At 50.4% G+C, this 122,441-nt stretch overlaps 1 protein-coding gene, 1 long non-coding RNA gene and 1 pseudogene across 3 annotated transcripts; 2 read left to right on the plus strand and 1 right to left on the minus strand.

Moving 5' to 3' along the window:
• The first annotated feature begins 1,634 nt into the window (after positions 1-1,634).
• Positions 1,635-98,955, plus strand: RIMBP2 (RIMS binding protein 2). Its single transcript, XM_077159543.1, has 20 exons — positions 1,635-1,704; positions 6,531-6,635; positions 15,425-15,475; positions 25,985-26,189; positions 30,891-31,036; positions 31,803-31,879; positions 35,000-35,109; positions 37,091-37,903; positions 43,175-43,326; positions 44,308-44,739; positions 46,246-46,392; positions 67,780-67,938; positions 70,275-70,994; positions 72,417-72,501; positions 76,594-76,775; positions 77,194-77,362; positions 79,351-79,454; positions 80,593-80,664; positions 95,179-95,313; positions 97,446-98,955. Exons 2-20 carry the CDS (start codon positions 6,534-6,536, stop codon positions 97,632-97,634), a joined length of 4,050 nt encoding a protein of 1,349 aa, XP_077015658.1. The 5' UTR covers positions 1,635-1,704; positions 6,531-6,533; the 3' UTR covers positions 97,635-98,955.
• Positions 81,738-97,193, minus strand: LOC143683480 (uncharacterized). 2 transcript variants are annotated; one of them, XR_013175445.1, is made up of 4 exons: positions 92,899-97,193; positions 86,002-92,607; positions 84,814-84,954; positions 81,738-84,670 (listed from the first exon to the last, which is right to left on the minus strand). It is a non-coding gene; the product is annotated as an uncharacterized LOC143683480 (long non-coding RNA). The 2 variants fall into 2 exon arrangements; XR_013175444.1 differs by having other exon boundaries at positions 86,002-97,191.
• Positions 98,956-114,826: 15,871 nt separating the features above from the next.
• Positions 114,827-115,936, plus strand: LOC143683479 (enolase-phosphatase E1 pseudogene; annotated as a pseudogene).
• Positions 115,937-122,441: the final 6,505 nt, after the last annotated feature.

Below are 122,441 nucleotides of genomic sequence, written 5' to 3' on the forward strand. Positions count from 1 at the left end.
CGTTTGGGTTTTGTCCTAAGTGCCGTTGAAATCTGTATCGGTTTGCTCAAGATGCTGAAATGCAATAGACCAGAAACGGAACGGCTTTTAAAAAGGGAATTTTATTATGTTACAAGTTTACAGTTCTAAGGCCGTAAAAATGTCCAAACTAGGGAGATGTGTGTCTCCCCGTTTAAGGTGAGGTTGCTCAATGCAGCCCTTTAAGAGAGAACCATTTTGGAGAGAGCTTCAGAGCTGACATAGACAGAGATGTTTGGAGATGCAGAAGGAAAATACCCCCAGGGCTCGGAACCAGACGCCAGGAGAGAAAGCTAGCAGACATCACCAGGTGCCTTCCCAGCTGAGAGAGAAACCCCAAACGTCATCAGCCGTCTTGAGTCAGGGTATCTTTCTCTGGATGCCTCTGGTGGAAGCTGGGAGCGGCAGGAGGCCCAGCTGAGAAGTCTCGCTGTGGCCCGGGAGAGCAGGCGTGGAGGCCTGTGGGGGAGACGGGAGGACGGGACCGTCTGGGAGAGGCTGGGTGCTGCCGGCCGGATCGGGTGAGAGTCGGATGCAGGGGGTGGGGCGAGGTGGCAGGGTGCCCCCTGGCCTTTTGGCTGGAGGAACCGAGGGAGGGTGGTGTCGTTTACTCAGTGGGGCAGCCTGGCTCGAGAAAGACTCGGGAATCTTGTTCGGGACGCGGGGACTGTGAGATGCCTCCTGCTCACCCTTGCAGGGGTAGCCCGTGGGCAGCTCGGTGTGTGGGGACCGAGAGGTCAGTTGGAAGCCTGGTTTATGGCTGGCAGTGACCACCATGAGACCAGGTGAGGAGGCCTGAGGGCGGAGGGGAGACATAGCAGTGACCATGCCAGGGTGTGGGAGCTGGCAGGGAGGGAGCAGGGAGCCAGCGGGGAGGGCGCAGGGGGGCTGGGCCTGTGTGGCACTGCCAGGGTGGCAGGGGGAATGTGCCCTGGCGCCAGTGCTGCACTGGGCATAGGCTGCGGGCACGGGGACGTGGCCCTGGGCTTGGCCATCCCTGCAGGAGGGGTTGAGGCAGCTGAGGAGGGACGGTGAGCTCCAGTGAGTGGGACGCCAGCCCGAGGAGTGCGTGAGGAGCGGTGAGCCTTCTAAGGAGCTTTGTTGAGACAGAAGCAGAGAAAGGGGCAGCAGCTGGAGGGGACGTGGGCTGGAGGGCGTTCTAGGTTGCTGGCTGCTGGAGTGTGATGCATCAGAAAGGGAACGGCTTTTAAAAAGGGGAATTTATTAAGTTGCCAGTTTACATGTTCGAAGGCCATGCAAGTATCCAAATTAAGGCAAGGCTCTAGAAATGTCCAACCTAAGGCATCCAGGGAAAGACACCTTAGTTCAGGGAGGCCAATGACGTTCAGGGTTCCGCTCTCTGCTGGAAGAGCATGTGGTAACATCTGCTAGCTTTCCCTCCAGGAATCTTCAGCAGCTTCCCCAGGGCTCTCTTTTGTTGGCTCTGTCAGCTCTGGTGGCTCTCTCTAAAGCCGTTTCCCAAAGTGGTTTCCTCTTAGAGGCTCCAGTAAATAACCCACCTTGAAAGGGTAGGGAGACATCTCCATGGAAACCACTTAATCAGTGGGTCCCACTCACATCTCCATGGAAACAATCAGTGGGATTCCTTCCAGCAACACTGAACAAGGATGGAAGGACGTGGCTTTTCTGGGGTCCATATCAGCTCAAAGCAGCACGGAGGGGAAGGTAAGATTTGAAGAGAGGGACATTGAAAAGCAGCCTGGGTAGACTTCCCCTCCTGACGTGGCGTCCATCGAAACTAACTCAGGCTCTCTCCTTTGAGGTGTGGCTTTTTGTGCTTTTCTTAGAACTCCTTTGTAGGGACTTTTCCTAGGCCTGAGAAGTTGACAGGCTCTTTTCATCGCACTTGTCCCGGTCTGTCTGAGCATACCCAGCTCCCCCGGCCTCTGTGCCCACAGAGGGGCCCATCACCCTTTGTCCGATGGTGCCAGCACTGGCAGTGGCAGATCTGAAACTTGTTCCGTGGTTGGTTACCAATTCTAGTGAATCCTCGGAAGGAAAATGGTTTCCTCCTTTCACTCATACCACTGCCTTCCTGTTTTAGTTTGCTCAAGCTGCTGGGATGTAACATACTAGAAATGAAATGAATTTTAGAAAGGGAATTTATTAAGTTACAAGTTTACAGTTCTAAGGCCATAGACATGTCCAAATTAAGACATCTAGAAACAGAGACCTAAACTCCAAAAAAGGGCCAGGGCAGTTTGGGGTTTCTCTCTCAGCTGGGAAGGCACATGGGACATCTGCTAGCTTTCCGTCCTCATTTCATAAGGCTTCCCTGGGGCATTCTCTGTCATCTCCGAAGGTCTCTGCTGTGTGGGCTGTTTATTCTGTAGTTTTTTCCAACATGGTTTCCTCCTCAAGGGCTCCAGGAGCAACCCCACCTTATATCCATCTCCTCGGAAACCACCTCATCAGAAGGTCCCACCCACAGCTGGGTGGGTCACATCTCCGTGGAAACAATCACAATGCTCCCACCCAGCAATACTGAATGAGGATCAAAGGACGTGGCTTTTCTGGGGTCTGCAACAGTTTTAAACTGGCACATTTGCAAGCTGAATAAAGCGCACACAAGCTGCGCTCTTTCCAAACAGGCACAAAAAATTAGCTGGAACAACAGTGCAATTAAACAGCTGCATTCATCATTCGTCCAGGCGGCTGGCTGTGGGGGCCTAGCAGCACGTCTGTGGCCCGGAGAAATTTCAAGACAAAATTGGCTGTTTGCTCACTGTCTTATCCCAGAGCAAGGACGAGAGACCCTGGGACAGTGTCCAGGCTCTGCTGTGTTCCAGCTGTGCGGCCTTAAGCAAACAGCTCAGCTTCTCTGATCTGTTGCCCTATTGGTGAAAGAGGTTCCCCGGCACCCAGCTCTCAGCACCAGCCGGCCCCAGCCCGCACACAGTAAGTGCTTACTAAGTGGTAGCTGCCGTCTTGTCTCTCACTCTCCAGAGTGGGGAGCGGCGGCCCTGGGATTTGAACCTGGGCAGTAGGGGTTCCTTCACTCTTTACCTCTCATGGGACAGAAGTGCCAGGGTTCCCCACCGTCACCGCGGGCTCTGCGCTGTCTCTGGGGGCGAGGCGGGTGGAGGGGAGGCGCTAGGCCCCTTCGTGTGCTGCGCGGAGGTGGGGGGCGAGGGCGATTTTGAGGATTCTGAGTCTCTTCTGAGCCCCTGTCTCGGGGCGGGGGTACAGAGGAGCGAGGGCCTGTCTGCGTTCTTGTGGGGAGCAGGTGGTTGGCAAGGGGTACAAGATATTAGATGGCGGTGGGTGCCCGGGCAGGAGAAGCAGGGGGAGACAATTGGGAATGAGGCCCAGAGGGGTGTCACAAACAGGTGGGGTCTGTTTGGGCAAAGACCGGAAAGTGCAGGAACAAGCTCATCCACTGCCTGGAGGGAGGGTCTGCCTGGCAGCAGGAGGCCCGTGCAAAGGCCCTGAGGTGGGAGCATGCCCGTGGAGAGGACAGGGGGCCAGGGGGCTTCAGCTCAGAGGGAGCTGAGTGCAGCAGAGGCTGTGCCACAGGGGAAGCAGGAGACAGGGCCCCCCATTGACCCCATGGGGCCCCCGTGGGGTACCCCGCCACTGCTCAGGGGCCCTGAGGAGCCCCTGACAGCCCGAGAGGACGAGGGTGGGACCCCTCTCTGTGCACAGAGACCCCTGGCTGCCGGGATTCACCTGGGGGTGGTGTCTTCCAGTGTAGCGGGAGCTGGGGAGTCTGGCCGCTGGCCCCCAGGTGGTGGCATGGAGGTGATGAGGGACCCCTGCCCCCGACCAGCCACCAGCATCTGGGGCCTCGTGGGTTCTCCCTCAGTCCTGCCGATCACCGCTAATGGTTTTCTCAGCCCCCCTGTCCCACCCCGTGCCATGCTACCACCCACGGCCAGGTCATCTCACTCCACTGGGCACGAGCCGCAGGCGCGGTTCCTGCATTTAGGGCCACGTGGCCCTGGCACCCAGTGGGATGGCCGGAGCGTTGGCGTCTGCTTGCCTGCTCCGGGCTGTTCACTGCCCCCCACCCCCCCGCACCCTCAGCCCCTGGAGGGCTTCCCGGCCAGGGCGGCCCCAACGTGCATGACATGGTGCTGAGAGTAGCTGCCGGGACATGCGGGCCACCAGGGTGGGCGGAGGGGAGGGACTTTAAACCAGGCACCGAGTTGCCCCACCCAGCCCCTGTGAACCAAGACCTCCACGGGCTCTGCCAGAGTGGCTCAGCATCAGCACCCTGTGTGGGAGATAGGGCTCATCAGGGGTCGACTCTGAGATAGGGCTTGTCGGGGGTCGACTCTGAGAAAGGGCTTGTCGGGGGCCGACTCTGAGAAAGGGTGGCGAAACGGGCTTTGCCTCCCGGATCCTCCTGGAGCATGTCTGTAGGGCCCACCCCCTCTCCCCTCCCCAGGCCCGCCCTGCATGACCCCCGCCCCAGGGCCTTCTGTCCTGTTGAAGCGCGACTTGGTGGCAGCCTCAGGAAGTGGCACTGCCCACCGTCTCGTGGATGTGTGCTTGGTGCCCCAGTGGGCGAGGAAAATCCTTTAACGCTCCAGAACGAAATCACCAGCTGTGCCGGTTTGAAAATATTATGTACCTGTGAAAAGCCCTGTTTTGATCCTGGTCCAGTCCTGTAGGAACAACTGTTTCTTTTCATCCTGACTCTGTATGCAGACGCTTTTGATGAGATTATCCCCATGGAGATGTGACTCACCCAATTGTGGGTACTGACCTTTGGTTAGAGGGAGCTGTGACTCCACCCACTCCAGGCATGTCTTGATTAGTTTACTGGAACCCTTTGAAAGAGGAGGGACAGAGAGAGCCAACAGAAGCTTCCAAGCAGAGCCTCAGAGCCAACAGAGAGAGCAGATGTAGACGCTTGGAGAACAGTTGCTTTGGCGAACAGACACACGGATGTTTGAGTTGCTTGGAGCCCAGCAGACGTCACCATGAGATGCTAAGCAAGCCAGAACCTGCAGAGAGCCAAGGGGAAGCCAGGAGATGAAATCGAGCCCTGGAGAAGCCAAGTGAGGGACCCCCACAAGGACAGAGGCTGAGAGCACCAGAGCCCAGGAGCAAGGGACCAGCAGATGCCGGCCACGGGGCTGCCCAGCGGACAGAGCTGTCCCTGACCCATCAGCCTTCCTTGAGTGAAGGTGACCTGTTGCTGGTGCCTTAATTCGGAAACTTTCACTCCCTTAGGACTGTGAACTTGTAACTTATTAAATTCCTCTTTATAAAAGTTGTTCAGTTCTGGTGCATCGCATTCTAGCAGCTTCCAAACTCACACGACATACGGATGCCTTCTGACATACGGATGTTTAAAGCGGGGTTACACCCCAATGGCAGGGAAGGCGGGTCCCCCCGTCGGAAGGGGACAGGCCTGAAGCTTCTGCCGGTCACTTCAGGTGGAACAGGAGGCCACATTTTCCCATTTCTCAAGGCATCAAAGTTTTATGTAAAATATCCCCAAGCTTACATAACGATGACAAAGTCCGCTTTTGTACATACTTTGTAATACAAAAGCATAAAGAAACGAAACAATTTAAACCCAAAACTTCTGCTGCCCGTATTGTTTGCTGGGGCCTGCGGGATGGCCGGGCCCCGGGCTATGTGTGCAGCCCTGAGAGCCGGGCCGTGGCCTGCGGCCTTCCCCTCCCTGTGCTGCCTGCGAGCGCTCAGGTGCGTGGCTGTGCCTGCTGCGAGGTCAGGCTGCCCACGGGCAGGGCCCTGCAGGTGGCCTCCGACTCGGGGGAGAGGGAGAGGCGCCCAGGTGAGGGAAATGAGGAGGGCACTGGGGAGGAGGGCGCTCAGCCAGCCCCCAGACACCTGGCGGCTGAAGCCTCACCTGTCCTGTGCCGGGGCCTCTAGGAGGACGGGTGGCTGGTCCCGCGTGGCGGGCAGGGCCGTGGGGGCAGCCCCTCTTTGGGTCTCCCCAGGCGTGTCTCCGAGGGGGGTTCACGAGGATGAGGCTGGACTCAGGGTGCAGGCCCCCGTCCCCGGGTGCTAGCAGAGAGGAGCAGAACCCGAAACCCAGAGGCCCCATTGAGCCCTGGGCTCTGGCGTGGGTCCTGGAAGCCCCTTGCCGGCTGTGCGGGGAGGGAATAGCTTCTGTGTGCCTCAGTGTTCTCATCTGTAGAATGGGCGGTTATGGGCTCCCTCCTGCAGTGCCTGAAATCTCCCCAAAAATCTTGGAGCGGTGCCTGGTACCAGCGAGTGATCAAGAATGCTTTGGGGTCGTTTGTCTGGGACGTGGGAGAAAAATCACAGATAGAAAAGGAGGGTAAACAAGGGCGGGGCGGGGACCCACGTCTGCAGAAGAGCCTCTAGCTCTGCTCCAATGAACGCATCAAAAGTAAAAGTTGGGAGGCTCGCTAGTGTCAGGGTGCCCCCTCCCCCCAGTTCCTTCTGCGGCCGGAGCTGCAGGGGACGCCCACTGCCCCCCGCCCCGTGCTGGCCGGCCCCCGCCGTGGGTGCCCTGGGCACCAGCCTCACCGGCCCTGTCCCCACAGCACATGCGCGAGACGGCGGAGCGGCGGCAGCACCTGGAGCTGGAGCATGAGCAGGCCCTGGCCGTGCTCACCGCCAAGCAGCAGGAGATCGACCTTCTGCACAAGGTGAGCCTGGGGGGCCGGGGCACGGGATGGGAGTGCTGGGGGGGGGCCAGGCGGGTCGTGGGGTGCGCAGGGCAGAGGGCTGGGGGCACGTGGGGACATGCCTGTGTGCGGTGCTGTGCGGCTGCTCACCTGGAACCGCGCCCCCCTTCCCTCACCCCGCCCCCTTATTCCCTCGCCCCGCCCCCTCACCCCTCACCCTGCCCCCTTCCCTCGCCCCGCCCCCTTCCATCGCCCCGCCCCCTCAACCCTCACCCTGCCCCCTTCCCTCGTCCCGCCCCCTCAGCCCTCACCCTGCCCCCTTCCCTCGCCCCGCCCCCTCAGCCCTCGCCCCGCCCCTCAGCCCTCGCCCCGCCCCCTTCCCTCGCCCCGCCCCCTTCCCTCGCCCCGCCCCCTCAGCCCTCACCCTGCCCCCTTCCCTCGCCCCGCCCCCTTCCCTCGCCCCGCCCCTCAGCCCTCGCCCCGCCCCCTCAGCTCTCATCCTGCCCCCTCTTCCCTCGGCCTCCCCCACCCCCCCTTCCTGGCCCAGCCCTCTCTTTCCTAGAAAGATGTACTTACTTCTGCTTTCCTGTATTTCTTAGTTTTCCCCAGATTGACTTGTGTTCATGTCCTGCAATGGACAGACCACGGGCACGCTGTAAGGCCTGCTGCCGGCTGCTGGGGAGACTGGGGCAAGGGGCAGTCCCGTGCCCCGCTCACCGGGCAGGGATTGCTCCAGCTTTTTTGGGGAAAGCAAAGTGGCAGTGTGGATTAAAATAAACAGCGCACCCCAACTGCGTCCTGGAGCCCCCGGGGCCCCGCCCAAAGGCTCCTCCCTCTGGGGCTGTGCTGGTGGGGGTCGTAGCTCGAAGGGGAGGGTCCCCCCACCCCGCTCGCGGGGACTGGCGAGTGGAAGTTGGTGTAGATGCCCCCGCGGAGACCGCCCAATGGTTAGGGGCCAGCAGCGCCTGCCATAAGTGCACAGCGCTCACACGAGAGCCCATAAGAGGGAAAGCGAGAGGGCGGGGAAGAGAGAAGAGAAGCAAGACAGAAATGGGGAGAGGAGGAAGGAAGACGAGAAGTGGGGTGGGGGGTAAGGGGGAGAATCGCCTCATCTGGAATATGTGTCCACAGAGCGTGGCTGAAGGTCTCGGGGTGAGCCCCTGCCATCGCCGTCAGCCAGGCCCCCCCCAAAGGATAGAGAGACACCCTTACAGGGAAGGGGCCTGGAGGTCTCCGTTCAGGATGGCCTGGGGACCGCTGCGCGCCCCCCATGTCCCTTCCTTCCCGAGCCCAGCAGCCCCACCCCCACCCCACCCCCTCCCCACGACTTCCCACGTCGTCCCTGAGCGCTGACCGGGGCCTGACGTGGGCGCCGGCCTGGTGGCGGTCGCAACCTCACCTCCTGTCGTGGCCGGTGGGCTGGCCCAGCAAACAGCAGCCCTTCGGCGGGTGCCATGCAGAGAGCTGCTGCGGCGACGCGGGCAGGACGCCGCCCCGATCCTCCCCCACTGGGCACACGCCCTTTGCAGGGCCAGTGCCAGCTGCTGGAACCTGTCCCCTCGCCGCAGCTCTGCCTTTACCAGTCATCCGAGGCCAAGGAAGGCAGACCAGAGCCAGCTCCGTTTCCTCGGCCCCGTGACCCCTTTTGGGTATTGGCCAGTTTCCTTTGCGCCTTCTTTTTTCTGTCATTGGTCGTGGTCTGTTTTAGACACGGTGATGCTTCTCGAGTTGGGGAGCAGAGGAAGGGAAACCAGATGACGTAGAAACGTGCCAGTGTCGCCATTTCTTAGAAGCTCCGATGCTTAAGCCTAGAAGAAGGTCGGAGCTCGAGGGGTGCGAGATAGGTGACCTCTTTCCAGGGTCTCCCCTTCATTTGCTCTCCGCAAGGACAACCTCTGAGCAGTGACTGCTGACGGTGTGGTCACTTGTTCCTTTTCTGGCCACCGGCCACCCACCATCCACGCGCCCACATTCCGGAATGTGGGAGCACAGAGGCAGGGGCCTGGGCTGCCACCCTCCCAGAGTAGAAGGGAACAAGCGAGTAAATGAGAAATCCGGTGAGTGCCATCACGACACATGTCACAGAGGAAATAATAGAATGCGGCCACAGAGTCGGGACAGCGGCTCAGAGGAGAGTGACTTCTAAGTGAGGAAGGAACCTCCCCCAGGCCACCGGGAAGAGCCCACGAGCAGCAGGGGCACGGAAGTCCTGTCGGGGGGGGGTGGGGGGACTTGGTGTGCCCAAGGCACAGACAGGACCCCCAGTGTGGCCACAGGGGGCAGCCGGGGTAGCTGGTGGGAGATGAGGCTGGGGAGGGGCCGCCCAGGCATACCGGACTTGGTGGTCAGTTGGGAGTTTGGATTTATTCCTGGGGAGCAGGAAACCTTCAGAGGGTTGAAGCACGCGCCACGCTGACACTGCAGGCAGACGGGGCTGACGTGGGCGCGGGTTGGGGCATCCAGCGCATGCTCCCTCGTCGGTTATGGAGGGGCAGACACGTGCAGACGGGAGAGAAGGGAACAGTCAGGGGTGGCACCCAGTGTCCCCTGCCAGGATGCTAGCGCGGAGACCTCTCCGGGCTGCTGGGACTTTCTGTTTTCACCTTTTTACTCTGAAATACATTTACATTTAGAGAAGAGTTGCAAAAATAATACGAACCCCGCACAGATACCAGTACCACCCCCATACCCCCAAATGCTCACATCCCCCAACCTCACCGTTTCGCCCCTTTTGGCCTATTATTCTGTCTATCTGTCTGCCTACCTGTCTTTCTATCCATCCATCCATCCATCCACCATCTTTATGTCTGTCTATTCATCCATTTTCTGGTCACTTAAACATATGTTGTATTCATCCTGCTTTGAGTGTGCCGTGCACGCTTCCAGAGAGCAGGGATATTCACTTCCGGGACCACCTGAGCAGCAGGTATCAAGTCCAGGCACTCGAATGTTGATACAAAGCTTGTGTATAGTCTGTGTTCCCATCTGTTTTGTATGTTCAATCATGTGCCTTTGAGCCTTGCCCCCTCCCTTGTTAGATTCTGTATTAGTTTAGGGTTCTCTAGAGAAACTGAATCCACAGGGAACACTCACGAATGTAAAATTTATAAAAGTGTCTCACGTGACTGTGGGAACGCAGAGTCCAGTATCTGCAGGGCAGCTGTGAAGCTGACGATTCCGATGGACGGTCTGGACGAACTCCACAGGAGAGGCTCACTGGCCTGTCTGTTCTGAATTCTCCTTTTTAAAAGCTTCCAGTGATTAGATTAAGCATCACTCATTGCAGAAGACACTCCCCTTGGCTGATTGCAAATGGAATCAGCTGTGGATGTAGCTGATGTGATCATGATTTAACTCTATGAAATGTCCTCATCACAACAGACAGGCCAGAACTTGCCCAACCAGACAGACAGATCCCAACACCTGGCCAAGTTGACACATGAACCTGACCATGACAGATTCCATCCAGGATCATGTGCCGCCTTCAGTTGTCTCCTATTTGCTCTTTTTATTTAAGTTGCAGGAACGTGTAAACAACATAAACTCTCCATCTCGGCCACATCCAAGCCCGCCCTTCACTGGCTTTAGTCCCATCTGTAGTGCCGTGGGGCCTTCCCACCTCCTGTTACTGGAGCTTTCCCACTTCCCCAAACAGAAACCGTCCTCTTTGTGCACTGACTCCCCGTCCCCCCACCTGGGCCCCCTGGGAACTCGTGTTCCACTTTCTGTCTCTCTGAGCTTACGTGATCTGTGCTGCTTTCTTTCTGGTGGCTGTGGGGCTTAAACTTAGCATCCGTAACCTATGGCGATCTTGTTTGCAGTGAGGACAGCTTAACTTCAGTAGTGTACACAGACCACGTCCCGTGGCTCTCCACCCACCTTCACGGAGCTCTTGTCACAAGTTACATGTCTGTGCTCGATGTGTCCCAAGCCACGTATTTATCATTGTACTTCATACATTCTCCATTTAGATCCTCTAGGAAGTAAATAGTTCAGTTACAAGCCAAAAATATAGTAGTACTGGCATTTGTGTTTACCCATGTCATTGCCCTCACCAGAGATCTTTAGTTTTTATTGCAGCTTCCATCTCTATTTATTATCTTTTCCTTTCAACCTGCAGAACTTTCTTTAGCATCACTTCTAGGGCCAGTCTAGTGGTAGCAAAATCCCTCAACTTTTGATTATCTCGGAATGTCTTAATTTCTCCCTCATTTTTTGATTAAAAAAATATATATATATTATGGAAAAACATGAATATGTATATCCAAGACACTCAATGAACTCCAAATAGGATAAACCCAAATAGACCCACACTGCAGCTTATTATGATCAGACTGTCCATGCCAAAGATAAAGAGAGAATCCTTAAAATCACAAGAGAGAAGCAACGTGTTGTGTGTAAGAGAGCCTCAAATAATATGAAGGGCTGATTTCTCATCAGAAACCCTGGAGGCCAGAAGGCAGTGGGAGAACATATTTAAAGGGCTGAAAGCAAATATAACCACCCAAGATTGCCATAGCCAGTCAAACTATCTTTCAAAAACCAGGGAAGGGCAGTGTGATGGTGGCTCAGTGGCAGAGTTCTCGCCTGCCATGCCGGAGACCCAGGTTCGATTCCCGATACCTGCCCATGCAAAAAAAAAAAAAAGAAAAGAAAAAAATATATATATATATATATATTGCTATGGTAATTCAAACTTTTTATTTTGGAAGGGTCTGTCACTGATATGGAGTAGGGAGATGGAACTATCTGATGTTCTGGAGAGGCTGGGCTAGGTTGCACGACTTATCTGGTCCAGGGACCCATCTGGAGGTTGTAGGTTTCTGGAAAATTGCTCTAGTGCCTGGAACCCTTGTGGAATCTTACATGTTGCCCTAGGTGTTCTTTAGGATTGGCTGGAATGGTCCTGGTTGGGGGTTGGCAGACGATGACAGGTAACAAGGTCTACCTGAAGCTTGTGTAAGAGCAACCTCCAGAGTAGTCTCGATTCTGTTTGAACTCTCTCTGCCTCTGAAACTTTATTAGTTATACTTCTTTCCCCCCTTTTGGTCATGTGTTGGTACTCTTGATGGTACATGCAGGTTCCTCAGGCTCTCTTCACTTTTCCTTGTTTCTTCTCTCTGCTCCTCAAACTAGATGATTTCAGCTGTTTTATTTAAGTTCACGGACTGTTTCTCTTGCTGGTTCCAATCTGCTGTGGGATCCCTCTAGGAAAATTTTAATTTGTAACTGTGATCTTCAACTCTGTCTAGGTCCTTTTTGTAATTTCAGTCTCTCCATTGGTATTCTGTTGTGTTCCTTTATCATTTCCTTGATTTCCTTTGATTCTTTGTCCATGAATTTTTTAACCACTTTGAGGGTCTTTAGGATTACTTTTTAAAAGTCTTTGGGGTTTCCCAGGTCTAGTCCTCTTTGTTGATGATTTCTAATATTTTAATCTTCGTCTTTACTTGAGCCATTGCTTCTCCTTCCTGTGTATGTTTTCTAATCCTCTGTTGAGATGTGGACATTTTAATACTTTAATGTGTTATTGCTCATTTAGACTCTGAGCTGTCTGTTCCTTAAGCTTGTATCCAGATACCATAATGAGAGAGCTTCCTGTGAATGTCAGGAGCAAACTGGGGGAAAAAGAAAAGACCTTTCCCAGCCTTTGCAGATGGCCCCATTAGAGTGCTCTCCCTCAGGGCTTATCCATACAATGAGTTTAGAGAATAGCTGCAGCCCAACACATAGGGCCTCGGTGGTCCTTTCTGTACATGTGTCTTGTCTTGGGCATGCAGGTGTGGCCCTAAGAATTCCCCCATTTACACATTTCTAAATGCCCTCTCTTCCTCTGGAAGAGGACAGCTTATGGATGTCCTTTTCTGTAGTAAAGAGCTGCTATTTTTATGCCCAGCTCTTGTGCTGGCAGCACCCTGAATTTTCCCTGGGGAGTCATGCTTGGCTCCCAGGCTCTCTTCTGCAGCGTGCTCCTAGAACACAGGCTGTGCTCCCCACTCGACTCCCAGGCTCTCCTCTACAGCGTGCTCCTAGAACACAGGCTGTGCTCCCCACTCGACTCCCAGGCCCTCTTCTGCAGCATGCTCCTAGAACACAGGCTGTGCTCCCTGCCAGCTGGTCTCCCAGGCCCTCTTCTGCAGCGTGCTCCTAGAATACAGGCTGTGCTCCCCACTCGACTCCCAGGCCCTCTTCTGCAGCGTGCTCCTAGAACACAGGCTGTGCTCCCTGCCAGCTGGTCTCCCAGGCTGCATCAGGGACTTGGCTCCGGTCGCCCTCAGCCCTCGGTGCAGTTGCGTGTTTCTCCTGTGTTTTCCATGGAGCTCAGAGTGTACAGCACCTCACACCACCCACTTCCCACCTCCACTGGCTACGGCCCCTTGTCCTGTCGCAACCGCTTCTGCTGCTTGGACATTGTCCTGAGGCTCAGGCCTGTCTAACTGAGTCCGGTGCTCAGAGCTTTAGAGTAGGAAGTTCAGTGCCCCTTCTCTTGTGTGTGACTTCGCTGGAACCTGCCCCTGCTGCAGCCGGAGGCATCCTCCAGGGGTGTCTCAGCCTCTTGCGCCCCAGTCCCTACCCTGACTGTGCAGGGACTGTGCCACCCCGAGAACTCCGTCCAGCCAGTCCCACTTTGCTCTGCAGGAAATGGCATCTAAATGAAGCTCGCAGCTCTGACAAATTGGCAGTGGCCCTGAAATGAGCTTTGCTAAGCTGTTGCCTAGAATTTGCAAGACTTCAGCGCTGCCAATTTTAACTGTTTAATTTTAACAATCTATTCTTATAGCCCAAATGGCCCAGCTTGCAAGTAGCCTGTGAAACCGAAGTGCCGATTTCCATAGGAAGCCGAAAACTAACTTTTCATTGCCAGCTTGGCTGAGTTTTAACAGCCTGCTATGGAGGGTTTTTGTTTTGTTTTGTTTTTGTTTTTTAACCCTGCCACTTGAAAACTATCTTTGGCTTAACTGACTCAGTGGTGCTATTTATATAATCCTTACGTGTTCTCCAGTTGTTTTTCCTTGTTTCTGTTTCATTGTCTGTTGTTCTTGTCTTTACTCTGAAAGGAACAATTTTTAGCAGTTGGCTATTGAGTCGGATTTGAGATGGGCATAGCTAATTTGCTGTTCTAGTCACTTCCCCAACTCTTAAAACCTCATTGGAAGTGTGTGAGAATAAAATGCATATGAATGACTTCAACAGAAACCTCAGACTAATTTTCGCTTCTGTGCTGAGGCAGTGACTAGAACAGCCTTCTCCCCTCCCCGCTTCCCTGCCCACTGGTTTTTGAAATAAGGAGCTGCTGAGATCATGCTCATTTGTTTATTTATGAGGTTGAAACACTAATTCTTCTGTAGATGCCTAGAGAAGTAGTCCCCCTAAGAATTCTAAATGTCAGTGTCGCTTCCGTGTGTGGGTCTTTACTGGTGCCTGACACTGAAGGACAGGGCCGGTTTAGCAGAGGAGATGACGCCCTGTGAAGCCAGTGTCTCCACACTTCACAGTGCTCACGGGCGCCCACGTCGGCACTTCCTTTCTCTCTTAGGATGTGACCACAGACTCTCGTGGACTCCAGTGTCCCCATTTTTTAAATGTGGAGCATCTTGTTCTCTCATGGCTTAAGATTGTGTTCATTAGGATGCTTGTTTTCAAGTGACAGAAAACCCCAAGAAGGGAATTTTATTTGGGCACAGAACAAAAACTTTGACTTCGGAGGTGGCTGGATCTGTGAACCAGCTTCAGGCACGGCTGCATCCAGGGCCCGGCCAAGCTCAGACGCAGCTGGATTTGAGATCCAAGCAATTCTGACTTCAGCCATGGTGAAATGCGAGGCCCATAAGATCCCCTCGGAATTTGGTTCCTCTCTCTTGCCCCGCCTTCCTCTGGTTGGCTTCCTTCTCTGTCCCCTGATGGGGACTCTGGCAGGTGCAGCCTCGTCCCTCCTGGTGCCAGGATGGCTGCAGCAGCTCCGTACTGAACTCCCCTTAGGTTCAAGTCCTCTTACAGGAGGCCCAGGAAAAGTGCTGCTGCCCCGATTGGGCCATATGCCCATTAGCAAGCCAGTCTCTGAGAATCTGGGGCCCTGCCCATACTCGGTGCAGGGGAACACTGGATTCCTAACATGTTCAGGGGTTCTTCCCAGAAGAGTAAGACACAAATGCCAGGCAGGCAAAAACAACAGGTACTTGTTATCACCATGAGGCTAGAACTTTGAGGACTGTAGGAGAAGAAATAATAATGGATTTCAGTTTTGTATGAATTTGCTATTTGGCCCCCAAATTTCTTTAGTGAAATGTATAAAATTTCTTTTTCCTGGGGGTAGGTGGTTTTGCTTCGTGTAATGAGAAGAGAGTCTTGTCTGCTCACCCCCACCAGGGAGGGCCTGGGGCTCTTTGGTGCAGGGTGGGGGTTTGTCTCTGGGAGTGAAGGACAAGCGAGGGGCGGTGGAGCTGCCTGCCGGATCGGGGACGCAGTCAGATAGACCGAGTGGCCAAGACTTCCCCTACCATTCTGGGTCCACCTGCCTTCCTCGTGTGCGCCCCTCCCAGTGGTCGAGCCCCCCCCAGCCCCCACGCCCCAGCAGCTTGGGAAGACGTCTCCCACTTTCACAAAGGGCTCCAGCCCCAACTGAGACCCAGTCCGTCCTGCCCAGAGGGAAAAGTCGGACCCGATGCAGACCCCTAGAATTCAGGGGTTTATTAGAGAGATCAAAGATCAAATGCATGAGCCGCGTCCTGACCATGTTGGCAGTAATGGGGTTTTGTGCTCCTGCTCCCTCCTGGAAATGTTTACTCTTCTCTCTTCTCATCACGGAACAGGCTCAGGTGGAAGCTAAGAAGGAGCATGACGGCGCGGTGCAGCTGCTAGAGGTAGGCGGGGCCCACACCTCTGTCTGGGGCTGGGTCGGGCGGGGCCAGCCCCAGGACCCTCTGCCGATGTTAGAGGTCACTCATGAAGAGCCTCTGCACCCTGTTAGGAGACGTTCACACGTCCTCTCCTGCTGCCCCTACAGCCCCCTGTTACACCAGGTACCGCTGTGATGCTCATTTCGCAAATGAGGAAACTGAGGCACAGAGAGGGTGGGCGACTTTCCCCTGGCCGCACAGCTAGGCTCAGTGCTGAGTGGCTCGGCTGTGGCCAGTACTTCTCTGTGGGTTCCTCCCAGGTGGCATGGAGAGGAAGAGGGTGGATCCACCACTGACGTGCCTGGGGTGATCCCCCCATTTCTAGGTGGCCAGCCTTTGGTGGCCGTCCTACACCAGTTGTGTCTCTTAGGGGTGAGTCTTTAGGATGCATCGCTCACCCTGAGAGGGGCCTCCCCTTGGTGCCTGGGAGGCTTTGGCAGAACCTGAGCAGCGGAAGAGCCCGGGAATGGAGGCAGCCATCGCCATCCCAGGCTCCCCCCCCCCCACCACTCCCCCTGGATTCAGAGGGAGCTCCAGAGGCCTTTCTCAGGGGCCTTGGTGCCAGGGGCTGGAAGGCAAATGGCCCTAGCTCTGACCTGCACAGGTGGCCACCTCCTGGCTTGCACTGATGCCAGGCCCCGTATGAGCAGGTGGGTGGGCCGAGCCGGAGCCAGGGGGGTGCCCTGGAGCCTCTGCAGTCTGCACCTTCACACACCGAGCCCTCCAGGTCTACCCCTACTGAGGACAAAGGTCCTGTGACCGCTGGCCCCTCAGTGTCCTGTCCAGTTCAGGGGCATGGGTGGAGGCACAGGGTCAGGCCTCCCTCCAGCACACCCCTTCCCCGCAGTGGCCCCCCACCCGGCAGCACGCCCCTTCCCCACAGTGGCCCCCCTTCCCCGCAGCGGCCCCCCACCCGGCAGCACGCCCCTTCCCCACAGTGGCCCCCCTTCCCCGCAGCGGCCCCCCACCCGGCAGCACACCCCCCTTCCCCACAGCGCCCCCACCCGGCAGCACACCCCCCTTCCCCGCAGTGGCCCCCCACCCGGCAGCACACCCCCCTTCCCCACAGTGCCCCCCACCCGGCAGCACGCCCCTTCCCCACAGCGCCCCCACCCGGCAGCACACCCCCCTTCCCCACAGCGCCCTCACCCGACAGCACGCCCCCCTTCCCCGCAGCGCCCCCACCCGGCAGCACGCCCCCCTTCCCCGCAGCGCCCCCACCCGGCAGCACGCCCCCCTTCCCCACAGCGCCCCCACCCGACAGCACGCCCCCCTTCCCCACAGCGCCCCCACCCGACAGCACGCCCCCCTTCCCCGCAGTGGCCCCCCACCCGGCAGCACACCCCCCTTCCCCACAGCGCCCCCACCTGGCAGCACACCCCCCTTCCCCACAGTGCCCCCATCTGGCAGCACGCCCCCTTCCCCACAGCGCCCCCACCCGGCAGCACGCCCCCTTCCCCACAGCGCCCCCACCTGGCAGCACACCCCCCTTCCCCACAGCGCCCCCATCTGGCAGCACGCCCCCTTCCCCACAGTGCCCCCACCCGGCAGCACGCCCCCTTCCCCGCAGTGCCCCCACCCGGCAGCACGCCCGCCTGCCCAGGTGGCCTCCATCTGGACAGAGGGGGTGGGGGAGGGCTCTTGCCGTCGCCAGAGACGGCCACCTTCTTTGCGATGGCTTCACCCCTCATCCCCGGGGAGTCGAGAGCCCTTAGGGTGCATGCACCTTTCAGTTTGCCTTCTCAAGTCCAACTGTCCCGCAGGGAAGGGGGTGCCAGTACCCCGTGTCTTCAAATGTTTTTTTTTTTAACGCATCCATTAGTTGATGTGTGTCTGGAGGGGCGAGTGTGACTCTCGGCCGGCAGAGGGAGAGATGGCCTGGGGGCGGGGCTGGAGGCGGGGGCAGCCCTTCGGGGGCCCATCTGTCTCCCTGAGGAGTCACCCGCTGCCCCCTGCTGGAACTGTGGGTCTCCTGCTGGGACCATCATTTCGTTGTCCTGTGCCCTCGAGCCAGTTGAGTTGAGCTTGTGGGGGGCTCATCCGCCTTCTGGGTGCAGCCATGGGCAGGGCTTGTGGGGGTGCGTGCTTCCCTGCGGCCCAGCCACGCGGGCATGCTGAGGAATGTCTTCTTTTGTCTGCTGCGTCTTCCTGCCGCTGCGTCTTGCTTTGCACTGCGCCCAGAGCACCTTGGACAGCATGCAGGTATTTCGGGGAGCACGGCCCTCCCGCCCTGTGTGTGTGGTGACAGCCAGGTCCCTGGGCCTGCTCGTACCTCCTCTTCCCGTAAACGGGGCTCGGCAAGGTCAGGACCCCAGGGGCAGCTTGTGGATGAACCGTGGGACGGTCAGGCGTCTTGGGGCCGGGCTGGGCGAGAAGCTGCTGGTGCCCACTCCGTGGTGGGAGCCTGTCCTCCGGGTGGCAGAGCACAAAGCTTTCTTCTCTGAACGTCGTGCAGGCCCATGGAACACGGTTCACTGTTTTCTACCCGGGCTACAACTTTCAGGCTGGACAACTGTCCTATGAGTTCAGATGGCCACAGGGGAGAGAAATGGTTGGGGTTGGCTCTGTGCCTGGCCCAGCTGCCCGAGGGGGAGGGCCCGGAATCCCACCGGTCATCCGAATTCAGCCTTTGCCCCTGAACGTTGCACGGCTCTCTTCTGTGTGTACCACGTGCAGACAGCAAGCTCCTCTCCAGGGGGAGGTCGCCTTCGTCCTTTCAACGGGCAGCGCCTTCCTAATTCCCTGGGGCGGGAGAGCAGTTAGGTTGTCCCGGAGGAGGATTTTGAATGCTTTCCGGAACTCTGCAGCTGCCCTGGCATTTGTAGCTTGCACGGCTCTTCTTCCTGCAGGACCACTGGGTTTCACAGTGCAGCCCCAGAGCAGCAGCCCCGGCCTCACCTGGGGGCCTGTTAGAAATGCAGATGCCCAGGCCCCACCCAGACCCACTGACTTGGAAACGCTGGGGTAGGGCCTGGGGTCTGGGTGTTAAGTAGCCTCCCAGGGGTTCTAACGTTGCTGCAGTTGGAGGAGCTCGGGGGGGGGGGGTCCCTCGGTGCCTAGAGAGTCACAGGCCAGTTACTGGGGGAGAGAAAGTACTGTGAGGAGCGAGTTGCTTGGGCAGCTTGTCCATCCCGGCCCACACGTCAGGAACAGCATCCCCTCCCCCAATGCTGCAGCCCGAGGAATGCAGGTGGGACAGTCTGCCCCAGAGGGCACAGGTGGGACGGCCCACCCCGGAGGGCGCAGGTGCGAGAGTCTGCCCCGGGGGGCGCAGGTGGGACAGCCCGCCCCCAAAGAATAGTGCCATTTCTGTTGATTTGATTATGATATGACATTCCCTTAACATAAAATTGACTGTGTAAAAGTGAACAATTTAGCGGCGTTTTGTACATTCAGTGTTGTGCAACCACCACCTCTTTCTATTTCCAAAACAGTTCCATCATTTTTAAGTGTCACCGTTCTGAGAGAATGTGGTAAATCCTATGCGTCGTGGAGGTGATGTTCTTTCCACTCCTCAGAAAAATGCTACCTCCTTGCCTGGCTAGGTAGCACAGAGTTTCAAGGTTACTTAGAAAATGAGTTAAATAAAAATATCTCAAAATATGCCCATATTCATAAATCCAGTTCTCTGGAAGTTTCTGAGGCCTGTTTTCTGATGAAGGATTGGCTAGGATATTTGAGGGGGAAGAGGGTGGTCAGCCTACAAGGTGGAGGGTCCCAGCACCCAAGGAAGAGTCTGGCCTGGTTTGGCAGCTTGGCAAAGCTGAGCATCAAGAGTTACTAAAGCAGAGCAGAGCTTCTCCAGAATGAGCTCATCAGCGTGGGGCACTCTGCTATCGGCCTCCTGCGAAGTGGGGGCAAGCCCAGGTATATCAGGTAGTTTCTGGTGCTCTAGAGGAAGTGATTTCATGACAAAGAAGCAAGAGAAAAAAATACTGCACAAAACTCGCACACATTATCCCACTCAATCGTCACAACAGCCTATGGGGAAACTGACGCATGGGCAGGTTAAAAACTTACCCAAGATCCCCAGACCTAAACCAGACCACGGAGTGCAAGCTGTCAGCGGCTGCCCTGCAGTTCCTTTCCTACAGGATCCCGGTGATGGGGACAGCTCTCCTGCCTGCACAGCGTGTGCCAAGATGAGTTGTAAGTTAGCTTGTGCAGTGGCTAGACTCGGGCAGTGCCAGCTGTCAAGCCTCCCACCCCTCCCTGGCTGCGGTGCCGTGGAGGCGGCCAGTGCTGGGTAGTCACATGCCCTAGTCCAGGCATCGGACCATAACAGCATCACCCTCCTCCTCCCAACGAGGAAACCAAGGCACAGAGACGCTGACCGACTTGCCCAAGGACACACAGCCAGTCAGTGGTGGAGCTGGGTTCTGAGTGCAGGGCACCTGCCTGAAGCAGTGTGTGGAGAACAGCCTCCCCTAGGAGAACACCAGATGAGGAGGAGGTGCACTCAAGGCCCTGGACAGGGGAGTTTTGCCAGGAATGCAATTGTCCCCGACAGGGGCCAGTGCTGAGTGTTTCTTGCCTGCACCTTACTTGCAGGTGGCTGCGTCGTGGGAGTTTTCCGCACCACTGGCCATCCCCTGCTGGACCAGGCGTGGGACACAGGGCCCTTACATCTCACCCGGGAGGAACCCAAGAGGGCTGCCTGTAAGCAGCTCTCTGCATCCCTGGAGCTCATTTGGGAGTGAAGAGGGAGCAGCCCAGGCAGCCAGGGCTTATCAGTGCCAGATTATGTCTTTTGGGGGCTCCAGGCGCCTTCACCTTCACAGGCTTCTTTCTTTTTAAAATATATTAAACATTTAATTTGACTGATATGCTCCAGGCTGGATTAATCATTATGTACTTATTATTAGCATATTCATTTTTCCTTCTCGTCCTGTGAGAAATTAAAAGGAAAGCATTTGTCTTCTTAGCTGTATGTGGCCCCAGCGCTGTGTTGGGCCCATCAGGGAGAAGCCATCCCATGCCCAGGTTGGCGGTGAGCGCTTGCCTGAGAGGTTGGGGGGGCCGTGACTGAGTGCCTGCATCCGTCCCACCGCAGATAGCAACTTGGGGCTCCCAGTGTTCTAAGGATACACTGGGGTGCACTATTGGGAAAACACCATCCTCAGCAGGATTAGTTTTAGGCACGGCGTCCACAGCAGAGCTGGGGTCTCCGGGGCTGCTGGCTCCACGGGGTGAGGGGTCCCGGCCCCCTGTGTCCGGTGGCTGTGCCCTGTTGGGCTCCCCTGCCGCTCTGTGCATGCAGGTGGAAGCTGTCTCGCAGGCCATCGCCAGGCTCGTCACCTGCAGTCCTCCTGTGCCCAGGTGGCTGCCGGGTGTTGTCTCGGCAACGTCCAAACTCCAGCATCTTTACAGGAAAACCCAACCTTGCGACTAAAATTACAGTGAAATATTCACCAGGTGCAGTGCCTGAGAGGTGAGTGGATTCTGAGGGTTGGTCAAAGGACACCACGGCATGCGCGTGTGTGGGATTCCCGGGTGACACTCGTGTGTCTGTAAAGGAATAAGAAAACGTCCGTGACCCACCTGCCGAGAGTTCGCATGTTCGGCCTACGTTGGACGCAGACTGTCCCGTGGGTGAGGCTTGGATGAAAGTTTCAGTCCCAACCACAGCGGTGGATTAACAGCACTGATTCCATACGAATCATAGAATGTAAAATATGGGTTAAATACAAAACTCGATGCAGCCACTTATCCGAGTCTCACTGCAGAGGCCATTTTGTTACCTTTTCGTATCAGAATTGCACTGTGTTGTAGAAGGGTCTAGAACTCAGAGCAAGTACTTGCGAAGATTCCAGAATTCCGAGCCGGTCTCGCGTGAATGTTAAGTCAGATCGCAGGTGCTTCGCCCGCAGAGACAGCGCGGGGAGAACTGATTTCCAGTGCGCCCTGCAGTCGGGTGCCCGGCGGGCCAGGTCTCACCTTGGCTTTGGCCGCCTCTCGGGGTCATTGTTGTGTTGCCCTTTTCCTGCCGACACGGCCCTGCCCTGGGCGCCCCGGAGGCCCAGGAGGCGGAGGGCGTCGGGGAGGTGCCCAGCCACCCCTGGGGATTTGTTCTCCTCCGTCTCTATAAATAACTGCGTCCAGATTTGCCGTTCTCCGCTGTTGGCTCCAACTCTAGTTCACGTGCCTGGTGACGGTGCCGCCAGCAGCCAGAACGCAGCTGCCCTCCGCCTCGCAGGCCTGCAGGAGGCTGGGTCCAGGTCGGTCGCCCACGCAGCGCCACCCGGACCACCCAGGCCTGCCCCCCTCCCAGCCGGCCGGCCGAGCGCAGGGCCCCGGACGTGAAGGCCTGATCCAGGTGAGCCGGCCCGGCAGCCGCGGGGTTCCTGGACGCTGCTGCGACCCGCCTGCCTGATTTCTGGAAGAGACAAAGAGCAGGGAACCTGCTGCGGTTGCCCGAGGGATGGCTCCCTCGTTCTCATGCCAACCTGAATAAAAAAGATGTGTTTGTTTATTTCTTCACGAAATGGTGAGAACAGGCATCGGGAAGCCGCTTGGCAGCTCGGAGCTGGCATCCTGCTGCCTCAACGCCGTTTCCAGGCAAGGGACGGAAAAGAGCAGTGCTGGCGACGGAGGGGAGCATTGCATGCCTCTTAGAGTCTTTGTAGTGGGAATTTGAGATGGGAGAGGAGGAGGCACCCGGCCACCACAGCCACGCTGAAATGAACGCAAGTCTCAGTGCAAATGACCCCTCGCAGGCATCTGTGGCTACACGGGTCCCAGGTGCTGAGGCCATATCTGCTGCGCGAGCTCTGGGCACGCCTGGTCCCCCGTGCACTCAGTGCCCTCCCCACCAGCGAGCAGGGAAGGCTTCCTGGAGGGAAATGTGCCAACTCGCAGGGCGCTGGGGACCCAGCCTCAAGCTGTGCCCGGAGAGCAGCCGCCAGGGCTCCTGCGCCTGTTCACTCCGGGGCGGGAGCGGTGCTGAGACACTTAGCCCGTCCACGGGGTGTGCACACGGCCGATTTTACCAGCCAACGCTCCTTTCTCACATTCTCCTGCTTGTGAAAGCGCGTGTCGCTTCCTGATGTCTTCCTGCCATCGGCAGATGTGATGCTGGACGTCGCTGGAGATGCAGGTGGTCTGGGGGGGGGGGGCGGAGTGTGGCCCTCCACACGTGTGCGCTGACGGCCCTGGGGAGGGGACTCCAGCTACACCTGCCGCTGGTCCTGGACCCTCAGAAGGGGCCCAGCAGCCCCGCAGCCAGCCCACAGCAGCCCCGGAGCCAGCCCACCCGCCACGGCCCTGGCCCCCTGACGAGGTCACTGTCTCTGTTTGCCTGGACAGCACGACTGGGAATGGCCCACAGGCTGTCCCGTCAGCCCTTCTTGGAATACTTGCCACTGTTAAAGACTTGAGAGATTTTACTCTAACGTGACGATTCCCTGCCCATCTTGAAAACGTGGCGGCTTCCTTAGGGTGGGCGTGCAGTGGGCTGACAAGCGGGTGCCATTTCAGGGGGTGCAGGCGCCCCTCCTCCTGCACACGTGCCCCCGTCTCCTGGGCCAGTCTCTGCCGATGGCAGTGCGGGTGGTTTGAGGGCAGCTTCAAAATGTCCCTGCTGCCCTGCCCTGTCCCCAGCCTGCGGGAGCTCGTCAGACCAGCGTCCTTCCTCACAAGAGCGTCGCTGCTCTTTGGGGCCACGCCTGTCCCTAGTAGCTGAGGGGAGATGTCACAGAGCTGCCCCTGTCCCTTGGGGGGCCTCTCAGCACAGAAACGCCAGCCAAGAAATGGGGGAAACGCCTCTCTGGAAGGTCGGCGTGGTTGGCAACCTGCAGGAGAGTAGACGGGCCCCGAGAAGGGTGCGATGGTGGCATCACCGTCCCCAAGGGACCCATCACGCTGGGTGCTGGGTGGGGGAACGGAGGGGATGGACGTGCCCCAGGACACCCCAGACGGAAAGGAGAGGCTGCGGCAGGGACGGCAAACTGTCACCGCCACCGCAGCCTTGTCCCCTAGCCTGCCCCTGCTCCTTGCATCTGGGCTCATTACCCTCTCTGTTGGCGTCCCGGGTCCTGCATGTGCTGTGGATTCAAGGACACGGCGACGCTGCCGGCTTCCTGCGTGCACGCTGCTGCCTTCCACCTGCCTTCCTGAGCGCTGCTCATATGGTGACCCAGTCCGCAGCATGAGCTCTGAAGGAGGGTCCATGGTCATCGCCACTTTATAGACATGGAAAGGGAGGCCCCGGAGAGCGGAGCGACTGGCCTCGGTCACAGAGCTGGTGTGCTAGGGCTGCAGGCCCCTCGTGGACAGTCTAACCCCAGAGCCCCTCCTTCAACCCCCTCGTTGCGGATCCCTCCTTCCAGGGGCCCCCAGGGTGTCCTCTAGACCAGGGGTTTTCGCTGGCATCCCTGGCGAGGTTGCTGGAAGTGCAGATTCTTGGTCTGCTCCAGACCTACTGAATCGGAAACTCCGAGGGTGGCCCAGCCTCCCGTGGTTCAGGGGTCCCCGTGTGATTCCAGTGCAGCTGGAGTGTCAGGATTGCTGTCCAGTGCTTGGAGCCTTTGGGGCGGCGGCAGCAGCCTCACGTGGCACCTTGGAGACCCTGATTCCCTGGGGGAAAACTACCTCGTTATCCAGCGTCCATGATGCCTGCTGGTGCCTGCACCTGGAGTTCCAGCCCCTCCCCCCCCCCCGCTCCCTCACTTAAGCAAACCTCACGCTCTTGCTGGCCCTTACTTTGGGGCTAGTCGCCTCGGCGTGTGCAGGGCCCTTCCTGCAGGGGGCTGGGGGGAAGGCCCTGTGTAAGTGCTTGCACGCTTGCAGGCCTGGGCAGTATGGCCTGTAACTGGTCACTGTGAGGTTGTGTCCCAGAGGCCGGGGCTGTTGTAACTGGGTCTTTTCCTCTTACCTGCTGGGAAACCACAACTCCAAAAGTCAGGGGACCCTCTGATCTGCGCCCCCCTGAGCAGGGATTCAGGTGGGCGCGTGCCCCTGGGTGGGCAGGGTGGCAGGGATACTCATGCTCAGCGTCCCCAGGGCAGAAGCCAGAGTGTCTCCTGCAGCCCAGGCAGAGGGGGCAGCTGTGACGCCCCCCACACGCCCCCTGTCCCGGGACCCCCAGTGTGTGCATCCTCTTCCCTCCTTGCTTAGACCCTCTACTGTAGCCAGGCTCATGCAGCTCTGGGGAGGGAGAACCCTGCTGACTTCCTTAATGAGTCAAAGAAATCAATTATGGGTCTGGAATCTGTTAGGTTTATTTTTAGAAATCCGTGATCTCAGAAGTAAACAGCCCTTCGCTCTGGACTGAAGAGCTGAGAGTTTAGGCCTGTGGAGGGCACGCAGGGGAGGGCATCTGTCCGGGCCCTGCCACCCGGCCGAGTCCGACTGTCTAGTGCTGTGGACACAGCTGTCCAGGCACAAAAGACTCCTGCCCTCGCGGGCTGACGTTCCGGTGGGAAAGCCAGACGGTACCCTCTGTAAATGAGAGTTGTGCAGGCACCCTATTGTAGGAAACGGAGGTAAGGCAGGGCTTCCCCGACACAGTGAGCCAACCTCCCATGCAAAGGATGTGCTTTCTGCAAATTGGCAGGCCCCTCCTTCCTTGGATTCAACAGACACTTATTGAATACCTACTATGTGCCTGATTCTGTGCTACGCCAGGAAGCGAGGGTTTGGGGCTTGCAGTCAAGTTGGGGAGACCCGCAGAGCATATCATCAGAGCTAGTAGCAGGTCAGGTGCCAGGGAGGTAGAGCGCAGGCCCCGGTGCACCCTTCCTCGACACGTCCCGCCGGGCGACGAGTGCCAGGAGCGCTGGTCGTGCAGCCGAGCCTTGCCTGCTGCACCGGGAGATGGGGTGGAGACTGTCGGGCCCCAGGGGAACAGAGAGCTGGCCCATGAGGCAGCCTTCCGAGGCTGCTCCCCTCTTCAGCCCAGGCTGCCCTGCCCCAAGGAGAGAGCTTTGCTGGGCTACCCTTTCCTTCTGTGTGCACCCCCACCCCCAACCCCAGGGGAGACCCTTGCCCTGTCTTAGGGCTCCCAGGACGTCTCGGTGGTCTTAGCCAGTGGTGGCCACGTGACTTGCCAAGCCAGCAGATGGAACTGCTCCCTTTCCTTGCCAGTGCTGTGTTCTTTGTCCCGAGTCTGCAGTGCTTAGGGTGGGCACCTCCGGTGAGAACACCCCCTGGAGTGGCCCATGCGCTGCCCTCCTGGGCTGGCCTGGGTCAGGGCCTCACGCTCCAGACCTCAAACCACCACCGCTGGGCGTGCCAACCCCCAAACACTCTGCTTTTGCACAGAGCCCCAAACGACCGCACTCGGCTGGGACCTGGGCATTTGCAAGATTTCTTGGCACCTGTGGTTTTCCACGTCCGCCTTGTAATGGGTTCCGGCCACCAGCCAGGCTGCGGGGGGAGCTGGGGTGTGTGACACGCGGTTCCCCTGTGGCAGGGGGAGGCGGCCACCCCCAGGTGCTGGCCCCACTGACCCCGTCTCCCTGCCCCACGGTGCAGTCCAAGGTCCGAGAGCTGGAGGAGAAATGCCGGACGCAGAGTGAGCAGTTCCGCCTGCTGTCCCGTGAGCTGGAGCGGTTCCGGCAGCACGCCAGCAAGAGCGACCTGCTGGGGGGCAGCTGTGGGCCGGCCCCGCACAGCCCACTGTCCCCTGGCAAGCCCTTTCCGCGCTTCATGAATGGACTAGCCACGTCCATCAGCAGAGGTAAGTGCAGGGCAAGCGGGCTGTCCCAGCCTCAGCCGGGGAACCCCGAGGGCGCCAGGCCCAGCAGCAGTTCTTCTGGCTGCCTCTTGTTCCAGCCCCAGGGTGGGCAGGACGTCCAGGCTCTGCTGACCCCGGGCTGGCCCTCCCTGACCAGGACTGAGGACCTTCCAGGGGCTGCAGGAGCACATCCCAGCTGCTGACGCATGTGGCCCTCACGTGGCTGCTGCACAGGGGCCAGCCTCGTTCCCGTTTTGCAGATGAGGGGAAGGGCGGCCCGCGTGGGGACAGCTGGTGCCCAGGGTGGCCAGCTTTGAACCGGGGAAGTCCCCTGTGGAGTCTGCAGCCCCAGCCACCGTGCCAGCCTCTCTTGTCCGGGCTTCAGGGCTCGGCAGGCTCTCGTCGTTCTGCTCTTTTCATCCCAGGGGCCTCCTGATGACGCGCTGATGGCCTTGGGACCCCTGTCCCTGCACGCACGCACTTGGCTGGGAGTAGAGCAGAGACCAGTGATGCCTAATTCTGCATGTTTGATGTTGGGGGAGGATATTTTGTCACAGGCTAAAATGATTGCAGGAACCTTTTAATTAAGCCTCATTAACCCTTCCCCTGATCAGCTATCCCTTCTCGTCAAGGGTTAACCTGGGACGCACAGAGGCCACGCGGTAGCAGGCCCAGTGACAGCTGCCTTTTCAAAAAGGCGACTTTTTGAATTAATTGAGCAGACATGCCTGGCAGTTTAGAACTCCAAAAAGAGAGAATTTCAAAATTTCTCTTAAATTTTATGAAAATATATGATACGCACGTTTTGTGCTTTTTTTTTTTTTATTAGAATAAAGTGTGTCCCGGTGTCTTGATAAGTTGCATCTTCCCCACGTCTCCCTGTCTGGGACCCTTCCTGCCTTGTTTGCGTGTTGAATGGGATCCGAGTGGAAGGCGATGGCTGTGGGAGGGGACGGAGGCTCTTGCCCCCCGCATGCCGGGTGGGGTGTGGGGCACCGAGGCCGCGGCGCTGCCCGGTGGGGATGGGGCCCGTGGGGCTGCTCTCGCGGAGGAGGCGATAGCAAGATTGCAACAGGCTGAGCGCCCAGGCCCTCCTGACACCTGCAGTGGGGTGGGTGGCGGGCCAGCAGGTGGCCGGGGTGCTGGGGGCCGGGGGACGCCGCCCCTGGAAGGCGGTGCTGCAGCTGTGAAGCTGGAGGATGCGCGGTGAGAGGGCGTCTCCTCGGAGGATGAGAGCTGCCAGGTGGGTGGTCACCTGGGCCACCAGTGCAGGCCTGTGGGGGACCCGGACGCCCGCGGCTCACGGCACGACTTGCAGAAAGATCTGGCATGCGGCCCCTCCCGGCTGAGTCCATCACAGCGGCGCAGCAGGACGCACGGCGGCCCCCGTGGGGAAGGCGCAATGAGGGCCGGAGGGACCCGAACGCCAGCTCCCCACCCGGGGCCCCTCCACTCCAGCGGCGGCCAGTGCACCCCAGCTGCAGGGCTGCTCCCCGAGAAGCCCCTTGGAGGCTCAGCGCCCACGTCTCCATTAGGAGCTGCTCGCACTGTCCCCGGGCCCCTGCCTGTTTCAAGTGCCACCCCCCCGAAGGAACGTGCGTGGGCACGTGAGGCACAGTCGAAGCACAGCGAAGCGCCCCTGCCAGCCAGGGAGCATGTGAGAAGCTGAGTGCCCAGACTCCGGCCCAGGGCCAGCTGAGGCCCCCATGGCCGATGGCCTCAGGCCTGCCGTGTGAACTCGCCTCTGCACAGCATGGAAACGTGCTATCAAGTGATGCATTCGTGCAAGTGTGTGGGTGGGAGCAGAGCCCACCTGAGTGAACCTGTCTCCAGCCTGAGGATGACAGGGATGGGATTTTATAAGCCAGTTGCCCATCCTGGTTGGGGAAGGGGTTTGCAGCAGGCTTCTGTTAACCCATTGGGAAGATCCGCCATGCTAACTCACCTAGCTGGTTTGACAAACCGTCTCTCATCCCCCCCCCCCCACCCATCCGAGGGCCCATCCACACCTGGCGTCACCTTGCATTGGCCTTGCCGTGTTGTTGTTGCATGTAGTTCCGTGGGGAGAGCTACAGAGGGCTTCTCCCCTCCCCTCCCTGCCTGAATTCCCACCCCAAGGACATTCTTTGACTACAAATGGCAAATGCCCATCTGAAGGTGAGCACTGAGGAGGTTTAGCTGCTGCTTTAGAGTGTCTCCCTCTCGCCTCTGACCTGTGTGTAGGAAGGTGCAGTCGACAGGAAAATGTGGGGGCGGCCACCGGATGAAGAAGGGTTCCCGGAGGATGCTCCTTACCCCCTGAGTTTGCACCAGGCTCTTGAGGTTGGGGCTCGCCCGAGCTCAGGGCGGTCAAAGGGCCGAGCATGACCCCCTGGGGACACGCCTTCTGTAGGTGGGGTCTCGTTGGGATAACGGGGAGGTTCTAAAGTCCACATGCAAAGCAGGAATTTCACACAGACAGCGTTCTCCCTGAGAGTCTCCCAGGGACACAGCATGTTGGCGAGACTCACACCTCTTTCTAATACCACCTCCAACAAAGCCAGTTTTCCTAACAGTGTTGGAGCCATTTGGGTGAAGCACCAGATAAGGTCATCGACTTTTTCTAGAAAACAGGTCTGGATGCACTCGAATTGTGACAGCGTACGATGAGCACATTGTCACAGGCTTAGAGTACTCGAGGACACTGCGCGTTTTGGGTCATCTCACATTCACTCATCAGGTTGGAGAGGCTGACACAGTCTCCACGCTATTAAGTTATATTTTCTCTGGACAGTTGGGTATAAATTACATATGAATACGAGTTGACTCTTCCTTCTTCACTTCACCTTATTTGGCTGCCTCGTCTTGTGCCATCTACCACAGCAGTGTATCTGTCAGGACGGGCGGGTTCTGCTGCAGTAATGAACAGCCCCCAGATCTCAGTGATTTACAATAGTACGCGTTCTTACCTTGGTCGTGCAGCATGTGCGCTGCAGGTTGGAGGGGAAGCGGAATGCTGGCGGATGGAGCCGCTCACGCTGGAACGTTGCCCAGGCTGTGCTGGGGGAAGGAAGCACGGCCAGTTATACAGCAGCTCTGACGGGCATCAGCCCCAAGTGAGAATTGGCACTTGTACTCACAGTTTGCTGGTCCAGATGCGTCGTGTGGCAGGGAAGTGACCTCCAGCCACAGACCAGAGGAAGAGAAGCTGCAGTATCTGGTCTGCCCCGCTAAGGATATTCCAGCCAGACCCCGTTCCTGGCTGGTCTTCTGGGAGTTGGCACATCCAGGAAATGTTTAGCTTGCAGCGCTCTGGGCATTAGCGACCCCGCAGTGATTGGAGCGAAGCCCCTGTCCCTGGGACCAGACGTCCTAGCAGGAGAGGCCATGGCAGGGCCGGTCCCTATTAAGCAGACACCCTCCTACCTGTCCCTCGGATGGCCTGGAGCTGTGGGGCTCTGCAGTGACCAGCTTCACAGCGCCCTTCCTTGGGACACTTCCCACGTTGTCCAGTATCACAGGGTGGCCCCCCAGCGTGGACGTCTCTGCAGGGAGCAGATGCCCTGGTGTGCCAGCGAGGAAGGGACCGTCATGGCTGGAGGAGGAGCAGCTTCTGCCCGCCTGGGGGCCGAGAACCCTGAGGAGGGAAGTAGCTGCTGCTTGATTTCGCTTCTGGATCCTGATTAAACGCTCGCCTCACCTGGCAGTCCCTCTTGCTGTGGGTCTAAGTATGACTCCCTTTTCCGTGAGGACATGTGGGCAGGGAACGCCTTCGGTCCTTGCAAGTCTCTTGGCCCAAGAATGTGTGAGCCATGAGTCCGGTTGGGCCACTTCGTGTGTGAATTGCAGTTGGGACTCTTGGTTGTAAGCGACAGCCAAGCTGACCTAAGCCAGTGTGAGCAGAGAGGGGCTTCCCTGTCCCCTGGAGGGGATGCAAGGCCAGGGGGTGTGGCTGGCTGCAGGGGCTCCAGCTGGTCCCTGGGTTCCGTGTCACCCATGGCCCCTGCTCCCAGGAGCCGCCTCCATCGTGGGACCAGCTCTGTCCTTCTGGAGCCGGCGTGGCGAGACCTCACGTCCCTCCGTTGGAAGCCAAGGGAAGGGACAGCCGTGATGCCCGCTGTGTTCCTCCGCTTGGACCTTCCTGCCTCCCTTTCACCACCCAGGAGTCGTCGCGCCCTGGGTGGGCAGAGACAGGCTGGGGTCAGGGCAGCTGCCTCGGTGTCCTGGGGCCGCCGTGACATAGCCCCACAAGCGGGGGCCTGAGACCGGTGTGTTCCCTCGTGGTCCCCAAGGCCGCGAGTCCAGCACCGAGGGTCTCGGGCCCGTGCCCCTCCCCTGGCGATCCTGGCGTTCTCTGCCTCAGTTGCCCCGTGACCTTCCCCCTGTGTCTATCCAAATCCCCCCTTCTGAGCAGACCCCAGTGGTGTTGGATTAAGGGCTCTCTCTTCCAGAATGACTTCACCTCAGCTGGTTCCATCCGGGGTGACCCTGTTTCCTCATGGGGCCCCCTCTGGGGTGCTGGGACTAGAGCCTCACGCATGTCGGATGTCGAGAGCAAGCTCAGCGCCACCTGGCCTGGGTGCATAAAGCTGGGGGGCGGGCGGGTCCCAAAGCGAAAGTCCCAGGCGGAAGCCAGGGATGGGGCGGGCAGAGAAGGCAGGTGGCCCGAGCGCGTCCTCACGTCTGCCCCTCGGTTTTCCCCATTGTTTCCACCGTGGTGGCCAGGCCAGGAGGGCTTGGCTGGAAGTCGCTCAACGGCTGAGGACTACGTCCGCCCCCTTCCACCCCCCGGGGACAAGCTGGAGCCTCTGACCTCCAAGCCCACCTTTCTGTCGAGACCCGGTAGCCCAAGATGCAGATTTGAACCAGACGTGAGTCCTGATGGGTTGGGGGGGCCTGCCTGCGCCATGGCCGCCCGCAGTGGGCGTGGTGCTCCTCCCCCCACCTGCCCCGTCCCCTCCTCCCCTTCTCCTTCCCCCTCCCCCTCCCTATTCCTCCTTCTCTCCTCTCCCGCCTCCTTCCCCTCCTTCCCCCCCACTTCTTCCTGTCTCTGCCTTTATCCTCTCTCCCCGCTTCTTTCTCCCTTCCTGCTTCCTCGCCCTCCCTGCCCATGGTGGGCAAAACCCCTAGACAGTTGAGAGGTGTGGGGGAGGGTGGGGTGGGAAGAGCCCTCACCTCTCCTCCTCCAGGCAGCCTTCCCAGATTTCTCTGGGATCTGGAAGCCCTGGGCTCTGTGCCCTGGCCGGCACTGTGCACAGGTGTCTGCCTCCATCTGTGACTGTGTCCCCCACGAGCATTTACCCTGGGCCCTCGAGAGGCTCACCAGGCTCTACCTGGGTGATGGTTTCACGCTTCCGATCTTGTTGGCAGAGGCTCTCACCTCCAGTCGCGTCCTGCTGCAGGGACTGTGTGCTTATTGAGTGTCCCTCGTCTGTGCGGCGATGGGGTCCCTGCTTAGGGACCACCTTTGTTTCTGGCCCACACCCAGGCCTGGGCATGTTGAGCATTGCACCTACCACAAAATGAGACTGTTTTCCCCGAAGCCCAAACGGGCCATGGAGGTGCTTCCTGCGTCTTAGGCGTGATATGTGTGACCTGCTGTCTCAGCCGGCCGTGCGTTCCTCATGTCTTTAACAGATGGACAATGAACTGAGTCCCAGCACCGCCAAGCAGAGGTACTCAGGGAGGGTCCACCTGTGTGTCGCCCGCTATAGGTAAGTGGGGGGGAGGGGGTGCGGGTCTGGGCTGCAGGGAGGGTGCGGATGAAGGGCAGAGGTCACGGGCGGGGTTTGGGGAGCTGCTGGAGTTCCAAGAGGGACCCACTTGTCCGAGAGCCTCCTATGGGGTCAGGGGCTGCTGGCAGGTGTGTTCCCTCTACCCCTGGGCTCAGGACCCCACGTGCTGAGGGATGCTGCTTAGCCAACCTCATCCTGCGGGGACCTTTGACCTCGTGCTACTTGATACCTGGGTAGCCGGCTGGGTCCCAGATGACTCTCTCGTTCCCGGGGGTACTGCCTGAGAGCCTGGGCGAGGGTCAGCTCCCTGCCCGCAGCGCCACTGCCAGGCTAGAAGGAGAGCCCGTCTCAGGAAAGTTCTGCCGTGGCTATGCCCCCACTTACATCGTCTGCAGCCCCGAGCGGGCCGTGCTCCCTGCCCCTCTGGCTCTGTGAAGGCCCAGCATTTGCCCTCGGGGCCCCAGCAGCTCCCAGTGGGAAGGGCTGACCGCCGGGTGCAGGGTGGCTGTATAGGTGGGCCTGAGCCCCCCACCCTCAGCGTGTGGACTGTTAGGGTCAGGTCCTGTGTGTGCACGGGTGGGCGTGACCCCCGGTGCCAGCTGGGCCACGTCACCCGGACACCCGTGCTTCCCCCACAAGCACCGCTGGTGCCGGGGTACCGGGCAGTGCTGCTCGTCTGCTGACTAGGGACCTGCCCATCCCACCCCGAAAGCCCAGTCCTGACATCATCTTTGCTGGAGGCCGCAGGGTCTGCAGGCGGTGGTGCTGGGCTGGGGCTGCCCCATCTGAAGGCTGTGCCCCCTAACTCTCGTGCCCCCTTCCCTGGGCCACGCCCCCGCATTTGAACCTCCACTTCAGACAGCGTCCTTTCCTAGGAAGGGATGGCCTGGGCGGCGAGGCTGCAGGTCAGCTGGGAGTGTATGAAGCTTGGGCCACCGGGTCTGGGGGACGGGGCCTTCCTGCCGTGGCTGGAGCAGGGCCGCTCGTGCCGGGCAGTGGCCTGTGCGGCGTGGACAGGGGACCCTGGGCTCACGTTGTCCCCCCACCCCATCGTGGGGTGTCAGGGCCTGCCCCGGCCCCTTGGGGACTGATGGCAAAGCCAGCGTGAAATGCAGCAAGGGGACACACGACGACCGTCACGTCCGCCCCCAGCCACCGGCCATGTGTCCCCGTTCCCCACAGTACGTCCCTCCTCCTCCTGCCATGGGTGCTGCCCCAGGGATGGGGGCTCCTCCTTTTAGCCCTCTCCCAGCCAAACCGCGCCCAGATGCAGGCAGTATGATGTGCCCTGTGTACCCCGTGACCTGTAGACCCGCCGGAGCGCTGGCTGGGGAGGGCAAGGCCACACAGCCCGCTCCCCGGAACTAAGCCGTGGTCCCCAGTGACGGCCGTCACCCCAGTCTGCACAGCAGGGGTGGGGCCCCGCCTTACCTGCCTCTCCCCCCACGAGGCCGTCCTGCTCCCCTCCCACCGCGGCCCCTGCTCAAGTGGATCGTCCAGGGTGCTGGCCCTGCGGTCAGTGCCCCCCCAGGGACACCTGGCACCCCCACGGGCCCTCTCGGCAGCTCCCGCTCATCCCTCCATCCTTTTCCTCATTTCACACCTTAACGTCTTTATGGAGATGTGGTTCCCGGACCCTGCACATGCCCCACGGAAGTGTGAAGTTCAGGGGATTTTAGCATGTTCACAGACACGGGCCGCCATCCACTTTAGACTGTTGTCATCTGCCTAAGAAGAAACCCCAGCCCCCAGCTGTCGCCTCCCCGCCCCACCTCCGTCTCCAGTGGCCTCTTACCTGCTGGCTGTCCCCCTGGACCCCCATCTGGCGGGTCGCATGAGGGCCTGCTGTGAGCTGTGGCCTGTTGTCCCGGCTTCCCCTGCCCAGCCACAAGCCTCCAGGGTCCACCACCCCCACTGCATCGTGGGTCAGTGCTGCTTCCCTCTTGGCTCATTCGAGAGACATCCTGCAGCACGGACGGGCCATGTTTGTCCATCCACCTGTGGGGGCGTCCGTTGCACCCTCGATGCATGTCTCCCACGTGGCACCCACGGACACCTGCCCCCAGCCGTCCTAACCCATCTTTCTCACACACCGAGCGGTCTTCTCCTGGGGGTGGGGTGCGGCCCCTCCACTGTGCCCTCCCTTCTCCACACATCCAACCCCTCTCCATGGCCTGGCTCAGGGATCGTACCCCACCCATGTGTCCTGGAGCCCCCCCCACCCCCACCCCTCCTGCCCCCTCACCCGACGCCTGGCCAGCACCTGCCCACGCAACCCCCGAGAGACCCTTATGTGAGATGCAAATGTGGCCGTGACACTTCCTAGCCTAAAACCCTTTTGTGGTCACTCAGAGCTCTTGGGATGAAACCCAGACCCCCCCTGGCCTCTGAGAGCTGTGCGTGTCCTGCAAGCGGTCATTCTCTGCCACCGTGTGAGCCGCAGTTCCCCGGAAGGTCCAGCTCCCTGCCCTTGGGCCTTTGCACGTGCTCCTTCCCCCCACCCCCCCCCCACCCAGGGACTGTTCCAGCCATGCCTGCCTCACCCCCCCTCCCCCACCGCCTGGCCATCCTAGCCTTATCTGCAGCCACTTCTCATGCAAATTGCCCCTGGAAAATTGGGTCTTTCGGTAGGAAATTGGGTCTCTGGGGTGTGTGGACGCAGCGGGGGGTGTTCCGACCCCTTCAGGAGGTGAGAGCAGCCAGCCTGCAGGGTGGAGCGAGAGAGCAGTACGTGCAGTGGGGCTCCCCCCTTACTAAGCTGCATTTCCAGGAGGAACCTGAGGTTCTCTTTCTCCTTATTTGCCCATTAAGGAGGAAAGGTGAAGTTAGGGTGAAAAGGAGGTGTGGGCAGAAACGTTGGGACCCTAAGTCTGTGTCCGAGCACACGTGCTCTGCACTCACCCCCTCATCTCAAGCCTGTGTGAGTGAGCCAGCAGTGGCCTGGGAGGGCCCAGGGACCCTGCAACGCTGGCCTGCCGTGCTCATGCGGGGGTGTAACTCCTTAGGGGTGGGGGAGCGCGGCCTGCGCCGCTGGGTGCTCTGCGAGGAAAGAGTGTCCGGAGTGTCCGAAGAATGAGTGACCTTGTTCTTTTCCTCTAGTTACAACCCCTTCGACGGGCCCAATGAGAACCCCGAAGCCGAGCTGCCCCTCGCGGCAGGGAAATACCTCTACGTCTTTGGGGACATGGATGAGGACGGCTTCTACGAAGGTCTCTGTGAGCCCTTGACCAGTGGGGACATAGGTGGGACCACCCCCCCGCCCCGCCCCGGGCAGCAGACCAGCTGGGCCAGCGGCTCCCGGGTGTCAGCGGCTGCCCCAGCCCTCCGCTCTGAGCTACCTACTCTATAGCCCTCACCCGGCCCCCCTGTTCCACGGCTGACAGGAAGCAGACAGAGTGGGGTTTCCAACTTTTAACCCCAAGCGGTGTCTGAGGGCACTATCGCTGATGATGCCCATTTCTGCAGAGCTTCCTGGACGCTATGGCAGAGCGGGGGCTCAGCACGCTCTGCGTCCCAAAGGGTGTCTCCTCCTGCCACCCCTGTCCGCACACCGGGGACCCTGCCGGCTTCCTCCCCGTGTCCCCTCCCAGCGGCCTTGGCTGGCAGTGGCTCCTGGCAGCCCCTTGGGGCCGGCCCCTGCCTGGCCCCTCTCTCCACCGAGAACTGCACCGTCTGCATTGCACAGGACCCCTTTGTGGCTCTTACAGCTCGAGCACGATGAGCTGTGGCCCTGCAGCAGCTGCGTCCCCTGGCACTCCAGAGAGTTTGATTAATTGTTTCCTAAACCTCTCGCCTGCCCTCTCTGTGAAGGAGGCCCTCGGGTCCTCCGTTTCCCTATAGGAGGAATGGTTCTTGCTGAACTGTCACATTTCTCCTGCCTGCCCTCGAGGTGTTTTCTTGGCGCCTGCAGAAGCAGTGGGATCCTCTCCTGGGCGCTCACTTGGTGTGGAGTGTGGCCCCCTCCTCTGGCGCTGGGGAGTGGAGCCCAGATGGCATCAGACCAGCCGTGGGTGGGGGCACCGCACTTGGTAACAATTTCCCCAAAAATTTCTGCCGCAGCCGGTTAGCAAAGCTGTTTGAATTCTTAGCATACATTCACATCCTCGTCGCTGGTTTGCACACCAGTGCAGAAACGGGTGCAGGCTCTGGGGGCAGACCCCAGAGTGCCAGCACCAGGCCTTGCGCCCCCGAAACTTCCCGGGGCCTGGGGGTAGCAGCTGCAAACCTCAGAATGGCGGGGAAACTCACTCCCTCACTGCGCCTCGCTTTTCTCAGCTGCAGGCTGGAGAGCAGAGCCTCCCACGGGGGGCTGCGGGGTGAGCTGATGGGGCTGGCGCTCGGGAGGCCTGCTCAGCAGGTGCTGGGCCACCCTCACCCCTGCTGGTCACCACAGCGATACCTCTGTAGAGACCCCAACACTGGCAAAGGACGGGTTAACTCCAGGGCCACCTCACGTGGGGGGCATGGGCCGACTGGAGCCCACCCTGCCCGTTCTGGTGCAGCCTGGGCCAGGAGGTGGCTTGCAGGTGCCCGGGGACGAGCTGTGCAGAGGCCCCCATGCCGTGTAATCTCAGCTCCCCAGTGTGTCTGGGGTATCAGAGACCTGGAGACCCCACTGATGGAGTGGAAGGGCGTTGCACCGTTTCCAAGATAAAATCGTCCCCCCTCTGAGACCACCTGTGGCCCCGGGAGGGACTTTGATGGCGAATTTTGCCCCTTGGCTCATGGGTGGCTCTGGACAGATGGCCCCACCACGGGCCCCTGCCAGTGGGAAAGCTGCCTCGTAACTCGCGTGATGTGTGATTGCTCCATTCACAAACACAGGGCCTGCTTTTCCATCCCGTGCCCCTGACAGGTGCTGACTCTGCACCCTGGATGCCGCTCTGGGGCTGGCTGGTGCCCGGGAGGCCCTGCCTTCGGGAGAGTGGTCCTCGGGAGGGGACAACTGGTGCACGCGGGTGGGAGAATGGGCAGGAGAGCTCATGGGTGATGCATGCTGGGAAGGGAGAGAAGCACAGTGGCCGAGGGTGCAGGGGGAGGGGCCCTGAGCTGGCCTTGTTCCAGCAGCTTCCTGGGAAGAGCCGAGCAGCTGCCGGGCCCCCCGCCCCCTGCCCCGCTGCTTGAGGGCATGCTGCGGGACCACAGGTTCCCCCGGGACGGTGGGTGATCGCGCCATCCCTGCCCCGGCAGGTGAGCTGCTGGACGGGCAGAGAGGATTGGTGCCCTCCAACTTCGTGGATTTCGTCCAGGACAGCGAGTCGCGGCTGGCGAGTTCCCTGGGTGGCGAGCAGGATCCAAATTCCCTCAGCCACCCCGGCGTTGGCGTGGATGGTGAGACCGCGCTGGACGTCCAGTGCCCCCCGCCCGCGGAGCCCGGCCTTCCCCAGCACGGCGCGGGAACGCTGGACGTGAGCATTGACGAGATCGGAGAAGACATCGTGCCTTACCCCAGGAAAATCACCCTCATCAAGCAGCTCGCCAAAAGCGTCATCGTGGGCTGGGAGCCGCCGGCGCTGCCCCCGGGCTGGGGGACTGTGCACAGCTACAACGTCCTCGTGGGCGCGGAGACGCGGCTGAGCCTGCCCCGTGGGGCCAGGACCAAGGCGCTGCTGGAGAAGTTGGACCTGGCGGCCTGCACCTACCGCGTGTCCGTGCAGTGCGTGACCAGCCGGGGCAGCTCGGACGAGCTGCGGTGCACGCTGCTGGTGGGCAAGGGCGTGGTGGTGGCGCCCTCGCAGCTGCGCGTGGACAGCGTCACGCAGGCCTCCGCCCGCCTCTCCTGGCTGCCGGCCAACAGCAACTACAGCCACGTGATCTTCCTCGACGGCGAGGAGCTCGACCTGGTCAAGGCCGCGGGCTACCAGTACCGCTTCTGCAACCTCAGGCCCAGCGCCGCCTACAAGGTCAGGGTCCTGGCCCAGCCCCACCAGATGCCCTGGCAGCTGCCCCTGGAGCAGAGGGAGAAGAAGGAGGCCTTCGCTGAGTTCTCCACGCTGCCGGCAGGTGGGCGCCGGGCCCCGGGCGAGGCAGGGGTGGGGCCCGGTTCCCGAGTGGGAGAGGAGAACGCTGCACCCGGGGACATGTGCGGGGAAGCCTTCCATCGCCCCCAAAGCACCCGACAGCGTGTGTGCGCGCATGTGTGTGCGTGTGTGTGTGCATGCGTGCGCGTGCATGCATGTGCATGTGTGCGTGTGTACGCCTGTGCGTGTGTGCGCGCATGTGTGTGCGTGTGTGCGTGTGTGCGCGCGTGTGTGCGTGTGTGCGTGTGTGTGTGCATGCGTGTGTGTGCATGTGTGTGCGTGTGTGCGTGTGTGCGCGCATGTGTGTGCGTGCATGCATGTGCATGTGTGCGCATGTGCGCGTGTGTACGTGTGTGCATGTGTGCGCGTGTGTACATGTGTGCACATGTGCGCGTGTGTACGCGTGTGCGTTTGGCAGGCAGCACTTGGACTGTGCCTCTTGGGAGCTGTGGCTTCTTGGTGCGTGTGCTGTGTGGTGGGGCACATTTCCTTCTCTTTCAGTGCGGCTGTCCTGTTACTGCAGCACCCACCATCTGTTGAAGTTCTTTTTGGGGGGGGCGGTGCATGGGCCTGGAATGGAGCCCAGGTCTCCCGTGTGCTGGGTGAGAATTCTACCACTGAGCTACCCTTGCAGCCCGGGAACTGTGCCTTTTAACCCTGTCATCATCACGGTGCTCCTCCTGTGACAGAGGACAGGCTGTGTGAGCAGCCCTCCCCCAGGTGGCCAGCCCTCCCACAGGTGGCCGTCCCTCCAGGCACGGGCCAGGGGTGGAACTGTGGGATTCCGTCTCAATTTTATTCTTTTTACTTTATTTTTTCTAAGCATGCACCATGGATTTGTATAAATGAGACAGTACGCTGTAATACGCTATTAGGGATACGGTTGTGGGTTCTGGGTCTCAGTCTCCACTTCCCCGGCCATAGGTAGGAATAAGGACACGCCCCCAGAAACATTACGCATCCGCATCCGAGGCAGCAGGGCCAGGCTGATCCACTGTGCCGGGCCCTGAGCCCCCAGGGAGGGGCCGCATTCCTGTAGCAAACAAGCTGCTTTTGCAAAAACATTGGAAGGCCGGATGTGTCTCCTCCGGGGCCCTGCTTGCTCCTGGGTACGCACGAGGTTCCCTTTCGGGACTGCCCTGGCTGACCGGGCTGGATTTCTGGGTGCTTCTCACCCAGCCTTGCCCACTCCCCATCTGCTGGCCGTTTGAGGTGCAGGGCAACCATTCCCCCATATCGCCTTTGCCGGGTTCACAGACCCTCCACCGAGGGCAGGATTGGCTTCTCGGTACAGCGGATCCCCTTTCCGTCTCGTGCCATTGGCAGGGGCTGGGCACCGTGGCGAGGCAGCCGCACATCTGAGCTGACCTGACTCCTCTGGGCAGACGCCTTGGTGCTCTAGGTGGATCTGACTCTGCGTAGCTGCTGGCGCATCGGTAACGGGCTCCAGGGGAGAAGGGCCTGTTTCCTTCGGCCCCTGCTCTCAGGTCCTGCTGTTGGGCTGCAGTGAGAAGAAATTCCCTGGGGCGACCGGAAAGGCTTCCAGGGGAGAAGAAGCTGCATCCAGGAGGAGCTCCTAAGGCGGGGGAGCTTCCCAGGGGCCAACTGGGAGTGGGGTCTGGAGGCCTGAGGTGCACTGGGGGCCACGTGTCAGGACTGGGGAAGGGTGGCTGTGCTCACTGGGTGAGGCACACCCTGGGCTTCCTCTCAGATGTGCCCCACATGCCGCCCAGGCCAGCCCTGCTGCCTTGCACGCAGCACCCCATGCTCGGAGAAGGCTGGGTCAGATCTCAACCCGGGCCCCCAGAAGGGCCTTCTGCCACGACGGGGACGCTCCATAAGCTGTGCCGTCCAACGCGGAAGCCACTGAGGCCGTTGGCACCGAAAGGCAGCCAGCACACCCGGGGAATGGGACTTGCAGTTTTATTTAGGTTTAATCAATTGGTCCATAAGAGCCACGTGCGGCCGGTGACTGCTGCATCATATGACGTGGCCAGAGGCCACAGAGCGAGGGATGAGGGGCCAGAGCCCACTGCCAGGGGTACTGCGGGGCCCAAGCACAGGGAGACCGGGTGACTCCTGCAGCGTGGAGCTGGGACGTCGTGCCCTGTGCCCAGGAACAGCGACGGTGGCTGTGGCACCGAGGAATAGGCTGTGCTGCGGTGGTGCCGAGGACCAGCATGCATGTGAACCACGTCTGGCCCCGTGTGGCCACCTGTGTCTCACCGCTGTCCTGGGTCACGTGGGGGCAGCAGCCCTGGGCCCCGGGTGGTGCCCCTCCCCCTCCGTGGGTGTGCCGGGGACGGGGTCTGGACTCAGGGATCAGGTTTGTGGGCGCCGTGCCCAGCACACGTCCTGCAGCACTTGGTAGCTCAGCCGTTTGCTGAGCCCTGTGTTCAGCGCTGACCTCACGGGCCAGCCAAACCCACCGACCTGCCCTGGGGAGTTCCAATCAGAGGCCCAAGTCAAGCAGTATCCGGATAATGGACATTTGTTAAGTTGTGACCGCTGCGACAGTGAAGCCATCGTGCAGAAAAGTGTCAGAACGACCCGGGACTCTGGCTCTGGTTTCAGATAAGGTGGTGGCAGAAGCTGGTCAGCTGGACGTAGACTTGGAAGAGGCATGAGCGCGAGCCGTGGGGGTTAGGGGGACGTGACCTTGGCGGAGAGAACGGACTGTGCAAAGGCCCTGGGGCAGCGGCTTGCTCGGCACGCTCAGGAAAGAATGAGGAGGGCAATGCGCGGCCGTGCACTGTGCATGGGGTGAGAGGCCGGAGGGGGCCAAACATCTGGTCCTGGGGGAGGGACTTTGCCTCCGAGTGATGTCCTGGTACATCACTCCTCCTGCCTCGAGACATGACTTGCGTTTCAGGGTTACTTGGTGGTGGCGGGGAGAAGGCCTCCATCCAGCAGGAGGGCGCGGCAGTGGCCTGGACTGGCCAGGGGCTGGTGGAGGGGCACTGGGCCACGGGCCCACTCTGGCTGTCCCTGAAGATAGGCTGGACGGTGCTACCTGTGGCCGGGACACGCGTCCTGGGCTGGGTGGGGAGGACTGTGGGCGAGCAGGGGCGGGGCTTAGGGCTCGGGGTGGGGACCCATATGCAGAGGTCAGCTGGTGGCGGGATCCTGCTGCTGGCCCAGGAGGTCTTCCTTCCTCGCGCTCATCACATGCGCCCTGCGATGCTGCCCGTGGCCCTTCCTGGGAGGGGGCTGCATCCTGTGCAGAGGCGGCGTGACAGTCACCGTTGGTGATGCCCAAACTTTCTCCACATCCCCGAGCTGGGGCGGGCAGGAGCGTCTCCTTTGGCCTCTCAGCTGGCCGTTGTCTTCTTGAGCCTGTCTCGCCAAAGGTGGGTCTGAAAGCTTAGGGGGCCTGGACCCCAGCTCCTTCCAAACAGGGTGTCCTCAGCTGCTCCAGGCGCCCGGCTGGGGACGTGGGGCCAGGCTAGCTCCCTGAGGCCTGGTCTGTGGCCTCTGCCAGGACCCGTCCGCCATCCTCGTGTTGGCTGATTCAGTTACTATGGTAGGTGTTTGTTGGGGGCCCCTCATGCGGGGCAGGCGTGGATCTGTGGAGTGCGCGTTCCAACAGGAGGGCTGAAACTCCCTATGTAATTACAGAGGATGCTGGAGGGTGATAAGGCTGGGAGCCGGGGCGAGAGTAGGGGGTGTCGGGAATGTCGCGGTGAGCAGCGATGGGTGCTGTGACCTGGGACGATCAGGCCGGCGGGAGGGTTGGGGACCGTGGGGCTCCAAAGGAGGTGTGCGTGGATGAGCGAATGCCATGCAAAGGCCCTGTGCGGGACAAGCTGCGCAGGCGGGACCGTGGACACTGAGTGTCCCCACTCTGCCAGTGGAGGCCGAGGGCCAGCTCCCAAGGGTATTTGCTGGCTGCGGCGAGTCCCCAGAGACTCAGGGGGGCCAAGTGGGCACTGGGGTGAACTGGGGCGGTGGGGGGTGGGCACGTTCCCAGTAAGAGGGGACAGTGCTGCCCCGCCTCAGGCCACGAGGTGGCTTCCTGCCGCTGCAGCCCGGCCACAGCCTGTGTGCCCCAAGCCAGGCTGGAGGTGAAGATTTGCATGTGGAATCCTCTTTTGTACGCTGGCAGCCGATTCTCGTCCCTTCAAACCCGCTGGACAGAGAAGACCAGGGCAGGCTGACTGTCGGCACAGAGTATCTGCAGCAACAGCAGAAGATATTAAAATATACTGGTTTTTTTTTTTAACGTTTTTAGCGGGAAAAAGCTGCCATCCACTTTGAAAGAGAAGGAAGGGACATCTCCTGCCCGCTCTTGATGCCACGGGGTCCCCCATTTTCTGGACCGCCTGGCCGGCACATGCCACTTCTGGCCCGAGGTCACCTGGCCCACGTGTCCTTTACCTGCAGTGCAACGTGCAGGAGTTCTGGGTCGACCAGCCAGCCCAGCCAAGGTGGGGGCGGTCCTGTACCCCATGCTCAGGCTGTGGGCTGCAGCCGGGGCCCCCTGCTGTGCCTCTGCTCACGTGTCCAGGACGAGGGGAGGCTCTTGAGGCCCCAGTGGTGGCTGCGTCGGTGCAGGTGGCGGGGGCCAGCCCTGCCCGCCCCGGAGAACCCTGCCCTGGGCTCTTCCCTCTGTTGGGGACACACCTTCTTCGCGCATGGCAGGTTTACCTGCTCAGGTGGACTGTGCCTCTGACCACGGCGGGGAGTCGGATCAGTGGGTGCTGGGTGAGAGGCAGGCGCTGGTGCGCATCTGCCTGGGCCGTGGACGCCTCACCTGCTCACGGGGACGTCTGCCCTCGAGGGAGGGACAGCCCTGTGCGGGTCGACCGCAGCAGATGCCCACTGGTGTCCGCTGTGGAAATCCCAGCTGGGAGCTCGAGCACCCGGGATGCCACGTCACCAGTCCCATGGCTGCTGAGACCCCTTCGGCTGCGGGGTCTCACGGGCTCATGTCAGGGTGGCCCCAGACCCCCAGCTCGTCTCGGGGACCCCAGGGCAGATGTCTTCATCAGAACCATCTTACTCCTTCCTTCCATTTTGCTCTTTTCTCAACTAAGGACCTGGCCTGCGGCTTCTCAGTCCAAGGGAGGGGGAAGGAGAGAAGGGGCCGGGGAGGGAAGGGGATGGAAAGTGGAGAGAGGAGGAGGGTGGGTGGGCCTGGGGCCCCTCCCCCGGCTCCCTGGCCCTTAAGTGGTAGCCTCACTCCGAGGCGGGGCGCAGGTCACCACAGTTGTCCCTCGTGTGACGCGGTGACGCTTCTGTCCCCTCTGTCCAGGCCCTCCGGCCCCTCCGCGGGACGTCATGGTGCAGGCGGGGGCCACCCCCGGCTCGGCCCAGGTCTGCTGGAAGCCGCCCCCCCTGACCCCCGCTGGGCTGTCCGAAGGGGCGGCGGTGACCGGCTACGGCGTGTACGCAGAGGGGCAGAGGGTGAGTTCCGGCCGCCAGCTGGGTGCCCTGCAGGTGGGCGGCCGCCCGTACCTCTGTCCTCACCCCAACCCCCGCCCCGCCCCCGCCAGCGTCTGTTTAACCCTTCTGCTCCCCCAGCCGGCAAGGCCCTGTGCTGGTCACCCTTCTCCCCCCTTTTGCCCCCTTCCTGGTCTTCAGCTTCCCCTCCACCTCTGTGCACACCCCGGACCACCCCTCACCCCCCACCCTGGGCTTTTCTCCTCTGCCTGGAGCTGCAATAGCTGGTGAGTCGTTAGAGGTGAGGCCGGGTCTGCAGATAACAGGCACCCTGGCCGACTCTTAGGGGCAGAAACACCCTGCGCCTCACGGTCCTGTCCTGGCGCCCAAATGGGAGTGGGGTCCTGGGGAGCGCCTCCCCTTCCTTCCCCCTCTCCCGGGAGCGCCTCCCCTTCCGCTCCCCCGGGAAGAACCTCCCCCCTCCCCACCCTCCTCCCGGCCCTGCCCCATGGCCCCGCTGGAAAGGAAGCCCACCCAGGCTAGTCCACACCCACCTTGCCCTCCGGCTCCGGCAGTAACAAACCTGTTCATTTATTAAAGCTTTCGTGGTGGTGACACAGTAACCCTGGATTTCCACCCGCACCGCGTTCAGGTGTCTAATTCTGCGGCGCTGACTATAGCCGCCCGTTACTGGAGCACCCCTCGCTGCAGACGTCCCCTTAGCAGGCCCTGCCCCTCCCGCCCCACCCTGGGGACCCCCAGGCCCCCCTCTCTGACTTTGCTCATGCACCCGAGCCTGGCCTTTCAATCCTCTGCCCCGGGGCATCTATTTCGGGCCGGCTGGGAGAGGCTAGAAGGGGACTGCGGAGCGGGTGGGGGACCTGCAGCACCCCCGGCTCCCGCTCCTCCCCGCGGGCAGTGTGCTCCGGGTGGGAGCCCGAGGGCCGGTCCTGGGGCCCACGGGGGCGGCGCGCGGCGGTGGTGACGGGGTGTCCGTGTGCGCAGGTGGCCGAGGTGGCGTCCCCGTCGGCGGACGGCGCGGCCGTGGAGCTTGCGCGCCTGCGGAGCTTGGAGGCCAAGGGCGTGACGGTGCGCACCCTGTCCGCGCAGGGCGAGTCCGCCGACTCCCTGCCGGCTGCCGTGCCCCCCGACCTCCTGGTGCCTCCAGCCCCCCACCCGAGAACCGCCCCCACGCTGAAGCCCCTAGCAGGCGTCGGGGGCCCCGAAACCAAAGACGAGTCCCCGGGCCCCCGCGCGCGGCCGGACGAGGCCTGGGAGCCGCCCCGCGCGCACACGCTGGAGCCGCCCCGCGCGCCCGGGAGGCGCTCGCCCTCGCCCAGCCGCATCCTCCCGCAGCCGCAGGGCGCCCCGGTACCCAGTACCGTGGCCAAGGCCATGGCCCGGGAGGCCGCGCACAGGGTGGCAGAGAGCAGCCGGGTAAGCCGCCCCCGCGCTCCCCTGGGTGGGGTGGTGGGGTGGGCGGCGGGTTGAGGGGGGGCAGTGACAGCAAGGCTCCGTTGGGAGTTGGGCACCCAGCTCACCCGCCTGCTCGGGAAACGGGTTATGCGTCCCCCAAGCGGGCCTGGGGTCCAGGGTGGGAGGCGGCCTGTCTGCAGGCGGGCCTCGGGCCCCAGCGTCCTACACCACACCCAAGTCCGAGCTGTAGCTTGTGTGTATGTGTAGACACACACACACACGTGTAGATCCACGTTACAGACAGACACACACATATTTATCCGCATGCTCAGTGCAGAACATTTCCTGGGTGGTGGTGAAAACCTGGGGGGTACACGTTCCAGGTGGTTTATGCAATAAGATGGCGAGTTTTAAGAAATCACTAGAAATTGATGGCCCCTTCCGGGGCTGGCTGAGAAAAATCTGCAGCTCAGCTAAACAGTTGTCCCTCCCCACTTGGAGCAAACCCCACCTCTTTCTCGGGTGTGTCTGTCCCCCAAAGTAATTCACCACATCGCTGCCTTTGGGGGGAGCACAGCCTGCACCAGGGCCCAAGGGGAGACCCAGCCCACAGGGTCCCAGCAGGACGGCGACCCCCAGCAGTGCCTTTTCTGAGATGCAGGGAAAGAAGACCCCACAGTGCTGGGTGGGGCACAGCCTCAGGGGTCAGAGGTGATGACACAGGCCACATCTAGGCCAGCAGGGTGCTGTGGGGAGTAGGGTGACATGGGGTACCCATGCCTTATTGGGGGATAGCTCCCCAAGCTCCCCCCAGGACTGTGGACCCTGGGCTGGCAGCACTTTCGCTTCTCTGGAAAACTTGGAAATCCAGGTGTTTGTGTTCACTCTCCTGATCTGTTCTGTATTGGTCATTAATGCTGAAACTAAACATCTCCCCAAGACCTCAGAGTGGGGGAAGGTCTGCTGAAAGTGCCTGTTTATTCTGGGCCCACTGCCCCCCTGCTCTGAGCCCCCATGCAGGAGCCCAGTTGACCACGGACGGGTTTGGAGTGGGTGCCAAGGCAGGGGAGTGCTGCTCTTGTCTGCCCTTTGGGGTGGAGGGTCCCCCTTAGAGAGCCTGGGGAAGAAAGCAAAGGCTCCTGAGCCTCCTTGCTCAATAAAATGCTGAGCAAATTCAAAGCCCAGGAAAGGTGGGAGGGTGTGAGATACCAGAGGTATCTGTGAGTTGCCTCTGCAAAGCCAGAGAGTTCTGGTAAGCTGGGGATGGAGAGGCTGAGGATTGGGGGTTGGGGGGTGGGCAGGGCGTTGTGGGCTGCAAGACCACGTCAGAAGACCCTGCACCCGATGGCCTCCCACTGCCCCTCAATGCAGGCTCTTCTCGTGTCTCCCTGAGGAAGGCTGGAGGGTCTGGCAAATGACATGAGGCGCCCAGAGCACCCTCCCTTCCCTAATCCCCAGCCGCCTTGCCTCCCTCCCCCAGCCCCCTGCCGGCATCAGCTCATCTGTTTGTTTCCTTTTCCATTTAAGTTAGAGAAAAGGAGCATCTTTCTAGAAAGGAGCAGCGGGGGCCAGTATGCCAATTCGGACGAGGAAGACGGCTACGACTCCCCGGACGTCAAACGGAGGGGGACTTCGGTGGATGAGTTTCTGAAAGGCTCTGAACTTGGAAAGCAGGTGGGTGGCCACTGCCTGTCCGTGGCTGGGACAGGTTACTGGAAAATCGAGACCTGGGCCCCTGTTGTCCTCCTGGAATCTGTGGCAGAAATGAAGAGATGCCGAGAGGGCCTTACAACAGTCAGAGCTGAGTTTTGAGTTCAGATCCAACAGTGCGCAGAACCTCTTTCATCTCTGGAAATGATTTTGTGGGTGCAAAGGGAATTCTGTTCATAATTAGTGAGAGAAATGGGGCACAAAAATGATTTCTCCTAAGCTGGGCACCCTGAGGAGTTCTCAGGAGCCTCACAAAGGAGCAAACCTGCCAGGTATCCCGACTAGGGCTACAACACCTGCTGGAGGGCAGCACGGGCCACCTTCGGCCCCCCTCGGCCACCGTCGCCGTTCCCTCTGCAGAGAGGAGCAGGGGTGGTGATGCTAGGTGCCCTGGCCCAAGTCACACTGCAGGAGGGTCACACACGTGTGCACACACACACCGTGGCTCGTTCCCAGAGCAGAATGATGGAAAATTCTGCACCTTTTTCCATCCAGTGTTTGCAGTATAGTCAATAATGCAAAGATAGAGAGTATTCGCTCTGAAATCCTCTGTTCATTTTTGAAAATTGATCTGCACAATCATTTGGAAAAAAAAACAAAACAGCCAATTTGGGTGTATTTCAGGAATACAAGGACGGTTTGATATTAGGTAATCTGTTGATTTATCCAGTGTAGTGGGTGGTGCAAGGATAGCTCTTTGGTAGATTTCTCACCTGCCATGCGGGCGACCCGGGTTCGATTCCCAGAGCCTGCACGTGCCATGGGATGGGAGCTCCTGGGACCGTCGGCAGCTGCTCGGATGGTAGCTCCTGGCAGCCCATGGAGTCACAAACCAAACGCAAGTCTCAGAGCTGAGCCCATCCCCCCAGGGCTGAGGCCGGACCTTGCCTTCCCCGGGCCTCCCCTCCTGTGGTTCCCACATGTATCGCTGCCCACCGGGCCCGCTCTCGTCACCGTGCTCAGTGCTGGTCCCTTCCCCTCCATCCCCATGGCCACCTTCACCTCCCACCAGGACCCTTAAAGAACCCCTTGTCTTCTCTCTCTGTGCCTACCTTTACCTCCCTGTAGTCCAGATTCCACTAAAGACCTGGAGGTTTCTTTTAAAACTGCAAACCAGATTGAGCCCCTCCCCTCCTTAAAGCCTCGCTGTGGCTTCCTGTTAAGCTGGAAGAAGCCCAGCTGCTGACTGTGACCTCCAGACCCCCTGCGAGGCTGGCCCCTGCCTGTCTGAGCTCGGCTCGTTCCCCTCTCGGCGCACGTCAGCCACACTGCCCACCTTCCAGGTCAGTGCTGCCCAGTAGAACCTTCTGGAATGACACATGCTCATCCGCACAATCCCAGTCTTCAGGGGTGGCTTTGCACACTTGGAAAGGGCCAATGCAACTGAAAACAGAACCCTGATTGACTTAATTTAAATGTGAGAAGCCCGCGGGGCGCGCGCCTGTGGTCCTGGAGACAGCCGCTGTCCTTCGCTGGACAGGTCAGGCTGCTTCTTGCTGCAGTCTTCAGATGCTCCCTGGACCTGGGCTGCTGTCCCCCTCCTCGCCTGCCCTGTGGACCCCAGCCCGTGGCCCTCGGCCCTCTCCCCGGGCCCCCCAGCCCCTGGGAGCCCCTCCTCATCTTCGCCCGTGGCACGTGCACCCCGGCGCGCCTGCCTGCTGGGTTGTGTGTGCAAGGCCAGGGCCTCGTCTGTGCATTGGCCCCCGCTGTCCCTGGCACGGGACGCCAGGTCGGAGGCATTAATGAGTGAAAGGAGGGCAGGGAGGCGGCTGCCACTCTGGCCTGGAAAGGGTCACCCTGTTTTACGTAATGTCACCCACACACCCCGAGGCTGGTGGCAAAGGTGCGTGCCTGGCAGAGCTGCAGGGGGCTGCCGCGTCTGAGGACGGAGGTGTGGAAGGGGCAGCTCCTTTGGGATTCCCTTTTGCTGTGGTTCAAGGGGGCTCCTCCTCTGGGGAAAAGACCGGCGCTCACTCTGGTGGCATCTGCCGTCCTTCCTGTGCCCGGCCGGCGGGCACGCTCACCTCCCAGGGCCAGTGGAGCGCTGACCAGCAAAGCCCTGCACCCCCAGGCCACATGCCCTGCCAGCCGGGCAGGGGGCAGCTTGAGCTTGGGGTCCCCCAGACCGGGTCCCTGGCCCCAGCACCAGCACTTGCCCAGCAGGGTCACCGCGCAGGCCCCTGTTGTGAATGCAGTGGCCACCCTCTCTCCCCCCAGGACAAAGGGCCTTGTGGGCAGCACCGCCACTTTCCCCCAGGGACACTCTCATCTGCCCTGGGCTCGGGGGATCCCGCCCCCGCCCTCGGGAAGGCCCTCTCAAAGAGGGTGGTCCTTGTTTGTTCACTGAAACCTCTTGCCTTCTTTTGTTTATTTCTAATCGAGACATGTTTTTAAATGAAAAACTGAGTCCCTATAGAAGGACAGACAGACAGGAAATATGCGCAGTAAATGCCACGTAGACGAACATGGCATAGCTGAGACCAAACATTTCAGCTGCAGGTATAAAGATAAACAGTCCCTCTGAATTTATGAAAAGACAGTTTTAACTTGGTACAAGGCACAATGTGCTCTTTTCTGTAAGAGGTGCCCCAAAACAAAGGGCAAAAAATTAAAAGGACAGGCTGAACTATACCAAGTAAATGCACATGGAGGAAGAAGGAATTATGAGCTTGATATCCGATGGGATGGAATTCATGGGGAAAAGAGCACTTAATGAGAAAAAAAAAGACACTTCATAATGCCAAAAGCCATGGTATTACCGTCCTCCTTGTGAGCATACTGTAATATATTCACAAGGAAGATATGTTTTAATAATTGCATCGGCAGCAGCAGCCTTCAAGCATAACAAAGAGACAGGAAGAGAAATGCACTGAAGCACATTATTAGAAGGGACAGTATGCCCCACTCTCAGTTCCGACAAGGCAAACAGGTAAAAATGAAAAATAAGAATATAGAAAACCTAAACAACACAATCCCAAGTTAGCTCTAATTTATTGGACTGTTCACCCTTATAAAGGCAAATATGTCTTCTCGAGTGTACATGGACCGTTCGTGAAAATTGACAATGTATGTGAAGTCACCAAGAAAACTTCAGTTAAGTTCTGTTAAGTAGAAATAATGCAAACCACATTGGCTTATCACAGTACAATAAAACTGAAAATAAAGAAATAGAAAAATTACTCTCCACTCAAAGTGGAGAACCAATTGAAATTGCACATTTTTTTTTTTAGAAAATAATGATTACCAAAGCACTGTATATCAGAACGTGTGAGATACAACTAAAGCAAAAGTTAGAGTAATATAATTTTTATGGGAATACAAGTGAAAGTGACATATCTATCTCAAACACCTGGAAAAGAAACAAAGTGTGTGTAATGAAAGTAGAGGGAAAGAAATAATAAAAGAGCAGAAATTGAGTTAAAAAACAGATAGTAGAAATAAAAAGATAGGTCTTTGAGATAATCAACAAATTGGACCTAAGCACTGTGAAATAAATAAAAACAACACAAACATGAAATGGAAGAAGTTGACAGTGGGGGATTAACCGTTAAATCCAAGGATATTCTAAAATATCAAGAGTCTTAGTTGTACAACTCTGTATATACATATGAGTTACCTTTTTTATTATTGTAATAATAATAATGAAGGAGGGAAGAAATGGAGAAAGAGAGGGAAAAGAGAAGAGGGAGAGAAGGAGGGGGAAGGAGGGAAGGTGATGTGGGCAGGGGGGCACCATATTCCCATCTGTCCCCAAAATCTTCACGCAGATCACACTAGAGCAAAATCGCAGAGGAAGCTGCCTTGACTTTCTGTCTGGGAGCTGATTACTTCTTGGCCTGTTATTTAGAGCAACTCATTCAGCTCACCTGAGCCTGGACCCTGTCTCCTTTACCTGAGGCATAATATTATGCAGCAGTGAGACAAAATGAGGTCCCAAAGCATATGATAGTGTGGATGAGCCTTGAGGACATAATGCTGAGTGAAATAAGTCAGACACAAAAGGACAGACACTATATGATCTCGGTATTATGACCTTACCATTTTTTAAGATTTTAAAAATTTTGTTATACGTGTTTTTCAAACATTTTTTATTGTGAAATGTATCTGCAGAAAAGTGATAAATTTCAAAGTACAGTTTAACAAATTTGCTCTGTAGAGTATAGTATGGGTTATAGTTCCACCATTTCAGGTATCTCCTTCTGGCAGTTCTAATGTACTAGAAACTAAAAGGAAGTATCTGTATAATGATTCAGCAGTCCTACTCATTTGTTCAATCCTATCTTTTCTGTTATAACTCCTCCTTCTCCTTTGATCCTTCTCCCGATCTTTAGGGATATTTAGGCAATGACCAATCTAATTTCTTCATGCTGAAAAGAGCTGTCGACATTATGGGAAAGGGGGATGCAGCTGGTTGATGCTCAGGGGAAGACTGTTAATTCTGGGTTTCAGGGCTTATCTGGCCTAGAAACCCATCTGGAGGTTTTAAGTTTCTGAAAAAATAAACTTAAGTAAACTTTAAGAATCATAGGTAGAGAACTGGGTATTCTTTATGGTTTTCAGGAATACCGTTGGTTGGGGCTTGGCATACCATGAACATTTGCAGCATCTGGCTGAAACTTGCATAAGAGTAACCTCCAGGATAGCTTCTTGATTCTATTTGAATTCTCTCAGCCACTGATACCTTATTTCATTACATTTCTTTTCTCCCTTTTAGTCCGGAAGGCACAGACAATCCCACAGTGCCAGAACCAGACTCATCCCTGGGAGTCATGTCCCAGGATGTCAGGGAGACTGTCATCCATGGATGTCATGTCCCATGTAGGGGTAGGGTACTGTGTTTATTTGCAGAGCTTGGCTTAAAGAGAGGGAGAGGCCACATCTGAGCAACAAAAGAGGTTCTCTGGGGGTGACTCTTAGGCATAAGTATAAGTAGGCTTAGCTTCACCATTACCAAAATAAATTTCATAAGGGCAAGTTTTAAGATTAAGGGCTTGGCTTATTAAATTGGAAACTCCTAATGCTTGAGAAAATATCAGGAATTTCCAAGGTGGGGAAGTTTGGTAGTTCCATATTATTCTCTAGTCCCTCAAGGGACTTTGCAAATACTTTTTTATTTTCTGCCCAAAATACTCTGGAATGCACCCAGGCATTACATTAAGCTATACAGAATAACAATATCTCATTCCCTATTTTAGGCTCCATGTAAATATAATTAGGTTGTTTAAATAAACCGGTCAGACAGGTTAAGTTAGATAGTGTGCTACAGAAAATGTAAATTCTGGACAAAATAAATATCTTCCTTTGGTCTCAAACAGGAGTTGAAGTTTTAAGATATAGACTGTAACATCCTTACCTTGTATTCTGATTCACCTTAGTCCTAGCCAGATCTGCTACCTTCATATCTGTAGCAGAAGGTTGATCTCCCTATCAGCTTCTTTAACAGTTGCTGTTAAATGCTGACCTTCCGAGCTGCAGAACTCCAATTCTGGGTTTCCAGGAAGTGAGACCCCAGAGAATAGAACCCACATGAGGATTGAATCAAACATGGAACCAGTCAGCCATTTCAGATAAACCCAGGATTGGAGATGGAGTTATCCAGGAAGGATTCGTGGCAAGTCCTTTTGTCTGATGGGCATGATCCCAGTGTACTGCATAGAAAACCAATAAAGAGTGTTGTGGGATCTGTATAAATGGAACCACTGTTAGTATGGACTAAAAGGGACAAATTGAAAGAAAAATAACTTCAAAATCAGAACCATGGAAGCTAAGGTCTGAAGCTAAGAAACTTTGGGCCAGGAGAATGGACCCACCCATGAGTTTGCCCCAAAGGCAGAGGGTGGGCCTTTCACCTCGTGGCAGCAGAAGAGTTGTGCTCCTCAGGCCTTGGAGACGATAGCGCACACTCCTTGGAGATTGGGGAGGACCTGGATGCCACCCCATTTTTCTGGAGGGGTTAAGCATGTACCCCAGAGATGGAAGAGATTCGAGGTGCTGCTCCAATGTATAGAAAAGGTGAGCCGAGGAAAAGGTGGTCCCCACAATGAACCCCAGTGTTGCAACATACCCCAGCACTTGGAGAGAATGCAAGGCCACTGCATAGGCCCTTGGGAAGGGTGGCACTGCCACTTTCCAAAGCTCCAAGGATAAAGGCTCTCAGACTCAGAAATCTAATGGGGTTTGCCCCCCAGGTTTTCAGAACTGTTTGGGTCCAGTGATCCTGTGTTCCTTCCAATTTCTCCGTATGGAAATGGGAATAAGTACTCTATGACTGTCCCTCCTTTGTATATTAGTAGTAGATAACTTCTGAGTTTTACAGGTGCAAAGCCAAAGGAGAGTTTTGCTTTAGGACAAACCAGATCTGTTGCTAACTTTGATGAGATCTTGTACTATTTCTAACTTTGTATTTGTATTGTTATAAATGGTTTAAGGCTTTCTGATATTGTTATGGAATGAATGTATTTTGTACTTGAAAAGAACATGTCTTTTGGGGGGTCCAAAGGGTGGAATGTGCCACTTTGAAGCTATTATGGACCCCAGAAAAGCCATGTCCTTCAATCCTCATTCAATATTGCTGGGTGGAATATTTTTGATTGTTTCCATGGAGATGTGACCCACCCAATTGTGAGTGGCATCTTTTGATCAGATGGTTTCCATGGAGATGTGTCTCTACATTCAAAGTATCATTGCTTACTGGAACCCTTTAAAGAGGGGACCACTGTGGAAAAAGCTTAACAGCCATCAGAACCAACAGAGTGAAACAATACCTGTCCTTTTGTGTCTGGCTTATTTCAATCAGCATTATGTCTTCAGGTTTCATCCATGTTCTCATATGCTTTAGGACCTCATTTATTCTTTCTGCTACAGAATATTCTATTGTTTTAGTTTGTAAAAGCTGCTGGAATGCAACATACCAGAAACAGAATGGCTTTTAGATGGGGGAATTTATTAAGTTGCATGTTCACAGTTCTAAGTCCATGAAAATGCCCAAATTAAGGCAAGACTATGAAAATGTTCAAATTAAGTCATCCAGGGGAAAGATACATTGGTTCAAGAAGGCTGATGATGTTCAGGGTTTCTCTCTCAGTTGGAAGGGCACATGGCGGCATCTGCTAGCTTTCTCTCCAGGCTATGTTAATAGCTTCCCTGGGGCTCAAGAAGGCCGATGATGTTCAGGGTTTCTCTTTCAGCTGGAAAGACACATGGCGACTCTGCTAACTTTCTCTCCAGGATTCTTCAGCGGCCTCCCCAGGGCTCTTTCTGTTCCATTGGCTTTGCCAGCTCTGGAGGCTTTTGTGCCTCTGAAGCTTTTTCCAAAACGGTTCCCTCTTAAAGGACTCTAGTAAGCAACCCCACCTTGAATGGATGGAGACACATCTCCATGGAAACCATCTAATCAGAATTACTACCCACAATTGGGTGGTCACATCTCCATGGAAACAATCAGAAAGATCCCACCCAGCAATACTGAATGAGGATTAAAGGACCTGGCTTTTCTGGAGTACATAGCTCCAAATGGGCAAATCCATCACATATATATATACCACATTTTGTTTACCCACTCATCTATTGATGGACATTTGGGTTGCTTCCATCTTTTGGCAATTGTGAACAATGCTGCTGTGAACATTGGTGTACAAATATCTGTTCGTGTCACTGCTTTCAGATCATCTGGGTATATATCAAGTAGCAGAATTTCTGAGTCATAGGGCAACTCGATATTTAGTTTTCAGAGGAATTTGTCTTCCACAGCAGTTGTACCATATTATATTCCCACCAGCACTGAATAAGTATTCCAGTTTTTGTATATACTCTCCTGCTTGCTTAATGGCAGCCATTCTTATCAGAGTGAGATGATAGGTCATTGTGGTTTTGAGTTGGATTTTCATAATAACTAATGATGATCAACATCTTTTCACATGCTTTTTAGCCATTTGTGTTTTCTCTTCAGAAAATGTCTATTCATATCTTTTTCCCATCTTATAATTGGGTAGTTTGCCCTTTTGCTGTTGAGTTGTGAGATTTCTTTATATATACCGAATATCAATCCCCTATCAGATATGTGGTTTCCAAATATTCTCCCCCATTGAGTTGGCTACCTCTTTACCTTTTTGACAGAGTCCTTTGAAACAGTGAAGTGTTGAATCTTGAGAAGTTCCCATTTGTTTATTTTTTCTTTCATTGTTTGTACTTTGGGTGTAAGGTCTAAGAAACCACCTCCTACCATGAGATCATGAAGAAACTTCCTTACATATGCTTCTTGGAGTTTTACGGTCTTACTCTAACATTTAAGTCTTTGATCCACAATGAGATAGTTTTTGTATATGGTGTGAGGTAGGGGTCTTCTTTCTTTACTTTGAATGTGGAGATCCAGTTCTCACAACCCCATTTATTGAAGACAATTCTGTCCCAGGTCAGTGGATTTGGGGGTCTTGTCAAAAATCAGTTGACCATGGATCTGAGGGTCTATTTCTGAACTTTCAATTCAGTTCCATTGGTCAATGAGTCTACGTCTGTGCCAATACCATGCTATTTTTTTTTTTTTTTTGCCACTGCGGCTTTATAATAAGCTCTAAAGTCAGGGAAATATAGGTCCTTCCACTTCATTCTTCCTTTTTAGGGTGCTTTGGCTGAGACCCCTTTTCTTTCCAAATAAAGAAAAAAATTTTCAACAAAATACTAGCAAACTGAATCCATTGGCACATTTAAAAGAATTATACACCACAACCAAGTGACGTGTAATTTCACTTTTCCAAATCTGTAGATTTTTGGGATTTTGATTGGTATTATTTTACATCTATAGATGAACTTGCATAGAATTGACATCTTAACTACATTTAACCTTGAATGAATACATGAATACAAAATGTCTTTCTACCTATTTAGATCTTTGATTTCTTTTAGCAATGTTTATAGTTTCTTTACATTCTTGATTAAATTTATTCCTAGCCACTTGCTTCTTTTAGTTGTGATTGTGACTAGGTATACATTCTGGGTATAGCTTCTTTATATTCTTGATTAAATTTATTCCTAGCCACTTGATTCTTTTAGTTGTAATTGTGAATGGAAATTTTTTTTTAATTGCCTCCTTGGTTATGTCATTTCTAGTGTATACAAACACTAACTGATTTTTGCGCATTAGTCTTGTATCCTATTTCTTTACTGAATTTATTAGCTCAAGTAGCTTTGTCATAGATTTCTCAGGATTCTCCAAATATAGGATTGTGTCATCTGCAAATAATGAAAATTTTACTTATTCTTTCTGTCTGCCTAATTGCTGTAGCTAGAACTTCTAGCACAACATTGAATAGTGGTAACAGTGAGCATTTTTGTCTCATTTCTGATCTTAGGAGGAAAGCTTTCAGTCTCTGTCCTTTGAGTACGATGCTGCTGTGGGTTTTTCATATATGCCCTCTATCACATTGAGGAAGTTATCTTTGATTCCTACATTTTGAAGTGTTTTTATCGGAAAAGGATGCTGAATTTTGTTGAATGCCTTTTCAACATCAGTTCAGATAATCATGTGATCTTTTCCCCTTCAATTTGTTAATGTTTTTTCCCCTTCAATTTGTTAATGCATTCTATTACATTGATTGATTTCCCTGTGTTGAACCACCATTACATGCCTGGAATAAGCCTCACTTGGTTGTGGCGTATAATTCTTTTAAATGTGCCATTGGATTCAGTTTGTTAGTATTTTGTTGAAGTTTTTGTGTCCATGTTCATTAAGGGGATTGCACTATAGTTTTCCTTTCTTGTTGTATCTTTATCTGGTTTTGGCATTAGAGTGATATTCGCTTCATAGAATGAGTTAGGTAATGTTCCTTTTTCCTCAGTTTTTTGGAAGAGTTTGAGTAGGATTGATGTTAGTTCTTTTTGAAAGTGTTTGGTAAAATTTCCCTGTGAAGCCATCTGGCCCTGTGCTTTTCTTTGTTGGGAGGTTTTTGGTGACTGATTGGATCTCTTTATTGTGACTGGTTGTTGAGGTCTTCTATTTCTTTTCAAGTCAGTACAGGTTGTTTATGTGCTTCTAGGAAATTGTCCATTTCGTCTAAGCTGACTAGTTGGTTGGTTTACATTGTTGGTAGTCACCTCTTATGATTTTTTTTTTTCTTCAGGGTCTATGGGAATGAACCCCTTCTCATTTCTAATTTTACCTATTATTTCTTTTCTCTTTTTTGTCAGTCTGGCTAAGGGTTTGTCAATCTTTTTACTCTCAAAGAACCAACTTTTGGTTTTATTGATTCTCTCTATTGTTTTTTTGTTCTCCAAGTCATTTATTTCTGCTTTAATCTGTGTCATTTCTTTTCTTCTACTTGCTCTAGCGTTAGTTTGCTGCTCTTTTTCTAGGTTCTTCAGTTATTCAGTTATGCTCTTAGTTGCAGATCTTTCTTCCTTTTTAATGTAGGTGTTTAGAGCTATAAATGTCCCTCTCAGTATCATGTTTGCTGCATCCCATGGGTTTTGATATGTTGTATTTTCATTTGTCTCCAGATAGTTACTGATTGCTCAGGCAGTTTCTTCTTTGAACACTGGTTGATTAAGTGTATGTTGTTTAGCCACCATATGTTTGTGAAAGTTCGGTTCTTTGGTAGTTATTGATTTCCAACTTCATTCTGTTATGGTCAGAGTAAGTGCTTTTAATACTATGGTCTGTCCTGGAGAACATTCCATGAGCACTTGAGAAGAATGTATAACCTGGTGTTTGGGGGTGCAGTGGTCTCCATGTCTGTTAGGTCTGATTCGCTTATCACGTTGTTTCTGTTGTTTCCTTCTTGATTCTCTGTCTTGTTATTCTTTTTTAAAATATCTTTAAGAAAAGAAACAATACACTTAAAGCCATCAAAAATGGATATCTTAGTTAGCTTAACCATAGGCGTATTTAGATAAGGTATCCAGATAATCATTGTAAAACCTGTGTTTGCATAGTAAGTTTCATAAACCAATTTTAAAACTAAGGCAACAAGGAAAAAATCTACAAATTCAGATAGCAAAGTTCTTAAATCCTAAATATTAAACACTAACTTAAATACCATTTGATCAGCTGTCAAAACTGACTTTTCTCAAACTATCAAGTAGAAGGTTATTACAAATATCTGCATCGCTATAGTAATGACCTGTGTTGCTAAACATTTTGAAATTTTTGATTTCAGGACTTTATTTTATCTGATATTACCACAGCTGCCTATAGTTTCCTTTTTCCTTTTTGTTGTTGTTGTTGTGTAATATAACGTATATACAAAGGAAAGAAAGAAAAAAGCAATAATTGTCAAAACACGCTTCAATCAGCAGCTACAGAACAGGTCCCAGAGTGTGTCATGGGCTCCCATGCCCTCCTCTCAGCGTTTTCCTTCTAGCTGCCCCAAAACACTGGAGGCTTTTCCAGAGTCATAATAATGGATCATACAGTGTCCGTCCTTTTGTGTCTGTTTCACTCAGCATTATGTCCTCAAGGTTCACCCGTGTTTCAGACTTCATCTTGTCTAAATGCATAATATTCCATCGTATGTGTATACCGCGTTTTGCTTATCCACTTCTCTGTTGTTGGGCACCTGGATTGTTTCCATCTCTTGGCAATTGTGAATAGTGCCACTATGAATATCGGTGTGCAAATGTCTGTTCGTGTCACTGCCCTTGATTCTTCTGGGTATATACTGACTACATTGGTATTGCCGGGTCATAGGGCAACTCAGTATTTGCTTTTCTGAGAAATCTCCAAACTGACTTCCACAGTGGCTGAACCATCATACGTTCACACCAACACTGAATAAGTATTCCAATTTCTCCACATCCTCTCTCACATTTATTGTTTCCTGTTTGTTTGATAGACCCATTCTTATAGGTGTGAGGTGGTGTCTCATTGTTGTCTTAGGAGCATCTCTTCATGTGCTTTTGAGCCATCTTTATTTACTCTTCAGAAAAGGGCCTATTCATTTCCTGTGCTTATTTTATAATTGGTTTCTTGTTCTTTTGTTGTTGAGCTGTATGATTTCTTTATGTACACAGGGTATCAAGCCTTTATGTGATTTCCAACTATTTTCTCCTATCGAGTTGGCTGCCTCTTCACCTTTTTAACAAAGTCCTTTGAGGCACAGAAGCTCTTAATCTTAAGGAATTCCCATTTGTCTATTTTTTCCTTTCATAGCTTGTGGTTTAGGTATAAAGTTTAAGAAGCTACCTCCTATTACTAGATCTTGAAGATGTTTCCTTACGTTTTCTTCTAGAAGTTTTATGGTGCTGGTTCTTACACTTAAATCTTTAATCCATTTTGAATTAGTGTTTGTATAGGGTGTTAAGTTAGGGATCCTCTTTCATTCTTTTGGCTATTGAAATCCAGTTCTCACATGTCATTCATTGAAAGACTATTCTGTCTCAATCTGCTGAATTTGGGGGCCTTATCACAGATGAAATGTCCATAAATTCGCAGGTCTTTCTCTGCACTCTCGATTCTATTCCACTTGTCAGCCCTTCTATCTTTGTGCCAATACTGTGCTGTTTTGACCACAATGGCTTTATAGTAAGCCGTAAAGTCAGGAAGTGAGAGTCTTCCCACTTTGCCGTTCTCTTTTAGGATATCTTTAGCTATTCGGGGTCTTTTCCCCTTCCATATAAATTTGCTAACCAGTTTTTCCAAGTCTTCAAAGTAGGTTGTTGGGATTTTAAGTATTGCATTGAATCTGTAGATCAGTTTGGGTAGAATTGACATCTTGACGATATTCAACCTTCCTAGGCATGAGCATGGAATGTCTTTCATCTATTTAGGTCATTTTAAATTTATTTTAGCAATTTTTTGTAATTTTCTGTGTATAATTCCTTGACATCCCTGGTTAGGCTTATTCCTAGATATCTGATTCTTCTGGTCGCTATTCTGAATGGAACTTAGGTGTCACCTCTGATAGGTCATTACTTGTGTATAGATACATTACTGATTTTTGTACATTAATCTTGTATCCCACCACTTTGCTGAATTTGTTAATTAGCTCAAGTAGCTTTGCTGTAGATTTCTCAGGGTTTTCTAAGTATAGGATCATATCATCTGCAAATAATGAGAGTTTTACTTTTTCCATTTCTATTTTGATGCCTTTTATTTCTTTCTCCTATCTAATCACTCCAGCTAGTATTTCTATTACAATGTTGAATAATAGTGGTGATAGAGGGCATCCTTGTCTCATTCCTGATCTTAAGGGGAAAGCTTTCAGCTTCTCACCATTAAGTATGATGCTGGCTATAGGCCTTTCATATATGCCTTTTATGATATTGAGAAAGTTTCCTTAGATTCCTAACTTATGAAGTGTTTATATCAGGAAAGGATGCTGAATTTTGTTAAATGCTTTTTCAGCATCAATCGATATGATCATTTTTTGATTTGTTAATGTGCTGTATTACGTTGATTGATTTTCTTATGTTGAACCACCCTTGCATTCCTGGTATGAATCCCACTTGGTCATGATGTATAATTCCTTTAATGTGGCATGGATGTGATTTTCTAGTATTTTGTTAAGAATGTTTGCATCTGTATTCATTAGAGAGATTGGTCTGCAGGTTTCCTTTCTTGTGATGTCTTTATCTGGTTTTGGTATTGGAGTGATGTTAGCATCATACAATGAATTAGGTAGCACTCATTTTTCCTCAGTTTTTTTTTTTTTTTGAAGAGTTTGCGCAGGATTGGCATTAGTTGTTTTTGAAATGTTTGATAAAATTCTCCTGTGAAGCCATCTGGCCCTGGGCTCTTTTTGTGTGGAAAGATTTCTGAGGACTGATTGGGTTCCTTCACTTGTAATTGGTTGTTGAGATCTTCTGTTTTGTCTAGAGTCAGTATAGGTAATTTGTGTGTTTCTAGGAATTTGTCCATTTCATCTAAGTTGTCAAGTTTGATGGTATATAGTTGTTCATAATCTTTTATGACTTATTAAATTTCTTCTTGATCTGTGGTAATAACCCCTTCTCATTTCTGATTTTATTTGTGTCCTCTCTCTTTTTTCTTTCTTAGTCTAGCTAAGGAACCATTACTTTTATTGATTTTCTCAAAGAACCAACTTTTAGTTTTACTGATTTTTTTTTATTTTTCTCCAGTTTGTTTATTTCTGTTTCAGACTTTATTATTTCTCTTCTTTTCCTTGCTTTGGGGTTAGTTTGCTATTCTTTCTCTAAATTCTGTAGGTGAGCAGTTAAATCCTCGAGTTTTGCTCATTCTGGTGTTTGAATATAGTCAATTAGGGCAATAAATTTCCCTCTCAGCACAGCCTTTGCCACGTCCCATAAGTTTTAATATGTTGTATTCTCATTATCATTCATCTCCAGATTTTTCCTGATTTCTCTTGCAATTTCTTCCTTGACCCACTGACTAATCAAGAGTGTATTGTTTAATCTCCATGTATTTGTGAAAGCTCTGGTTCTTTGGTGATTATTAATTTCCAGCTTTATTCTGTTGTGATCAGAGAAAGTGCCTTGGATAAGTTCAGTCTCATTAAATTTATAGAAACTCAGTTGTGATCTATCCTGGAGAACGTTCCATGTGCGCCAGAGAAGAATGTGTGTCCTGGTGTTTGGGGGTGCAGTGATCTGTATATGTCTATTAGATCTAATTCATTTATCCCATTATTTAGGTTCTCTGTTTCCTTGCTGATCCTCTGTCTGGTTGTTCTATCTATAGCAGAGAGTGGGGTGTTGAAGTCTCCCCTATTACTGTTGATATGTCCATAGCTCCCCTCACTTTTTCCAGTATGTGCCTCATATACTTTGGAGCTCCTTGATTGGGAGAATACACATTTATGACTGTTATTTCTTCCTGGTGAATTGTACCTTTTATTAATACATAGCGTCCTTTTTTGTCTCTTATGATGTCTTTACATTTAAAGTCTATTTTGTCTGATATTAGTATAGCTACTCCTGCTTTCTTTTGGTTACAGCTTGCATAGACGATCTTTCTCCATCCTTTCACTTTCAATCTGACTATGTCCTTGAGTCTAAGATGCATCTCTTGTAAACAGCATGTAGATGGATTATGTTTTTGATCCATCTGCCAGTCTGTATCTTTTAATTGGTGAATTTAGTCCATTAACATTCACAGTAACTACGATAAAAGCTGTTCTTGACTCTATCATCTTGTCCTTTAGTATTTTTTTTCTTGTGTTTATGGGTCTTGGCTTTGCTTTCTGAGAGGGTCTTTCTTACACCCCATCCAACAAGGCCATTGGTGAATGTGGGCTTTTGCCAACCACTTCCTGTGAAGGTTTTGGGTCTGGGTATTGTTTTCTGGTTTGAACAGGCACAGCTTTTTGTAGGCTAGCCTTATGTTTTTTTGTTGTTGTTGTTTGTTTGTTTTTTTTGTCTGCTGTCTGGTGGGGTCAAATTTCATTATTTTTTTGTGTGAGTATCCCATTATTGCAGCACCATTTGTTGAATTTTTGTTTGTTTGATTTTTTGTTTGTTTTGCTTGTTCAGTTTTTGGTAAGTGCATGGACCGGGAATCATGTCTTTGGTTTTTAATTGTCAGGTCTGTGTATTATTTTCCTTCCCTCTCTCTTTTCTTTTAAATTACCTTGATGCATATTCTTCATTTCTGTGCCCTCCTCCAGACATCCCTCTCCTGTCTTTTTTATCAGCTGACAGGACTCTCTTTAGTATTTCTTGGAGGGCTGGTCTCTTGTTAACTCGTTCTCTCAATCTTTCTTAGCCTTTGAAGATTTTGATCTCCCCCTCAATTTTGAAGGATAACTTGCTGGATAAAGGATTCTTGGTTGAAAGTCTTTCTCGTTAAGGTTCTTACAAATATCATCCCACTGCTTTCTTGCTTCTGTTGTGCCTGTGGGGTAATCTGAAGTCGGTCTTATGTGTTTTCCCTTGTGTGTGCTGCTCTCATGGATTTCTCTCTCGTCAGCACCTGGCAGTCTGATTAGTACGTGTCGTGGAGTTGGCCTCTTCAGATCGATTCTATTCGGAGTTCACTGGGCCTCTCTGACTTCCATATTCATATATTTTATAATACATTATATAGTTGGGGAAAACTTCCCCAAATTCAACTGACCTTCCCAACCCCTTACTCTTCTCTTCTCCTTGTAGGATACCAGTGATTCTTATATTTGTTTGTCTCTTGTCCGTCATTTCCCTAAGATCCAGGTGCATTTTTTCCCATTTTCTTGCCATTTGCTCTTTTTTGCACTCTAGTTCAATTTTTCTATCTTCTAGCTCACTTATTCTTCCTTCTGTTTCTTCCCATCTGCTATTGTGTATCTCCAGTATGTTTTTAATTTGGTCTAGAGAATCTTTCATTTCTGGGATAACTGCCACACTTTCTTTCATTTCTGTGGTCGCCGATTGTTTCCTTTTGCTGTTTGTTGGTCGGTTATTCTCCACCAAATCAAGGTCCAGAATCATGTAGGGGCTACAGTTCAGCTTCAGGGCCTGTTAGAGGCTCGGCCGGGGTGAGAGGGGCTGCAGTGGTGGGACGGCCGCCCACATGCAGAGTCCTGGGCCTGACTCCGGGCTCCTGAGACTGTCTGGTCATTTCCCCCATCCCCCTTCTTGTTTCATGGAGCAGGAGGAGACGCCTCTCTGTGCTTCCATCTTGTTATTCTTTTAAAAAAACGTTTTTATTGTAAAAAATAAGATATACAAAGCAAAGAAAGGAAAAAGTAATAATTTTCGAAACTTACTTCAACAAGTAGCTACAGAACACACCCCAGAGTTTGTCGTGGGGAACCATCCCACCATCTCAGAATTTTCCTTCTCGTTCCTCCAAAACCCTGGAGGCTAGAAGGAATACTTATTCAGCAGTCATATTCATTTGTTAAGTCATATTTTCTCTGTGATACCTCCTCCTTCTCCTTTAATCCTTCTCCCTGTCTATAACGATCTTTAGGCAATGCCCATTCTGACTTTTTCTTGCTGAGGAGTGTCCACACGAAAGGGTAGGCGTATGTAGTTAATTGTTAATCTTGGAGAGGCTGGTCCCTCTGGGTTTCAGGATTTATCTGGCCTAGGAGCCCTCCAGGAGTTACATGTTCCAGGAAGGCAAACCCTAGTGCATGAAACCTTTATAGGGTCTCAGCTCGAGCCCTGGGTGTCCTGAGAGTCAACAGGAGGGATGGTGACTGGGGTTTAGCAGACCATGTGATCAGCACTCTGTAACTGAAGCTGGCATAAGAGCAGTCTCCAGAGCAGCCTCCTGACTCCATCTGCTCTCTCTTGGCCTCTGATGCCTTGTTTTATTACACTTCTTTCCCCCTTTTTGGTCTGGAAGGTTTTTCAGTCCCGTGGTCCCAAGGCCAGAATCATCCTGGGAGTCACGTTGTCAGGGAGATTTTCGCCCCTGAATGGCTTTTACAATGGGGGGAGGAGTTATTCTAGCGATAGAAGAGGGTGGTGGATTAAAGTCTCCTATTTCTGTTCATTGTAGAAACTTCCGTAGCTCCCTTAAGTTTTGCCAGTGTTAGCCTCACGTACTTTGACGCTCCATGATTAGGTGCATGCAGGTTTATGATTGTTATTTCTTCGTGGTGTATTGTCCATTTATGACTGTGTAGTGTCCTTCTTTGTCTGTTACGACGATGTTGCACTTAAAGTCTATTTTGTCTGATTTTAATATAGCTACCCCTGCTTTCTTTTGGCTAAAACGTGCATAGAATATCTTTCTCCATCCTTTCACTTTCAGTCTGTTTGTATCCTTGGGTCTGAGTCTCTTGTATACAGCACATAGATGGGTCATACTTTTTAATCCATTTTGCCAAACTGTCTTTTAATTGGGGACTTTAATCCATTGACATTCAAAGTTATTACTCTAAAGGCAGTAATTGATTCAACAGTCTTATTCTTTGGTTTTTCTTTGTCAGATGTATTTTTTCTTCTCTCTCTTTTTATCTTTAAATTACCCTTACTAATACTCTTCAGTTCTGTGCCCTCTCTAGACCTCTCTCCTGTCTTTTTTTTCCAGCTTACAGAACTCCTGTTAATCTTTCTTTTAGGGCAGGTCTCTTGTTAACAAATTCTCTCAGCCGTTGTTGGTCTGTGAACATTTTAACCTCTCCCTCACTTTTGAAAGACAGCTTTGCTGGATAAAGGATTCTTGGCTTGCAGTTTTCCTCTTTCAGAATCATGAATATATTGTACCCCTGCCTCTTGCCAGTTGAGTATTCAGAACTCAGTCTTATGTGGCTTCCCTTGTATGTGGCAAATTGCTTTTCTCTTGCTGCTTTCAGGATTTTCTGCTTCTCTTCAGCATTTGATAGCCTGATTAGTATGTGTCTTAGAGTGGGTATATTTGGATTTATTCTAGTAGGATTTTGTTGAGCTTTTTGATTTGCGAATTTATGTCTTTTATATCATTTGGGAAGTTTTCCCCAACTATCTCCTTAAATAGTCTTCCTAGCTTTTTACTCTTTTTCTGGAACACCAGTGCTTCTTGTATTTGTTTGCTTTATGTTGGTCATCACTTCTCTGAGATCCAATTCAAAATTTTCCATTTTCCCATTTGTTCTTTTGTGCTTTTGAATTCAGTTGTCCTGTCTTCTAGTTCACGTATTCTTTCTTTTCAAATCTGCTGTTGTGTGTCTCCAGTATATTTTAAATTTGATCTACAGTATCTTTCATTTCCTTAAGGTTTGCTGTTTTTCTATTTATTCTTTAAAATTCTTTATGCTCTTCTAGTATTTTCTTGATATCCTTTATGTCTTTACCCAACCCATTGAATTTATTTAGGAGATTTGTTGGCTGGGCCCCACCAGGCCACAGGCCAACGAAGGCCGCCGTTCTCCACGGGCACTGGAAACCGTGACCTGCAGGGTTGGGGGCTGTGCACTGGGCACAGTGGGACTGAGACCTCCACCTTCCCCGGCCCACACCCTTTCTGGGAGCGCCCCGCTTTTCGCCAGCCTGGTCCTGTGGGCTTGGGGGCCTCAGGGGTGGGGAAGGGGTCCTAGTGTTGTGGTGCGGCTCCCAGCCTTGTCCCCACCTCTCAGCCTGCGTGTGCTGCAAGCACTTCAGGCCTCCGTGGAGAAAGGACAGAGGCAGCGGGACTTGAAGTCTCTTTGGGCAGCCAGCTGTCAGATCGGCTCTGCCCCCAGCTTGCCGGAACCAGGTGCCCACAGCAGCCTCCCTCTGGGATGGGGGTAGGCACTGGACACGACAGCAGGGTCTCTGTGTGCGGATAAGGCTAGTCTGCTCACCCCAGGAGGGCTCTGCTTTCACCAGCTTGTAAGACCTGGGTTTGTGTTAGGGCAGGGCTTTGACAGTTGGGTCATCCGTATTTCCCAGCTAGAACCCACTCAGGGGGCACAGACCAGCTCGGATGGGTCTGGAGGGGCTGAAAAGCCCTGCAGCTCCCCTGCACTCTCCAGCTGTCTCAGCGGATGGCACTGTCTGGTGACTTCATCTTTCTAAGAAGCTGTTTACCTCCCGGAGCCCAGGCTGGGTCTGACCCTGTGGGCCGAACCCCCTCCCGGAGCCCAGGCTGGGTCTGACCAGGCAGGGCTGAAACTGGGGGTTCTTGTGTGCTCACTTTGCTCAGTTTGGGGCTGTGTTTCCCACTTTACTTGGGAAAGAGGACTCGTCCCCAGCCGCCCTCATCTGCAGCTGTTCCCCAGGCAGGTATCAGGTTGCCTGCTGCCCAGGACCCGGGGCTGGACATAGTCTCTGCCCATGTTTCGTCCTCGCTGACCTGAAAGTGTCCTCCCCTTTCTCATTCCCAAGACGATGGGGTCTGTCTCGCTGCTGTGACGGATTTTACAGCCTGTGTCCGTGGTGGGAGGTGGGAGGGCCCTGGCTGCTGTCTTTGGCACATCCCAACCTGGGTGGAAACACATGGTATGTTTCTTTCTTTGATCCTGCATTGGTGGAATCGTTCTGCAGTCTTTACCTTCTGAACAAGTGAGAATTGTCCCTTTTTTTTCCCCTGAACCTCTGGATTTTATGTTCCGTGTTGGCCCCATCACCCCTGCTTACATAGGGTTTTATGCTTTCCTGATGCAGGTGTAGGTAGGTGGGGTGGGGCCCTCGGGTCTCCCTTCCTCTTGGGCGATGACAGCTTGTCCCACCTGTGGTCACTTCAAATGTCCATTGCACATGGACTGCTTTTCTTCATCTCCAAAAAGGTTTCAGAGGCCAGCCACCGAGTCACTGGTAGAAGGCGTGTTTCTTTGGGGCCCAGGCAGTGGCGCCACCCGGGGCTCCTGGCCTTGACCCCTGCCTGCGTCACGTGGTGCTGTCCTCTCCTCCACGTCCCCGCTGCCCCTCGCCTGTCATTCCTCCTCCTTCAGGGCAGCTCAGAGGCTCACACAGTGGCGTGTTCAAGCTGAGGATGTCCCCGCCGTCCTCTCACAGGGCACCATTCAGCCGGAACATTCTGCCTTGTGCTTCTGTCGTCTCCTCAGCAGGCCACGAGTGTGTCTTTACCTAGGTTCATCATTGAAAGGGGGGTATTTTCGGTCTGTAGCAGGAAGCATCAAGTACATGTACCCTGTTGCCCGTTGACAAGAAAAGACGCAGTTCTTGAAGCCATTCAGCAAAACCAGAATATCTTTCGGGGCAAAGTCGCGCTTCTAAGTCTGAGCTCAGTGGGGTGTGCGGTTTGATTTGTTGAAACTTTCCCTTTTGGGCACCAGCCGCCGAGTGGCCGTTGCATGGCTGTTGCCAGACTCTCGAGGCCTTGAGTAGGACTAAACACGAGGACGGTGCTCCGGGCTACTGACCTCCGGGGCGTGGGGCTCACCCCAGCAAGAGCAGTCCTGCTTGCACCCACACCTGGTGGCAGGGACCTCCGGCCCAGGCCAGGCCGTTCTCGGCAGGGAGGCACTTCTCGGGATCTCCAGGCGTTGGGAGGAAAGGTTGTGGCCAGAGAGCCCGCTGGCTGGCGTAGTGTGTGCGCAGGACGCGTGTTTTAGAAGAAACCCAGCCCTCCCTGCTGTCATCTGGGCTCGCAACCTCTGCCTTGAGCCTTTGTCCAGCCAGCAAGTTGGACAGGCTGATGGGACCCAGAAGAATATCTTGTCGCCCACGTTCCTGGTAGACCCGGAAGGGTTCCCTGCCCACCCGGCACTGGAGGGTTTCATAACCTGTCCCCGCCTGGGCTGGGACTGGGCGAGCTCCCTCTGAGCCCAGCTCTGCCGCAGCGCTGGACGGAAAATGCCCTTGGCCCGCATCCACCTCCTCCCCCTAAGAGGAGGTGCGCACACCCACGCACACGTGCGCACACCCACGCACACCCACACACGTCTCAAGGTGGGTGAGGTCCCGACTCAGCAGGGAGGGAACGGCGGGGGCATGGGGGGGGCATGGGGGGGGCATGGGGGGGAGCTCTGAGGTGCAGGAGGCGTTGGTACGCCGAGGGCCGTGGGTGAGCCTTCTTTCTCTTGGCGCCAGCCGCACTGCTGTCATGCCGACGGGTACCACACCGAGAGCAGCCGGGGCTCCGACCTCTCGGACATCATGGAGGAGGACGAGGAGGAGCTCTACCTGGAGATGCAGCTGGAAGGCGGGGGGCGGCGGCGGCCCAGCGGCACCTCCCACAGCGCCCTCAAGGTCAGTGGCTGGGGCCCAGGCCCCCCAGAGTGGCCCAGCCAGCCCGTCCTGGTCCTTCTCCCAGGCCGCTGAGCGGTCTCCCCTGTAGCCAGGAGCCCAGGCGTTTGGATTAGCCTTTTCCTCGCTGTTGAATTTGCATTCAGGAGTGCACTTCCATCCTGCTCTTTGCCAAAACACCTGGGAGGGGGGTTGGGGCACCCCTTTGTGCCCCAGGAAGCACTGAGTGCTGCCTCGGGGGCTGCCCTGGAAGGAGCCGAACAAGGGCGGTTCTGTGCCTGCCCTGAGTGCCCGTCCGTGCTGGGTCAGCGCCTGGAGGGGCAGATCGGCTCTCTCGGTCAGAGCTAGGAGAGGGATGCAGGGCCACCCATGGGACTGGGCAGCACGTCCTTAGGAGGGGGCTTGAGCTGCCTTGAAGGCGCGTGTGGGCAGAAGTGAGGGGGGGCACCGCCTGTCAGAGGAGGGGACTCCCCGGACCAGCAAGACCCTGCCCTCCAGCGCCTCCCCAGCCAGGCCGGGGGTTCCCCTGGCCGCCCCGGACCACCTCCCGCCGTGAGACACAGGGCCTCTCCCCGCCTGCTGAGGGCAGGGGCTCCTGGGGGGCTGACCTGAGGCCAGCATGGAGCTGGTGAGGGCCGCCTCGAGACACCTCGTCCTCTCTCCTTGCCCATGGGCAGTGTCCTGCCTCTGGTGCCTGGCAGCCGGTTCTGTCCCCGCGGGCCTGGGGTGCCGGTCTGGATCTTATCCCTGTGCAGCGCGGGAGGGGGACAGAGAGTGCGAGGCAGGCCCAGGGGTGCTCCCGGGGACAAGGCCTCTGGGGCAGAGCCCTCGGCAGGAGCCCGCAGGCACCCCGTGGCTCCCGGAGCCCCGAGTGGGCACCTGGCACGGTGGCTGAAGGCGACACCCATACCTGGCTGCGGCGCCCAGTCCCACACTCTGGGCTCCTTGGGGTACCCCGTGGGCGCCGGGCACGCCCCTCCCTGGCACGCCCTGCACGGCTGCAGCTCCTGCTGTCCCTCCTGGCCCCTGACCGGTTTACCCAGGGCTCCCTGAGGGAGGAAGCCTTGCGCTGCCCTGGGGGCGAGTCCCAGCCCCCCGAAAACGTCCAGTGCTTTGCCCCAATCCTGGAGCCGCCTGACGCACGGCCTGACGTTGGCGTCCATTCTCTGCTCTCCCGTGGGGGCCTGAGCAGGGCTCAGTGAGCACAACCCAGCAGACCTGGGAGGGGCCGGGGGGCGGGCAAGGCCTCAGTGCCCCAAGCTGGCTCGGGACCCTGCCCTGGAGCACAAGCCGGGCGGGAGGGGCCGCCATGGACGCTGTCCTGCCAGCACGTGGGGGCCAGTGCAGACGGGCCCTCTGCCCCGAGGGTCTCTCGCCCACCTCCCACCTCGCCAGCGGAGCTGAGCGCCGGGACCGGGCGCCCCAGCACACCCACATCTTCCAATGTGGTTATGGGCAGTGGGTGCCTCCACGAGCCCCTGGAGGGGGGCACTAGGCAGGGGCCAGCAAGGAGGAGCCCCAGCTGCGGCGTGTGGCGTGGGGTGCAGCCGAGGCGGGCTGTTTCCGCAGACAGGGCCAAACGCAGCAGCCTGGGGCCTGTAGCGCCCCTCCCGCGAGTGGCCCTGGCGCCCTGCCCCGTGCCAGGTCCTGGGGCCCAGGCTCTCCAGGACCCCGTGGTCCAGGAGCTGGAGGAGAGCCCCATAGGCACGCTGTCCCCCGCAGGCCCTGGCCGGGCCCCTGCTGTAATCGTGCACGGTCCCTGGGGCTGCACGGCAGCTCCCTGTGCGGGCAGAGCTGACGGCTCAGCCATGGAGAGGCGACACGTAGGTGGCAGCCAAAAGCACACATCAGGCAGTTTCCAGTGGCAAGAAGCGCTAGAGCGGCTGTAGGGAGCCCGGCGGGTGGGGCTCCAGGGGTTGGGTGCAGCCTTGGGGGTCGGCTCTGGCCCCTCTGGCCTCCAGGCAGTTGCACCCCTGCTTTTCAAGGAGGTGCAGAGGCAGTGGACACGCAGGTCCCCTGGCCCCTCTTGACCCTGGGGGTGAAGGCGAGCCCCCCTGCCTCGGTCCCGGCTGCCTCGTGCCTTCTCAGCATACCCGCATGGCTGCGCCTGAAAGACCCCCGCCGCCCCGTGCGCTGCCCCCCCCCCCCCCCAGCCACGCCCCGGCACCGGCCCTGTAACGCGCCCTTGTCATTTCAGGGCCTCCACTGCCTCCTGCATGCTTCGCGCCCCTCCTGGCCTCGAGACTAATGCTGTCTGTGTTTTCTTTCCTTCCCTTCGCCCCGCGTTCTGTTGGGCCCCACATGTCTCTGCACCTGCTCTGTCACGCACACCCCCTAAGGAGCGCTGTCAGGATGGGAGCGCTGAAGGAACCCTCTCGGAGCAGCCCGAGCTCCCCCCGCAGACCCTCCACAGTAAGAGGCTTTTCAGTATCCCCGAAGTAGCGGAGGAGGAGGGGGAGCCCGGCGAACTCCTGCACAGGCCGGGCGTGGGGCGCCCCTCGAGAGCCAGGGCCCTGCTGGCCAGAGGCCCCGGGCCCGGCTGGCCCTGCTGGGGTGACGAGGCTGCCCAGGGCTCCTGGCCTCCCTCCAAATCCCGGGGCCCGGGGGCCCCCCTCCCCGCGGACGACTCGATCCTTGAAGACAGAGGCTCCCGGCCCAGCCGCGGGGCCACCAGAAGCCCTGACAGTGGCCTTGACTGCGGGAGCGAAGAAGAAGAGTTGAGATTCAGCTTCAGAACCCCCGCCCCCAAGTGCAGCCCCGGCCCTGCCCAGTGTCCCTGCACCAGGAGCCTGAGGCCGCTGCTGGCCCGGAGGCGGACCCTGACCCGCCAGAGCAGCATCGAAGAAGATTTTGGGGACCAAGTGGACCCCAGTGGCACCATCCGAAGTGACGAAGCCCAGCCCAGCCAGGAGCAGCCCAGCCCCAGGAAGCGTGGCTGGGATGAGCCTGTGGATCACGGAGATGCCCGGGCTGTCTGGAGGAAAAGCGTACACGTGCCCGACAGTAGGGTGACAGGCCGCCATGCAGAGCAGCCTCCCCGAGCGGCAGAGGGTCCGTGGGTGTGTGCAGTGAACTTCCTTCTCACATCTGCTTGCCCAACCGATCCGTTCTCTTCCTTTCGTTCCCTTTCTTCCCCTTTGGTTTTCGTTTGGTCTCCATCCCTGGGGCATCTCGGCTGGCTCTTGAGTTTTCCATGCTTTTTTGATTTGTTAAGTCCATTGCTTCCCGGGCTCTGCACGGCGCTGCAGGCCTCTTTACGTTGCTTTCTGACAGTGACTTTTCCCCACAGAGTCAGTGACTCTGCCTGCTTTAATTAAAGGACAACTGAATCTAAATTTTAATTAAGGGTTAGCTGAACCACGGTTAGCCAAAAGTTTGGCAACATTTTTTGCTTTTTCAAAATGATCTCTAGAACTTTTAGGTAACTAACAAGTCTGTTGAAGGTTTGTTGTTGTTATTTCTCTTGGTATTTTCTTTGTGTTTTGGCTTTCATGCTTCTGGAAAAAGACCACGGAACAGTTATTGACGAAATTCATTTTTTGTATATTGTTTCCAAAGTTTTTTCACCCGGTTTCTTTTCTGCCTCCACGGTTTTTCAGAATCAGAATTGCATCTCTGGCCTTTGTGTCTCGCTCCAGGTGCAGCCCCCTGCTTGTGGGTTCGCTGTCGGCCTCGCAAGTAGGGATTCACTGGGGCTTCGTCCGTCCCTCCCCCCCTGCCCTCCACGTGTGCTCCTGTACACCCCACGTTTCTGTGAGCCCCCGGGGACCCAGCAGTAGGGCGCCACCGTGCGCCTGGGAGAGGGAGCGCGCGGTCCTCACTGCCTGGGGTCCCGCCCCACGGCTCGGCCCCTGTGCCTTTGCTCGAATGCCTCACCCATAAGCTGCAGTCTTGAGTCCCTTCAGAATAAGTGCGAGGTGCACGCACCCGGAAAGGACAGCCCTGCAGTCACCCTGGATTGCGCTGGTGTCTTCGGAGCCGGGCCAGGGCGTTGGCGTGACTCAAAGACAAACCACAGAGCAGAAGCCTCCGTCTCTGAGCTGCCGTTGCCCTCACGTGCGGGACCCTGGGCAACGCAGCATCTGCCCCCCTCCCCGCACCCCCAATCGGCAGCTCAGGAGTGGCGGGGGACTGGGGCGCGTGCCCCCACTCCAGGGCTCCAGAGCAGCCACCGCCCCTGGGGTTGGAAGGCTTTCGGCTTTGGGGGCAGCGGTGGCGACAAAAGGACCCCTCCATCCCCAAGGCATTATTTTTTTTGCTCCCCCCGACGCGCGTGTCAGCACGGGGCTCAGGGTAGGAAATGGGGGGCCTGGGGCAAGCGGCTTTTCTCTTCCAGGTCATTCAGCTAACCTTTCAGTTAAAAGCTAAGTTTAGTTGCCCTTGTAGTGCTTCTGCTGCCAGCCTGAGTTGATTTTGCTGCGCCCCCGCCCCGAGCTCCCGGCCGCAGGCCTGACGTGTCCTTGTCGCTGTCTTCTCTCTAGATTTTAGGGAACCCGGCGTCGGCGGGACGGAAGTTTCCTCTGGGCGCTGCGGGCTCTGCGCGGCCGTGGCTGGCCGCACCCCCCGGTGAGTGGTGGGCCCGGGCGCTGTCCCCCCACGCGGCAGGCAGCCCCCATCCCACCCCCGTGTGGAGACACCTCAGCAGGGCCAGTGCGCTCAGCCCTGTGCGGAAAACTCTCCGCCATTTAGGGTCAAGACGCAGTGAAAGCGCAAAATATGAGACCTGTCCGCGAGCACCCCCAGAACCACACACCGGCCTTAACGCCGGACTTCGTCCCTCCGTTTTTACCTCCCTTGGAGGGGCTCTGGGTCACCAGCGCTGAGGGACGTCGGTGCCCCATCTGTCCGCCCTTGCTCACGGGGTCACGGGATGCCTGCGGGGTCACGGGGTGGGTCATGGGGTGTCTGCAGGGACATGAGGTGCCTGCAGAGTCATGGGGTGTCTGCAGGGACATGAGGTGCCTGCAGAGTCATGGGGTGTCTGCAGGGTCACAGGATGCCTTCAGGGACATGGGATGCCTGCGGGGTCACAGGATGTGTGCAAAGAATAACGGACAGCAAGAAGACACAGACACAGGGACGGTGATGGGTTCGAGTTACCAGCTAAGCCCTGCGTAGCAGAGAGTTTCCTTTATGTGCAGAGCCCTTGGGCACGGGCTGGGAGCCACGAGAGGCCCCTCTCCAGCCGTGGTCACTGCCGGCCGGCTGTCCTGTTGTTGTCGTCACTTTTTGGGATTCAGCCGGTCGTTCCTCGGCCAGCTGTCGCATTCCTCGCTCTGCTTAGCCCACCGGGAGGGCAGACTGGCTGCAGGTCAGGTGGGGGTCGGCCCGTTACTGGAATAACCTTGACGAAACAGTTCCAGAAGGTGTCCTGCCCGAGTTGGAGGGGCGTAGAGGTCAGCGCGTGAGCTGGGGTGCGGGAAGCCAGGCCCCAGAACCACTCCTGCAGCCGCGGGCGCAGCCAGGCCCCGGCGGGGTGCAGGCCTCTGACGGGTGCCTCGGCCCCCGCTCCCGGCGGGCTCCCCTGTGTGAATCAGATGAGCTCACAGGGGAGGAAAACTTCGCAGACCCAAACAGCTCGTCTCAGTTTGCCTCTTCTTGCAGCGCATTCTCTTCCTCACATGGTTCCAACAGAGCAGCAAAAACACAGCGGTTTCCACTCCTGTCTTTTAGTGTTTGTGATGGGTGGAAGACTTTTATCGGCAAAATTTCCATGAAATGTTAGCGGTCCTTTAAAAACAGTGTTTTCAGCAAACTGAAAAAGAACAGAATATGCGCAGTGGGAGTTGGCGAGCGTCGGCTCCGTGCCCTGCGGGTGACTGGGGAGGATGGTCTGTGCGCTGAGCCCGCGGCGTGGCGCAAACCTCAGACCGCCTCGCCGTCCTTCACTTAGTCCCTGTGTCGGTCCCTCTGGCATAGCTTCAGAGCTTGAGCAGGTGTCCTGGCGTTTAAAGTGGGTGGCCCTGGGAGACGTGTGTCTGCAGCGGACGCGGGGGAAAACCCAGTCTGCCTGCTCACCCGCTTTTCCTCCCGTACCGGGGAAATCGGCTTTCCGGTCTTCGTGTGATGTCGACTTTCGCGGGTGAAGACTGACAGCCCATCACATGGGCTGGTGGCCGTCAAGCAGCTGAGCAGTTAACGCCGTGGGCTGCGGCTGGCGGTCCCCCGGAGCGAGGCGGGAGGGCTTGCAGGACACAGGTGTGGGGCTTCGAGTGGCCACGTCCTCCCGGGGGTCCGGAGTGCACCGGCCTGCCCCCCACCAGGGAGTCCGAGACTAGCCTTTGGTTGGCGTGTTCGTAAAGAATTCCAAGTCTGCAGACACATCTTAACTTGGGTGAGGCACCTTTAAATTAGTGGAAAAGGGAGTAATTAAGCACTAACACCCTAAAGTAGTAAAAGCCTTGTAATAATGGAACTGGAAAGAACGTTAAAAAACAAATCCATGATAGATTTGTTTTATTTATGCCTGACTTTTTATCACAGATTTGTTTGCCAAACAACCAAAGAAGGCATATAAAGCATAATTAAAAGCATATCCGCGCACACACGTGACCACCTACTTTCAGAAGAAAACAAAAGGGAGATGGTCCGTCTCCTGCCCAGGAAGCAGCGATTCGGGCATGTCACCCTGGGAAATGTCTGGCCAGTGACTTTGAGAAATTTGCAGTTTCCTAAAGTATCAATTTTCCTTTTCAGAAGCACTTAAGCCTACGAATCATATACTTCCTAGTTGCTCATTAATTAATTAATGTTGCCCATTAATAAGTAATGCCCCCACGATTAAACAAATGTGCCGTCCCTTCCACTGCTCTCCAGGTCTCCTGGACTAAGAGCCCTTTGCTGTTTAGAAAGGCAGAAGTCACGCAGCGCCACATCTGACAGGTCCCGGACGACCCAGGGTGCCACGGAGGGTGGGCGGGTGGGCCCGAGCCGGGTGGGTGCTGCCCGATTGCCGGGCATGGTGGTCCACGAGCCCTCTGCCTGGTGCCAGGTGCCAACTGGCGGTGCCCTCTGCTCGGTCCCCGCATTCCCGGGGCTGGTTTGGTGGCTGAGTGGATGAAATGACCCTTGGGTCCCGGAGCGAAGGGAGGTAGCTGCTCTCTGCCAGGGGGACGCGAAGGGCAGCACAGAGGAGACCCCTTCCGCACAGCTTTTCCCTACAAAAGCTCCTGGTGCGTTTCACAGGTGACCCCCCCTTTGCTGGGTCTGCACAGGGAGTGTCGTTCCCACCCCTCTCCAGTGGACTGGGCCTGGGCCCCAAGCCCCCTGGTCATGCCACCTACAGCCTGCAAGCGTCTGCGCACCCTGGGCAGCCCCTGGGCACTGGGCAGTGGCGCTGCAGCCCCTGCCGCAGCCCCTGGCACCCCCTTGGGAAACTGCACCACTTGGCCAGGTCTCCTCGGCGGGGGGCTCCTGCACACCCCAGGAAGAAGCGCCGCGTTGCTGGTGGCCCCAGCACAGCCACCCTGGGGGCTCTGGGGGCCACACCAGGTCTAGGCCACACACACACCCCCCCCCACCACCGTTGCCTGTCGGAAACCAGCAGAGGTGGTTTCACAGAAATGATGAAGTAAAGGCATGGGAAAGAAGGAAGGGGAAAAGTTCAAAGGCTTTTCTTCCTCAGCAAGAGTTAAACGACCGGGCTTTCACCTCTCTCGGCCCCCTGGGAAAGATCTCTGAGAAATGTAAAGGGCCCGGTGCCCTTTCAAACCACCTGTTCCCGCAGCTGGAGGGCTTTGCATTTCTAAACCTGGCTTCTCAGCTGGTGAAGGAAGCCAAGCTGCCTATGCTTTCCGCACCCCCGCCTGTGCCTGCACCCCATGTCTGCCCCGCGTCCCCGCACACTTGGCTGCAGGCACAGCTGCACAGCTGACCCCACTGCCTGCCCAGCCCGCCCCTCAGGGCCGCTGCGCTGAGCTGTTCTCCTGGCTGCTGCTCAAGTGCTGCGCCCTTCCCCATCGGAGCACACACACCGCGCACACACACGGGTTTCAAAAAGAATCATTTTCTGAAGCTATTTGTAGCTTCCCCGTTTTCTATCCCCCCTTCCCTATCCAGCCCCACCCCATCCCATCCCATTTCCTGTCCCCTTCCCCTACCCAGTCCCTTCACCCATCTCCTACCCCCTCCCCCACTTTACCTCTTTTCCTATCCCCCTCATCCATCCCACCCCCTTTTCCTGTCCCCTCCCCTACCCCCTTTTCCTGTCACCCTCCCCCACACCTCCCCTTTTCCTGCCCCCTCCCCTCCCCCCTTTTCCTGTCACCTTCCCCCACATCAGCCCCCTTTTCTTGTCCCCTCCCCCACCCCATCCCCTTTGTGCCCCCCTCCCCCACCCCCTTTTCCTTTCCCCCTCCCCCACACTACCCCCATTTTCCTGTCCCCTTCCCTCTTCCTAACCCCCATCTCCCACCCCCACCCCCAGACCCGCCCCTTCTGGTGAAGCTCTGGGTTGGAGTCTCTCCTCTCGTTGCTTCCCAGGCGACGTGGCCGGACGCAGAGATGTGCTCGGGTCAGTGGGGTTATTTCCCTCCCCGCCCACCTCCGCCCGCCCGTGACCGTGCCCACCCGTGCACTGAGCCACCGGTTCAGCAGAGGAGCATGGGGCCCAGCCCCTGCCTGCCCCCAGCCCGGGGTGACCGCTCGGTGCCTTTCCAGGCGGCAGTGCCCGGGACCACCTCTCTCCAGACCTCTACGAGGAGTCGGAGACGGAGCCCGGCGCCGAGGAGCTCCCGGGCCGCATCTTCGTGGCCCTCTTTGACTACGACCCGCTCACCATGTCCCCGAACCCGGACGCCGCGGAAGAGGAGCTTCCCTTTAAAGAAGGGCAGGTCATCAAGGTAGGGGTGGTGGGATTAGTGCCACGGCACTGGGTGCAGGGCCTGGGGTCGGGGGCTGGGCCCCCAGGGCCAGCACTGAGCCCACAGCTAAGGTTCGGGGTCCTGGGGCTGTCCCGGAGCTGAGCTCAGCATAGGCTGGCCGGGGCCCTTGGGTGGCTTCTGTGCTCTCAGGTCCATCCCCTCAGCAGCTGCCCTGGGAGCACCCTCGTCCTGCCACCTTGTACCCGCCCAGCCACCCACCCACGTGCTCACACACACACCCGTGCACGTAGTCTGCAAGCGTGGGTTCTCCTACATGCCTGTGCCCTGGAGGAAGCGCCACAGATGTGGAACTCACAAGGGGTCTCCGCCGTGGGGGGGAAGGAAGGAGTGCGGCGGGGCGAGCAGCCCCCACGCCAGCGTTTCCTGTGTCCTCTAGGTGTACGGGGACAAGGATGCCGATGGCTTCTACCGCGGGGAGACGTGCGCGCGGCTGGGCCTCATCCCCTGCAACATGGTCTCTGAGATCCAGGCCGATGACGAGGAGATGGTGGAGCAGCTGCTGAGACAGGGCTTCCTCCCGCTGGGCACCCCCGTGGCCAGGACAGGTAAGCCCCCCATCCCCCCAGCGTGCCGGGCCCCAGAGCACAGGAAAGGCCGGGGTGGGGCAGGCTGCAGCTCGGGGTGTAAGAGCTGCACGGGGTCCACCTGTGTGGGTGACACGCTCCGAGCCGCAGCCGTGGGGACCTGTTCCTGGAGCCGGTCTGCACACACAGGCAGCAAGCAGCAGGGCCCTGGGGAGAGGTCCGGGTGCAGGCGGGCAGGGGCACAGCGACGGCGGGAAGATGTGGGGTGGGACCAGGACACGCGACCCGGAACCAGGAGGTCCTTCCTGGAGGGACTCTCCCAGAGGTGGGCGGCCCTCGGGGCTGTCCTAGCCCACCCGCTTCGTGGAACATGGCGGCATTTCTCACCGCGGTAGGCTCAGCGGCGCCCAGCAGTCCTGCGCCTATAGATTTACCCAAGTGAAACGATTTATTTTCACTGTGCGTGCATGTTCATGAGTGGATCGAGCAAGAGCCGTGCACACCTGGAAACATGGCCTTCACGCGGGGCCTGTGAAGAAAGCTGTGTCCCCGGCCCGAGGGGCTGCTCGGCCAGGGGCAGCTGCGGGCACACGCACGGCACACACAGCCTGGCCACACTGTCCAGGTGACAGGTGCAGCCTCTCGGCCCCCCTGTGCTGCCTCCATCCGCGTGGCGTCCGGTGAGGGGGCGGGGCCACATGGGCCAGAGGGCTGCACAGGGCCGGGGGCAGCGCTGTGACTCGTGGGAGCTCTGTGACTGCGCGTGCTGTATGAAAAGTGGGGATTGGACCCTGGAAAGAGTTGTACTGAGCTTACACGAATTATACCTTCATTTGAAAGCGCTGTCCTGGCGTCACCCAGAAACCGGGTGATGTGCCCCATGAAGCTGATGCTCATGTCACCTTTGAGCTCCGGGATGCCTCTGCTCTGCACGCTTCCCGAGAAGCCATGCTTGCAGGTGTGGAGGTGCGCCTGCTTCAGGCGGAGCAGGGCTTCCCCACCTGGCCACCGGGCCCGCCCTGGAGCAAACCTCTCTGGGCACACGACTGAGCTGGGTCGCCTTTGGGTCACCTGCCCTGAGCAGTCTTGTCTGCACTAAACCCCCAGAATCCAGCCTGGGCAGAAGGTGGCTGTGTTTGGACAAAATTCACACGTGCCCTCCTTTCTGCAGGAACGGTTGGGGCCGCGGCCTCCACACCAGTGCGTGCGGTCTGGTGGTCATTTCCTTTGAGGCCCACATACTGGGGTCCTTCAGGGGAGGATGAGATGGAGACACAGAAGCCGAGGGGAGGAAGCCACCAAAAAGCAGCAGAAACCCAGGAGCCAGGGAGAGAGGTGTGGCCCCAGGCCATAGACTAGGCAGTGTCTGGGGACGCCTCAAGCTGGATAGTTTTATGGTGTCAGAACCGTGTGCTTGTAAACGAGGAAATCCTGCAGGTGGCAGCCTGCCCACCCGCCTGTCCCCGTCCAGGCTGACGCACCCGCACCCGCTCAGCCTCCGCCAGGGACCCAGCCGCACTGGCAGTGTGTCCGCAGCGTGGGCTCCAGTAGCCACGTCCTTCCGGGGACAGTCATTAGAACTGCAGTGACGGCAGGGTGGGTGTCTGTGCTTACGTCCTCGCCCCGCTGGACCGGAGCCCCTGGGTAACAGGCTGTGCTGCCCAGCACCCCTGCACCCCAGGCATTTTGAAATCTGGATCACCCGTCTTGTTAGGGTCACTGTTGGGGAGAATCCCCTGCTTCCTCCACACCTCCCTGGCTTGGCGGGCATGGCAGACAAAGGGAAATGTTCTCCCTGCAAAGAGGGACCCCAGACTGAGACACACCCGAGGCGTACGAGACCTATGCAGCCGTCCCCATGCAGGCCCCTTGGCTTTGGCAGTGCCCATGGCGGAGTGGGGGTCAGTCAGTGGGGCCGGGGGTGACCCGGCCCCACCAGCACACTGTGAGAGGGCCACCCTGTGCCGGGACCACCCCCAATGGCTTTCTTCTCCCCTGTGATGCCACAGACAGAGCGAGAAGAGGCGGCCGGCAGCAGCCAGCACCGACGCGGCGCATGGTGGCTCTGTACGACTACGACCCGGCCGAGAGCTCGCCCAACGTCGACGTGGAGGTACTCGGCCAGCAGCTGCCCCTGCCTAAACCACACCCTGCCCCTTTGCCCACTCGGCCTCCAGGGAGTGTACGGAGCAGATCAAGTACACGTAGTCCCATTTTCCCACTTTAAAGAACTGCCATCCAAGCATTTACAAGACATTTTGGTTCAGTTTTCTGGATATGTTATGCAGGTAATAAATGGCTTTTCAGATAGAAAAAAATAGGAAATATAAATAGGCTCTCCCCCTGCCCCCCCGCCCCCCCCCCCCCAAGGTGGCACCATAGGGGCACCTTTAGGAGGCAGCGGACCCAGCGGCCGTCGGCCCACACGGGGCGGCACGTGGAGAGGCAGGCTGCTGCTGCCAGGGCACACACATGCATACACCCTCAGCCCCCGTGACAGGAGGGCTGAAAATGGCGCGCCTTCTGAGCGCTAAGGTTAGACGTGCGCTCAGGGGAGCGCCTTTCTCAGAGCACGAAACCCATCCGGATCCCCATTACACGGTATTTTTGTGACACCCGACAAGCTGCCAACTCAGGCGTTGCAGTACATGCTTGGGTATATTTAAAGCTTCCTGCTCAGGCACCTTTTATATGTGATGTCTGATGGCATTCAGCCATGGACTTTGTTCCCTCCTTTTCACGTTCGGAACTAGCAGCTCATTTTGTGCCCCCACTAGGTTTCTGCAGTCCGCCTTCTCCTGCGAGGGGCTGGGGGACTCGACTCCCGGTGGCGGGGGGGGGCGTTTAAAACTGTCCCCGCATCTAAGCTGGTGCCCAGCACACAGCAGACACTAAATACACATTTAGTTCACAATTGAATAAAGCTCTGTTTAAACCCAGCGAGAGGATGTTTAGGCAACGGCCCTTACATTGCCAAGCACGCTTCCCTGGCGCGCAGGGCTTTAAAGGCCCCTCTGTGCCACACCCTGCCTGTGTGCTTAGGCTGGCTCATCTGCCATCGCAGTTCCTTTCTGGAAGGCTCTGGATGGAGCTGTTCGTTAACTCTGTGCCCTTCTTCCTTAACCCTGCAGCACTGTAACCTTAGGAGGTTAATGGCAAAAGTTTTCAAATCGTGTAAGAAAAAGAACTTATTTTAAAAGCAATTGTTTTGTAAGGGAAAATACTATTAACTTTCTGTTCCATTTCTACAGGCTGAACTTACATTTTGTACAGGAGATATTATTACTGTTTTTGGTGAAATTGATGAAGATGGATTTTATTATGTAAGTTTGTTTTTTTAAATTGTTTTTTATTACAGAAGTTATAGGTTTTCACAAAAATTATGCAAAAGATGAGTTCCCATGTTGTTAACACTTTGCGTTAGTGTGGTACCTTTGTTACAATTGATGAGAATTATTACTATTAACTGTGATCTGTAGCTCACGTACGGGTCACAGTTTGCGTGCTATAGTCCTGTGGTTTTTTTTCCTGAAATTTTTATTCTGGTAATATATATATATACATACAACCTGGAATTTCCAAGTTTTAACCACATTCACATATATAATTCAGTGGGTAAGTCATATTCACTGTTTTGGTACTATCACCACCATCCATTACTAAAGACTCTCCCTCACCCCAAACAGAAATCCTACCATTTAAGCATTAACTCGTGATTCTCTATCCCCATATTGGCCCGGCTGTATTCCAGCATCTCACTCTATTAATCTGCTTATTCTAATTTTTTCATGTCTGTGAAATCTTAATACATGTCCTTCTATGTCTGGCTTATTTAACTCAACATGATATCCTGAAATTTCATCCATGTTGTCATATGTATCAGAATTTCAATCCTTTTTATAGCCAAATAATATCCCCTTGTCTGTATCACCCCAGAGGTGTGTGACCCACATGGTAGGGTAATTTTCAGTTTTTTTTCTGAGTGCATGGAGTGATTTTCCAACTATTGAATGCATGTGTATTACATAAGTTCTTGATACATCTCAAGGAACATCCTTCTTTTTTTTTTTACTTGCCTGTTCCTTCCCCTAAAATTTAGGTATGAACTTTATGTGGCTTGCCTGAAGTTTGCCTAACTTTTGCTTCTCTCTTCTCTGAGTTAATATAGTGTAGACTGCTGGTAGCATGGACTCTGTTAATAGCACTATTTTCAGTGTACAGAGCTGTAAGCAAGACAAGTGTATTCACATTCTTAAATTTAAAAATTGCTACATTGCAAACATTTATAATGTAGTTTAATTTTCTAGGCGAATACATAGATAAGTATTTTGTTGTATAGGAAATACAAGTAAGACCCCCTCCACCCCCCCAAAAAAAAAACATTTTAGAAGCCCTCATCTACCTTGCTGCCAGCTTTGGGGAGCATCCTGGCTGTGTGGGTGCTATGTCAGGGTGAGGGGACAGCGTGGGGTTGGTCCCCTGCAAGGGCTGCCCCCTGCAGGCCGAGAGCTTTCTGTGCAGAAGCCAGGAAGGCAGCGAGCAGCCCCCGTCCCTCGCTGTGGACCACCCTCTCCCTCACCTCAGCCAAGAAGGGCCTGGGGCCCAGCCAGTGGCCCCTGATCTGTTCCCCTCACTTTCTCCTCTTCTAACCAACCCCTCCTCCTCCCAGCTTCCCACCCATCTTTTTTTTTTCTTCTTTTAATCAGAATGCCCAGGAAATGATCATAGCTCCTGCAGGTGGGAATTTTAAGGCTTTCCTTCCGTCTGCTCTGATCTGTAAGAGTGTAGGTTCGCTGGGAGGAGTTTCAGGCTTTGTGACCTATTTTGCAAATATTTCTTTCGAGATCATCTACTTCAAAAAAATGCACTGTATTGGAGAAGTTGCAGTTGTACAGATAGCCTGCAGACAACGCAGTTCCCTCATACCCACCCACTTTTAGGCCCTACATTGCTGGTGGGGTGGTGTGGTGACAACTGACATGAGAACAGTCTAACTGGACACTTAACTGTAGGCCATGCTCTACCTCAGGCCCCCTGTCTGTGCTGCACAGTCCATGTTTTTCAGTTTTCTTCTAGGACCATATACGCCACCTGCAAGTCCCCCTTTTGACCACGATGATATCTAATTCGGTGATGCTGATCACATTCACAATGTTCTGTTACCGTCTACTTTTCACTTTTATTGTTATTTTTTAATTAAGCACAAGTTCTAGACATGTGTGTGGTTAAATGTTTCAACCTTTGTTCCTCTATTGTGTCTGCCCTCAGTGGCCATGCTTGCAAATTCCTTCCCTGCTTCAAGGTGACAGAAATATCACTTTGTTACGTCCATTTTATAGTTCTGTTTTTCAGTGTAAACCTCAAAAGTGTCTAGCTTAACTTTTTTTTCAATGAGGGAGCCAGCTGACCCAACACCATCTATTAAATAACCTTTCCTTTCCCCACCACCGAGAAATATCATCATTACTGTACATGCTAAGTTCCCCTTTATACTTAGACTATTTGGAGACTTTAACACTCTTCCAAGCTATCTCACTGTATTTTATGGTATACTTAATATTCGGGAGGATCCTTCTACAAAGACCCCTCATGATATTTTGATTGAGATACATTTAACGTTTAGATTAAATTTGGGGGCAATTGATGTCACATATCATCTTTCAGTTCTGGCACATGGTATGCGTCTCCTTTTCTCTTCCTTTGTCAGAAAAGGTTCACGGACTTAATGTTACAGATCCTTTATACATCTTGTTACGCTCTTTCTGAGAAATGCCACAGATTCTATGGTCGTGGTTTTTCTCTGGTATACCTCTTAACAGAACATCGTGTAGAAAGTGTGTTGGGTGACAGTGTGTGCATGGGAGTGTGCATGTGTGCCCCACAGATCCTCTTTCTGAATGGTCTTCTATGAATTGTTTTCTTGGGTTCCACAAATCATGGTTATTTTGTCTGTTCCTCACCAATCCTTATCCCGGTCATCTCCTCTGAGTGCCTTACTGCAATTATTTCGAGCATTTCTCAGTATCAAAGATGGCGATCCTTGACTTGTTAGGATCCCGTAGGATGACACTAGTGCTTTACCCTGTGCATATTAGGTGAAAATATCAGTGAAGACAGATGGTCGTTATAATAAGAAACTATCCTGTTTTTAGTTTTCCTATCTTTTATCAGTAAAATTATCAGCCATCACATAAGATTATTTTTAAAGCATTTGATGTGATTTGCTGACATTTCACTCAGAAGTTGTATTTAAATTTCAGAAGTGTTATTGGCTGGTATTTTTTGATACCAGGATTATACCTGAGTGAACTGGGAAGCTCCCTATCTTTTTCTGTGGTCTGGAGCAGACTGTAACATAGGATTTACCATTTTTGAGATTGACTCTACCTCCAGTTGTTTTAGGCTTACTATCTTTTTTGGATGTAGTAACACTGATGTATTCATTTACTTAAATGGTTATTGTTTTATTAAGTCAATTCTTTAAAATTTTATATATCTTTAGAAAATCAGGCCTTTCATTTAAATTTCCAAATTTATTAACAGAATTTGACATAGTAACTTCTTATAATTTAAAAATGTTTTTCTGAATAATTGCATCTCTCTATTCCCGGGTTATATTTTTTATCTTATTTTCTTGCATACCCTTGCCTGTATGTTCATATTTTCATGGTCTTTTAAAAGAATCAGATCTAAATCAATATTAAGTATAAACTTTTTACCTCTGTCCCGCCTACTTGTTTTAGGATTAGTCTTTTGTTCCAGCTCACTAACTCCCCAAGTTCCTTCATTTGTATGACTTTTTTTTGTAAACAAGGAGAGAGGTTGCGCTCATGACAGCCCAAATCTTAGACAGTCTGGGCCCCACAATGCTTTCTGAGGTTGTGGACACACTTAAGCTGTTCCAGGAGGGCTCACCTGCACGTCTCCTGGCCCTTCTCATCCACCCAGATGGAAAGTACAGGAAGCGTGAGCCAACTCTGGTTTCTTTTCTGGGCCTTTCCTTCCTTACGTGGTTCCAGAAAGTATGGCATTGTCGCCTATCAGGTGAGACTGCCAATCTCTCACAACATTTTTAACCTTGTGCTATCCTTGCATGGTTCAGCATTTCTAAACCTTCATATATTAGAAGGAAACTGGCCCCACTTCAAGAAAGTCATAAAGTAACACTCCAGAGCATTCAAGTGAGAAGACAAAAGGGGTCCATGCAGACTGGAACACAGAAAGGGGTGGGAAGTCCACTTGCTCCAGCTCTGCTAGAATAGGTTTTCAGATGGTTGAAATCCAGCCTCCAATATGAAATGAGGAAGTCGAAACAGCAGCAGGAGCAGACTGTGGGGCCGAGAGGGGAATGTGTGAAGATCAAGCTTTCTTTTAAGGTAGGTCATTCTGGGAGAGATTTGGGGGACAGACCGTGGAAGGGAGATAGAGTGGGTGCCATGGTCTGTTTAAAGCCCTCGGGAGCAGGTCCATACCATGGGAAGGTCCAGTAGGAAGCGAGGGCCTGTGCGGGCAGTGCTGGAGGCAGGCAGAGGCGGAGGCAGAGCCCGGCTGCTCAAGCACTCCAAGAGCTTGTTGGGAGGAGCCTGGACTTCGGCCACAGGCGATGGGCGCCCCTGGGAACACAGGAAGGACATAGTGAGTTGGAGGGCTGTGCACAGCCTCCCCAAGGTGGGGTGGATGGCTTGCCTCCTCGAGGCAGTGCCACAGCAGGGCAGGCTCTGGCTGGAGAGGGAGCCCCAGGCAGTTGTGGTCTGTGTACTTTTCATGTGTGCTTTACCAAAGCTACAAGTGTGAGGCTCCAAAGAAGGAGAGAGAGAGGGAAGGCAATAATGCCAACAGTGCAGCAGTGGGGGTGGGGGATGGCCTGGAGACACGAATCTGCAGGTCTCAGCCTCCACCCACCACTTAGGTACTGATGGGCACTGATGGGTAAAGCTGTACATTTTTCATTGAATGTAGACTCCAAACACAAGCCAACAACTCTATTTGTCGCTGGCCCAAAGAAACAAGCTTTTCTAACATGGGAGGAAAATCCTGACTGTGCTGGAATGACTGTCTCCACTCTGGACACTGGAGTGTCTGGAGGTGGAGGTGTGGCCTGAAGTCCTAACTATGGAAGGGACCATGGCGGGGTTGGGGGCACATGCATGGTAAAAAGAGGCGATGTCCTGGATGAGGTCTCTAAGTAACACCAACAGAGAAAAAGGTAGGAATGGAGTATGAGAAAGACTGAGTAGAGGGTCATAGGTGAATGAGGAATTTTCACAGCTGAAACTGAAGGAGGAGAGGGCAGGCTGCCCAAGCAGCCTGTGTGAATTGGGTTTAGGAGGGATTCTTGGGCAGGAATATGTGGGACACCTGGGGCTGCCTCACTGCTCGCGTCACTCCCTCGTCCTTGAAAAGGGAGAAATGTAATCCTGTGTTCCCCGGGGCTGGCCAGGGCACTTGGGAGGCCAGTTAGCCTTGGAAGGGACTGAGTGGGCAGTGGGACCACTCAGGACAAATGTCAGGCAGGCAGCTGGACCAGTGGCTCCCAAGCCGAACTGTGCACAGAGCTGTCAGTTGGGAAGAGGGTCTGGGAAGGGACACACCAACTGAACAGCTAGCATTGCTGAGGAAGCACCGAGCAACACATTCATTTTCCCCCCGGTTTGACTTACTGCAATGAGAATGTATTCGTCCATAAGAGGCAGTGAAGATCAAATGCCATGAGTTCTCAACCCATGTACTCAGATGACCAATTCCTGAAACACCGGGGTTTCAAAGAGAGAAAGCGTTTACTTCTGGGTACAAAGTAGATCAGGAGACTTACGGGCCTAAAAACCTGTCGCCCACTGCAGCACCTCTGATGGTTTTCTAGTATTACAAGATGGGTAGATTTTAGGATAATTATCACAGTCGTTCTAGATGATGTGATTAGAGGTAATCTAATTACTGACATGTACAGATTGCTCACATGCTTTGTCACAGAATGTAAGAAAATGGCAGCCTTAATATGATGATGGAGGTGATTTTTAGTATAATGAGGTACAGGTGACTTATAGGTTAGGTGACTAAGGTAAAATCTAAGCTACTGCACATGTCAAGTAGGCCCATTTTGGTTAGATCCAGTTTCTTCCAGCAAGATGGATTAGGACTTAGGGTGGGTTAATTCTGGGCTGACTCAGGTTCTTTCATTAATAAATATCATGGGCTGTCTTTTGTGGTAAGACTAAAATTGGAAAACAGGATTGGGAGGTACAAATGGACGTATCTGGCCTAGGAACAATCTGCATGCTTTAAGTCTCTGAAAAATAAACTTAGGTAAAACTTTAATGAGTCTTAGATAGAGCCCATGATATTCTTTAGGGTTTTCAGTTACACTGATACTTGGAGCTGGGCATAGTGTAGCAATTTGCAATAACTGGCTGACACTTGCCTGAGAGGAACCTCCCGGATGACCTCTCAGTTCTATTTGAAATCTCTTAGTCACTGAAACTTTATTTTGTTTTATTTCTTTTCCCCCTTTTGGACACATGTACCAGGGTTATGTAAATTAACAGGTAGAACAAAATTTACCTACTTGCCTCGCTTCTCTTTTAAACTTCCATTTGTTGAAGATGAAGTTCTCACTTAGAGCTGACCAGATGTACTTTTAGAGAAAATATGAGAGCAAATACTGACAAGGAAATATGGTTATTTCCACGATCTGTAACATTCTTCTAAAAATAACTAAAACCACGACGACCGACGCTGTGGTCTAACGTCATGCAGGTAGGTCAGTGTCAGGATACAATATAGACAGTGAGAAGTCCATCAAACCTTTAGGAATTTTATTTAGTCTCTAAATATATGAATCGCATTTCACCTATACAAATTTAATGAACCAAAGGTTAGAGAATCCCTTCTATTAAACTATTTTTAGCACCCTGCTTTTTAGAAGGTAATAAAAAGATTCCTGGGGGAGCAAAATGTCAGAAGTTGTTAGGGTAGAACATCATGTTCAATGAGACAAGGGGTTACTATAAAACAATATTTGCTTCCTTATTTAACCAACGTGACAATTAAAAGTAAAAGAGGAGTTAATATGGTTGCAAGGAAGATGTCATTCCTTCAAAAGTGAGAAGATTGTCTTCTAACATAAAGGATAAGGTCAACATAAATATCACAAGAATATAAGATTATTATTATGATATGACAGAATCTTCTTCTAGACAGACTCCTCATATGGTTAAGAATAGCTTCTTATAAACATTCAATAACAGCATACCAACAATTTGCAATATTTTAACAGAGAAAAAAACTTGAGTTCTGTATGAATACATAGTTTGATGTAAACGTTCTTTTAAGAAAATAGCATAAACAAGACTATCAATGTTCCCAGACCATGTACCCCCCCCCCCCAAAATTCAGTATTCAGCCCAAGAGCTGCTGAGAGCAGTTGGGGTTCTAACGTAAAATAAATAGATGCGAATGCTCAAGGGAACATTCCATACAAAGGAGTGGAAGAAGGATGGCTTTATAATGAAGATGGAGGAGTCCTTACTCCTGAACACTTCACGGAAAAGGTTCTTACTCATTATGGGAGAAGTGCCATGTTTTGGTGGCTGAAGAATCATATTACAGGATCCAAGATGCAAAGGACCCACCCAGCCTTGCTTATGCTGTCAATTTTTTGTTCAGCATCGGTGACAACAGACTCCTGCATGGAGAGGCTTCTCCCCATCCTGTAAGTAGATCTACAAAAACAAGAAGATATTTATCATTTCCACCTGCTTTTGGAAAAACAGTGACGTCTGTTTGCCAGGCCTCACCTAGTGGTGTGCCCCTGGCTAGCACTCCTTGTATAGGGGGTGAAGACCCAGGTTTTGGGTTGTTTTTAGTACACGTTGAACAGTTTTGTGTTATTTGCTGGGTGGGTTCTTTGCATCTTGGATCCTGTAATATGATTCTTCAGCCACCAAAACATGGCACTTCTCCCATAATGAGTAAGAACCTTTTCCGTGAAGTGTTCAGGAGTAAGGACTCCTCCATCTTCATTATAAAGCCATCCTTCTTCCACTCCTTTGTATGGAATGTTCCCTTGAGCATTCGCATCTATTTATTTTACGTTAGAGCCCCAATTGCTCTCAGCAGCTCTTGGGCTGAAGACTGAATTGTTGGGGGTGGGGGTGGGGTACATGGTCTGGGAATGAAGCCCAGGTTTCCCATATGGAAGGGGAGCATTCTACCACTGAACCACCCATGCACCCATTAAAATTCTTTTGTTTTGTATCAGAGAAAAGTACTGATGATGAGGATGGACGTTTTAATTTGGCTGTTGCTCTGGCTTCCAGATCTGCCATTTAGTTACCTTCAGTAAAGTCTATTTCTCCTCTATGATGATTGGAGCAATGGATTTTGCCAATTTCTTTAGGCAACATTACTGCTTCCAATAAGGCTAAGATTACGTTTGCATGTTTAATCTACTTTTTTACCAGATGTTAAGAGTCCTCTTTCCTTCCAGATTGCTCCATGAGGCTCAACTATATTAAAAGCATACTTAGAGTCTGTACATACATGTTTATTTGCTGTCTCTTTCCCTAGTGTAAAGCTTCAGTAAGTTCTGCCTACCTTACGGACATACCTGGCAACAGGGTCCCACTGTCCAGTACTGGTTGTAGACTTACCAATGCATAGCTGGCTTTTCAAAGTCCTCTCTCCATGAAGCTGCTTCTATCACTGCTACAGTTCAATGTCTGATGTTCTAAAGGCTGGCTGACTAGACTACACTTCATCAATTGTCTGTATACAGCTGTGCATAGGTTGCCCTTACCCAAGTGGGAGTAAGGTAGCTGACTTTAAGCTAGAAGCTTTTAAGGCGATGCTCGGTTATGTAACAGAACAGCTTGTACCTAACTTCCAGCAGGAGCTAATATCCACCTTTTTGTTCTAACAGTGGGTTGTCCTACAGTGAATTTTTCAGCTTTGAGGATGTCACAGGTGGTTGTCACATTTCCTTGGGCACACTGGCCATCCTTGGGTGGTGGCATCTAATGGTTTAGAAAAATAGGCCACAAGACATCTTTGATTTCCTAATTTTTCAGTAAGCACTCCTAATCCAGTTCCTTGGCTTTTGTGCCCCCCAAAATAAAATCATTTTCTTGGGTCTGGGTTAAAAGTTCTTTCTATTTTCTGGAAGGCATTTTTACATTCCGTAGTCCAATTCCGAGGTTCCTGCTCAGATCCTGTCAGACCTTTATATAAGGGTTTTGTTAGGAGTCCAAAATTAGACATCCATATTCTACAGAATCCTGCATTCCTAAGAATCCTCGAAGCTGCCTTTTTCTAAGTGGCTCTGCTGCTTGGGCTAAAGCCTCCTTTCAATCTGGCCATAAATTTCTCTGTCCTTTGGACAACTCAAAAGCTACATGTTTTACTCATGTTTGTGAAATTAATTTGAGCTTTTTTCTGAGACCCTGTAATCTCAGTCTACTAAGAAATTCAGAGTTTGAATAGTGTTATCTGATGCTTTTCTGGCAGGACTTGCAGTTAAGATATCATCTACATACTGTAATAAAATTTCTTGCAAGTGCAATTGCCTTAAATCTCTAGCTAAAGCTTCTCCAAATATTGTAGGAACATTTTAAAATCCTTGTGGAAGAGCAGTCCAACCATACTGTTGTTTGATGTTAGTAATAGGGTCTTCCCATTCAAGAGCTAACAGTCACTGAGATTCTGGGTCAAGGGTGTGCACTAAATGGCCTCTCTCAGACTAAGGCTGTGAACCAGCAGAGACCTCCAGATAATGCAGGGAATAAAGTGTTTGGCTGTGGGACCATAGGATAGGTGTCTACAGTTTGATTAAAAGCCTGGAAGTCTTGCACAAACTGGCATGTGTTCAGGGTGCTTGGCTTTTGTACCAGTAACATCAGCATGTCATATGGAGATGGTCAGTGTTATATTAACTGATATTTTAAAAATGTCTCTATTACTGGGGCAATTCCTTCTCTGGATTCTTGTCTAAGTGGATATTATGTAACACGAGGTCTTACTGTTTTTGCATGTCCGTATTCTCTGTCAGCCCACACCTCTGGCTTTACAGCTTTCAAGATTTCTTCTCGGATAGGGGCAGTCTGGTAATCTTCCTCGGCAAACAGCAGTGTGGCTTGCGGTGCACACTTGTCCTGGAGGCACTTCTATGAACAGACAATCTGGAGAAAAGGTTATCTGGGTATTTCGCTTGGTTGGCAGGTCTCGTCCCATCGAAGGAACTGGACATTGTGGTTCATACAGGAAACCATGCTGTACATTTTTGGTCCCAATTAGGCAGTTTAGCAATTGCAAAAGTGGTTTATTTGCTCTTTTACTGGATCCTCCCATTATGGTAACTGATTGGAAATTACATTAGGTTTTAATTTAATGCTGAGTTTCCGGCTCTGTATAACAAGAAAGTCAATGCATTGTTTCCCCGCTTCTGTTGTTACCTGAGGTTCTTGGTGGGAGATTGAAGAAGTGATGTTTCTTCTAATAGAGCCCCTGGGTTCCTCCATGCCAAGTTGCTGTTGGGGTTTTCCCCAGGGGGGCTAGGGTAATCCCTCTTCCAGTGCCCTTCTTCCTTGTACTCTGCACACTGCTTGGAATTATGGTTCCTAGTTCCTTAGGAATTCCTCCTGGTCTCGAGGGGTCCCCGGGGTCTTACCTTCTTGCTGCTATCTTGCTCTGGTTGAACTGATTCATGAGAGCCCGAGAAGTGCCATCTGTCCCCCTTAAGATATAGACCCTCAAGTGCTGCTCGCTTTCGAAAGTACCGGTCTTCTTTCACCTGGTCCCTATTGTTAGAAACTTGAGAGGTGAAGTCAGCCAACCTAGAGATGGGCAGTCCTAGTCCTCCGTCCATTTACTAGAGCTTTCTCCTTACGTCAGGAAAACTATGAGTGATAAAGGTTTAAATGTCTGCATTCTCCAGACTGTCTATCCAGAGTTACATCCCTGCGTCCTGCCGGGAGGTAGAATAAACTCTTTCAGGGAAAGCTGAGGGATTTTCTTTTGGTCCTTGTCTTACTTTATCTTTTGTAGCCTTCGGGGCCCTTTTTCACAGACCCACAATAAATTTTGCCTGGTCCCCCTCATCATGTGAAATTCATTCAGGGTCCCTTACTGGTACAGTTACATTTGCTCCAGCATACATTGGGTTGCTGGGATCTTCTCCTTGTTTCCGGTCTGCTTCTGGCTTTACCTTTTCTATCACCATTACCATTTTCAGTTCTTTGGCTGTTATCAGGGCTTTTAAGGCCCAAATATTGGCCCAATTTGGGTCTTGGGTTGCAAATATCACCCTTAAGCTTTCTGATTTCTTTGGGCCTTCTCTATGGAGTGGAGTATTACTTTTTCATGTATATAAATCCAATGTGGAGAATGGGATATGAACATAAACAGATCTTCTCAGGCCTTGCTATTCATCTACTCTTGCAGCCAACTTGCCAGAGGGGTAGAAGTTTTGCCAGTGGCTCTGCCACTGGTTATAGTGAGCAGCCCTAGCCAAACTGAGTACCCTGGCAGATATGGGAGGGGAAGACCATTTCTGTCTCAGGCTCTTTTCCTCCAGTCAGGGAGGATACAGAGAAGGAGGAGGTGGAGGAAGGGAAACTTCCTCCTTTGCTGATCTGTTGGCTCCTTGGTTAGAGGGTAGGAATGGAGCAGATGAAGGAGGTAATAAAGGTTCTGTCGGACCTCTAGACTTGAATTAGGGATGGAATTTTTATTTTCTCCACTAATATTTGCAGGAAAAATCTGACATCATCTCATCAACATTGATTGCTAGGAAAGATAAATAAAGGACTGCACATGTATCATCTCCCAATTTTGTTCCCTTTTACAGAATAACTGTAATTGTCATACAAGTGTTCTTTTCTATGCAGCCATTCTTAAGCCATTTCTCTCCTGATTCTAAATCATAATGAGGCCAGACTGTATTACAGAAATACTTATTTTTTCATAGGATCATAACTAAAATCTTTCCAGTTTTTCAAAATACAGCTCAAAGGGATATTCAGGAATGCTATTAGAATTAGAGGTTCTCATGTTAAAGAATTTCTGTAATCAATAAAAAATTAGGAACACTTGAACAAGACAGATGGCATAATAATATACCACCTAAGAAATTTAAAGACCCTTAAACACACCCATTACCAGTTCAACAGGCATCAAGTACGTACTTGATGTCCTTACATACCAATTAATTGCTGGTTGACTTCTTTTCCAGGAGCATACTCCACACACAAACTTCCGTCAGGGCCTCGAGCTCTCTATAGAACATTATCGGGAACCAGAAAGGTAAAGAGGTCAGAGCAAAGGGGGATGATTCTGGAAGTGGGACCCAGAGCCACAAGTCCAGGTGCAGGGGCCTGGAACCCCTGTGCTAACTTCCTGACCCACTTTTATCTTGGTGACCCACTCACCCAGCCAGATGGCTGAAACTGGAAACTATTTCTCTCACTGATGGTCTGGAGTGACCGCAGAACAGAAGAAAATGGGGATGCTGAGTCTCTAAACCAAAGTAATCTAGCAACCTCAAAAGGCTCAATTGCCATACTTACTTGCCTGCTGGGGTTCCAGAACACCAGGCATTTGGGATCCTTATTCTCGGGGACCTAGTCCCACCAGAATTATAAAATTGATACTGATCAAAAGTAGTGCATCTCTGCAGAGAGAGTAAAACAATCACTCCTTGATACCTGAGTTTTAAAGAGAGAAAAAGTTTACTGCTACATGCGAAGCAGCATATCAGAAGGTCTACAGGCCCCAAAATCTGTTTCCCAAGTCTAGCGAGTTCAGGGTTTTTACAGCTCCGATAAGGGGTGATAAAGTTGTTACTATTATAATATCAAGTCAACAAAAGGCTGAGACCAGGCTAGAGTGACCATCACAATAGTAAGTTTACACAGGGCTGGGACCAGGGTAGAGGGACCATTATAATAAAAAGTATTAAGTACATAGAGGGCTGAAACTGGTTAAGTTTTATTAATCTCAGTTTGTTTATTCTATAATAAAGAAAAAATTATATAATGATTCAGTAATCATAATCATTTGTTAATTCTCAATTTCTCCTTTATAGTAAAGGTATTTTAAGGAAAAGGAAAAAAATTTTTAAATTGGGGAATTACAGGGCAAATTACACAAAACATGCCCAATTTCTGAGACAGTGGGGTTTCAGAGAAAGCAAGAATTTATTGCTAAGATCAGATGGTTATCTACCTGAACATCTGTTTTTCTAAACTGCAGTAACTCTGATAGTTTTACAGTATCAAGAGATGGCCAGGAGATATTACAGATGGCCAGAATATGCCAAGCCCCAACTAACTGTATTCCTGAAAACCCTAAAGAAGACCCAGTCTCTAAGACTCTACAAAAGTTTGACTTATTAAGTTTATTAAAACCTCCAGATTGTTCCTATGCCAGATGAACCCTGAAACTCAGAGGTACCAGGCTAAGAACATCAACTAGCTGCATTTCTCTACCTTATAATGTCGACACCCCTTTCCAACATGAAGTTGGAATGTTCATTTCCAAAATATCCCTGAAGCTTGTGAGAAGGATTAAATGAGAATAAGGAGTTGGAACAGGGAATATAGGGTTTAACAAATGATTGACTACTGGATCATCACATAGATATTTTCTTTTCAGTCTCTAGTGTAATAGAACAGCCAGAAGAAAATATCTGCAATAGTGGAACTGTAACCCATAGGATGCTTTAAAATTTGCTCTATGTCTAACTACTTGTTAAACTACTTTGAAATTTATCACTTTTCCCTATATGTTCTACTTCATAATAAAAATGTTTTTGAAAAAGATGGGTGGGTTTTAGGATAACGAGCACAGTGGCTTGAGATGATGACGAGGTGAGTGATTGAACATGTGCAGGCTGATTACATACTTAGTAAAAAAAACATGGCAGCCTTAACAAGACGATGGATGTGATTTTTCGTATTATGATGAGGCATAGGTCACTTACAGGCTGAAGTTTAAGCTACTACCATGTCAGGTGGACCAATTTTGGTTAGACCCAGCTCTGTTTAGCAAGATGGTTGAAGAATTAGGGTGGGTTAGTTCTGGGCTGGCTCAAGTTCTTTCATTAATCAACATGAGGGGATGTCTTTTGTCATGGTAAGACTCTAAAGTTGGAAAACAGGATTGGGGGTATAAATGGGGCTAGTCACAAGGTTTTTACAATCACAAGATAAAATATGGTCATTATTCAAGATCGAGGCAGCTGGCTTACAGTTCAGAAATTTCAGGTACTTTCTTCTGGTTCCACCAATAGGGCAGAAATTAAGAACATCTGTGTAATGATCCAGTAATCATAATTATTTGTTAATTCTTCATGTGTTCAAAGATCAGTAGGTCTCAATTTTGCCTTCATCTTAGAATCACCTTGGGGACTTTAAAAAAAAAAATTTTTTTTTACGTGGTCTCCAGCCTCAAAGACAGATTGGCGTGGGTGAGTGTGCCTGAGCTCTCCAGGCACCCTGAGGCTGGCAGGGTTGAGAACCCTGAAATGAGCAGATCCCAAAGAATGAGTCCCAAGTGTGGTGATCCTAAAAATCATCTAGGTCCCTAGGCCAAAATGCTGATGCTCCAGCCCTGGCCCTGGCCTGCCAAGCCCGGACCCAGGAAGGCTTTCAGAAAGGCTCTCGAGTTCGTCATAGGATCAGGACAGTCTGCCAACAATCCATACAGTCCCTTCTAGTTCCACCACTTTTGAAATCATAATAACCTCATTATGCATCTCTACCCTGACCTACTTTGCTTTAGCGAAAGCAAGAAATGGGTTTCTAGAGACAACGAGTAAAATCGTTCTGTCTCATCTGTCTTGTTAGGGGGAGCTTAATGGGCAAAAAGGCCTTGTACCTTCAAACTTCCTGGAAGAAGTGCCTGACGACGTAGAAGTTTATCTTTCAGACGCACCGTCCCACTACTCTCAAGACACACCAGTGCGATCAAAGGCCAAAAGGGTAAGGAAACAAATTCCGCATTCCTAATGTCTGTCCCCCGCTGTCCCCTGTGGTCTAATATGATCTTTGCATTGCTATTTTTATACTTTGGGCTGAAAAAGCATATACCCTGATTTTTTTCTCTGCCCTTCCATGGGGGTTGTGCCTACAAATTCTTACTCCTTCATCTTAGAGTGTATTTATTTCCCCCAAAGTGGCCCTTTCAATTCCAGTCCCCTTTACTCACCAAGGAACTCCCGGGCCTACCTAGAGACGCACACACAGCTGGATGAGAGTGGCAAGGTGATGGTTCTTCTTTAGCTCTGTTGGGCATTAACTGTTACCTGCCTTCTGTTAGGACTCCATTCCTCCTCCCAAAGATCAAAGAACTTCTCGAGCATATTTAAATAGTAGATTACATTCATGTTTAGAATCTCATTTTTATTTTATTTCATCTCTGCGAGTTTTTATATATTATATTTTTATATATATATTTTTATTTCTTTGCTCATCTGCTTGGAAACAGAAGAAGAGTGTTCATTTCACACCTTAATCAGGCAATGTAGCCTTCACGTAAGTGAGCAACTGAAGATACCTATAAAGATACCAACCTAAGCTACCTTATATGGACTAAAGCGGTAGACTTAGGGCTTCACTGTGGGGCTAGAACAAAAGAAAAAAGAAATATGTCTCAAAAAATCATTGGACCTAACATAGTAGGATATCACTTGGTCTCAGTTGTAAAGCAACTGAATTTGTAGTGAATCAAATCATCTTTAATAACAATTTCCTACTATTTACATTAAGAACATTATGAAAGGCCAACATTGGGAACATATTTCTTAACCAGCTAATTGTTTGTTTACATAGAAAAGTGTTCCAAATGTCTATTCATAAGTAGAGCTGCATATTGCATTGTTAGCCACTCTTAGAAAAAGCACAACCTGACAAGTATGTTTACTATAGGAAATTTTACTTATGAAAAACCACATAACTCAAGGTCAAGCAGACGAGGTGTGAACAAAAGGCAACCCAGAGTTGACTCTGCACACCCAGCTGCTGGCCTGAACTACCAGAGCATATTTTTCTTGCGTAACCATACCTCTCTATCTTACAAGAGAGCTTATGCTTCTCTTCAAAGCACAAATAACTATACTGAAGTTTGGTGAGAGACTGCCTTGTTGGTGTACCAATGCAATACTAAGTTTTATGAAACATGCAGCTCAAGTGATTGCATTCGATGGAGTAGATGGTATCTTCAGGTGTACTTTGGGATGCTTTACTAGGTGTTTTCCATTAGAATTAGACCTTGATTTTAAATCCAAGCAAGCTTGAAGCCCTTTGGCTTGAATCATCTGCCTGCTGAATAACGAACACTCACACTAGAGAGGTGTGCCCTGGAGAAGTTAGGATGCGAGAGGAACAGTCTTCTGTGACCTCAGGCCTGCAGCCGACTATAAACGCGCGTGAGGCACACTCACCGTGCGGCCTAGCAGAGTAAGCCTTCCAAGCACTGTTGGTGAAACTCGCAAAGTGTATTGAAATACCACCAAGTGCTCGATGTTGAGACAGAGTCCTCTTCAACCATTCAGAAACAACAAAAGCATGCAAATAAGGGCCTTTAAGCTTTCTTTGATTGTAATTAAGGTTCATTTTAGTTTTTTTTTCTTTCAACCAGTGTGCCATCTCCAGTATTTCTAGAGTATATTAATCCAGGAATGCATTCAACAGTATCCGAATTTTATAGTTTTCAAATACAATATTCCCTTGAATTTTTGCTTTAAAGATTTCTGATGGGTACTCAGCCAACTTTCCTGTCAGCCCAGTTTAAAATAACTTTCTTCCCTGCTTTTAATCCTAATTTACAAAGTAAATTGTTACCTAGCTTGGTTTTGCCAAAGCAGTGCGCGCCACCCCCCCCACCCCCGTCCTGAAAACAGAGAAGCTGAAAAACCAACCCTTCTGCCTCCCCCATTCCCCTTAGAGAGTCTCTGGGAGGGTTGTTTGCGTCTCACAGCATGCTGTAACCATTGAAAGAAGAAACTACCCATGCCCTTTACTGTTCTGGGGGGCGCGGGACAGGGCGGTGTCACCACGTGAATGGATGTTGCTTGTGCTCACGCACTCAATGAACTTCACAATGTACCTACTAGGTTCCTCCTGAGGGTTCAGGGACAGCAAGGAGAGCTCCATCCCCCACAGTCCATCTCCATTCGGGGCCACCTACATCATCTATGGGTTCTGGGAGTCCTGGGAGAGGCAGGGAAATGTCCTCGAGAAAGAAAAAGGGGCTGCTTTCCAAAGGCAAGAAACTGCTGAAAAAGCTGGGTGCGGTGAAATGATTCATGTGCTTCTGGACAACTTCCAAATCCATGTAATTTTCTTTAATTCCAAACTAGGGCTTTCATGACTCAAGTACTTCCTATAAAAACAATCTTCTCCCCTGACACCAGTAGAGAAATGCACTTTTGCACTACCATCCACTTTAAACCATCTGCAAGAACAAAGAGGCGCTGTTGCTCTCTTTCTCAGTCTCCGTTGCCAATCTGCTCTTACTGTCCAAGGTCTGATTCGGGAGGTGGCGGGTGGGAATTACTGACCAAGAGGAGGGCAGTGACTATACAAAGCACACTCCCTACCTGGCATGTCAGTCTCTATGCGTTTGTCAGCCACCTTCAAAGGAACGGTTCTCAACTTCCCTTTTCAAAATGCTTGCCTCATAATGCATAACTCTCAGTCAACTCTGGTCTTGAAATTCCTAGTTTAACTCGCCTTGATGTTCTGCCTTATAAATGCACAATGATTTGTACTGTCTAATAAAAATCCCGTTGTAGACTCTGTATGTGCTGTGCACTTGGTGGTCCTCACCCTCACTGACACGGTTTGAAATCAAGCGGTAGGGGCTGTGCATTTTAAGATACTGGCGATGGCCTTTACAGAAGCAAACCAGGCAACACAGGGAAAATGTTTACGTATTCAGCCACTAAGAAAAAAGGACAGGAAGTCATTGGATTTGATAAAGTATTGGTATTCCAACCTACCAGAAAGCTGATAATCTTCATTGCTTTAAGTCTGATTTATGTGGCATATGGATTCCTGTTACTTTATTTGTCGAAACACCCATATGCAGGGCAGGCCCCAGTGTCTCAGTGGCAGAGTTTTTGCCCGCCACAACAGAGACCCAGGTTCGATTCCTGGAGCCTGTCCTCGCAAAAAACAAACAAAAACCATACACAATTATTGGACAATGAACAGCACACAAGTAAAATAGTCCACATAATGCATAAGCCACACCCTAAACATCTCCAATCCAAATACCACACCCATCTTCACTGGCATTTGAACAAAAGACTTACACAGTTGCTGGCAGATGTAATTCGATGGTTACTATTTTGTAATTCTTGTCCACTTGTAAATTGTTTTTACTCTTTATACATACTTTTCAGACTGCCTTTCTTTTGTAATTTATGGAAGGTTTATAAACGAATGATCAAAGCTTTTCCCATTGTGTCTTCAGAAACTCTGTTGTAAATTGTACTATAATATGTGTTAATTTATTAAAAGAAAATTACTCGATGTGTGGCTAAGTACTGTGTGGGCGTGTGCATGTGTACAGTTAGTATACAAATATTTTATAGAAATAAAATTTGTTATTTTATACAATGCTGTTTATTCTGAATCTTTTTTCATACCAGCACAACTCAATCCCTTTCACATAAGCATACATATACGCACACAAAAAACTCACCACCCTACCTTTCCCCAGTCTTTTTCAAAATAATTTAATTCTCAATTATTAAGTTTGTTAATATTTCCCTTCTGCAAATTTAGTATTCCAATGGTATTAATAAAGACTTAAACCAACTTAAGACAATAAAATACAGCTTAGCTTCCCAAACCCTAAAGAATTGTCTTCCATGCTTTAATTATTTTAAAATTCTCCAAATAATAGGGTTGATGCAGGCAGGATTGAGTCACTCACATGTCCAGGTGACTAGTACATAGTAGACAGCCAAATTTCAATAGAATCCAAACAAGCTTGGACAGTAACTCTTCCAATCAAATATCTTTAATTCTGAACAGTTTTAACTGCTGGAGACTAGGGAAGCTCTCAGTATTCTCCAGAATGCCATAAGCATTTGCTTTCCATCAGCCAAGGTTTAAAGAAAAGCAGACTGGAAGGTGGATGGAAGCTCAAAGACCAACATTTTTTTCCTAAATCAACTATGATCAACAATACTGAGAATCAAGTTAAGGAATTAAAAAAACAACATGCTCGTGGCAAAATGAAAACTATGTCGTTTAGGATGCATAATTAATAAAGCTACAGAGGAGTTTATAATTATACTTGCTATCATAATGTCATTCATCTTGAACTGTTTTCACCTAAAGTATTTCTAGAAAGAGTTATGTTTCAGGAATTGATTAAATGAATTACAATGAAAACATGACCGATTTTCAGGATGCAGGGGTGCAATCCTTAAAGGGAGAAAAGATGGATTAATGATGTAAGTGTCAAACTTAAGAAATTAAAAGGAAAAAGACAATTAGAAAGAAAAGGAGAAATGATAAAGACCTAAAGTATTTCACTAATACTATTAATGAAAAAAAGGACTTAATTATAGAAGCAGCTTATTATTAAAAGACAAAAATACTATCAACAAGCCTCTGCCAATAAACTGGAAAATTCAGAAGGGGAAAATTCCTGGAAAATATCAAAATATCAAAAATGATTCATGAAAAATACTAAACCTGAGTAAAAGCATAAATATTAAAGAAATTGAATTCACGGTTAATTTTTTCCACAGAGAAAACTCTCTAGACCCACATGGCATTATATCAGATTCTTACCAAGTTTTCAAGGAAGAAAGCATTCCAATTGTCCAAAAAAGACAGTATCCTCCAAGTAATTCTAAGAGAAGAGGGTACCTTAATATCATAGCCAAACGAGGAAAGTAAGAAAATGGAAAATTATAGGCACATTTTATCATAAAGGCAAAAACCGCATATCAAGGGAAAAATATACCATTATTAAGTTATTTTATTTCAGAAGCGTAAAGGATGGTTTAAGATTAGAAACTGTTAAAATAACATTTACTGCATTAACAGATTTAAAGAGAAAAAAACCACATGATCATTGCAACATACTCGGAAAAATTATTTGGTAAAATTCAAAGCAAATTATTTATAAAAATTCTTAGAAAAAAATCATGAATAGAAGGGAATAGCCTTAACCTGATAAATGGTATTTACAAAACTCCCACAATGAACATAATCTTAAATCAGGAAAAGTTGGAAGCATTCCCTTGGAAATGAGGAAAAAAGCTGTTATCCCTTCCACGCAGCTTTATACAAGGGGTCTTAACTGGTGCAATAAGAAGAGAAAAACAAAGTGAAAGCATAGGGATGGGAAAGAAGGAAGTAGAACTATATTCTGCTGAAGATAGAAACGCCTACATAGAAACTACAAAAAAAATCCAAATTATCAGAAATAAAAGTTCAGTGACATGGCTGGATATAACAGAACAAAATCTCCATTTCCATATATTGGCAAAATGCAATTAGAAAACTAACTTTAAAAAGGCATCTGCAGGCAGGCCACAGTGGCTCAGCAGGCAGAGTTCTTACCTGCCATGCAGGAGACCCGGATTTGTTTTTCGGTGCCTGCCCAAGCCAAACAAACAAACAAACAAACAAACAAAAAAGTTTGCAAAGGCAACAAAACTCTAACACTTGGGGGAAAATCTATCCAAAAAAAAACAACAATAGTAGTACATGGAAAATTATGAAACCTGTTTTCACTCAGGTCTTAAAAGATGGAAAGGAAGGAAGAAATTTGATTAAAGACATTAAAGAAAACCCAAATAAATGGAAAGATAAATCATTTGGAGGATGATAAATCTTAAAATTTTATAAAAAGGTCCCTTCCCCCTAAATATAAACATGGCTTCAACACAATGCAATCAAATCCTAAAGTTTTCCTGAGCATCTTAAAAATAGATTTCAAATTTCCTGTGATGTAATGGGGTGTGTGGGGCGGCGGGGCGAGTTGCCCTCCCAGATATAAGAAACTAGGAAGGTGCGGTCATCAAAACATGTGATACTGATACTGAGATAGGTAATTTGATCAGTGACAATTTGACCTGCCCAGATATGGAACTGAGGTTACGTGACACTAGTAGAAAAAAAGAAACTCTTTAAATAAGTGGGACTGAAAAATGATCATACATATGGGAAAAGTGAAATAGTATCCCAAATTCACACCATACACAAAATTCAACTCCTGAGAAATTAAGGGTTTAAAGATTTGAAGTTAACTTTTAAATTTTTACTAGAAAATATAGCTTAACATTCCTTTGACCTTAGGGTAGAACAAACTTTCTTGAAGAAAACACAAAAAGCAAAAATTGATAAATTTGGATATATTAAAATTGAGAACTTCATTCTTCAAATGGCACTTAAAGAAAGTGAAACAAAGACACCAAAAACTTGAAAGAAGGTATTTGCAATACTCTGACTGACAAAGGGTTAGTACCAATAATACTGAGAATATTCCTCTAAATAAGAACAAACTACCAGGGCAGAGAGAAATGGGCAAACACATTTCACAAAACAGCATTTGGCCAGGATTTAACACACACAGAGCAGAGAGCTTCTCAACTTCATTAGTAATGAGGAAGATGCAAATCAGGACCTCAATGGAATCCCATTTTACAACTTTCCCAAGGTAAAAATTAGCATGTCTGAAGAGGATACAGATGAAAATATCTTAGACATGGCTGGCTGAGATTAAATTGGCATGGGATTTCGTAAAACAGTTTGCTGTCATTTTCTAAAGGTGACCATTCAAACTCCAAAATCCAGCAATTTCACTCCTAAAGTATATATATATATATAAATATAAGAGAAACCCTTCCACATGTAAAACAAGAGCAGTATATGTAAATGTTCATAATATTACCCTGGATTGGCAAAAACTTAGGAGGAACCCAAATCCTCATCAATAGGAAAATGGATAAACATTATTGTAGTATACTCATAAAATTTAATATTTTACGACAATGAAAATAAATTATAGATTTGTGTTACAATGTATCAGTAAATAAAAATAATAAGTAAAGCAATATGCTCAGTGAAAAACTAAATATATATAACATGTTACCCTTTTTATTAAGGCCAAAACTAACTAGAAGTCAGAATTTAATTTTGGCATAAACCTCCATTTGGTAAAATCATTTGTTACTGTGCAAGGCAATGGCGTGTTGGCTCCTGGCCACTGTGGCAGTAGAGAGGAGAGGCAGAAGCGGTAATGCTTGTGGGCAGGTGGATGTCTCACGGATCTTCTATCTACGGGGTTGGGATGTGGGCTCAAGGGTGTTTATTAAAGAAAATGAGATCCACAGGTCAATGCCATATTCTCATGAACCAAGGATTATGATCAGCCCGATTCTGAGCCCCTCAGGTCTTAAAAGATGGAAAGAAACAAATACATTCTGACATCTAGACTATCTAGACTTTGCTCCAACAGGTAAATGGGAGGATCTAAGAGTACGTGGGAATCAAATCTTAACTTTCTCAACCTAAACTTAAGTAGCACTGACAGCAGTGCTAGATTTTGAACTGTTTTTAGCTGTAGAAATGCAGATAATTTCATCTGGAAAACGGAAATCTAGTAAGACTGGTAAAGTGAAGAAAAGTACACATTTTAAAGATGAGATTTATTATTTAAATATATTTCAGTCATCTGGCAAAAATAGTGCAGTTTTTGCCCTGGGATCAACAATGCCATTCTGACCAAAAGGTGGGAAAGAAATGCTGTAACAAAGTATCAGTGGCTTCCAGAGATCAAGTAGAGTCAAGAGGCTACTCTGGCAGTCACTCTTGTGCAAACTTCAATTAGACATTGCTACCTATCATATCTTGCCAAACCCCAACCAAAACCATCCTGCCAATCCTAAAGAACACCTAGGATGTTACATAAGATTCTACAAAGGTACCATGCACTAGGGTAACTTTCCAGAAACCTACACCTCCAGATGGATTCCTGGACCAGATAAGTCCTGAAACCTAGAGGGCCCAGCCTCTCCAGAACATCAGACAGTTCCATCTCCCTCTTCCATATTATCAACAGCCCCTTCCAACTTAAAAAAGTTAGAAAAAATACCCCTGAAGAGTGGGAGAAAGATAAAAGGTGATGGTGGAGTTATACAGAGAAGGTAGGGTTTAACAAATGAATATGATGGCTGAATCATTACACTGATATTTCTTTTAGTTTCCAGTGTCTTGGAGCATCTAATAGTAAAAACCTAAAACTGTGGAATTGTAATATATACCAAACTCTGAAATCTGTTCCACAATTGTTGTGGTGTGCTTTGAAATGTATTGTTTTTCACAAAAAAGTAAAAAAAGGCAATTGTGATGATGAATGGACAGCTATATGATGATACCATGAACCATTACTTTCGTATGTGATTGTGTAATACATATATCGATACAAAATTAATTTAACAAATAGTGCAATTTTGGGTTAGTGCAAATTTAAAAATGGGGGGGAGGAGAAGAGAAGCACAGTCTTACAGCAGACACAGTGCCTTGCAGCCTCCGGATACCATCCAACCAACTGACGCAGAGCCTTGGACTCAGAGTGGCACTGGTGAGTAGATGTGCTGGCCTGAACGATTAGACGTGTGAGCCACTCAGTCAAAGAGCCATCCACAAGCTCTTCAAATACAGATGTCTCTGCAATAACAAGCTGTGGTATATGCTGATTCTACTTGTGTCACATTAAAAATACATTTGAGGGGACTTTGTGCGGGGCTGGGGCCAAGGTGCTGGCTTAGTGAGGAGTGGGATTTAGTTTGTCCTCCAGAGCAGCTAGAAATAGCCAGGAACAGTACAGAATGACTGCTGGGTCCACGTCAGTGACCGGACACACAGCCTACCCAAGTCTGGACAAGCTGGGCCAGCTGCGAGCCTACCCAGAACAGAGAGAACCCCAAGAAGCTGCGGTGGCCGGTGCCCCTCCTTCTCAGGTTGGTTCCCAGAGTGGAAAGGAGACAGATTTTACCAGCAGCAGGGGCTGAGCTCAACCAAGCTCCAATTGTGGAATTAATTAACAAATTCTGACTACTAAAAATAGGCAAGTAAAAGCTGAGGTTGCTGGTTTTTGCCCTGGCACAGAGTGGGCAGGGCTGACAGAAAAAAGAAAAAAAAAAACAGAGGTTTTTTGGATTGGATAGCCATAATTCTTGAAAGGGTCTGGGCCCTGAAGGAAAGGAGGAGGCACACAGGACCTGGAGATACACAAAACAACATACCAACTTAAGCTCTTGATTAGCAAACATGAGGAAAAGGGGTCCTGCTCTGAAAAGGATTTTTTTCTTTTTTGTGGCTTGCTACTGCTTGACTGCTCTTTGGATACAGCTGCAAAGCTTCTCAGGCTCCAATTGCCCCAGGCATGGGCACAATTAAGCTTGTCTGAGAGCTTGTCTGGAGGCTGTGCCTTCTCCACAGGAGGGGTGGGGCCCAGCGCAGGTGGATTCCCTCCCTCAAGGAATTCAGACCTCAGGGTCTGGAAAACTGAAGCGATTAAAGCCAGCCCACAACCTCTCCTCTTCTCCACCACACACCCAGCCAAAGTTAAAGGTACTGCATCATCTTATGCTGGTGGGACCTGCAGACAGACAAGCACCACATACTGGGCAGGATAAGAAAAACAGAGCCCAGAGACTTCAAAGAAAAGTCTTTCAGCCTGCTGGGTCTCACCCTCAGGAAAACCAATGCAGGTGACTCCTTCCCCCTGATAGGAGGCCAGTTTGGTATAGGAAAAAATCCAACTGCAGTCTATAATACCTAAGCAGACCCTCCTAAGTGGGGGGAAAAAGGCACCATACAGGCAGGGCAAGAAACAAGAAAACAAAAACTGAACGATTTTGATCTGTTAAAAAAAAAACCTAAGCTAGTGGCCAGAATAAGCTGAACTGAATGTCAACAGACAGACAACAAATTCATCCAGCAAGAAAATCCTAGGTTAAAAAAGTGAAAACAATCTCAAGAATAAACTAATTAAGGAAATTAAATGCCTAGATGCCAGCAAAAAATAACAAATCATATTAGGAAAATTGAAGCTATGGCCCAGTCAAAGGAACGAACCAACAATTCAAATGAGATACAAGACTTGAAACAACTCAGAATCTTCGAACAGACATGGAAAACCTCATCAAAAACCAAATCAATGAGGGGTGGGCCGCGGTGGCTCAGCGGGCAAAGTGCTTGCCTGCTATGCCGGAGGACCTCGGTTCGATTCCCGGCCCCAGCCCATGTAACAAAAACGGAGAAACAGAATACAATAAAACAAGAAAATGTTTAAAAATGTTTCCCTTTCTTCCTTCCTTCCTTCCTTCTATCCTTCCTTCCTTCTCTCTGTCTTTCCTTTAAAAAAAAAAAAAAAAAAAAAAAAAAAAAAAAAAAAAACAAATCAATGAATTGAGGGAGGATATAAATAAGGCAAGGATTGAACAAAAAGAAGAAATCAAAAGTCTGAAAAAAACATATCACAGAACTTGTGGGCATGAAAGACACCACAGAAGAGATGAAAAAAAAAAACAATGGAAACCTACAATGGTAGATTTCAAGAGGCAGAAGATAGGATAAGCGAACTGGAGGACAGGACATCTGAAATCCAACAAGCAAAAGAAAATATTGGGAAAATATGAGCAGGGACTCACGGAACTGAACGATAACATGAAGCACATGAATATACGTGTTGTGGGTGTCTCAGAAGGAGAAGAGAAGGGAAAAGGAGGAAAAAAACTAATGGAGGAAATTAGTACTGAAAATTTCCCAACTCTTCTGAGAGACTTAAAATTACAGATACAAGAAGTGCAGCATACCCCAAACAGACTAGATCCAAACAGACATACTCCAAGATATTTAGTAATTAGAATGTCAGAGGTCAAAGAGAAAGAGAGAATTTTGAAAGCAGCAAGAGAAAGGCAATCCATCACATAAAAGGGAAGCCAAAAAACTGCCAACCAAGAATTCTATATTCAGCAAAATTGCCCTTCAAAAATGAGGGAGAGGGCGGGCCGCGGTGGCTCAGCGGGCAAAGTGCTTGCCTGCTATGCCGGAGGACCTCGGTTCGATTCCCGGCCCCAGCCCATGTAACAAAAACGGAGAAACAGAATACAATAAAAACAAGAAAATGTTTAAAAATGTTTCCCTTTCTTCCTTCCTTTCTTCCTTCTATCCTTCCTTCCTTCTCTCTGTCTTTCCTTTAAAAAAAAAAAAAAAAAAAAAAAAATGAGGGAGAAATTAAAACATTCTCAGACAAAAAAATCACACTGAGAGAATTTGTGACCAAGAAACCAGCTCTGCAAGAAATACTAAAGGGAGCACTAGAGACAGATATGAAAAGACAGAAGAGAGAGGTGTGGAGAAGAGTGTAGAAAGGAAGACTATGAGTAAAGTAAAAAGAAGGAAAATTAGATACGACATATAAAATCCAAAAGGCAAAATGGCAGAAGTACTGCATGTACAGTAATAACACTAAATGTTCATGGATTAATCTCCCCAATCAAAAGACACAGACTGCCAGAATGGATGAAAAAACAGGACCTATCTATATGCTGTCTACAGGAAACACATCTTAGACCCAAGGACAAACATAGGTTGAAAGTGAAAGGTTGGGAAAAGATATTTCATGCAAATAACAATCAGAAAAGAGCAGGAGTAGCTATACTAATATCCAACAAATCTGACTTCAAATTAAGACAGTTAAAAGAGACAAAGGACACTATGTATTAATAAAAGGAACAATTCAGCATGAAGACATAATAATCATAAATATTTATGCACCAAACTAGAATGCTCCAAAATACATGTGGCAAACACTGAAAACACTGAAAAGAGAAACAGACACATCTACCATAATAGTTGGAGACTTCAATTCCCCACTCTCAATGGACAGAACATCTAGATAGAGGATCAATAAAGAAACAGAGAATTTGAATATTACAATAAATGAGCTAGACTTAACAGACATTTATAGAACATTACACCCCACAACAGCAGGATAAACACCTTTTTCTCAAGTGCTCATGGATCATTCCAAAGAGAGACCATATGCTGGGTCACAAAGCAAGTCTCAATAAATTTAAAAAGATTGAAATCATAAAAACACTTTCTCAGCTCATAAAGGAATGAAGTTGGAAATCAATAATAGCCAGAGTGCAGAAAATTCACAAATATGTGGACGTTAAACAACACACTCTTAAACAACGAGTGGATCAAGGAAGAAATTACAAGAGAAATCAGTAAATATCTCAAGGCAAATGAAAATGAAAACACAACATATCAAAATTTATGGGACACAGCAAAGGCAGTGCTAAGAGGGAAATTTACTGCCCTAAATGCCCATATCAAAAAATAAGAAAGGGCAAAAATAGAGGAATTAAGTGTATACTTGGAAGAACTAGAACAGCAAACTAACCCCAAAGCAAGCAAAAGGAAAGAAATAACAAAGATTAGAGCAGAAATAAATGAAATTGAGAACATGAAAACAATTGAGAAAATCAATAAAACCAGAAGCTGGTTCTATGAGAAAATCAGTAAGACGGATGGACCCTTAGCAAGACTGACAAAAAGAAGAAGAGAGAGGACGCAAATAAATAAGATCAGAAATGGAAGAGGAGACATAACCACTGACCCCACAGAAATAAAGGAAGTAATGACCGGATACTATGAACAACTTTATGCTAATAAATACAACAATGTAGACGAAATGGACAACTTCCTAGAAAGGCATGACCAACCAACTCTGACTCGAGAAGAAATAGATGACCTTAACAAACCAATCACAAGTAAAGAAACTGAATCAGTCATTAAGAAGCTCCCCCAAAAAGAAAAGTCCAGGACCAGATGGCTTCACATGTGAATTCTACCAAACATTCCTGAAAGAATTAGTACCAATCCTTCTCAAGTTCTTCAAAAAAATCGAAGTGGAGGGAAAGCTACCTAATTCATTCTATGAAGCCAACATCACCCTCATACCAAAACCAAAGATATTACAAAAAAAGAAAACTACAGACCCATCTCTCTAATGACTACAGATGCAAAAATCCTCAACAAAATTCTAGCAAATCAAATGTAGCAACCCATTAAAAGAATTATACATCATGACCAAGTAGGATTCATCCCAGGTATGCAAGGATGGCTCAACATAAGAAAATCAATTAATGTAATACACCATATCAACAAATCAAAGCAGAAAAACCACATGATCATCTCGATTGATGCAGAAAAGGCATCTGACAAAATTCAACACCCTTTCCTGTTGAAAACACTTCAAAGGATAGGAATAGAAAGGAACTTCCTTAAAATGATAAAGGGAATATATGAAAAACCCACAGCTAACATCATCCTCAATGGGGAAAAACTGAAAACTTTCCCCCTAAGATCAGGAACAAGATAAGGATGTCCACTATCACCACTGTTATTCAACATTATGTTGGAAGTTCTAGCCAGAGCAATTAGACAAGAAAAAGAAATACACGGCATCAAAATTGGAAAGGAAGAAATAAAACTCTCACTGTTTCGACATGATACTATATGTCGAAAACCCTGAAAAATCCACAGCAAAACTACTATAGTTAATAAATGATAACAGCAAAGTGGCAGGTTACAAGATCAACACTCAAAAATCTGTAGTGTTTCTATACACAAGTAATGAACAACCTGTGGGGGAAATCAAGAAACGAATTCCATTTACAATTGCAGCCAAAAGAATAAAATATTTAGGAATAAATTTAACTAAAGATACAAAAGACCTATACAAAGAAAACTACAAGAAATTGTTAAAAGAAATCACAGCAGAGCTAAATAGATGGAAGGGCATACCGTGTCCATGGATTGGAAGACTAAATATAGTTAAGATGTCAATTCTACCTAAATTGATTTACAGATTCAATGCAATGCCAATCAAAATCCCAACAACTTACTTTTCAGAAATAGAAAAACCAATAGGCAAATTTATCTGGAAGGGCAGGGTGTCCCAAATAGCTAAAAGTATACTGAGGAAAAAAAAATGCAGTCGGAGGTCTCACGTTGCCTGACTTTAAGGCATATTATGGAGCTATAGTGGTCAAAACAGTATGGTACTGGCATAAAGATAGATATATTGACCAATGGAATTGAATAGAGTGTTCAGATACAGACTCTCTCATCTATAGATAATTGATCTTTGATAAGGCAGTCAAGCCAACTCACCTGGGACAGAACAGTCTCTTCAATAAATGGTGCCTAGAGAACTGGATATCCATATGCAAAAGAATGAAAGAGGACCCATATCTCACACCCTATACAAAAGTTAACTCAAAATGGATCAAAGACCTAAACATTAGGTCTAAGACCATAAAACAGTTAGAGGAAAATGTAGGGAAATAGCTTATAAATCTTATACTTGGAGGGTTTTATAGACCTTACACCCAAAGCAAGAGCACTGAAGCAAGAAATAAATAAATGGGAGCTCCTCAAAATTAAACACTTTTGTGTATCAAAGAACTTCATCAAGAAAGTAAAAAGACAGCCTACACAATGGGAGGCAATATTTGGAAACAACATATCAGATAAAGGTCTAGTATCCAGAATTTATAAAGAAATTGTTCAACTCAACAACAAAAAGACAGCCAATCCAATTACAAAATGGGAAAAAGACTTGAACAGACACTTCTCAGAAGAGGAAATACAAATGGCCAAAAGGTACATGAAGAAATGCTCAACTTCCCTGGCCATTAGAGAAATGCAAATCAAAATCACAATGAGATATCATCTCACACCCACCAGAATGGTCATTATCAACCAAACAGAAAATGACAAGTGCTGGAGAGGATGTGGAGAAAGAGGCACACTTATTCACTGTTGGTGGGAATGTCAAATGGTACAACCACTGTGGAAGGCAGTTTGGCGGTTCCTCAAAAAGCTGAATATAGAATTGCCATATGACCTGGCAGTACCATTGCTAGGTATCTACCCAAGGGACATAAGGGCAAAACACAAACGGACATTTTCACACCAATGTTTATAGCAGCATTATTTACAATTGCCAAGAGAAGGAAACAGCCAAAATGTCCATCAACAGATGAGTGGCTAAACAAACTGTGGTATATACATACGATGGAATATTATGCAGCTCTAAGACAGAATAAACTAATGAAGTATGTAAGAACATGGATGAACCTTGAGAACATTATGCTGAGTGAGTCTAGCCAAAAACTAAAGGACAAATACTGTATGGTCCCACTGATGTGAACCGACATTCGAGAATAAACTTGGAATATGTCATTGGTAACAGAGACCAGCAGGAGTTAGAAACAGGGTAAGATAATGGGTAATTGGAGCTGAAAGGATACAGACTGTACAACAGGAATGGATACAAAAACTCAGAAATGGACAGCACAATACTACCTAACTGTAATATAATTATGTTAAAACACTGAATGAAGCTGCATGTGAGAATGATGGAGGAGGGCTGGGGCCATAAATGAAATCAGAAAGATAGATAGATGTTAAAGATTGAGATGGTATAATCTAGGAATGCCTAGGGTATATAACAATAGTGAAATGTACAATGTACAAATTTTAAAAATGTTTTTGCATGAGGAAGAATAAAGGAATGTCATTATTGCAGGGTGCCGAAAATAGATTGTAATTAATATTTTAAAATGTCACCTTATGTGTGAGACTAAAGCAAAAAATGTTTGTTACAAAATTTATATTTTGACTAGAGCATTTCCTAATATAACTCATGTAGATAGTTTGATTGAATGTCATAAGTACTTGGAATCTCAGGTAGGACATGAGATTTTGTTGGTTTGTCCAGAGTGATGCCCCAATGAATCCCAGAGTGATTTGATCAGTGAGTGGAAAAGTATTTGCAAAGTCCCCTTCGGGGAATGGTGAGAATGGGGTAAACTCAATTTCCCCAAGTTGAATTCTTGATATTCTCACAAGCAGTGTTGTTCTTGTTTGCTAGCTGCCAGAATGCAACACACCAGAGACGGATTGGCTTTTAATAAAAGGGGATTTATTTTGTTGGTTCTTCAGAGGAAAGGCAGCTAACTTTCCACTGAGGTTCTTTCTTACGTGGAAGGTACAGGATGGTCTCTGCTGGTCTTCTCTCCAGGCCCCTGGGTTCCAACAACTTCCCCTGGGGTGACTTCTTTCTGCATCTCCAAAGACCAGTGCTGAGCTGCGAGTGCTGAGATGAGGAATGCTGAGCTGCTTAGCAGTGCTACGTTGCAATCTCCCATTTAAGCATCAGCCAATTAAGTCAAAAGTCACTCATTGCAGCAGACACGCCTCCTAGCTGACTGCAGATGTAATTGGCAACAGATGAGGTTCACGCACCATTGGCTTATGTCCGCAGCAACAAGACTAGGTATGCTCACCTGGCCAAAATGACAAATGAATCTAACTAACACATGCTCACCCCTTGTCAACTTGGCAACTTCAAGCATCACCTTACACAGATGTAAAAAATTCTCTTGCTATGGACCTGTGAATCTCAAAACAAGTCCGGTGCCAATAAGCAAAAGAGGATATTCACAGGATACAGATTTTCATTTCCATAAGGAGAAATTGGAAGAAACACAGATGTAAAACCTGCATGGCAAGTGCCATGGGATTTTAAAGTCTGAAAGTCATTCATCCTTCGGCTATAGAAAGTGGCAGTCCCACCCCTTCCAAGGGCCTATGCAGTGGCCCGCCTCTTTCCAAATCAACCTCAGCGAACATTGAGGAGACCACCTCTGGGCTCCACTCTCTCCAGGCATCAGGGCCACCCCTGGGCTCTCTGCCATTTCTGGGGCACATGCTCAACCCCTCCACATGGTGGCAGCCAGGCTCTCCCAGTCCCCCAAGAAGCGTGCTACGCCTTCTCCAAGGCCCAAGGCTGCAAAACTCTTCCACTGCAATAAGAGGGGAGACTCATCCTCGCCCTTCAGGGTAAACTCACCCTCTCCATGTATATGGGTGGATCCACTCTCCTGGCTGAGGTTTCTTGGCTTCAGACCCGAGCTTCCGTGGTTCTTACTCTGCAAACTCCAATTTTTCCCTTTTGTGTCCTCCTTTGCCAAGGTTGGCAGTGGTTCCATTTACACCAATAGTCTCTTCAAGCCCTCCAGGACTTCTCCATCATTCTCTTCACGGTTCCTCCAAAATCTTCCTTTTAGCCATCCAAAAACTGTTCCAGCATATCTGGTATTTGCAAACCGCAGCAGCACCCCACTCTCCGGTACCAAATCTGTTCTAGTTTGCTAGCTGCTGAAATGCAACACACCAGAGACGGATTGGCTTTTAATAAAAGGGGATTTATTTTGTTGGTTCTTCAGAGGAAAGGCAGCTAACTTTCCACTGAGGTTCTTTCTTACGTGGAAGGTACAGGATGGTCTCTGATGGTCTTCTCTCCAGGCCCCTGGGTTCCAACAACTTCTTTCTGCATCTCCAAAGGCCTGGGCTGAGCTGCGAGTGCTGAGATGAGGAATGCCGGGCTGCTTAGCAGTGCTACGTTGCAATCTTCCATTTAAGCACCAGCCAATTAAGTCAAAAGTCACTCATTGCAGCAGACATGCCTCCTAGCTGACTGCAGATTTAATTGGCAACAGATGAGGTTCACGCACCATTGGCTTATGTCCGCAGCAACAAGACTAGGTATGCTCACCTGGCCAAGATGACAACTGAATCTAACTAACACAAGTGTGGACAACCAAAGCTACAGGCTGAGCCCCCAATCTTGGGGTTCATTCATATGAAACTTAACTTGACAAAGGATAGGTCAAGTCTACTTAAAATTTAGGCCTAAGAGTCACCCCCAAAAGAGCCTCTTTTGTTGCTCAGATGTGGCCTCTCTCTCCAGCCAACACAACAAGCAATCTCTCAACCCTCCCCCTGTCTATGTGGGACATGACTTCCAGAGGCGTGGACCTTCCTGGCAAGGTGGGACAGAAATCCTAGAATGAGCTGAGACTCAGCATCAAGGGATTGAGAAAACCTTCTCGACCAAAAGGGGGAAGAGTGAAATGAGACAAAGTGGCAATGGCTGAGAAATTCCAAACAGAGTCGAGAAGTTATCCTGGAGGTTATTCTTACGCATTAAGTAGATATGACCTTGTTATTCAAGATGTAATGGAGAGGGCTAGAGGGAAATGCCTGAAAATGTAGAGCTGTGTTCCAGTAGCCAGGTTTCTTGAGGACGATTGAATAGTAATATAGCTTTCACCATGTGACCGTGTGATTGTGAAAACCTTGTGTCTGATGCACCTTTTATCTACCTTGTCAACAGATGAGTAGAACATATGGAATAAAAATAAATAATGGGGGAACAAATGTTGAAATAAGTTTAGTTTGAAATGCTGATGGAGGCGAGGGGTGGGGGGTATGGTATGTATAATTTTTTTTTCTGTTTTCTTTTTATTTCTTTTTCTGTTGTCTTTTTGTTTCTTTTTCTGGGTTGATGCAAACGTTCTGAGAAATGATGAATATGCAACTAAGTGATGATATTGTGAATTACTGATTATATATGTTAATGTTTTAGTTTGTTTGTTAACAAACTAAATTGTTCCTTATTAATTGCTGAAATACCACCCTTTTCAAGCAAAATTTTTTTGTTTTCAAAAAATTCATTAAAAATTATTTGTGTTAACATAAAAAAAAAAAAAGATTCTACAAAGGTTCCACGCACTAGAGTAACTTTCCAGAAACCTACAACTTCCAGATGGGTCCCTGGACCAGATATGTCCTGAAACGTAGCCCTGCCTCTCCAGAACATCAGACAGTTACATTTCCCTATTTCATATTACTGACAGACTCTTCCAACACGGCCACAGCCCAAATACCAAAGGTGATGGTGGAGTTATAAAGAGAAGATAGGAATTAACATATGAATATAATTGCTGAATCATTAAATTGATATATCTCTTTTAGTCTCCAGTATCTTAGAGAAGCTAGAAGTAAAAACCTAAAATTGAGGCATTGTAACCCATGACAAACTCTGAAATATGTTCCAAACTAGTTGTGGTGCTGTGCTTTGAAATTTATTGTTTTGTATATATGTTATTTTTCACAAAAAAGAAAAAAGTTGATTGTCTTGATAACTAGAAGGAAAAATCTGAGAGGATCGTATGGTAGCTCATGGCAAATTCTGTCATCTGTCCTGTAACTACTTGATGTAACAGTCCTTTGAAAACTATTGCCTTTTTCTTTCTTTGCTTTGTGTATGTTATGTTATACAATAAAAGAGTAAAAAAGAATAAAACCTACCAACACTGCCCACATGGTTTTGGCCTCCTGTTCTGAACAGCCCTCAAGTTTTGGGATTCTGTGTGGCCTCTTTCCCACCTCCAGGTCCACAGAGGCGGCGCCTCTTCTTCACGCACAGTTGCCAGCTCTAAGGTCCTTGCTGGGCCATCAAAAGCTCAGGACATTTCACTTCCTTACATAAAAGAAAATGTTAAAGAGTAACTGTAGACACACTAGGAAGAAAAGACAGGCCACCAGGGTGTCAATTATTTGAGTAAACAGGCTGAAGAGGATTCCCACCTGGATGGGGTTGTTCTGATCCCCAAAGTTTCTGGAAATGGGGTAGATGACCTGCCACAGATGATTGAAGTTGTGGTAGATAATATGTGCTGGCAGATGTCTCTGGAACAAAAGACCATGGCATCAAAGTAGCTACAAGGCCATACGTGGAGGGCGGCATTCACAGGTGGGTGCATGAAACCAGAGTTCTTCGAAGATGTAATTCCAGCAGTCAAGAAATGGAGAAAGGCTGGAATGAAGTTGTATCATCTATTCTTTAGGGAGTGTAGAGGCACAGAAACTATTACGTGGGCATTCTACAGAGGCAGATATTCTTGAGCTTGATATAAAACTTGTCACTTTAATATCAAGATTGGACACAAAGTGGAGAGTGAGCGTCACTGAAACATAGTAGTCAGCATTGGATGCTCAACCAACAACAACCTGTTTCTGACAGACGTTATTCTAGAGGCCAGTGCTGCTGAGGATGCGGCCATGCATGCAGCTGCAGTGATGAGACTTGGCATGCAGGGTTAGAAGATGAAAAGACTTATTACAGCCTCATCACATCCTTCAATGAATTGTACCCGGCTTCAAGAAGGGCTTCCCACTGTCCACACTGTTCCTCACGGAATTGTTCTAATGGTAAACAAAACCTAAAAACTAAAATATACATTTAGACATACATTATGTATATGTATGCTCGAATTACCTTCCACAGGCACATAAATGGAAAAAAAACCCAAAAACCTCAGTTAGTGAAATGAAAGCTCATTTTAAAGTGCATTATATGTAGAAATTGTTTGAAACCACAACTCTAACACTTATTAAAGTCAAAATATAAGAGACAGAAGAAATTACTAAAACACAGATCAAAAACATACATCAAATGTGTTAAGTTTTTCAGATCCTGTACTAAAATGGAAAGCCAATTTTGAGAAGTTATTCAGAAGCCTTGCTATTTCAAAAATTCAAAAAAAATTCCTAAAAATAGTTCATTGGCCCATTTAATTGTTGATTTAGTAGTCTGAAGATTACAGCTGTATTATACAATATTTGCCTCTCTGTGTTTTTACAAGAGAAAGGCATTTGCTTCTGTTCTAAAAGACCACAAAATTGGGAAAGAAAACTCAATTCAATCTTTATCAATCAAGTATCTGTTACTTAAGAAGATACTTGCTGATCATTGTGACACCCACAGCAAGGAATTGCCTTAACAGTGAAAAAGGTACATTAATTTAACAACATTTGTTAACGTTTCACAAAATAATCCTAAACCTGCCAGTTTTATCATTAGAGATTTTATATTTGCCTTTCTAACTACTTAACACACTTTAAAGATATATGTTAAGTGCCATTTACTTAAAAAAAATAAAACAAAAAAACCACTAAAATGGTTTTACTGAAATTAGTCTATAAAGAGCTCTTACATGCAGTATTTTCCTCTGAAAAGGATAGGAGAAATGTACCAGCATTATTTATTCTCATTCAATCCTAAAAAAAAGTCATGTCAATTTCATACTGTGAATAAAAACATGTTCTTTGGGCCACGGTGGCTCAGCAGGCAAGAATCAATGCCAGAGGACCTGGGTTCGATTCCCGGTGCCTGCCCATGTTTAAAACAACAACAACAACAAAAAAAACCCATGTTATTTGAAAAAACAAAAAACTGCCAACAATGAAAAGCCAGGACCAGATGGCTTCACAGATAAATTCTAATAATCATTCCAAGAAGAATTAATACCAATACTGCTCAAACTCTCTTCCAAAAAAACTGAAGATACGGGCATGCTACCCAACTCATTCTATGAAGCCAACATCATCCTAATACCAAAGCCAGGTAAAGATACTACAAGCAAATGAAATTACAGACCAATCTCTGTAATAAATATAGATGGCAAAAATCCTCAGAACAATACTTACAAATCAAATCCAACTGTACGTTAAAAGACGAATTTTAATGATCAAGTGGGTTTTATCCGCAGTATGCAAGGGTGGTTCAACACAAGAAAATCAATTAATTCAACATACCACATTAGCAAATCAAAGAAGAAACACACTGTGTCTTGACTGATGCAGAAAAGGCACATGACAAAATCCAGTATCCTTTTCACTTCGAACAATAGGAATAGAAGGAAACTTTCTCAGCGTGAGGTATATATTAAAAACTCAAAGCTAACATCACATTCAGTGGTGAAAGATAGCTTTCCCACTGAGATCAAGAACAAGAGACAAGCTTGCCCCGTGACCACAAAATTGTTCGAGCTGGAGCAATTCTGCAAGAAAAATAAATAAGTAGCATCCAAATCAGAAAGGAAATCAAACTTTTACTATCTGCAGATAATATGATCGAGTACCTAGAAAGCACACCCCAGCAAAAGTCTACATCAGAAGTACTAGGATAAAGCTAATAAATGATTTCATCAAAGTTGTGAGATATGAGATCGACAAATAAAAATCAGTAGTGTTTCTATACACTTGATATGAGCAATCTGAGGAGGAAAGCAGGAAAAAACTCCATTTACACTACAAAGTAAAAGAATAAATATCTAAGAATAAAATTAACCAAGGATGTAAATGACCTGTATTCAGAAAATTACAAAGCAGTGCTAAGAGAAATCAAAGAAGATCTAAATAAATGGAAGGACATTCCAGCATTCATGGATCAGAAGATTAAATATTAATGTCAAAATTCTACCCAAATTGACCTACAAATTCAAAGCAATCCCAATACAAATTCCAACAGCCTACACAGAATTGGAAAAGCCAGTTATCAAAGGATTCTGTCATGGGGGTGAAAGTGCAGCCTACTCAATGGGATAAAGTATTTGGAAACCACACATCCAATAAAGATTTAATGTCCAGGATATATAAGAGATCCTACAACTCAATGATAAAAAGACAAACAACCCAATTTAAAAAATGGGCAAGACACCTGAATAATATTTTTCCAAAGAAGATATACAAGTGGCTAAAAAGCACATGAAAAGATGTTCAACATCACTTACTTTTATAGAAATGCAAATCAAAACTACAATGAGATATTACTTCATACCTACCAGACTGGGCAGTATTAAAAAAACAGAAAACTACAAGTCCTGGAGAGGATGTGGAACACTTATTCACTGCTGTGGGTAATGCGAAATGGTATAGCTGCTGTGGGAGATTGGTGCTTCCTCAGGAAACTAAGTATAGATGTGCTATATAATCCAGCCATCTGGCTACAAGTTCTATACTCAGAATTGAAGGCAGAGATGTGAACAGACATTTGCACACCGATGTTCACAGCAGCATCATTTATAATTGCCAAAAGATAGAAACCACCCATTGTCCATCAACTGATGAAGAAACAAAATGTGTTATTTACATATGTTACTCAGCTTTAAGAAGAAATGGAATCATGATGCATTTTCAACATGGATTGACCTGAAAGACACTGAGTAAAATTTCAAACACGACGGGATAAATATCATATGGCCTCATCAATACAAACTATAAGTAGCAAACTCATGGTGCACATATCCAGAATATTGGTCAAAAGACAGAAGGCAGATAACGGGGAACAGATGCTTTATCTGTACAGAATTTATAGTAACGCTGACTAAATGTCCGGAAATCAATAGATGATAGCACAAAATAGTGTAATAACTAATGGTGATGATATGTGGGTGCGATTGTGGTTGAAAGGAAAGTCTAGGGTCATGTGTGCCACTAGAAGGAAAGCCAGTGGATGAAACGTGGGACTGTATACCAACTCTCTGTGGCTGAAAATGTTTTAGAATTGTGATAATAATGCACAACTCTGAATATACTAGAAGACAATGATTTTACACTTAGAGACGGATTATATAGTTTGTGATTTTATCTCAAAAAAACTGCCTTAAAAACCCCTTGAGGGAAAGGAGACCAGGAAGGACAAATCTTTTATATGTGCGAGGTATAGCAAAACTGACTTCCCTGTGCAGCTGAGTTTTCAGTCAAGACCTAAAACGACTCAAAACATGTCAATGACAGAAATGTGAGCAGAGGCGCTGGGGCAGGCATACAGATATAATATAGATACTAACAACCAAAAGGCTGCAACATTTTCCTCAGAGATGGAACGCCGTGTCAGGATTTCGAGCCGAGCTGGGACCTGATTACTGTGGCTATTCTGTGGAAAACAGACTGGAGAGGGAGAAGAAAGGCAAAGCAAGAATAGCTCCTCCAGAGGCTACTTCAACTCAGGTGAGATGGTGGTGGCTCAGGCCAGAGCACCAGAAATTCTGAAGGTGGAGCTGGGAAACCAAAAAGAGGAATCCAGTGGATTATGAGACCTAGAGAGGATTCAAGAGTGGCTTCCAAGATCCTCACTTAAACCTCTGGATGAACAAAGCTCTAGGTTACTGAGCTGAGCTAGGGTCTGAGCAGGAATCATGGTGTGGTTCTTGGACAAGTTTGAGCAGCTATTCAACCAGAGGTTCTCAAGTATAGCATGGGACCTTTGAGGATCCCTTGAGACTCTTATTATGGCGCTCTGTGAAATCAAGACTTTCTGTAGTTACTTGCCTTCTCAGCCTCATTCTTTCATGCACATACAATGGTATATTTCCAAGGCTACATGACATGTGATGATGACTTTGTGAGGGTTGACGGAACGCGCGCTTATATGGGATTATTTTTAAGTTTTGATTTCCAATATAGTAAATATAGATACAACCCACATTAAAAAAGTTCTCAGGAAATAACAACCAGAAAAGAGCAGGAGTAGCTATACTAATATCCAACAAATTAGACTTCAAATGTAAAACAGTTAAAAGAGACAAAGAAGGACACTACCTACTAATAAAAGGAACAATTAAACAAGAAGACATAACAATCATAAATATCTATGCACCAAACCGGAATGCCCCTAAATACGTGAGGAATACACTGCAAACACTAAAAAGGGAAATAGACACATATACCATAATAGTTGGAGACTTCAATTCACCACTCTCATCAATGGACAGAACATCTAGACAGAGGATCAATAAAGAAATAGAGAATCTGAATATTACTATAAATGAGCTAGACTTAACAGACATTTATAGGACATTACATCCCACAACAGCAGGATACACCTTTTTCTCAAGTGCTCATGGATCATTCTCAAAGATAGACCATATGCTGGGTCACAAAGCAAGTCTTAACAAATTTAAAAAGATTGAAATCATATACAACACTTTCTCGGATCATAAAGGAATGAAGTTGGAAATCAATAATAGGCGGAGTGCCAGAAAATTCACAAATACGTGGAGGCTCAACAACACACTCTTAAACAACGAGTGGGTCAAAGAAGAAATTGCAAGAGAAATTAGTAAATACCTCGAGGCGAATGAAAATGAAAACACAACATATCAAAACCTATGGGACGCAGCAAAGGCAGTGCTAAGAGGGAAATTTATTGCCCTAAATGCCCATATCAGAAAAGAAGAAAAGGCAAAAATGCAGGAATTAACTGTCTACTTGGAAGAACTGGAGAAAGAACAGCAAACTAACCCCAAAGCAAGCAAAAGGAAAGAAATAACAAAGATTAGAGCAGAAATAAATGAAATTGAAAACATGAAAACAATAGAGAAAATCAATAAGGCCAGAAGTTGGTTCTATGAGAAAATCCATAAGATTGATGGGCCCTTAGCAAGATTGACAAAAAGAAGAAGAGAGAGGATGCAAATAAATAAGATCAGAAATGGAAGAGGAGACATAACCACTGACCTCACAGAAATAAAGGAGGTAATAACAGGCTACTATGAACAACTTTACGCTAATAAACACAACAATTTAGAGGAAATGGACGGGTTCCTGGAAAGACATGAACAACCAACTTTGACTCAAGAAGAAATAGATGACCTCAACCAACCAATCACAAGAAATTGAATCAGTCATTCAAAAGCTTCCTAAAAAGAAAAGTCCAGAACCAGATGGCTTCACATGTGAATTTTATCAAACATTCCAGAAAGAATTAGTACCAACTCTCCTCAAACTCTTCAAAAAAATCGAAGTGGAGGGAAAGCTACCTAATTCATTCTATGAAGCCAACATCACCCTCATACCAAAACCAGGCAAAGATATTACAAAAAAAGAAAACTACAGACCAATCTCTCTAATGAATACAGATGCAAAAATCCTCAACAAAATTCTAGCAAATCGAATCCAACAACCCATTAAAAGAATTATACATCATGACCAAGTAGGATTCATCCCAGGTATGCAAGGATGGTTCAACATAAGAAAAACAATTAATGTAATACACCATATCAACAAATCAAAGCAGAAAAATCACATGATCATCTCAATTGATGCAGAGAAGGCATTTGACAAGATTCAACATCCTTTCCTGTGGAAAACACTTCAAAAGATAGGAATACAAGGGAACTTCCTTAAAATGGTAGAGGGAATATATGAAAAACCCACAGCTAATATCATCCTCAATGGGGAAAAATTGAAAACTTTCCCCCTAAGATCAGGAACAAGACAAGGATGTCCATTATCACCACTATTATTCAACATTGTGTTGGAGGTTCTAGTCAGAGCAATTAGACAAGAAAAAGAATTACAAGGCATCAAAATTGGAAAGGAAGAAGTAAAACTATCACGTTTGCAGATGATATGATACTATATGTCGAAAACCCAGAAAAATCCACAACAAAACTACTAGAGCTAATAAATGAGTACAGCAAAGTAGCAGGTTACAAGATCAACATTCAAAAATCTGTAGCATTTCTATACACTAGTAATGAACAAGCTGAGGGGGAAATCAAGAAACGAATCCCATTTACAATTGCAACTAAAAGAATAAAATACCTAGGAATAAATTTAACTAAAGAGACAAAAAACCTATACAAAGAAAACTACAAAAAACTGTTAAAAAGAAATCACAGAAGACCTAAATAGATGGAAGGGCATACCGTGTTCATGGATTGGAAGACTAAATATAGTTAAGATGTCAATCCTACCTAAATTGATTTACAGATTCAATGCAACCAATCAAAATCCCAACAACTTATTTTTCAGAAACAGAAAAACCAATAAGCAAATTTATCTGGAAGGGCAGGGTGCCCCGAATTGCTAAAAGTATCTTGAGGAAAAAAAACGAAGCTGGAGGTCTCACGCTGCCGGACTTTAAGGCATATTATGAAGCCACAGTGGTCAGAACAGCATGGTATTGGCATAAAGATAGATATATCGACCAATGGAATCGAATAGAGTGCTCAGATATAGACCCTCTCATCTATGGACATTTGATCTTTGATAAGGCAGTCAAACCAACTCACCTGGGACAGAACAGTCTCTTCAATAAATGGTGCCTAGAGAACTGGATATCCATATGCAAAAGAATGAAAGAGGACCCGTATCTCACACCCTATACAAAAGTTAACTCAAAATGGATCAAAGATCTAAACATTAGGTCTAAGACCATAAAACAGTTAGAGGAAAATGTAGGGAGATATCTTATGAAACTTACAATTGGAGGTGGTTTTATGGACCTTAAACCTAAAGCAAGAGCACTGAAGAAAGAAATAAATAAATGGGAGCTCCTCAAAATTAAACACTTT

This window comes from Tamandua tetradactyla, chromosome 5 (assembly GCF_023851605.1).
Source record: "Tamandua tetradactyla isolate mTamTet1 chromosome 5, mTamTet1.pri, whole genome shotgun sequence".
Lineage (NCBI taxonomy): Eukaryota > Metazoa > Chordata > Mammalia > Pilosa > Myrmecophagidae > Tamandua > Tamandua tetradactyla.

What these genes read in the sequence shown, in the direction of transcription:
- RIMBP2 (XM_077159543.1), top strand. Translation starts at nt 6,534, where the DNA reads ATGCGCGAGACGGCGGAGCGGCGGCAGCACCTGGAGCTGGAGCATGAG. An exon ending in TGAGGACGGCTTCTACGAAG is followed by an intron (nt 35,110 to 37,090) that starts GTCTCTGTGAGC and finishes CTGCCCCGGCAG; the next exon opens with GTGAGCTGCTGGACGGGCAG. An exon ending in CCTCCCACAGCGCCCTCAAG is followed by an intron (nt 67,939 to 70,274) that starts GTCAGTGGCTGG and finishes ACACCCCCTAAG; the next exon opens with GAGCGCTGTCAGGATGGGAG.